General features: G+C 39.6%; 10 protein-coding genes and 3 pseudogenes across 17 annotated transcripts; 10 read left to right on the top strand and 3 right to left on the bottom strand.

Moving 5' to 3' along the window:
• Window positions 1–2476: 2476 nt before the first annotated feature.
• LOC103704443 (Tetratricopeptide repeat (TPR)-like superfamily protein) lies at window positions 2477–5219 on the top strand. Its single transcript, XM_008787717.6, has one exon. The coding sequence runs from the start codon at window positions 2661–2663 to the stop codon at window positions 4464–4466; it is 1806 nt and encodes a 601-aa protein (XP_008785939.4). The 5' UTR covers window positions 2477–2660; the 3' UTR covers window positions 4467–5219.
• Window positions 5220–20077: 14858 nt separating this feature from the next.
• Window positions 20078–26296, top strand: LOC148702389 (uncharacterized; annotated as a pseudogene). Its single transcript, XR_015968607.2, has 4 exons — window positions 20078–20301; window positions 20680–21526; window positions 23061–25262; window positions 26170–26296. The product of XR_015968607.2 is annotated as an uncharacterized LOC148702389 (transcript).
• Window positions 26297–26301: 5 nt separating this feature from the next.
• LOC103704441 (eukaryotic translation initiation factor 5A-2) lies at window positions 26302–31442 on the top strand. Of its 2 annotated transcripts, XM_008787713.5 has the most exons (7): window positions 26302–27197; window positions 27312–27439; window positions 28813–28935; window positions 29032–29088; window positions 29170–29244; window positions 29990–30083; window positions 31025–31442. In XM_008787713.5, exons 2-6 carry the CDS (start codon window positions 27317–27319, stop codon window positions 30080–30082), a joined length of 471 nt encoding a protein of 156 aa, XP_008785935.1. In that variant the 5' UTR covers window positions 26302–27197; window positions 27312–27316; the 3' UTR covers window position 30083; window positions 31025–31442. The 2 variants fall into 2 exon arrangements, with proteins under 2 accessions (XP_008785935.1, XP_008785934.1); XM_008787712.5 differs by lacking the exon at window positions 29990–30083.
• A 2847-nt stretch (window positions 31443–34289) lies between these two features.
• On the top strand, window positions 34290–36991 carry LOC103704575 (putative WRKY transcription factor 4; annotated as a pseudogene). Its single transcript, XR_016396452.1, has 5 exons — window positions 34290–34376; window positions 35208–35539; window positions 35643–35924; window positions 36175–36330; window positions 36537–36991. The product of XR_016396452.1 is annotated as a putative WRKY transcription factor 4 (transcript).
• A 2777-nt stretch (window positions 36992–39768) lies between these two features.
• LOC103704440 (protein IMPAIRED IN BABA-INDUCED STERILITY 1-like) lies at window positions 39769–48540 on the top strand. Of its 2 annotated transcripts, XM_008787711.6 has the most exons (10): window positions 39769–40148; window positions 40327–40745; window positions 41399–41683; window positions 41785–42102; window positions 43010–43237; window positions 45626–45723; window positions 46491–46602; window positions 46682–47278; window positions 47364–47493; window positions 48233–48540. In XM_008787711.6, exons 2-10 carry the CDS (start codon window positions 40398–40400, stop codon window positions 48250–48252), a joined length of 2136 nt encoding a protein of 711 aa, XP_008785933.4. In that variant the 5' UTR covers window positions 39769–40148; window positions 40327–40397; the 3' UTR covers window positions 48253–48540. The 2 variants fall into 2 exon arrangements, with proteins under 2 accessions (XP_008785933.4, XP_088560097.2); XM_088703971.2 differs by having other exon boundaries at window positions 39769–40764.
• Window positions 48541–50743: 2203 nt separating this feature from the next.
• Window positions 50744–60811, top strand: LOC103704439 (putative protein S-acyltransferase 22). Of its 2 annotated transcripts, none has more exons than XM_088703973.2 (10): window positions 50744–51172; window positions 51263–51376; window positions 53461–53868; window positions 54808–54876; window positions 54969–55040; window positions 55284–55412; window positions 55674–55754; window positions 56491–56673; window positions 59760–60569; window positions 60706–60811. In XM_088703973.2, the coding sequence occupies exons 1-9, from the start codon at window positions 51131–51133 to the stop codon at window positions 60549–60551; spliced, it is 1890 nt and encodes a 629-aa protein (XP_088560099.1). In that variant the 5' UTR covers window positions 50744–51130; the 3' UTR covers window positions 60552–60569; window positions 60706–60811. The 2 variants fall into 2 exon arrangements, with proteins under 2 accessions (XP_088560099.1, XP_088560098.1); XM_088703972.2 differs by having other exon boundaries at window positions 50819–50914; window positions 51066–51172; window positions 59760–60811.
• Window positions 60812–61458: 647 nt separating this feature from the next.
• LOC108511192 (uncharacterized) lies at window positions 61459–62516 on the bottom strand (annotated as a pseudogene).
• A 4490-nt stretch (window positions 62517–67006) lies between these two features.
• LOC103704438 (uncharacterized) lies at window positions 67007–71381 on the top strand. Of its 2 annotated transcripts, none has more exons than XM_088703974.2 (2): window positions 67007–68196; window positions 71006–71381. In XM_088703974.2, the coding sequence occupies exon 1, from the start codon at window positions 67148–67150 to the stop codon at window positions 68156–68158; it is 1011 nt and encodes a 336-aa protein (XP_088560100.1). In that variant the 5' UTR covers window positions 67007–67147; the 3' UTR covers window positions 68159–68196; window positions 71006–71381. The 2 variants fall into 2 exon arrangements, with proteins under 2 accessions (XP_088560100.1, XP_088560101.1); XM_088703975.2 differs by having other exon boundaries at window positions 67007–68176.
• Window positions 71382–72605: 1224 nt separating this feature from the next.
• LEW3 (UDP-Glycosyltransferase superfamily protein) lies at window positions 72606–82814 on the top strand. 2 transcript variants are annotated; one of them, XR_603611.6, is made up of 8 exons: window positions 72606–73651; window positions 74241–74527; window positions 77792–77978; window positions 79365–79433; window positions 79539–79732; window positions 80753–80862; window positions 80961–81427; window positions 82467–82814. XR_603611.6 is itself a non-coding variant. In XM_008787705.6 (7 exons), the coding sequence occupies exons 1-7, from the start codon at window positions 73349–73351 to the stop codon at window positions 81209–81211; spliced, it is 1401 nt and encodes a 466-aa protein (XP_008785927.4). In that variant the 5' UTR covers window positions 72606–73348; the 3' UTR covers window positions 81212–81555. The 2 variants fall into 2 exon arrangements, 1 of the variants encoding a protein (XP_008785927.4); XM_008787705.6 differs by lacking the exon at window positions 82467–82814 and having other exon boundaries at window positions 80961–81555.
• Window positions 82815–87016: 4202 nt separating this feature from the next.
• On the top strand, window positions 87017–88927 carry LOC149752780 (uncharacterized). Its single transcript, XM_089925221.1, has 7 exons — window positions 87017–87238; window positions 87341–87631; window positions 87729–87854; window positions 87983–88048; window positions 88273–88338; window positions 88419–88469; window positions 88561–88927. Exons 1-7 carry the CDS (start codon window positions 87080–87082, stop codon window positions 88732–88734), a joined length of 933 nt encoding a protein of 310 aa, XP_089781347.1. The 5' UTR covers window positions 87017–87079; the 3' UTR covers window positions 88735–88927.
• Window positions 88928–97012: 8085 nt separating this feature from the next.
• On the bottom strand, window positions 97013–99527 carry LOC103704574 (cytochrome P450 81Q32-like). Its single transcript, XM_008787928.6, has 2 exons — window positions 98550–99527; window positions 97013–97715 (listed from the first exon to the last, which is right to left on the bottom strand). The coding sequence occupies exons 1-2, from the start codon at window positions 99453–99455 to the stop codon at window positions 97101–97103; spliced, it is 1521 nt and encodes a 506-aa protein (XP_008786150.4). The 5' UTR covers window positions 99456–99527; the 3' UTR covers window positions 97013–97100.
• Window positions 99528–106469: 6942 nt separating this feature from the next.
• On the bottom strand, window positions 106470–109067 carry LOC103704573 (cytochrome P450 81Q32-like). The gene is made up of 2 exons (XM_008787927.5): window positions 108022–109067; window positions 106470–107170 (listed from the first exon to the last, which is right to left on the bottom strand). Exons 1-2 carry the CDS (start codon window positions 108922–108924, stop codon window positions 106556–106558), a joined length of 1518 nt encoding a protein of 505 aa, XP_008786149.5. The 5' UTR covers window positions 108925–109067; the 3' UTR covers window positions 106470–106555.
• Window positions 109068–124167: 15100 nt separating this feature from the next.
• LOC103704435 (uncharacterized) lies at window positions 124168–126389 on the top strand. The gene is made up of 7 exons (XM_026803573.4): window positions 124168–124383; window positions 124486–124776; window positions 124874–124999; window positions 125128–125193; window positions 125418–125483; window positions 125564–125614; window positions 125706–126389. The coding sequence occupies exons 1-7, from the start codon at window positions 124225–124227 to the stop codon at window positions 125877–125879; spliced, it is 933 nt and encodes a 310-aa protein (XP_026659374.4). The 5' UTR covers window positions 124168–124224; the 3' UTR covers window positions 125880–126389.
• The last annotated feature ends 16024 nt before the right edge of the window (window positions 126390–142413 follow it).

Consider the following 142413-nt stretch of genomic DNA (forward strand, 5'->3'; position numbering starts at 1 on the left):
ATTCGAATCTTGAATAGTTATTTGATATATAACATAAAAACTTACATAAGATTGTAAATGTATGGGCACGAAGCACGTTAATAATACCAGTGATTTATATTCTTTTCTGACATGATTGTTGGATAGATTTTCTACTCTCTATCTCAAAAAAAAAAGGGCATTGACCTCGAGTATTCAGATAGCTGCCCGATATATTACATAATGACTTGCGTAAGATCGTAAATGTGTTGGCATGGAGCGCATGAATGATATCGGTGATCTAGATTCTTGTTTGACATGATAATTAGATTTGCAGATTGTAGAGCTTAAAGTGTTGTCGTTATCGAAAGGAAGCAAAAATAGATTTTATGCACCTACATGGATTTATAAACAAATCCACATCTCTCAAATTTGTACGATAAGTCACGACAAAAAGATCTCTTTTGTACATGATTACGTCACTTAACTATCTTATCTCTACAATCATAGCATATGATAGCTATCATATCTCACATTTATGGAATATCTTGCTTTCTCAACAAAACCAAATATATTATTTTGCGCTGATATGCATGCTTGGGTTAGTACAATGTCTCCCAATACACGTGATGAGATCTAACAATCTAATGTTCGTTATAATATGAATTTATGTCAATTGACAACCTTTATCCATCCATGCATTAAGAACATGCATAAGTTCTAGTATATGGATTCATGAGTTTAATCTAGCCTCCTGAGCAGAAAATGATATTGGGATCTGCATCGTCCAAATTTGAAGCCATATCATACAATCGAAGCATGAAAGCTACGTAGAAAACTTAATTCCTCTATAGTTCACTCATTCAAGGTGTTACATGCCAATTGCCTTGTCTTAAACCCAATCCATGTGGATACATAAGTTCCAAAAAAAAAAAGTGTGGATGGATACATGCAAGTAAAATTCAACATTTTGCTTCACTAAATGATATCCCTCAAACAAATAAGTTAATCAATCTCCTATATAGCTTACCCTAGATTTATAGCATTGGTGACCGGTAAGTCCCTATCCTTATGCCTTGCTTGTGTTCAAGGAAAAGAAGCCACAATATCATTGACATGTATCACATTGAAAGACGAATAAAGTTCTAGCAAAGTACTTGCTTTCATCCATATCTAAAATTGTGTAGATGAATGAAATATTTAGGGGTTATTTGCATGCAATTGAACACCATACGGTTAGAAATGTTGAAATGCAAGCATGCAAAACAATTATATTGATGTATGCAATTACAATTGTAGATTGTATTTAAATTACAACAAAAATAATCCAAATCTTCTAATTGGAAGTGCACATAAAATCGGTCACAATTTCAATTACAATATTTGTTGTAACTCGAAGAAACCCTCTAAAAGAGTCCCCTTACCACTTTCCAACCATTTAAATTTAATATATAAATATATTAATTATTTTGATAAATATATTGTATAACATAAATCTATTATTATAATAATTATTGTGAGAGAGGACTCTTAGGTTGATTAGCTTAAGCACAACAAATAAATTTTGATCACTGGACATTGAAGATGGAATGCACTAATGTTTTAATAGTTGTTGAGGTGCTATGCTTGGAGCCGTCCTGTTTCACAAACACGACACTCTATGGAAAGAAAAGGAAGAGCGTCACACCAATGTTTAAGAATACATTCATAACTTTTTCTATTTTAGAAATAGAATAATTCTACAGGTGTAACTATCGAACAGAATACTATAGTTGTAGCTATATGGCTTGTACATCTTATATATATATATATATATATATATATATATATAGTTGTAATTGGGAATGATAATGCATCGTAGTCGAACAATTTATAAAAACTGTAAGGATTCATAAAAAAAAAAATTCTCAAAGTTATGCTATGCTCTGTCTTGCATTTCATAGAAGTTTGCTTACATTGTGCTTCTTGTATGGCCTTGTTTCTTTGCATGTTGAATTCAGATATTTTTCCATTCGGTCCTGAACTAGAAATATTTGATTCTATAAAAACATGAATTCTCTATGGTGCATATGCTGCACTACAGAATGTTGTACAATTATGAAAGATTGCCATAAAAAATAGATGACCATCAAATAAGACAGTCTATTAGCATATACCATACCATATATGATGCAATGTTGTTTTTTTGTACATCAAAAAGAGTGGGGAAAGAAAACCTCACCCGCGTAGTAGCCTTCACTGAGCCTCTCTTTCACCAAAGAATGTTCGATGCAGGTTGCAAGTTTCCGCGTATCCTCTTCCACCCGTGAGCTCTCTCTATTGGGATCAACACTTATGTGTGAGTACGTCATCCCAGCACCATTTTGGTACCTACGGCTCAGTAGCGCTCCTACCAAAATCGTCCAAATATGGGGCATTTGATCTTCAAATTTAATCGATGTCCGTGTATTCCGAACATGAACCATTTCGGTGGAAACAATATACTCATGGCAGCCATCGTAAGATGCACAGTTATAGCATCTATAAATGTTATGGATGGTGACGCTTGCATGTGCCGCGCTATCTCTCGGGTTCCGGTTCTCGTAGCGCGGCTCTCTCCAGCGCCCTCCACTTCCGCCCCCTCGACGGAAAAAGCCATCTAACGGCTACTTGTTTTTTTTTTTGCCTCCAGAACGCACCTATAACCCACGGAGCCTCCCCTGATGTCCGTCCCAATCCGACCCCCCGGATGGGTCTCCCACCGCCGTCTCTTCGAGCAGAAGCTCGCCGAACTCCACCACTGCTCCAACCTCCACCACATCAAGCAAATCCAAGCCCAAATCTTCAAGGCCAACCTCCACCGCGACCCCTCCGTCGCCCCCAAGCTCGTCTCCGCCTACTCTCTCTGTCGCCATCTCGCCCCCGCCGTCAAAGCCTTCCGCCTCGTCCCCGATCCCAACGTCCTCCTCTACAACACCCTCATCCGTGCCTTCGCCCACAACTCCCAGCCCTCCCATGCCTTCTGCGCCTTATTCGACATGCAAAAAGATGGGATTTTTCCCGACAATTTCACCTATCCTTTCCTCCTCAAGGCTTGCTGCGGGCCTTCCGGCCAGTCTGCGCTCGCCCGGATCGAAATGATCCACTCCCATGTCATAAAGCTTGGATTTTTATATGATATCTTCGTCCCAAACTCGCTCATTGACTCCTATTCGAGGGCTGGTACCGGTGGCCTTGCATCCGCGAGGAAGATTTTTGATGAAATGCCGCACAGAGATATCGTCTCCTGGAATTCTATGATTGCCGGGTTGATGAGAGCCGGAGAACTGAAGGAGGCACGCAGGCTGTTTGACGAGATGCCTGAAAGGGATACGGTGAGCTGGAATACTCTGCTGGATGGGCATGCAAAGGCCGGCGAGATGGATAAAGCTTTTGAATTGTTCGAGAGGATGCCAGAGAGGAATGTCGTTTCATGGTCCACGGTGGTCTCGGGTTATTGCAAGATGGGTGACATGGACATGGCGAGGTTGTTGTTCGATAAGATGCCGGTCAAGAACTTAGTCCCTTGGACCATAATGATATCAGGCTATGCTGAGAAAGGCCTGGCAAAGGAGGCCATGAGCTTGTTAGATCAGATGGAAGATGCTGGATTGGAGCCTGATGCTGCTGCCATTGTAAGCATCCTGGCTGCTAGCGCCGAGTCTGGTTTGCTCAGTCTTGGCAGGAGAATTCATGCCTACGTACGAAGCAGCAAGCTAAGGTCTGCCACTCAAGTGTGCAACGCACTGGTTGATATGTACTCCAAGTGTGGGTGCCTTGACATGGCATGCAGAATCTTTGATGGAATGGCCGAGAAGGATTTGGTCTCTTGGAATTCTTTGGTTCAGGGACTGGCGATGCATGGACATGGTGAAAAGGCACTGGACCTCTTTGCTCGAATGAAGAGAGAAGGGATCAGGCCTGATGGCGTGACATTCATTGGTGTTCTATGTGCATGCACCCATGTGGGACTCATTGAAGAGGGTCAATACTACTTCTCTAGTATGGAGAGAGACTATGGCATTGTTCCCCAGATAGAGCACTATGGTTGCATGATTGACCTTCTAGGACGTGGGGGACTTCTGAATGAGGCCTTTGACCTTACAAAGAGTATGCCTTTAGAGCCTAACGCGATTATATGGGGCACCCTTCTTGGTGCATGCCGAGTACACAACAATGTGTCTCTTGCTGAGAAGGTGGTTGAAAAGCTGGTCAGAATGGAGCCCTCAGATGCCGGGAATTACGCCATCTTGTCAAATATCTATGCAGCAGCTGGCCGCTGGGATGGTATGGCTAAGGCGAGGATTCAGATGAAGGGCACAGGGGCACAGAAGCCAGCAGGGTCCAGTTGGATTGAGCTCAATGATATGGTTCACGAGTTCACAGTTGGAGATAGAACACATCCACATTCCAAAAGAATTTTCCAAATGCTTGATAGGTTGGGGCAGCATCTTAAGCAAGTTGGATATGTCCCAAGGGCCTACTTGTAAATTGTTGATGCAAGCGATGGTTAAAGATGCACAATTTATGAGTTGGTGAATGAAAAATTTGCACCAAGAGGATTTAAGGATTTGGAGTTGGAATCAAATGACACTTCCTCAGCCATTTCCTTTCCTTTCTGTAAAGTGTTTCAGAGCAACTGCATTCCACATATATACTGAAGCTGCGTGTGGAGATTGCTTCATTGAACTAATCATGTTACAGATAAAATACCATGAGATTGGTTGTACAAAGATGTATTATATGTATAAGGAGATCGAAGAGTGCAGTTGCTAGTTTCACAAAACATGCTCTTGGGTTTCCCAGAATCCAACTTCTACTTCAAGAGGATTTCAGAATCTGCCTCATTTAGAGATGCAAATCATCTAAGAAGCATCTTAAATAGCTGTATTGGTCTATGTGATTTGAAGGAGACTAATAGGCTTTTCATCATAAGGAGGAGGAATAGTTTTGGGCCTTTTGGTTGTGCAAGAAGTTCTTACAAACTCATAGTTCCATTGTCAAGTGTCCCTCAACAATGAGCCCCACATATGGCTTTGTACATAACCTTTCAGCTACTCTGCTGCTTTCTCATTGCTGCTCTTGGTATTTACTGAGCTTTGCTGTTTATTTTGACCGGCTCATGTTATTGTACTGGGTCACCTTTCGGGTGTCCTTGCATTTTGTATTCTTCTTAAGTTACATCAAGATTTGACAATACAATGTCCAAAAGAACTATTGAATCTTTCTGCCCAAATGAAAAATCTTTGGCAATTGCTGTGATAAATTTTATTAGAAGGCTGTCATCACACTCTCACAGAAAAGTGTTGCAATTTGCTCTCAAGTATATAGTTGTACTCATGTAGGACTACATGGTAGCAAGCATGCTTTTCTCGTTCCAAAGGGATGAAGGCACCATTTCGCTTGCTCAAATGATGTGATCACAGAGCTCACAAGGCACTGCATTTGAGCCCATCATTAACAAGTTGAGATAAATCGAATCCAAACCCATCCCTCGCATTGCAAGAAAGAGGATGGCTTCAAGCTTGTCCCACATGTGCCAACCTTTGCAGAACCGCACAGGGTCACAAGCTTTCAGCATCAGACTTCCTTTCTCAATTATTATAAAAATATCAATAACTAAAGAAGCTAAATTTTAGCTCCTCAGTCCAGAACTCACTCAGAGTCTTAAATTACTGAAAACTTGGCCCCAGCTTCTTTAAATATTTAACCAACATTTTCCCTGAAAATTGCAACTTTAAAGGCTGTCATTTCAGATTGTCAGTGGCCAGGTCATGAACTAATCTTTTGACTGGAATGGACATGCATCTGCTATGCTCTATTTTTAATCTTTGGTCGGTGCATGAAAGAGAGGATTTTTTTTTTTTTTTTGTATTTTTTTGGGTGAGCCTATCAAGGGAGGATCATGAGGAAACTAGTGGAGTCTTTAATAGGCTGATAAGGGTTTAAAGTCAATGCAGAATGTGGTTGGATTGGAGGGCTTTTCCTGATGGCCCTGTTGTGGAACAAAGGAGCATTTGAGGGAGACTGCAGCTGGCTATTGGAGCAGTTGCTTGTGGTCCAAGTGTGATTGACTTGACTTACTTTGTTGTTTAGGCCTGTGGATTTAGTATAATGAGTGTGTATTCGCAGATTGCAAAGGTGGCAAATCTGGTTGGTAGCTACTTGTTCCTGAACTCCAGAAGGAGATTTTTCTAAGAATTTCTATCAGGGAGAGCAGAAGGTTGATGCTGGAGTGCCTTGAAAGTAAGCCTGAGCAAAATTCTGGGCAAGAAAAATTATCATACCCATTGGAAAGAGGGTCCCTTCCAAGCCTTTGTCTATTGATATACTCACCTAATCTGACAGGGGTCTCTCAGACATGTAAACACTGCCCTGAAGGTTCTTAATTTGGATTATCTCTACATATTAGTGTCAGTTATCTGCATGCACATGAAGGAAAGCATGGATGGTTAGAATTACATGAGTGGAAGAATTGACGGCTGCGATCCTATGTGATAAATGCGATCATAAAAGCAGTGATCCTGTTGGAACTGGATTTCTTCTGATGGTTGGTCATGATTGCATATGAATAAGCCAGTCATGCACAAGTTTGATCAGCTAGATACCTAAGACACAGGGCATCAAACCCTGCAAATGTAGATAACATATCACCAAATATATTTTTGACAAAGATGAAGTAAGAGAAGAAAAAAGCATATATGAGAGAGTTTTCATAAGTACATGTATATGCGCATCTTATATATATGAATTAAAAGAAACATCCTAATTGTTTAGGGGAAATTGTTGGCTTCTTCAACTTCTGTAGAAACACATAAGTAAGAAGGATGGTGACATTGGAGATGTAATGGCCTAATTTATTATAGATGCCCATCAGGGAAAGGGAATTTTATTCCACTCTGAAAAATGTCCCTCTGAAACTTGACTTATCTGTCCAAACCAGAAAGTTAAAAAGGACTGATATATCTTGATGGGGTGCACATAATGCTTGATTTTGTTGTAATTAATCTTCTAACAATAAGCTAATGTCTCCATATGCACAAAAATTGGATGTAGATAACCATATGACAAAATCTTGTTGGCCCACATAAAAACTCAGGAGTTCATTTCTTAAATTTCAGAGAATTATATGGCATTTCTGATAGAAATTTTTGGGGCACAGGTTTACTAGAATAATAATTCTGTCAGGGTGTTATATGCAAAATTCCATTGAGCATTGATTAGAATAATGCAACATATAATGGTTTAAGTAGCACCATCTGAAATATCATACATCTAAGTACATACATCTATTATGTGCTATATTTTGTTTATTCTATTGGAAACCAACAATGATGGTAGGAAGAAAACAAAGTATGGGATGCTTTTTCTAAAAGAAAATGTCCTACTAGATGTCACATTCTTAGATGAGTTTCCCACCCCTTTAGAACTCCTTTTTTTGTGCTTTCTACCTTGGCTGGGGCATAGATTCTTTGCGTGTTAATTGCTAAAACGTAGTCACCATTGTAGGAGGCAGCAAAGCCAACAAGTGCCCTCTGCTCATTTTTGCCAAGCCAAGAGTTTGAAGAACTGTGAAAGATTGGATTTCCCAAGTTGATGAGGTCTCACCATGCTGCTGTTCTTTCTAGATATTTGATATCTTGGATCAACCTATGTGCTTGCTTGGAGCTCTGAAAGGAGTCCCAACTGAGATGCAACCCGGGACAAGCTGGAATGGCACATTATTTCTATCCAAATGATTTCTTTAGTACACCACTTCTATAATCTACCTGTCAACACTAATCTAATCAAGTTCAGACAGATGTGTTAATAGATCATGGACGGGATAAGATTTGAAATGGCGATATCGTTGGAATAAATAACAAATAAGAATAATGGCGTCGATTGTTAAAAAAAACAAGCATGCAACGGGATAGCATTAACTATTGAATAACTATTTCCCTCGAATAAAATACTATTGAATAACGTATAAGGTGCGCATGAGATAATCATGAATTTATGAATTCTTGAAAAGTTTGTTGATCATTCAATTATTAGCAACAATTTCCTAAATCATTTAACAAATCGTTGATGAATCTTTATAATTCTAAGGCATGATGATGGACTTATATATATATATATATATATATGCATTTCTTCCCCTATTATTTTCTGATGCAGCCTCATAATACGTGCTGTTAGAACTCTAAAATGAAGTTGTTAGCAGACAAGGGGAAGGTTAGATGCTTTCCACCTAAAGACCTCGCAGAGCCTCTTTAGCACTGAAGAGATGAGGCAAATGCACTGCATTCCTACTGAACCGATAACTGGTTATCCAATCTTTTTTGAGAAAAAACCGGTTATTAGATTCGTTGTTACAAGACGTAGAAGGAAAAAATTGTTTTGGAAAGAAAGAAAAAGAAGCTCCTTTTTTTTTGGTAGAGATATAGAAAACAAACTTTAGAAAGTGGGGGTAAATTCTCTCACCTTATATTATAAAACCTTTTAACATCCAAATACAGGTTTGGGCAGTGCTTCGGAATCAACTTTAACATGCACTAACAAAAGTTTTGGCCTAATCTTCGTCACCTCCACTATGTCTTTCTTGTTTTTTGTGTGTGTGGGGAGGGAGGAAGCAAGGTGCTACCCCCATTCAAATACTATTAAATGAAAGAACATGAGGATTTACAAAAGGAGAGAGAGTATTCAAGAGGAAGAGGAAAAAGATTACATGGCAGAGGACATTAAAGAGGAGAGAATAAGAAGCTCCTGGTGACCATCCAATGCTCTTTTAAGTCGTTTAGCAGTTTCCCAACCAATTTTCCTTCCCAAAAAGTCCTCCAGAGATTAAAAGAAAAAGGCTTGAAGACTGATATCTTCAAAAGATGAACATACCTTTCCTCTTGTGAAGGACATAAGATGGAAAGGCCCTTCTATTAAGAAAAATTCTAGAGTTCCTCTCTTACCAAATTGGCCAATAAAATGCCATCAGCAATTGATCCCAAACTTTTCTTAGAGTTGGCTAATCAATGATACCTTGAGGTGCCTTCTCAAATACAAGAAGCTATTGCTAATCTAGCCTTTCGTGTGCAACTTGTTCCTCAAAACAAGCCATGCACATGCCTTAACCTTCAATAGCATTGTCGCTTTCTAGAAAGCCACCATTATTTAGGAACATGAAATAAGGGATCTCAACCCAAACTAGCCTAGTCTACAATAAAATGGAAAAAAAACCTAGGTTCTTAATTATATTCCAACAGCAATCTAAACCAGCATAATTTAAGCATGACCAAGTCCATCATCCCCCATATAGGCTAATAGGTGAAATTCCATTTGCCAAGAACTTGGTCCAAACGAATTTCGCTAGCAGGTAAACTTTTAGACTATCAATAAGAAGAAATTCAGCCTTAGTTGTAGGAAGGAACCATTTTTAAGGCAGAGATACCTGGTGACCGTTAGTTTACGATACGGCGGCGGTGCTTGCAACCTGATGCGGAGATTTCAAAGCATATATTTTAAACTTTACGAAAGGAATATTTTTTTGAGGGGGCGTTGGATTGTTCAATAGACGACAAGCGGAAGGGCCGTTTTCCGAGTACCAGGATTCGTAATTTTAACCAAATATCAGGGGCTATTTATCGGTCTGAGGTTCCCCGAGACCAACCTCGGGATGATGGGAGAGACAGAGACAGGTATTGCCAGGAATCGAGGGACGTACGAACACTCGAAGCAGCCCACAAAATTGGACATTATTACGATTCTGCCCTACCGGTCAGATTAAAGATCGAAGGACGGTAACAGGTACTTAACTGACCCCCAACAGATGTGACGTTGAAGCCTCCTACATTGTCTTGGGCTGCGTGCTTGGAGCGGCCATTGGTGGCTTTAATTCCTGGTTTTTTTTTTACTTATATTTCAATATAAATGCAATCATGAGCATTATTTGATCCCTTCCAAAGGCTGCTAATGGTTGTGTTAAGAAAGGATCAATCTGTTTTAGACTATTGTTTGATTGTTAGACATATTAGGTTAAATATGAGTCCAAATTGTAGACCTCGCGTGCAACCAATCGTGACCCAAAATTGACCAAATTTAGAAGCATTTGTAGAAAATAGGGTGTGTCTTGGCGTATGTCAGAAAGGCCGGGGTGCATAAATTTAACTAAATTTATCAAACTCGTTATAACGGCATAAGTGGTTCAATGTCCAGGGTTGTTAAAATTGATAACATGCATTTCTTTCGAAAAGAATGAGATATTTATTATTAGAAGAGGCAAATGTTAATTAAGAATGGTTTAAAGTATTTTTGTGCCTTTGTAATTGGTTAGTCTTTAAAAGATTTTTTTGGCATGTGTCCTCCGCTAATGTCTTTCTTTAGATTTCATGGTTCTTTCTATTATCTAAGGCAACTAGAGTATCACACACGAGCATATGAAGCAAACATAGAGCATATGAAGCAAACATACGACAACATAAATATTTGTGATTCTAGCCTTCAATCAAGTGGTTGCTATGTGTGGAGGGTAGCTTTTGTGTACAACAACCATTTGATCTAACCTATTGCCTTTTCGAACTGCTCCCAATTTAAAGAGATGTGCAATTCACTTAATTGAATTTAAATTGAAACAAGAAGACTATTTAGGAACTCTTGCAAGTTGCAACTCCTGTGATGATGGGACTACTTCAACATTGGTTAAAGAATATGCTAATTTGTTTTCTCTATGGTATGTTAGTGCCTTGGAAACTTCAAAGTAAGTTGAGAAGATGTTTTCAAACCGTGAAGGAGAAATACATCAATAGATCATCAATTAAAACTATGTGTCAACTCTTTCAATTTTATATAAGCAAGCTTACAGATTATTCGTTGGAAATTTCAACGTTGTACAAATTAACCTAACTCTAAACTTCTTACATGAACCTATCTAATCATAAAAGCACATTCATAGCCATTTATAAAGTGATCCACCCATAAGAATCTGTCCCTTTTCTAACTTTCCAAATTTGCTATATTCTTACACTATTGCTTTTGACAAGAATTTATATCTTCACTAAGTTGTTTATAATCTATTCTAGATATACATTTAATATCATAATAATAATAATAGCTAAGGCAAACCCTTAGATAAACACTTAAGCCAATATTTCGTTCCATCAATGGTCATGCATTGGGTTAACCCGTTTGAATCTTGCAGTCTAAGTTGCGCAATGTCCACCGCAAATAGTAAAATTGGTAGGCCAACCAACAAAAAAAAAAATACTCTCTTGTTTTCAATAGGATTATAATTCATCGATATTTCTTGTGCAAATTAAATTAATGCCAACAACTTCAAAGTAATATGAAACATCATAGTTCATAGCCTAGATATGGGATGTTTGGCTTGTATTGAAAACAAACCAAGGTTCCATTCAATTGATTCCAATTGGTTTAGAAATCAAGTCATGTCCAAGTGGGATCAAGGCCTATCTAGCTCACCAACAAAAAATAAAAATACCCATCTATAAAAATTTGGCCAATCACTTGCTCCAAAAACTTACAATACACATTCGAGATTGCTATAGAGGCATGGACTTATTTACCCACCACTTCCAAATTTCAACCATCTACAACCCCTGAGTGATTTGAAAGTTTCATGCCTTCTACATGACCAAAGTTAAGCAGCGGACCATTCCATGCTCTCAAGCCTAACTAATTTAGTTCAAAGATTGATTGCGAAAATTCACCCCCTTTACAAGAATGTACCATTACTTTAATTAATAGCATGCCATGTACATGCACCTAAAGTCCTTAATTGAAAAATAAATCAAATGAGCTCCATTACTTTCTCGCTACCATAGGTAAAATATCTCCTCCATTGGTCACAAAGCTTGTGGTTTGATTAGGCTGATTTAGAATGGAAGTAGTCCTATCATTCTTCATTTAATACGCTCAACTTTGCTATGATATGGAGCTGATGTCTATCAACCAAAAGGACCTTGCAATTGTTGCATCCTCTTTAAATCATATCTTGTCACCACTACCTAGCATGCAAGAAGCCCAACAATGGCTATAAGAATTTACATATGGTCTAAGAATTCCCATAGACACTTCTTTATTTCATTAAGGAAACATCTCTACTTTCCAAACAACCCTAACCTTTCATTTGAAACCAGTAATAGTGGGTATGGATGGTTGGATGGCGGTTTACTCCGCTCCACCTGACCCAATTTAATTTGAGCGGGTGGATTCTATCTGACATAAATCCGAAGTAGATATGAATCCAATCCATATATATATATATTTCTTCATATTTTTTTTAAATAATAAAAAAATAATTTTTGTTACTTTATATCCGATCATATCTGTCTAATTTAATTCTACTCTTCCCCGCACTCTTAGATAAATATAAAATGGATATGGATAATATCTATTGGATCCATATCTGATCGCTACCTTGCCTGATATTTCTTTTCAAATCTTTCTTGCAAAAGTGATCTATTTGTGGAGAAAGCACATGGGCCTTGCCGCTACTTATTATGGTAATATTGTACAACTATGATGGCATTACCACTCCCACCCAATTTTTCTCTGACCAACCCCATAAATCCCAACCCCTAGTGGCCCCCACATCATCCCACTACTTTAGTCAGTTACAAGGGCAAACAATGATAATTAGAATCAAACACCCCACTAAAAATAATTTTCTCAATAAAAAGTTGAGTGCAAAGGAATTTGATCTATTATTTTTATGAGCATACTGTATTGCATGACTTGATAATTTGATAATGAAAAAAATAAGGAAAGATGGATGGTGTTGTGGATTTGGAGGGTTTTCAGGGCAATAAAAATCCCATTTTTATCATCATTCCTCTCAAAAAAAACCAAAAATAAAGGGTACGTGCATACTGATTACTGAAAGAAAGGAGAGGAGAAATCAAAGGGGTGGGGGGAAAAAGGCAGAGAATAAAAGGACCAGATGTTGACAAATCTTCTGTCGCCGTTCTTCGAGGATCGTTTGTTCTTGTGAGAGATTTTCTTATCGCGGATCTCTCTCTCTCTCTCTCTCTCTCTCTCTGTGTGTGTGTGTGTGTGTGTGTGTGTGGCCCGGCTGATCGAAATCTACCAATCTGGTGTCGATCGACAGCTGCATGTCCTTGCAATGGCCGTGGAGATGGGCGCAATCCTCCCCCATTAGTGCCCTTTGAGCGCCTTTTGTTCTTGTTTTCTCTCGAGTTCTGTTTTTTCTCACTGCTTTCGCTTTCTCTTCGCTTGGATTCTTTTCTCTTGGCTCCAAGTTGGGAACTTTGGATGAAGGAGTGGGGCGGCCGTTCGGGTTTTGGATTTTCCAGGTTCTGATGCTGAATCCGCTGCAAAGGAGATGCAGAGATGGATGACGAGAGGCGATGACGTGGGTTGAGGTAAATTCGCGTTCTTTGATGCGTTATTCTCTCGTTTGGGATGAGGTTGGTGAGATCTTTTGATCTTTTGGTGATTAGTCTCTTGGTATGCTTTGTACTCGTGGATTTCGGATTTCATGGCTTCTGTGAGCTCTTTTTCTTCTTGTTTAAAATATTGATATAAGATATGGCTTTTCGATTGTTAAATTATCCGAATTTGCGGCTTGCTAAATTTCTATATCTGATGATTTTAGTGATTTGAGTTCAAAGTTCTCCTTTCTTTTATCCTTTTTCCCTTAGCTCTTAAGCTGATGATTCTTTCATCTGATGGTCTGGATGAAGGTTCCATTCATAGATTAGAGATTGCATTTATATGATGATCGTTCCGACTTGAAATCAAGATCCTTTCTCTACTTTTTCGAGATTTTATTTTATTTTATTTTTGAATTCCTGGTTGCGGAATCTAAGTAGCTTTTAATTGCGGTTGAAACTGTGATGCATGCAAGATTTTGTTGTAAATTTTGGTTGTTTATAATTTATGTTGTTCTATTTCGGGATTGTGCTGTTGCTGTTGTATAATAGGGATACATGGTGATGAAGTTTGTAGCACATTGCTTTACATGTAACTTCTCTCTCATATTAATGGTATTATAGAAACGTTATCTGTTTGAATGCAGGGATACTGCTTATCACCTTCTTGCTTCTAATTATTTACTTGCTAATGTATCGCATTTTTTAGGTTTCACCTTGGTGTACAATCTGGATTTTTGATTTTGATAGAGAACTTTGATATCATTTGCTTGATGTAATTGATTTGCATGACACTGCTTGGTGGAGCTTGATTGTGACATTGGATGTCATACGGCTGACTTGTGAATCTTCTGGATTGGATGTATTTCTAGAAAGTGAGCTTCCCTTGAGCTGACCTGCTTTTTTTTGATTTGCTACTAGTTTGCTGAATGATGTCGGCATGTGAGCATGAAGGATTTGATGGAAAGTTTTGCAAGTGGCTGTTTCCTTCTTGATTCGGTAATCTTTAATATTTATTTATTTTTCCTGAAGTAAATAATGTGATACAATTTCAAGTGATATTTGAAGTACATTGTTTTTTCTTTCCCCTTTTTACTTTCGAGTTTGTTCCCTTTTACTATTTAGTAGCTTGCCTGATAGGAGCTTTTCTGCTGCTCCCTTGCTAGTAGAAGATTTCTAAGTTTTGTAGCTGCAACGTTGCTTTGTATCTATCTGTGAAACGTCCAAGAGGTTTTATTTAGAGTCATGGTAAACATTTGATCTAAGCATGGTATACCGTACTGGCCCGAATCGAGCGGTATAGAGCATACCATACTGTACTAGTTTGGTACCAGTATTCGGTACGGATAGCGTACCAACACTCTGTACGCCAAACAAATTCCGTACCATACCATACCGACACAGTGCTAGTGTGGCACCGGTACGGGGTCTGGTACCAAGATGACGAATTTTGGATCCAAGTAAAACTTTTTGTATAAGAATCTGGATTAGATGCTTTAAATGGGTGCTAACAATGACAATTAACTATAAACTTTTGTGGTTGGGATTTTGCAATTTTAACTTTTCATTTTTTTTCTTTTACTATAGAAATCAAGATGAGGCTGATCATGTAAATTTGTGTATGTTTCTGGGCAGGTTTGATCTTTATGTTGGTTTAGGCTTGGGCATGGGGTGTATGAAGTGGTGAACTAGACAATATAATGCTCTGGCCTGCATATTATGCCACTGTTTTCACTTTTTACTTACTAAGATTCAAGTTAACAGAAACTCATGGTTGCTAGATTAGAAATGTATGGAACTATTAATGCATTGAGAATTCGTGAACCATGTAGAAATCCTAGTTGATAATGAAAATGAAAAGGAAAAAAACCCTACTCTTACTGAATTACCTTTTTAGGATGAGGTTTAATGCTGTATTTTAGCTTTAATAGTGGTGCAAAGATTGATTTTCCTTATTTCCTTGAGTTTTTTTTTAGTACATAGAATTATGATGTTTTAGTGAGAGAATATTGGTATGAGGGATTGACAGCAGATCCAGTAAGGCGTTTTTAGTTAAATTATGATACATGTATTGCCCTTGAGAGGCATTTTCTTGTTACTGAAAGATGAAATGCTTGAAATCCTTTAGTTTTGCATTAGGTTTATGCCATTGCAGAACTGCTAAATTGGGAAGTCATCATGGGGGAAAATTTCTGAAATAGGACATTGTATTTGATCATGTATGCTTCCTTTCTTGATAGGAGGAGAAAGCACTCAGGAACTTTCATCCTTACTTGTTTTTACTTTGCCTACTTGTTTTTGACTGTAAACATAACTCATGATTTAATTGAGAACCTTGGAAACGCGAGTTTAACAGATTGAAGCATGTTGCCATATGTGATGTGGTGAATAATTTGAAATAAAAGAAACGTAACTTCTTCTAAAATAAACATATGCCAACAAGTTGCTAGTAGATGTAAAGATTTGAATTACCAGTCGGTAGGGTACATAAAAAGATATCCTTTGACAGTACAAAGAGGCATATGTTCGGGCAAGTACTGTCAAAGCACCCCTGAGCTGCTCAAACTAAACCCGGATTGAGTAGTTGGAGAGGGATCAAGATCGGTTTGCCCCAAGTTGAACGCTACCACTCAGGATAACTAAAATAACCCCTTTTTAAGTCATTCACCACCATTTCATGGAGTGAACAAAATGAGGGAGAATGGAAGATTGCCTGGAAAGATTGGCTTGCAGGATTGAAGCTTTGTTTTCGACTTTTGGGACTGGTAAATTATTCTAGCTAGGTAAATCTTCTCTCTCCTCATTTTTTTCCCCTTGAAAGTCAAAGTGGAATTTTGTGTTTAATTGAAAAAAAAACATAGGGATATTTTGTCAGATATGGACAGAATGTTGTTTGATCATTCTGTGTTAAAGCATGAACTAAGGATCAAAATAAATGATTTTTAGGTTTTTGGATTGAAACCCTAAACCTACATCCAAAATTGTGTAGATACAAAAATAACATAAAAAAGACCATAATAAGGGTGCAGCGGTCGTATCCATATGCATCCATTGATCCCCTATGTTGGCATGATCCTCAATTGGTGCCTATTGTGCCCACCTCCAAGGATACACCCCTGTACCTCAATATTTTGAACCTTGATAGAAGTTTATATTCTTGGTGTGAAGGAGGTACCTTTTTGTCAAAAGAGTGGATGCTACAGGATCTCTTGGTCAATTCCTCATGCTGGCATGGCACATGGGGAGTGGCAGAATTCACAGGGATTTGGAAGGTGTTTCACAGTAATTCGAAAATTGTTCACAAGAGGGTGGTTGAATCATGATGTGCTATGCCATCACCATGTTCGTCATGTGGAACTGATGGGTTGACTGAGTGAAAACCAATAGTATTTTCTATGCTGCAAAAGTGATCTCTGTGGTAGGTTCTGCCTATTCTTCTAAGTTTCCTTATTTATTCTCTCGAGTTTTTTTACCCTCAGCCACCATAAAATTGTTTTGAAGGCACCCTTGTTTTTTTTGGTAAGTCGGATAAATTAAATAATATGAGTAAAAATACATCTGTGGAAATCAAAAAACAAAATATTCAAAAATTGAGGCAGAAGAAGTGTTGAAGAATCTCAAAGTGTAGTCTTAGTGTGATCAGCCACATAGCTCACCATCTAGTTTGCAGCACTATTGGCTTCCTTATAAATATGTGAAATCTCAATAGAGAGTAGGGCACGCATGATTCGCCAGCAGTTATAGAAGAGTGGATGAAGTCTGGCATTAGTAGGAGGTGGATCCGAAGGTACCCTTGTTTTCTACTTGTATGCCTTCTTTTGTCTTATTAATTTGAATGGTGATACAATTTCATAGCATATATGGTGGCTTTCGACCTGAAACTGGATTTTCTTTAAAATAATGGTGCACACTTATGACATAGGTTCCATATCTATTTGTTTGGATAGATTAGGAGGATCCACCGGTCTCATGGGCCATCCTTGTAAAAGCTTTGTTGTATGAACACTTGTTCGTTTGTTGCTACTATCTAGCTCTCTTCCTCACTTCAGGTGCAGCAGAGGCAAAGGCTTCCTCTCCCCAGCATAGCGTGCAAAACATGAGGAAAAAAAATCAATATTCACAAAATTTTCCCTTCACCTTCTCATATATATATATATATATATATATATATATATATATATATATATATATATATATATATATATATATTGCATAAGCGAGTAACCCCAATATGTCATCCCTTTTGTTGACTGTGCATCTTACCAAGATTTTGAGCAATGTCATGACGGAGTTATGCCATTAACAATGCATGGACATCAAAAAAAACCTATGGGTTTTCTCTATATAGATGTTTTAATTTAATTATCACCAACAAGTTTACAACTTACAAGTTTCTTTTTTATCCAAGTTTTATGAAGGGAATATTTAAACAAAATCTAGCTCATTGGCCAAGCAAATCTTAAATGTATAAAATAAATGAAAATAACAAATTAAAACTGTTATATTCCGATCCCAATAAAATGGCTGTCAGCTCGATAAGCTTTCCAGAATAAAGTCATTTAAATATATTGTAAATAAGGAAGTGTAAAACTTCAAAAAGATTTTCATTGTTGGGTTACAATAGACGTGCATAATAATGTGAAGATAACCTCAAAAGCATAAGAATTTGGAAAGAAAATTTTAACAAAAAACCTGTTCAGGATCCTTCCAGAACTTCTAGAAACAAGTGTTACCAAAATCAAGACATAGTTGTAGATCAAATATTCAATTTTAGACATAAGTTTGAATTAGAATAATCCACAATTACTAAAAATATCTGCTTGCATCATCGGTAGTTGATGGTGCAATGCGGGAGACTGAGGAAAGCTGGAGAAACATGATCGTTCCTTAATATTTCAGCAGGATTGAGCTGTAGTCATGGAGCAAGAACTATGATTGCTTTTGAAAATCAAATCTCTTAATATTTTACTGCTTTTTCTTTAACACTAAACTACTGCACTTTGGGGAAGAAAATTCTGATTACCAACAAGTTATGGGCTGTTTTTTTTTTTTGCTATACCAGCTAAGTATTGAACAAGTGCTAACAGTCTCCTTTCATTAATAGGAATTTTATAGTTCAACACCTTCGTACACCTTGGCGTTTCAAAATATCTTGAATGAAGAAGCCCACTTATCTGAAGTGCTAAATTGTTCTACTTAGTTTAAAAAGATCAGGTTGAATCCACCATTTCTTAACATGATGGCAGGGACCATATGCACTACCAATCAAGATATGCGTTCACAAATTTTATTTTATATGCTATGATGGTAGGTCGGAATATGTACATAGTTTGGTCATGATTTTGCCAGGTCATTTTATGAACTAGTCGGTTTACTGATCAACATAAAGATATGTCATTCATAAGTCAATGGTCCATCAGGCAGCATTGAAAGTTTTAAGTTGGCCAGCTTTTAGTCATTTTCTAAGTTTATCATTTCCCCCTTGACCATAATATCTTTATATAATTTAAGCTAGGCCCGTTGCTCAAGAATGTTGAGATAGTTGCTAATATTAATTCTGGTAACTGTAGTGACTTATTTATGGACATGGCAATATGCATCATGGTATTATAAAAGTCTCCAGTGTCTGTTGCCTTCTCATTGATTACTTATTTCATCTTTTACATAGGATAATGTTTAACTCCTACTTTTTGATAATTATCATATTGTTTATGATCAATACATATATATATATGCTTGCATGCGACATTAATTTGAGCAAATTTGTCTCTCGGATAGGTCTTAAAGGGGGAGGCCTAGGATTTCAAGTTTCTAAATAAAACTTTTCAACATTAAGTAGAAACAAGAAAAATAATAACTGTAATTATCCCATCTCTATGTACATGTCTGTCTATCCATCCATACATCCATCGGTTCATAACATTATGCTTAATTAATGGTTTTAAAGAATTCATGTCACTCAATTAGTAGCATATGAAGAGAAAATTACCTTTGGATGTGGATGGGGCATACATGGCCAAAAAAGAAAGAAGCCTATGTAACAATTTCTTGATTTTTTATCTGTTTCCTGTGATCTTTTTTCGAATATGTTTATTGTGACCAGGGTTGCAAGTATCTCCATGTTCTCATTTCACCATTATGGTGCCTCCTATAGCTTCTTGTTTTCATTTCTCCACATAGCAAAACTCTCATCTTTTTATTTTTTTTCTTTAATACAACCTCCATCAGGTCTTCTTTTACATTATTCAGGAAATAACTGGGACACTTGAAAATGTACTAGGGTACCTATCGCGCGATATGTATTTACAGATGCATGCATATGTATCCGTGGACTCTAAACTAGTTACAGTTCTGGGTGATGAATGCTGAAAAAATGAGCAAGCATCATCTCTGAGAAATACATATTTGTTTGCTGAGTTTCTTATATCATGTTTCTTGCAAAGTAAACTATGAATTAAGAAAAGAATATGTTAGTGTTGTTGTTAGTAGGAATTCCTGTGGTTTCTGTCTTGAACTGGAAATTTCCTCTTTTTAATTGCAGAATGTTTTTGTTCATTAATAGACATTTCTGTTTTTTCTAAGAGTTGCGCACATGTATTCCAAGACCTCAAGATTGTACATTTTATCCTCTCAACCTATGTCAGAATTTTATGTTGAATTTCTTTGGAATAATGTTCTTAAGAGGTTTTGCTGACTCCTTTTTCATAATTTTTGCAGGAATGGGAACAAAAGTACAGTACAAAAGCTACCTTCAGGATATCATCCCATGAGCGATCTTAATGAGAATGTAAGCAGTAGTTGGTCTTGGTGCTACGAAGATAATATGTTGAGTGGACATCTCTACAGTGGTTTCATGTTGAGGCCAGTGAATGAATATTCAGAATATGATAAACAAATGCTAAAGCAGACGATGCTCGAACATGAAGCCATATTTAGGAAGCAGGTAAGCATGTTCACACTTCCAATTTAAATTGTTTAAGACCATGATTTTGTTACTGATGTGGAAAAACATGCTCCATTATGTTAGCTTCTATCTTTCCGGTCATCCCTGTTGACTGAGCAGCATGACTTGATTGTCGCATCTTAGTTAAAGCTTAATGGTTTTGAACCCAATTGAACCATGATATGACTGGGTTTGAAAGTTCCTACTCGTTTTAAGTTCCTGTGCACTTCATGAAGCATCATAGGCTCTTTTTCTAAAAGAAAACAAAATTCAGAAAGCATAAATCTCGGTTTCTCTTCTTCTTTTCTGCATAATATATGAATTAGTTGTTCAATAAGTTTGCCGTCACTGAAATTGCAGTCTTGTTCTGTAATCTAGGTCTATGAACTGCACCGTCTTTATAGAATACAGAGGGACCTGATGGATGAGCATCAAAAGGATGGGTTGTACAGAAACTCTGTACCATCTGATACATCTCAATCAAATTCTTTTTCATCTCAAATGCCATGTGAAGGCACCAAAAAGATATGGCAGATGTCTCACCTGTCTGTAGCGAACACCAGTTATGACAGAGCACCTTTTGCAAGCACTGATGGCATAAGGTCCTCCTTAAGCTTTCTGAAGGAAAGTAATCTGCAATCTGGTCCTATTTCAATAAAAAATGGAGTCTCTATCAAAGATGGTGAATTGCTCGACTCTAAGCTTCAGAAATTTCCTAGGAGAATGTTGAACCTACAACTTCCAGCAGATGTATATATTGATGGTGAAGATTCTGAAAGATCAGGAAAGAAAAGTTTTGCTGATTCATCATCTAGAGTTACAGTTCCGCCTGGAAGAACTTGCGGCTCTGATCCTGAGAATGATCTAAAGCTTACTTTAGGCACTAGCGAGGGTCTTAATTGCAAAAAGGACAACAAGGTACCAGATTCATGGACACAAAATAGTTTGTCAGCTCACAGCTTGGCTGATTTGAATAAACCTATAAAAGATATATGGTTTGAAGGAGGAGAAGCAAATTCAACTTCCACTCATTTTCTTGGCCTGAGAACTAACAGTGAAAAGAATCAAGGTCATCAGTTGTCAACAAGATTCAACACAAATGTCCTAGGCCTACATGGTGCTTTCTCTAAAGACAGGCATGGTGATGAAGGGTCTAGTTCAAACTTCTTGCTTGCAGATAAAGAGGAAATAAGACAGGAATGGCCATTCTTCAATAGTGAAAGTGGTGAGATCTTGCTGACCTGTTTTGGGGAAGTTAGGTGTCAAAATAATGCCTTTAGTTTATTTATTTTTTCCATTGATGTTAATCTTGAAATGGTCCAGATCATGGTCTGCCGAACCGGTTCAGCGTACCTTGGTCCAGATCATTATCACTTTTGTAGTTCCCTTTCTAAACATGTCCTGGATAAATGCATTTCATCAGAAGTGACAATTCTCTTATTTTTGGCTATATATATATATATATATATATATATATATATATATATATATATATATATATATTATCATCTGAATTCTCTTAGACCCTAAAGGGTGATTCAATGATTTACAAATGTAGAGCATGGCATGATTGATCTGTTTTCTGTAATCAATGTTGCAAAGGGTACAGAGTGCATTCATTTCACTTGCATCAACCAAAATTTTTCATCTCAACTGAGATCTCCGTCGAGATAACAGTCCGCACTGATATTGCACACTCACTAACATTGTATGTACATAATTTCAGCCGTTATTATCCTGGAGATATAAACCAGTATATCCCAAGAGATAAGTGAGTACGATATCAGTATATTAGCTGAGTTTTCTTAGTCTTTTTTTTTTCTTTAGGTAGGTATAATATTGATTGGTTTATTGATGGAACATAAAAAAAAAATGAAACTACCACTTTAACGTAAACCTAAATGATAAAGTTTATTAGAACCATGTCTTGGTTCTTTGAGTCTCTGGTCGATCCCTATTTCAGAATGTCTTCTTTTTGTATTTGAATCTACTAAATTTTTTGATAGAATGATCGTAGAAGTAGTTTCTAAAGAGTGAATGAGGACCCTTTTCAGTTATGTCTTAGTATCACCATGCTAAATGGTGTTGCTATGTATCTGACCATATTGGTCCTAGTGTTGCCATGTATCCGACCATATTGGTCCTTGTGTTGCCATGTATCCGACCATGTTGGCCCTTCATGCTCCACTACAGTTTGCATCAGTCAGTACCACTGTATGTGCCAACTGCTTGTTGTAGGTTCACATGGAAGGAGGGTTGGGGTTTGTTACCAACTACTGCCTTGATACATGACGAGATCAATGCTTAATATATTGCCACTTATTGTTTTACATTTATTTTTTGGCTTTGTGAAGTTCATGAACATGCAGATTTGAAGAAGAAAAGTAAGTTGTTACATCCACTGGTTTTATATATAAATGTGACTCGTATCAAGTGGGGTATATATTTTGAACCGCAGTGGTTCAACCAGTAGGGAAATTTTAGCTGTGGGATGTTCATCTTTGTGCACATTTGTTGCGTTGTTATTTTGAAAACCACTCTGAAGATTAATGACCTGTAGCTTCACATTCAATTCTGCCAGACACTTTGTTTTTCTCAGTGAATATGGTTCCCTCTCTCTCTCTTTTATTCTTTTGTCTAAATCTTAGGGTAGTGCATAAGTAGACTCTTATCTTTATTTCTTTTCTGTTGATACTTTGTGCTCTATATGTGAGTTTCTATCTTTTTCATCTTTGTTTTTCCGACAATTAATTTCACAGGGCAAAGAAGGAGCAGCACAGTTTTTTTCAGTCCAAGTCTCTCCGATGATAAATTCCTCATGTCATCTGACACCATACACCTGAAGCTTAAGAATTCACATGGAATTGTTTTACCACAGCAAAATAAAACAGAGACATGGTTCAGACAAAGGCCAACTTATGGTATTGAAACCTCTGGAAGTACTCATCTTGCCACCTCAAAAAGTTCAGCAGAGATATTTCCTTCAATGCCTTCTTTCTCAATTCTTCCTCAGACGGACTCCACTACTGCACCTTCCCTGGTTTCATCTTGGACAAAGCCTGTGAACTGCATAAACCACATTCCGGTTGCAGTTCGAGCACCTCCATGCTTTAACGGCTCAACAACTCTGAGTATGCAGAACAGGATATCCAATGTAACTATTAAGAACATAGGCACTGATCGTGAAAAATGGCAAACCAGTAGGGATTCAAATTCACGCCCAAGAGTTGGAAGCGAGGCATCCCCTTATCTAAATAGATCACTTGATGATTTTGGGCTGGATTCTAAATGTGCACCATGTTTACAGCTACCATCAATCACTTTTGGTAAGCCAAACCAGAATGATACTGGCGATGGTTCAGCTTATGGAAACTCCATAGGTCATGGACCCCAAAAGTGTTCTAAGGATTTGCAATGCACAGATGTGAAGTCACCAAAAGATGTAAATCTGAACCAAGCACTTCCAGATGGAATTCAAACTGATCTTACCGCCCAACAGCATGTAGTGGTATGTAATCTAGAGCAGAAATTTGAGGAGTCCTCGAAAGGAATCTCTTGGCTCAGTAAGAAACCAGCCTGTGATGAATCTATTGACTTGGAAAAACATGCATCTCAGATGGAGTTGGGCTTCACACATGGTCATTCTCAGCTGATGTCCAGTTCCCATATTGTGGCTCCAAAATCTGATAGGAAACAAGATAAGGAATCTGGTCTAAGTCTCTGTAATCCTCAGGGTTCTACGTCAATTTTGCAGGACATGGAGATTAGTGTGCAGAAGAATGAGATTTCTGATGATTTTAGCAGTCGAAGAATTCTTGGCTTTCCTATTCTTGAGAAGGTTCAGCAGGGTGCTGTTTCACGCCAGGAATGCTCTTTGACTGATGAAAGCATGTGCATTGAGAAAGACATACGGTTCACTGACTTGACCTGTGACATGAAGGAGCGCAGTTCTGAGAAACCAATCTCCATAGGGAGTTCAATCACGGAAAAGTGGTCTGAAAACATTAGTATGAGTTTTAGGGACCACATCAATCTAAATGCTGAACTAACTTGTATGGATGACCCAAGGCTATCAGAGTTCTCACCTAAAAGTGAGGCAGCTGGTCCACTGCCACTCCCGGTACAAAGAGTTTCTGAAAAAGTCGCTTCTGAGAACAATTTGGAAGCACCAATTTCGCAGGAAGAGGGGAATATATTGTCCCATCACAGATCTACGCCACCGAGCAAAACAGATGGTTCGCAACAAACAGAATGCTCTCATGACAAGTTTGTAAGGGAGGCAGCAGAGAATATTGTTGCTATGTCAGTGGATATATATAGCCATTTAGAGGAAATCACATGTCATCCATTGCCTCCCGGTCAATGGAATACCTTGTTTTGGCTTGCACAGGTGGTTTCATCCAATGCAGACAAAGGAGTTCCAAGGAGTGGTGGAGATGGTAGATATGAATCTTCAGAAGATAACGGATTGGATTCCTTCGAGGCTATGACACTGAAGCTCAAAGAAATTAAGGTGGACAATTGCTGCTGTAAGCCAAAAGAGTTTGAGAATAGAAAGGAAGGAGAAACTGGTGCCGCTTCGCTGCTTCTGATGAGGCCTCGGAGAGGCCAGGCAAGAAGGCGGCGGCAGAAAAGGGACTTTCAGAAAGATATTCTACCAGGCCTTGCATCACTGTCAAGGCATGAAGTAGCAGAGGACCTTCAAACTATTGGAGGACTGATGAAAGCATCAGGCAAGTCTTGGAAGACAGGCTTAACAAGAAGGGACGCTGGTCGGAATGGCCTGCATTCCCAAGCAAAGGGAAGGAGGCAGCCTAGAAGTTTTGTTGTCACCCTATCAGACACTCAGGTCAGTTCCCCACCAGTGGATCCCATTAACACTGATCTGGAAGTTGATGGGAGAAATATGATAGGGTGGGGAAGGACAACAAGGCGGTGCCGTCGACCAAGATGTCCACCTGGTAATGTCTCTTCTCCTCTAACTGTTCCATATTCACATTAATGATTTCATAGAGAGAATTAGGAACAGGAATTTTACTTGAGAGTCAATTGAGAGGTAAATATAGTCATGGAATGCTGGTGTACATGTTCTTCAGTCCTAATTTGGGCCTCTATTACTGCCTTCAGTAAAAAACTCTGTACATTTTACGATATATGCTGCATTGTTTGGTCAAACAAAGGGCAAACTATAACGTTTGAAGCTTAGTTAGCCGTAGAAACTTTGGTGTTTACCATAAATTAATTTATGTCAAAGAGAGACCGTACCTCATACGGCATCACATCAATATCTGCAACGGATTCATTGGTGAAGAATGCATGAAGGGGTTCGCTATCTAGGCTTTTCGTCATAAATTTTTAACGAATCTAAATTGTGCCTATAACATCATGCCCATGCAATGGATTCAAGCACCTTCCAGGACGGGAAGGATATCTTTGTACTGTCATAATTTGATCGAAGCAGCAAGAGAATTCATGAAAGCAATGGACCAAAAGCCCTTACCTCTAAACTGCTCACCCCAAAACAAATCAAACTCATCATTGCACCCGAGCTCTCCATCCCCTTCGTAGCTCGAAGCAATTGCCATACGCGGACTCATTTCCCTGCTATTCTAGAGCCCCAGTCCACCCTCCTTGAAACGACCTGAACCGATCTGGAGCTCTCCTCCTACCCAGCTCTCTCTAACATTGGGAATTGGAATTAGGAATGATGGATGTGTGCGTACAAGCTAAGGCTGGTTTCACTCAATCAATTGTAGATTATTTACTCTTTACCCTCAAATCCAGAGCAACAACACTTTGGGTATGCTGATGATATACTGATTACTGATAGTGATCTTCTATCGCTTCTACTAAATCTTTCCTCCAAAGGATCATGGGACGACGTAGCATGGATGGTGTGAAGACATGGCGAAAAAGGAAATGTACAGGCAAGGAAAGGAGGAGGAGGGCGATTGGCGGGCGCGGCCTTGATGGTCGCTTCTTGATGAATGTGGGGCTGATGCTGAGGTTGGTGCAGCGGTTCGTCGGGGCGGAGGAGGTCCTGGCGGCGATGGCAAGGAGTGGGGCCGCGGCGCTGGCCAAGGTGGCGAAGCTGGCGGACGCGTACCTCATGGAGGCGGCACTCGACGCCGGGCTCCTGGTGAAGTTCGTCGTGCTGCAGGTGTTCCAGCAGTTGACCACCGAGCGCGACGTGTCCGTCGTGCTCAAGACTGTGTGCGAGGATATCGTCGCCTCCTCACACTCCACCGTTTTCAAGGCTCCCCTTCGACCTCCTCCACTTCCACCCGCCTCACCTCAGACCTCTAGGACACGGTCTTCTCCGGCGTCCACTCCAAGTCCAACTTCATCTTCCCTGACCTCAGCGTCGTCGCTGCCGCCGCTTCCGCATCCGCCACGTCCCCCTCGTCAACCGTTTAACGGCCATCTCACGGGCTCCATTATTCCCACCGTTTGCCGGCGCGACGATCCTAAAACTCGGAGCAGACAGCAGACTCCCATTTCGAACTTCATCGTTTGCCACGTGAGCTTCCATTCAGATAGTACGGTGGGTCCCATTCCAGATAACCAAAAACTCATACCTACGTGGTGTGCACCAGGTAGCCTTGCACGCCGCCAACCACGACCGTTCACTTTATAATCAAGCCGGCAGAAATGAACGGTCGTGATTGGCGCCGTGCACGGCGCTGCGCCGCGTACTTGCGACGCAGAGAATATGCCTCCCAAGATCAGCCATCCACGTGTACCTCAAATCCGACCGTCGATATGCGCCGGACGCGAGGCGATATTAAGAGCCAGCCTGCTTTATTGAAACCCTAGGTCGCGGCCAAATCCCGGGCACTCTCCGTCTCAGAGCCTATCACCTCGGTTCCCGCATCGCCCCCCTCCACGGCCACTAGGTAACCGACGCCGCTGTCGTGCCTCCTCTCTTCTCCTCTTCTCCGATCTTTGGATCTCTTCTTGATCTAATCTCTGTTTTCCTTGTCCTTCTTGTTTACTTCTCTTCGATTCAGGGATCATGTCGGACGAGGAGCACCACTTCGAGTCGAAGGCAGATGCAGGTGCGTCGAAGACGTTCCCTCAGCAGGCTGGGACGATCAGGAAGAACGGGTACATAGTGATCAAGGGGAGGCCGTGTAAGGTTTGTTCTCGATTCAATCCGATCTCTTTCGTCCTCTGCTTTCTTTGAGTCGGCTATCTTTTTTCGAGACGAAATCGCTTTCTGAGATGATTCGATGTTTTTTATCGCCCTTTCTTTGCGCTCTCTTTTTGTGGTGGACTTTGTGGTTTAGCTTGAATTTTATCCGATATTGAGAATATTTAGTGAAATTCATGCATTCGCTGGCTGCATATGTTTTGTTTGGGTTTCTAGTTAGGCAGCTTGACTGGATCGGGTGTTTTGATTCTATTCCTCCTAATTTTAGTGATGATACGTTGGAGTGACATTTCTAGTCTTTAATTCTTTTGTTGATAGGTGTATGTGTTGAAGCGGGACAAATGTTTTGAGGAAAAGGACAACTTGTATATGAGTATGATATCTGTTATAATTTCCCCCCCTAGATAAGCAACTTGCATGTGGTTAGCAGTTAATTGCATCTGTAGAATAGTGTGATGCTAGATGCATTTAATATTGTGTATAATTTTAGGATTAGTTGGTCTGTCAGATTTGATGTTTGCAAAACTTAGTTCATTGGGATTGATAACCATGGAGCTTTATAACTTGGTTTGGTTCATTTTGGAGCTTTGTTCTTGAGAATAATTCTGTCCGAATATGATTGTCCCTTGAAAATTATGCTGAACAAGGGAAAAATCGAGAACTAGAAACCCAACGAGGCATACTTGGTTATGGGCTAGAACATAATTAATTTTGGTCTGAGAATTGATTTTATAAATAGTGGACCACAATAATGTTTTAGTTCACACTCAAGTGATTGGGCTCATGTATGTCTCTATGATATTTGATATCTGTCCAAATACCGCTGTCTTCTTTGGAGCCTTATATGCTTATTGTGAGGGAAGTCCATGCAGAGATTGCCAAGTTGGATCTGGAGGGCAAGAGGCTGTGGTGCTGGATCTGGTTTATGGGGATGTCACTATACTATAACTATAACAATCTAGCCTTTTCGTAGCTCTTTGGGGTCAGCTCTTATATTTTGAAATGAACTGAAGAAAAATTTGAAAAAGAACTATCTAATTTCCTTATTAATACTACCTTCAGCTCTATCTGATATTTCTTTGAAGTATGAGAGGATATCAGTTGTATTCTCTTGAGGCATGTGACTGTCTGTTAACTTTATGTATTAAATATTATGTATCCTATATTTTGATTATGTGCGTGTGCTTTGCCTGTTTATTGTTTTGTGTGGGAGACTTGCAAAATTTATGCATTGCCTGTAGGCTATTTGAAGGTACTTATGTGCGGGGTAGTCATTATTTTTGTGATCTGCTGCCATATTTTTCTTTTTTTGGATTTTTGTGATGTCGTAAGTGATTATTCTGTTACTGTATTTCCAGGTTGTGGAGGTTTCAACCTCAAAGACTGGGAAGCATGGTCATGCAAAATGCCACTTTGTCGGCATAGACATCTTCACTGCAAAAAAGCTTGAGGATATTGTGCCCTCGTCTCATAATTGCGATGTTAGTATCTTTGCATCAATTTGCTGTTAATACCATCTTAGGTGAATGCTTGTTTTTTCAATGGGACATCATAATATGTTTGGTTTTCTTTTGCAGGTTCCACATGTCGCTCGTACTGACTATCAGCTGATTGATATATCCGAAGATGGTTTTGTAAGTCTCAATTTCTTTCTTGGTTATTTAGTGTCGGTTGCTTGGTTCATATATGTATTTGACACTTGACTGCAAATGCAGGTGAGTCTTCTGACTGAAAATGGTAACACCAAAGATGATCTTAGACTCCCAACTGATGAGAATCTTCTTACTCAGGTCAGTCATGCATATTCAATTTTAGAAATATGGGAACAGTTATTTATGAAACATGAAAATCCATGAAACAGTTCATTCAATTGTAGAAATATGGAGTGGGAATTTGGGGAAGTAAGCTTGAGGATATAATGAAAGCATAACTGTTGCAAATTTCAGCATAAAAATAAAAAGAAATCTAAATTTCACTATTCTTCAGCTTCAATCTTTTCAATATTTGAATTATGGAAATAATTCTTTGGTACTGGTATTGATGGTAAAATAATTAGTATATTTAATGTATGTTGTGGGTTCCACTTTCTATTTATTATTTGATAGGACCACATTGGTGATGTGTGATGTCTATGCTGCCTTGCCCTTGCAAGTTGTTTATGGCCAGAGTATATAGAACTTGTGAATAAGATCTTAGAATTTTCAATTATGGTCAGTTGTTCATGTGTAAACAAGTTCAAGGGTGCAAGGTCCAAGGATGCAAGAAATATGTTGAGTTACAATCCACATAAGTTTTGTGAATTTTTTTGTTCAAAAATAATATCATGTGGAACTCATAATTCTTGAATCATCCAAATTTGCCATAAATTAGATCATTGTTCAAACACCTAGTCACCCCCAGTCTACACCTCCATAATTGCGGGAAGGTTTATTGAGCTATTTATGAACTCCTTTGTTTTTTATGTGCAAAGGAAGAGGTGCATGCAAATTCATAGCTGTTTAAGCTATTTGCTGACAAGATGCTTGTTGTCTGTAGAAAGAAAATGTCCATGCACTTGGTCTGCACAATTGTCATTCAATGATGCATCATTGCGGCAGTACTAGCAGGGGTATACTTACTACTCCATAAGGTTGATACTCCCCCCTTTTGAGTTAAAAGAAAATTACACTGTTCTTCTGTTCATGCCCCTTTTCGAGGACTTGGTACAAGGCTGACCTAACTTGCTTGCATTATATGACCTGACTGTTGCCTCAGTGTCATACCCTTCCACTTTGATATGTGTGGATCTTTAGTGGTGCATCCTCAAGATCTCACCCGAAGTGATTATAATATGGTGGGGACCGCCCTGGGTATTTATACAATGGGCAGGACTCCTTGCATTCTCTGGTTGCTGGGAGTCTACCCTGCTTATTAGCTAATAAATTAATATAGTTAATAACGGATTATGGATTTTGGAATATAGAATATGTGAATTGGGCTCAAATTGGCTCTGTTATACATGAAGCATGTTGAGTTGAGCCTCATCCCTGTAACTTCTAAACAATCTGAATTTTGAGCCATGACTTCATCTTATCATCTAACCCAGATGTGACTGCTAAACAAATGACAGGATTAGTGAAGTAATTCACTATATTGAAGCGTCATTTTATTGTTCAGCTTGTAGTTTTTCATTTACAATCTGGGTGATGTTCCATGTTCTATTTCAACTGGCTGCATTCCATAACCATTAAACTCTGGTAGTCTCTATCTTCAGATTCTTTTGTTGGACAAGCTTTCTTTTTCTGCTTTAGTCAGATGCCACTTGCTGTGCTGTTTCTGGTTGCCTGAACCTATATGTTTATTAGGAAAGACAAAAAGTAGTAGTTTTGCATTTTTATAGTTTACTAGTTTTGCATTTTTGTTTGAATTTTTATAGTTTACTAGTTTTGCATTTTTGTTTGAATTTTTATAGTTTACTAGTTTTGATTATTTGAACATGTTTTAACAGTTTTGGGATGAAAATCATCAGAAATCATATTTGTTCTGAAATTAAAAGTTCTCTTCTGACATCAATTTGCCATTGAAAAATAGATCAAAGATGGGTTTGCCGAAGGAAAAGATCTGGTCGTGACTGTGATGACTGCCATGGGTGAGGAACAGATTTGTGCGCTAAAGGATATTGGCCCCAAGTAACTTGTCTCTGCACCTCAGAATGTTGTTGATCAAAAGGGGTATAATGGAGATTTCTCAGATTTGAAGATATATAAGTGGTTACTGTTTCCTTGGCTTAATCTGGCTTTTGTCACATGAACCACGGGCAATGTTTGGTGATCCTTGCACAATCCATCTCTAAAACTCCTTCCGTAAGGTCCTAGTGCCCTAATATATCCATCTTATTAGTTATTGTTTTTTTTCTTGTGCCTCTATATTAGTACATTCCTGGAAATGCTTGTAAACACAAGGAGTTCTTACTTATGATGAAGCTTGGTTTATATTTTGCAAGGTATAATACGTCTTTAGTTGCTTCCTGACATAATTTCAATAGTACTATAATTGTTTTTGCAAAGGTAGGCCCTTTGCTTCGCCACTTGTGGAGAGTAGGAGGCTTTCTTGCTTATCCTTGGTGGCTCTCTCTGAGTGTAGATTTGGGAACTTGCTTTAGTGAGAAACATGGAAGGCATGCTTGGATGACTTGAGCTTTGATTTACATCGTATTTCTTTGGCAACGGTCGTTGTCTTCGTTTTGTAAGTTCCTCATGGATCGAAGTGAAAGTTGCAGCTGTATTCAATGTAATGATGTTACAGAAAAAGTGCAACAATGGCTAGCTGATAATAATTTCAGAATAATTCTAGATCATTTAGATGGATAATGGTACCAAGCCAATCATCAGGACTGCTATATGCTTCCCCATTGAGGGTCTCAGCAAGATATTGAAAACTTCTTACCTTGGTGATGGAGACTGATCCAAAGTTTCGCTATTTTTTTTTTTGTGGTGTGCTAGAGTGGTTGGGTTCTGCAAAATCACAATCCTCACAGTTTGCCACTACAATATCCTTTGTTACACAATGGCACAGAGAAAACCGGCTACATTTTATGTAGATTGATTGTTTTCACACATTATATGTGTAACTTTCATTTTGCTAGGGTAAACAATGGCGTGTGATGAATATCGGCATACCAAGGCTGTGCCACTTTTCATGAAATTGCTGTCTCAAATCACCTTACAGCTATATAATATTAACACCTAATTGAATCACCGCGTGACGCAGAGCAGCCCAATTTGCAATGCATTCATTTCGTCTTGAACTGGAATCCTACTGACAACTCCAATTGGAGAACCCCGAACATAGCTATTGAATTTTATTTTTAGGAATCCGGGTTGTGGGGGGATATCATGGTCTTTAAATATATTTATATTGTTACCAAATAAAATAGTATTTTCCAAAAAAAATGCCATCAGAAAAACTATATATTTATTGAATAAAGAATGTTTTAAAAAAATAATGTCATTATTTTTGTAATTTTCAAATATATTTTCATTATAATGCTACTATAGTGACTTTTACAATAGTCATTAGAAAAAAATAAAATCATCCATTGTTGAATAAATAGCAATCATTTATTATACGAGTCGATGCTGGTTTTGGTAAGATCTATTATGTAGACATCATGTCTTTATTCAAATCTTGGTTTAGGTTCAGGACCCTTTTTTTTTGGGATTGGAAAATTATTGAATCTAGACTTTCCACCAATGAATTACAAATGGCCTGGGTTTATAACAGCTATTATTTTGCTGAACATATTGATATTAAAAATTTGAAAAATTACTTAATGGTCAATAATGGTTTTGATGAGCGACTATTATAGTGGAACAATGCATTATTCAATTTTTTTTTTGTTAGAACGGATGACTCATACACTTCTAGTGTGAATACATTCAAGGAAGTCAAATAACAAGTCTTGGAGCTACATCTCTACCTATCATGATCCGAATATTACGGAGCAACGGGTGGCAGCCACCCATATCGCCGGTGCCTCTTGGATCTAGCCGATCACCGTAGTTGAGTCATCCTCGAGCAGAACTGCGCTGACCCGTAGAATATGCCGGGCTTGATACAGATCAGCCTAAACTGCCCTCATCTCCGCCCGAAGAACAGAAAATGTCAAAGATCTGTTATCCACCAGCAACAATTACTTTGGAGTCTCGGTCTCTGATTGGAGCCTATACTCTAGGCCTCTAATCGAAACCCGCATCGCCCCTCCTGCTGCCATCTAACATGCATCCGTCGAAGTTGACATTGAAGAAAGTCGGAGATGGAAGCTCCCAGCTGAACAAAACTTAAAGCCTCAATGTCTCAATTTGGTAGATCAACTGCAAAACACTCTTTGACAAATGGTTACAAGTTGCCTGACCCCATCGTGTAATCATGCATTATGATCTTCAAACAAGACATAATTTGACTCTATGTTCATTGATTGGTGCCTGATTGGTAAAAAGTTTATATCTATGTTTTTAATTCTACCAATCCCATTGCCATATAAAATTAAAATCATTAAATATTATGTAGTAAAAATTTATTTTTTATATATTTTTGAGCATATTATACCAACAAAATAACAAGTTGGTATATCGATCATATATTTCCAGTAAAATTATCTAGCAACAATGAGGTTGAACCTTACATGCTAAGCATGGCAACTAATCTAGCATACATAGATGCTTCTACTTTTTTCTAATCTAAGTATTTAATTATTTTTCAAATCAGATAATCTTTAAAAGATAAAGTCAAATGAGAGATCCAAGTGAAAACACATCACAATCATCACCTTTAAGATTTTGTTGAGACGAAAAGTTATCGAATTTTATAAGTATTTTGACTTCAGAAACATATAGACTTACATAATTAGAACTTAATCTCTACGAATTATATAAAATCATAAAAATATAGCCATGCAATCAACCCAAGCTATTCTTTTATGATTTTATATAAGGAAACGTGTTAACACGAAAAATGGCAAAAAATAAAAGATATTACGTACACATAAAGTCATGTGCGAGAGAGAAGTTATTAATTGAGAAATATCAGTGTAAGGATAATTCCGCCATATAATATTCATGTCAACGTCACTAATTCCATTTGAGTTTAATTGGGAGGGAATTTAACCCCCGTCCCCTCCCACTCTCTAAAACTTGCGCGCCGTAGACTTCCCATTGGCTTCCGATTTCCACAAAGTCCAAAAAATCCAAAACCGAATCCAATTTCGATCGAAGCCTCGACATCAAACTCATAACTGAAAAAGAAATAAAAATAGAGTCTTTTTATTCCCTCCGCCATGAGCACTCGAAAAGGATAGATGGCGGAGCGTGACGGAGGAGCTCCGCCGCCGCCGGCGACGACCATGGCAGAGGAGAATTGGTTGTTAGTTCTGTGGATCCTACTAGTAACAATTAAAAAACCTTTTTTTAAAACAAAAAGTAAGTCCATTCACATATACTAAGTAGATGCTTGTTTATTGATTATCAGACTATGATTTCTAACTGTGTTAAAGAAAGGTGACACTGAAAGGAGGCCTAGTTAAGTTTCTTGGAAGTTGGTATAAAGTTCATACGTGAGAAAGTTCTGGAGTGGATGCGAAAGCTACGAACCCATCAGTATTGGTCATTTACTATTTGAATCACTTCTTAAGCCTCATTTTGAATGCTGGGTCGTGGATAGGGGAGTTCCCATGAAAAAACCTTCTTTTCATGTTGGTGTCAATGGCGTAAATTCCAAAATGACAAGAAAGTTATAAAAGATGCGAACTTGAAAAAGCTTTTGGAAAATCCAAATACTTGCTTGTGTTAACTGATTTTAAGAATTAGAGATAACTTTTGCCCTCTCCGGAGTCGAGAAGTTGATTAATTATCAAGGTGTAAGCCGCTACTGACAAGCCAAATTTTGATGTGCTCATTTTGAGAGCCTTGTCCTAAGGAAATTGGTGAGCTTATGGAAAAATTAGCTGACATGACCCCTCAGATTGGTTTCTCCAGCTAAAATTCTTTGGAGTTCTTGGCTCTCATTACATTGAAGGAACTTATCATAGTTTTTGAAGTAACTGGATATTATCCTGATTATTATATCTTCTCTGTCTCTTTATTTATTTTATTCTATTTTATTTTTGTGAGAAAGTGGGAAGACCAAATTTGAGTTCAAACACAGAACATTTCCCGGCCTAAGTTTCTACTTATGATGTTCCTGGGAAACAAGTTCATAACTTGCATTCACATGTCAGTCTGTGGGATATTTGCATGGATACTTCGGTTTACCTCATCAACAGGCCCCGGCACAGATCACAGGGCAGGCTGCAGAGTCTCATTCTTACATGCAAGATCAAGCAGAATATCCATCTGTCTCAGCAGCAATGTCAACCTCCTTCACACAGCCAGCTTGTTCTTTGATCAATACATTATCACAGCAACAGATGCCACCTTTGTCATTAGATGCAAATAGCACTACTGTCAAATCTGCAGATGTTTCCCATTCTGATCATAAATCTCAGCATACATCTCTCAACGTTGGCAATCCGGCCAATGATGGCTGCAACTGGCTCAAATACGGGCAAAAGTAGGTGAAAGATGGTGAATTTCCTAGAAGCTACTACAAATGTACATATCCAATTTAAACTGCCCAGTCAAGAGATGGCCAAGTAACACAGATAATTTATAAGGGCCAGCATAATCATCTGCTGCCCCCACAAGATAGGTGTGGCAAGGAATGTTGGTACTTCGCCAAGCAGATGCGATGAATTCAATGGGACCTTCCATTTTCCTGCTAATCCTAAAACTGGCACTGCACATTTCAGCAAATCAACTGAGATTACATCTAAGAGAGATCGAGATTCCAGCCATGGGACACCTGAGCAATTGTCAGATGCTAGTAAAGGTGAAGTTGGTAATGGTGAACCAGGGACGGACGAAGGGGGTGACAGCATGCAAGATCCAAAACGAAGGTCGTGTTCTATTTATTATTTTCCTTTTCAAGAATGGTAGCAGGGGCACCACTGCACCACCTTTAGTGTTTCTCGAGCCAAACACTTGGGAACCATGTTTGAAGGTTTGAACCCAGAACTTCCTCCCAGATGGAGGAGTGGTGCACCATCTGGGGTATAGTTAGTTTGCTGAAAGTTTGGTTGTTTGCATAACTGTATTATGCTTACTTTGCACCTGGTATTCTGAAAAGTTCTGGTTCTCATTGGGCAGGAACATGGACACCAGGGTGATGGAATCAACCTCGCACAGGACGATAACATAACCAGGGATTATTGTGCAAACAACAAGTGAAGTTGATCTTTTGGATGATGGTTTTAGGTGGCACAAATATGGACAGAAAGTGGTCAAAGGAAATCCTTGCCCAAGGTTGCACATCCAATCTGACTCGTATGCTATAACTGCCAGTACTAGGAGTAGATTTCAGTTCCACTACGTGAAGATATTCATCGGAAGCATATACACTGACATTTCCAATTTATATGTGTACTTCATGTGTCTTAATTTGACTTGGTAAAAAAACATTTGATCTTTTCAGAAACATAGATAGCTGATAGTTCTATTGCAATCTGCAGGAGTTATTACAGGTGCACTAATGTGGGATGCAATGTGTGGAAGCACATTGAAAGGTCTTCAACAGATCCTAAAACTGCTATTACAACATATGAGGGGAAACATAACCATGATGTGCCAGAAGCTAGAAACAGCATCCACGCCACTGCGAATGCTGGTGCTGCTACCAGCAGTCTACAACCAAAAGCACAAGACATTGTGCCAAAAAAAAAAGAGCACAAAATACCACTTCTAACAACCAACCTTCCCTTCAGAGAACAGAATTTAGAAATAATGTCCAACTGCCAATTGCAGTTCATCCACTCAAAAAGGAGCATGATATTGCTTAGACTTTCTGTGCCTGGATGAGTGTTATTGAGTGAATGTCGTGCAAACACTTTCTGCAATCATGACAGACTAAAGAAGGCCTTAATTTAACACCAAAATGGCAGCAGAGTGAGAAAATGGATAATTTTTTTGCAGGGATGGTTGCATCCTGTAATTAAATGATTGTCATGTATTGTTGTAGTCAATAAGCCTATCATTTTCTACAGTCCTGATTCTGTGACTCCTGATGCATTTGTTGTTCTTTTCTTTTGTCCATTCTTTTTTGCATCCTCTTGTCAGAATGCTGATGATTAAAGTGATACACCTTGCGGGTTCTCCACGTAATGATAATAACATCTGGATGAAGATTTTGTATACATTTTGTGAGCATGAGATCTATAGAATTTTCCTCCACTGCCACTAATTGAACTGCTATTTAAGACATATGCTCAGTCATAATCTGATCATGACTTCTATTAAATGCCTTTATTTTTTTTTTAATAGCACTCAGTTTCTATGCTAAAGACCAATGATCCCATTTATGTTTTTTGGACATGTCTGATTTCCTTGTCTTGCTGATTCACGCTTCAAAATTTTGCTATTGATTTTCTTTTATTCCAGCTTCTCAGTATTAAATATGCAAAGTTGTTTAGTGCTACTCCAATGAGCAGGGTTCGGAAAATAAGCCCTCCTCTGAGGACATCATGCAATTCCAGTCCTTATCTTGTTGGTAAGATGGACTTTTAACATGAGCTGTGATTCTGTCCTTGAACAAGAAGGTGCTAGCTTGTGATATCATGAAGCTTGCAGTTGGATGCTTAGATAATATGACTGCAAAATATTACCAACTTTTATTTCATCAAAAAATTAGTTTGTTTTTTCAGCCAATAACAATAGGAAATGACAACAACCTGTGGTTGTTGGTCGTAGGATCATACTCATTTCAGTTGCAATGAAGTATTTTTTGATGGTGTCATGTTTGCTCCAATGTGTCATGCAGGCTGATAAATTATAACATGCATCGTAGATTGCTAACCATCTGATCGAGTATTTTATGGGGCCACTGATTCAGTTTGCCTGGCAGGTACAGGCGAGGGCAGTGCAAGGCACATTTCACATACTATGAATTTCAAACCTGGTAAAGTGGGTGCGAGCATAATGTAGTTCAAAACTATTCTCCATTTCATAAGATATAGATGCAAGATTTGCTATACTAGTCGGTACGGTACCATACTATTACCTAGCCAGTACACAGTTTCGCATCATACCAACATTTGATACGCCTTGCCGTCTAATATAGCACCATGTACCAATATTATAATAAGATGGTACTGGTACGGGGTCCAGTATTAAGACGGCGAGCCTTGTGTCGGCGTGAATGGTGTCCATTCAGTTGGACCAGCTGGTTAGTGCAATGGCAATCAAAGGTAAGGTCATATTCCTCCATTTACTTGCTAAGAACTCTTCTTCTTATGTCTCCATATTGTGTTCGTCCTCCTGCATAACTTGTCTCTGCATCCTGTCATATGCTACCTGAAAGAGGAGGTTGAGGGCAAAAGCAAAAGCAAAAGCAAAAGCAAAAGAGGGAAGAACTATTGTGGCAGAGTGCTGTGCCTACAGAGAAAAGGTACCAAGGAGCTTTGCTGAAGGTTACAGAAGAAGAGTAGTCTACCCTTCACTTTGAATGCCAAATCTTAACTTTTTGCAGGAAATATTTAGCATCCTTCATATCCTAACCAATTGTTGAAACAAAAAGGTGTCAAAATAATTTACTGCAAGTCATGGTTGTATTTTTTGAGCAAAAACTTCTAGCCATGGTTTAAATTATCATATCCATGGTTGAGCTTTCATGGTATGGAAAGAATCCATGAATCAATTGACTAGGTATAGCAGAAGATCTATTTTAAAAGCTTGATTCTTACAGGAAAACTCAATCCTCAAATGGGAAAGATACCTTTATGAGAATTGGTCTTGGTAAATAGAGTTGGTTTCTGGAGTGACAAAGCCATGGTGCCATACATAGTTTTCTGTTTCATGACATGGTCAGTCGGGAGCAAAATGTCAAGAGATACCAACCCACCTTGTCCACTTCTTTATTTTAAAGCATCCAAGTCAGCTCATAACTTGATACTGGATGAACGACCTGATCAAAATACTAAAAGAAAAGAAAAGAAAAAACATCAGAGAAAAAAAAAAGGAAGAAGATGCATAAAGAGATGCATGTGCCAAAGTTCTCGAGCTTCTCTTCTTTGCATATTATAGTGTCGGCATTGATGGACTCATGCGGACACCCATAACATTGGGTTACTCGAGGCATCCATGATGTGTGTTCTGTGTCGAATGTATTAGTTAAACATAAAGAGCAGGTAGGTGCATAAGTACCTACTTCAACTCTTGGTGTAGAATCTCACCCTTTCCAAACTCATAGGAACAATTTTGCAAACTAACCAGGAATTTCTAACTTCGCAAACCTAGACTGGTTCAAGAAATTGGAGGTCTTAATCTGATTCCCTGCAGCACTATTAAAAGTAGATGACCCATCAATTGGTTGGTTTTGGTGCAGAAGATGAACAGAAACATGCCTAGATGTGAAAGTAGCATAAATTTCTTATCCTAGTTAAGATATTAGAAAGTAGATGGAGCACCCTATCATCCAAATCTAACTTGTATGTATGTGTGTGTATATATATATATACATATTGCACTCTCCACAAGCTTATGAGAAGTAGGTGCATGCACTTTAAGAAGAAGGTGCCCATCACCCAGTGACTAGAATAATCAACAGCAATCTGTGTTTTTGATCTCAACTCCCAACCCAACCACCCCACAAATAAGCTTTTGTGGCAGGTATTTCTGCCTCTTAGCCATAGGCAAAAGATGGGCCCACACAGAAGCTATATTTTATGGTCCCCAATTTCAGTAGAGCTCAACCTCAGTCCTTGGAAAGCAGGATGCTCCCTTGGGCCTCCTCTTGACTCCTCTCTTCCTCCCACCAGTGCCATTAACAGAACAAACAATTCAACCAAACCCAATTCCAAGTTCTTGGCGTTCCATGTTCGTCTCAAACATTACACTGCACATGAGATGGCAGAGGATTTGGTTCTCCAGACTTCCAACGGCTATATTATTGCCTCCGGCCTCCAACGGCTATGTTGGCCTTTGATCCATCTTCCACTTCCCGCGTTGATATCGGGGTGGGTTCGTTGAAGAATCCCACCTATCACACCCTTCCTTCTCCTCCCGTTTCCCGCCAATCTCGCGGCCGAGGTGGAAATCCGATACAGGGCGACGCACCCCATCATCACAAGGTGGAAGAACCCGGCCGATAAAAATCCCGCCTTTCCTATCTTTAGCCATGCCGTGACCCGCCCCCATCCTCTGCCGCCCCGATTCTGCTCTGTTCCCATCTCCATCCATTATCTCACCTGGGTCTCTCTTGGATCCCCTCTCTCTCTCTCTCATCATTCCCCCTGTTCCCTGGTATAGGTCCTCCGGCGCCGCCGCCGCCGCTAGCGCCCCCCCACCCCCCGCCGATGCCATAGGAGACGTAGATTGCGATGGGCTGCGTGGCGTCGAAGAATGCGGCCCCCGTGACACCGGTCATCGACTCGGCCGGCGTGTCGGGAAATCTAGACGCCTCAGGGGAGATTCTTGGGGTGTCGTCATCGCTGTTTAACCGCCCGAAGCTCGGGAGCTATGAGTTCGGGGACCGCAGCGAGTCCGGGGAGTCAGGGAAGATCAACAGCACCAGCAATTCGATGAGCTTTCGGCTGGGGAATCTGCATCGGTACATCGAGGGAGAGCAGGTTGCTGCCGGGTGGCCTGCTTGGCTCGCTACTGTTGCTGGAGAAGCCATTCAGGGATGGGTGCCCCGTAAAGCTGAGTCTTTTGAGAAATTGGAGAAGGTAATGAGGAGAATTTATGGTAAGCAGTTGTTTTGAGGAGAATTTACGGTAAGCAATTTTGTTACTCTAATGCATGTTGAATCACAAGATTGTTTATGCAAACATGGAAGATTTAGGAAAATTAGGGATCCGACATATCACCTAAAGATCAATCCATCGAACGAATTCTATATTAGGTGCAGCATGGATTTATGATAAAGTTCTGCGCATTTCTAGATTTATTGCTTCAGTGGTTCTTCGATGTTTCTGTTGTCTATTGTCCTATTATGGCCTCAACATCAATATTCAACAGCTATGGAAAAAGTGCTTGTGATTTATGAGAGAATATCGATTTATGTTTTTGCCATTGTAATGCATCATTATAGACTTAAATCAACAAAAAGATCCGAAAGGTTTGCAAGATTTTTCAGAAAATAGTGATGTATATATTGGTAATCTCCACAACTGGTTAGGAGACCGCGAGATGTTCTTATGTTCTGATTTCGGCTAATGTTTTCTTGAGATCGACAACTGTTTTGTTGTACGATATTGGGATGATTTTCTTGCTGATGACATCAAGTGGTTGTACATTGCATCTACACATTCTATGTTTTTTGCTTCTTTACATGTCTATTTGCTGATAAGATCTTATTTAATGTCAACTGCATCTGAAGATCGGACAAGGTACCTATAGCAGTGTGTTCAAAGCACGTGAACTTGACACAGGAAAGATTGTTGCCTTGAAGAAGGTCCGGTTTGATGTTTATGAGCCCGAGAGTGTTAGGTTTATGGCACGCGAGATCCAGATCCTCCGCAGGCTGGACCACCCCAATATTGTCAAATTGGAGGGACTGATTACTTCCCGATTGTCCTCTAGTATATATCTTGTTTTCGACTATATGGAGCATGATCTTGCTGGGTTGTCAGCTTGTCCTAACATCAATTTTAGTGAATCACAGGTTTGCCCACATTCTCAACAAGTATGTGAAATTTATAAAGTGAAGAATTGGAACAGGCGATCCTAAGCAGAAAAATACTTTACTGTGTATATGTATTGTAGATCAAATGCTATATGAAACAATTACTATCTGGACTTGAACATTGCCATGCACGTGGGATCATGCATCGTGACATCAAGTGTGCAAATCTTCTGATTAATAATGAGGGCATCCTGAAAATTGCCGACTTTGGTCTAGCAAACTTCTGTGATTCTGGGAAAGAACAACCGCTTACTAGCCGTGTTGTGACCCTATGGTATCGCCCACCCGAACTTCTTCTGGGTTCGACAGACTATGAAGCATCTGTGGATCTGTGGAGTGTTGGTTGTGTGTTTGCAGAAGTGTGTCTTGGGAAGCCTATCTTGCAAGGGAGAACTGAGGTAATCATCTTAGCTGTAATCTTCTATTATATTATTTATATCATATGCATATTTCCTTTATTCTTAAAATGCAACAGATTATCTTCCTACTTTTAGGGATAAGAACAAGTCCATTGATTAGCCATGATATGACAGAACCATGACAATTCTGTTTCTTTTCTTTTCTTTTCTTTTTTAATTAAATAATACCACAGAATTCAATTGACTAAAGCATAAAAAGGGAAAAAATGACTAGAAGTGAAAAGGAACCAGAGAACAACATATTATGGGAAAAAGATAATAAAAGATCCTTCCTTTTCTCGGTAGTAAATGGAAGGCAGCTCAACATGCAAATGTCGAATCTTCCCAGCATTTCCAGTGTAAAATTCATCCTGTAGTTTCTTTAAGGATCTGGGTTATGGACTATATTACGAACATATCAACTTAATGAGATACATTCTGAGAAACTAGTGAAGAAAACATACCATCACTCAATTGCAGAGTTAGCCAGGGTTGATCAGTACAGTACCTGAATGATGACAATTGCAATGGGTGCATGTCTGACTTCAACAAGATTTATATGAAATCAAACATAGGAGGAGAATTGTTTCCAAAATTTACAGCTCAGGAATATAGGTGCATAATATAAACCACAGGAAATAGATTCAGAATAGTACTAAAAAAACTAGATAATATATTTGCATTTATGACTCTTAAAAATGTAGCACCAGCCATCTAGCAATGCAGTGGAATACATACGATTGATAGTTGCGAAAACTATTTTTTACCATCCAACAGCTTGTTCCTTTATATACAATTGAATACATTCCGTTATATATGTGCACACATATTAATTTGTGTTAATATTTCTTTCATAACTTACCTTATGTTAAGTTATGAAGTTTAATTATCTTTCTGTTATTTTCAGGTTGAACAAATACATAAGATATTTAAGCTATGTGGTTCTCCACCAGATGAATATTGGAAGAAGTCCAAGTTGCTCCATGCAACGCTTTTTAAACCCCAACAACCTTATGAGAGTCGCCTTCGAGGGACACTTACCTTTTTACCAAAAAGTGCCTTTAGCTTGTTAGAAACTTTTCTGTCTATTGAACCATATAAGCGTGGCACAGCCTCAACAGCTCTTGCATCTGAGGTAATTTTGTATATAGGAATTCTTTTCTCCTGTTTTGGTATATATTTCATCTTTTATAGTGTGGTTTTTATAGTGTGGTTTTCTTTCTTATGATGCTTTATATGAGATAATTTAGCATATAGTTGTCTAATTGCAGTGATGCATATAGTTGCAGTGGTTTTATTTTTTATTCACTTTTTTATGAAATATCTCTGATCAGCAGTTTTTGATTGAAAAAGAATGAAACCTGATACGGAATTATACATTAACGAAGAGGATATAATGAATCACAGAGGAACCAAATAGTGATCCAAAAATAGCTCATTTTTTCCATCGCTCCCAACAAGAATCCGGATTGATGGAAAAAAGAACCTATACACAAAAATTTGATGGTTGTGCTCTGTTCTAACTTTAGATTTAGTACATTTCTCCGAACAACTCAAGCATCTAAAAAGTTACTCCGACGTCCCACCTGCTTGGTCTTTCTTTTGTTGAGGAATTCTGCCTAAAATGTCTTATATGCTGTCTTCGTTAGAGATTTGATGGTTGATATCCTCCTAGACCACACCTGCCTGGGCTTTTTCTTGGTCGAGGAATTCTTCCTAGTGCGTCTTCTACATTCTTGTTCTCCAGAGATTTGCTGGAGAAGGTCTCCCCAAATTTCCCATCAGGTAGCACCTAGATTAAGCAATATGAAATCAACTACAAGCTGAAACAACTGTGGTCTAACAATACTCTACAACTTTTGTATGGTAGAGTGATCTACCTAGCATTGTTCTCGTTTGTGTCTGCCATCCCTATTGATATGCATATTATAATGACCCATAACCTCATCCAAAAAGGCTAGCCGGAAGGTATTATTTGGGTTTCTTGATACTATATATATACCCAAGTTCCACCCAGCGGATAACTCAATATGGGACTAAACATATGCTCCCATAGGTTCTCAAACACTCTTCCCATTTAAGTCCTAGCGTTCTTGCTAGACAAAAAGTCCAAATCCAATCACAAACACCATAATTAGCTTGTGGTCAATCCTAAAGGGCCCATGCTGCAATGACCCCTAGTCCATATGGGCCGTGGACCTAGTTTGCTCTAATACTATTTGTAATGATTCAGAACCTCACTTAAAAAGACTAGACAATATTTGAATTCATTGACCTTGTATATATATCCAAAATCTACATAGTACATAACCAATGCGGTATTAAAGACAAGCCTACATAAGTCCTCACATATACTTGGAGATGGATGTTTCTGATTATCAAAACTGATGACATGTGAATAGTCAAAAGAAATACTACCAAGTGCCCTTCTTTCAGAGACAATATACCTTAAAACCATGTTGCATGTGAGTGGAAGGATGTCAGTTTGGAGCATGATCTGGTGGCTGCACATCTGGCTCGTGGTTGTGGGATGACTTGCTTGCATCATGAGAAATGCAAACAAGCAGCAGGTGGTGCAGTTTTATCTAGTACTATTGGTGGTCCATAGCTTGGATACTAGCTGCTTGCATGATTGGCCAAGTCTCAAAGCGGTTCATTTGTGACTATATAGTCCTTTGAGGCATTAACTACCAATTAAGTGCAAGTAATATGTGCAAAGTAAGCGACAATGACACATTAATACAGTGGTTAATGATCAGTTGATCATATGTCTGTATGCATTTCTTTATGTATAAGTGGATGGAATCATGCATTGTGGCACTTAAATGCTAGACTTGAAAGGATCAGGTCATAATTTTCAGTCCCCCAACAAAAAAAATATATATTTGTCTAGTGCACAATAAATTTGTGGGAAAGTTTTTTTCCAACATATATTAATGTTAGTTCTACAATGCCTACTGATCCTATCCGCTCCAAATTATTACTGGTCATGACCTCAATCCAGCTACTTGGTTAGCAAAGGGAATACAACTTTGATGGCCACTTATATCTATTTCAAGCTGACCTCTATGACAATATGAGAAGCTTTACCCTATGCTCTCTCTCTCTCTCTCTCTCTCTCCGAGTAAGAATATGGTCTTTAATCTTTGAAGCAAAGGGGTCCAGGAGTTCAAGGACTTTCATGACCTTTATCAGATCTAGGAGAACTTGTTACAACTACAAACTTAGGTGGTAGCCCAAGCTCTGGCATATAAAAAGCTCAGCATATGACTGTACACGATAGCATTTTGGCCCCAGAAGGCATGCTTAAGCTAGAATGTTCTCTCCTTTACTGCTTTTATCTATCATAAGAAATCGCCTCAATATGACAGTGATGTTTGCGGCTACTTGTCCGAGATTTTATTTTTCTGTTTTTTTACCTTATTTTCTATTATAACTACTTCCGATTTAAAATATTTGGGCATCATGTTGGTGTGTCAAGTTGCAATTACCATTTGATGTTTTTTTCCTCATTCTTGTTCAGTATTTCAAGTCAAAACCATACGCATGTGATCCATCGAGCTTGCCAAAATACCCACCTAACAAGGAGATTGATGCAAAAGCCCGTGAGGACTTGCACAGGTAAGCTTTAACAGTCTTATTACTTTGAGGTTCCAAAACAAGAAAAAAATCCTTTCCTAAAGAGAAAGAGAAAGAAGAAGAGGAAGCTGATTTCTAGAAAGATGATTATCAACTGTTCTCCTATTTGATGTGTTAGATTGTCTGGTTCATGCTTTGCAAGTATATTCAGTTCATGGATATTTAACCTTAAAAAATTGATTGTCTATCAAAATTTAACATCATATGCATCTAAGATCCTATGCAAATATTTGGTTTACAATATTTTGCTTCCATAGTTGCAAAACCAGAAACTTTCTCTTGTTCTTTTTGTATTAAACAATTAAGTGAACCCTTATGTGAACTTAGCCGCATATAAGTACTAAATCAGATGAAACATATTTGAATATTATAAATTCCATCAGTGGTTATTAATGTATCAAGTGCATGTCTGTTGTACCGGCCCGAATCGGACAGTATAGAACGTACCGTATTGTGCCGGCTCGGTACCGGTATCCGGTACGGATGGCGTACCAACACTCGATATGCTAAAAAGATCTCGTACTACCGTACCGTACCGACACTGTGCTAGTGTGACACCGGTATGAGGTCCGGTACCGAGACGGCGAACCTTGATCGAGTGACTCATAAAATGAGGATGTGATTGTCAAAGCCAAAGTTACCATTATTCCAACTTTGTCAGTAAAGGAAATCTAAATTCTTATCTTTGATACCTTCATTAGACAATTTGCCTTTTAGATTTTTAACCAGTTTTCTATGAATTCTTTTAGGAGAAGGGTCAACAGTAAGCCATGTGGTATAGAAGCCACAAGAAAACCTTCAAGAATGTATAGAACTTCACAGGAACCAGACGGGATAAATAGAGCCGCATCTTGCCGAAAGGTCTCTCTACCACCACCTTCACTCCCTTTCTCTGAGAGTTACATGATTCAGAGAACAGAATTTTTTTTTTTTCCTGCAGGACTCATGGAAAACAAATGGAGGCAATAATAGTGGTGCCAAGAGAGATCAAACAGTAAAAAGTAACACTAGACTATTTGTAGATCTGCAGCCAGTACCAGCAATTAATCCCCCAGATGAGGGTCGATATTTAAAGGAGACCTGTCGAAAAGACATTCCTTCCTCAGGTCCCTTGCAGGTTTCTGCTTCTAGTGGCTTTGCATGGGCAAAGAAACCAAAAGAAAACCGTTTATATATCAATTCTCATTCTAGATTCAGCTCAAGAAGCCACACATCTCGTGCACTAGATCATTCGAATATCTTGCCAACAAAAATTCCTTCCAACCTGAAGGGACAAGCTAACAGAGACACTGGACATGCACCATATTTGAATTCTAACAGCTGCAAGCAACATGAGATTGCAAAGCATGGGACGCTCACACAATGGTCACAACCAGAAATTCCAGAGCAATATGAGATTGCAAAGCATGTGATTATGAACCAATGGTCGCATCCAGGAAAGCCAGACTCATTTGATTCCTGTGATTCTTATCATTCTCGGGATTTATTGGATGTACTTTACAAGAGAGATGCAAAATCAACTAAGCATAGCATCTTGGTACTGGTCCAGCTAATCTACCTTTTTTTTCCCTACTACTCTGTCAATATAGCTAGAATTTAACTGTCCACTTGAAAAATCTCAGGAGTACCAGGATCGAGACAGAGTTGAGTTTTCTGGGCCTCTACTTTCTCAGACTCATAAGATTGACGAACTTCTAGAGAAACATGAACGGCAGATCCGCCAGGCTGTTCGCAGATCATGGTTCCAGAAAGGTAAAAGTGAAGTCTCATTTCAAAAGGCAGTTGCAATTAGCATTTCATGTGTGTACTCATTTTTCTGTGGTGACAAATATTCCCTTCGCCTTAGCGTCATGTGGACATAATGTAATCTGAAATGGAAATTGTCTGAAAATCCCTTTTCACCACTACAATTCATCTCTCTCTCACACACAGACACGCACACATCAGGATCGTTTTTATGCTTATGCAGGACCAGAACTTTCAAGCAGTTTTCGCTGACATTATGACCACTATCTCCTTTTTCACTACTGAGTTTGACTGAGTTTTCTTCACTTATTTTTAACTTATCCTTCCTACACCTACCAAAAAGTCAATCTGGTCATGGTTTTGAGCCACGACATCAGCCCAAATTCTTGACACCTTAAAAAAAAGGCAACACTTCTTGGCTCCTTAACATAAATGATTAGATATTGCGATCTCAGTGACTGGAGTCGTAAATATGTAATCGCTTGTTGAACTGATAATTATGCTCTGCAGCGGTACCATCTAAAACTAATATGATTATTATGCTTATGGTTCTGGAATTGTTAGTTAGAATATTCTGTCAAACTAGTAGAATTCGACATTCTTGGATTTGGCTTATCATTCATTTCCTTCTCTTTAATTGAATAACTTTTACTTGAGAACTTCAATGTTGCTTGCTAGAGAAATATTTGGTTCTTCATATGCTATCAGATGAATGACAATGGCTATTGTTGATATTCATGGGCAGGGAGAAAGCAAGGACGTTGAGATCTATGGACATGTTATGTTCTACTAACTGATATAGGTGTCCTCAGAAATTCGAGAAGAGTACCCTAAGCTACACCAAGAACAAAATCCATGGCGGTGGCCTAACAATTAAGGGTGAAGATGATTTCAAGTGTCATACATGAATCTTTTCCATTGGTAACCAAGTCTAAAAGTGAAAATATTTGATTATTCATCAGTAAATTGAGGGATCCACTTTGAGTAACCAGCTGTTACTTACAACGCTGTTGACACTATTGATGTCGAATAAGTTCACAAAGGTGCGAAAAATGTGGAATGAGTCTTAGTCTTTTATTTTGCAGCTACTTGACATTTCAGATATGAAATTATGGAGGGCTAAAAAAGCAAATTCCTCTGAAATGTCGGTCTTCTAACTGTCTCAAAAAGAGGCAAAGCTTTTGCCAAGATAGTTCCTATAGAATCAAAAGCGCACACACATTTTCTTTTAACCCAACAGAAAATTAATCAAATAGATGTTGCTAGTTCTTTGATATGCCAAGGAGATTTCAAATCCGTGACATTAAAATTCTGCAATCCAAACAATAGGGCAGGGGACAGCACAAGGTATATTGTTCTGGGGCAATTAGACTCTGTCATTACAAACAGTTAACAAGTTTCTCTCCAATCATGCCATGATCATCTCTCACTCTTTTGATCATAACACTCCTCAGAACAGTATATACTATCTAGGAAAAATTCTCCAGTTCTTTGGAAAATCGATGACAGCCATTTTCATCATGTGCCCTTGAAGAAAATGATGCCATAGCAATTAGAAAACAGGACCTCACTGCATGCATTAGCAGCTACCATCATCCCTACTTCATGAGGTCACTGTAATATTATGCAATAACAAAGTGCATTGTCCTCAGTGCATTATAGTACAAGGATGAATCTACCATTATGTATCAACTTAATCAGCTCTAGTTCTATGTAATTACCAGGGTGTGCTAATTTATAGATTAAAATCAACTACACAATGTTGGCAATTATTTTACACCTATCAGTCAAAACTCATGGAGGGTCCTTGGTCATATCAAGAATGGGGCAAGCTTAGTTCTTGGATTATGCTTACAACTTTCATTGTGATTGTTTAAAGCCCCTTCAAACAGTACATAGTAAAACTGGTGAGGGGAAAGCTTGTCTTCCTCCCTTCATTTTCTAGAGAAAAAAAAAGGAGGGTATGTGGTCCATCGTATGGGGGACACGGTGGGATCAAGGACACAGTAGGTGGAAAGAGAGACTGTCAGGCAGTAGAAGACATGGGCTGCTACAAAGCCAGGTCTCAGTTTTGCACTGTCCCTGGTCCTTTCTCGTGAGCAAGCTCCATCGCTTACCAGAAATGGCCAAAAGAAGCGCAGAGCCATGTGAAGTCCATCCAACCCAAACCTTAGTCACTATTTATCTTCAACCTTGCAAGGTGTAACAATCGAAAATCTTATCTACAAAAATTAGGTGAAAAATATTATTTGGATTTTTCGATCTTGTCTAATTACTCAAAATCTATCTATGTAGCCGATACGAGATTAAATACATGTTCATATAGATCCTCACATACTTCTTCAGCCAGGCTAAGGATCCAAATCTATTCAAATCCAATCACAAGTACCATAAATCTAACCATAATCACTATGATTAACTCTTGCTTAATTCAAAAAGACTAGGTTCACTTTAATACTATTTGTAATTTAAGAGCTTCGTTTAAAAAAATTAATCAAAAAGTATTATTCGGATTTTTTATTCTATATTTAAATTTAAGATTACCTAGTATATAGCTGATGCGGGACTAATATGCCCTGTTTAAGTCCTCGTACAAGGCCCACAAAGAGCCTATCCTCTTTCATACGTATCAACGAAATGATCCGCGCTTGTGAAGAAGATGTAACACACCCTCCCAATTGGTGTGTAAAGCTTTATATTATATACCTATGCCTCAACAATTAAAGTCCTGCTCTCAAGTCTTGACCAACTTTCCACGAGGTTACAGGAATACAGCAAGGAAACAGCATACTTCACAATGGCCAGCTTTTGTTTGCGTCCGAAGAAAAAGCAGGAGAAACCAGTGCAATGAACTGGATTCCTACCTTCCCTACTCCATGGAGAGCAGGCGTCCAAGTCTAATTAGTTCCAAGATTAGCGGTAGCAAATTATTCTTAGCAGCAGGCTCTACTTGCATCATTCAAAGTGCAGCACAGCATTGTGTTTCTGTTCCCTCTATTTTCACCCCAAGGATCAAGCCATGTACGCATAAAAATCGGGAAAAGATTGCAAGAATAGGATCCTTGAGGTGATGGCCATCCGTGCCACCTTTTTGACCAAAGTTCTGGTGGATTGAGAAGAAAAGCAAGCGTGCGACTGTGCAATGGCTAAAAGTCACTACATTTCCTCACACCCTCACCAGCCAGTCGTATCACAAAGCCTGAGAGAGAGACAGGAGTAATGACAAGAGCCTAGAGAGAGAGAAGGGGCTTTTGGCAACTTTAATCATGAACAGAGGGAAAAGAGAAAGTAATTCCAGCCATGTACTAATTAACATCAGGCACACCTGACAGGTCTTTGCTCCCATGGGAAAAGCAGGAGAGAGAGAGCAGGGAAGAGCCCCATAAATCTCTTATTGGCTTAGGAAGGTTTATAGTGTAACATCTCAGTGAAGTACTCTCCTCTGTGGTCTTTCATGTCCTTTCTTCCTCTCCTCCCCTCAGCTCTTCCCTTCCTCCTCCCAACCCCCCCATTGCTCATTTTTCCTTCCCACTGATTGGACTGGAAAGACTATAAGAATGCTGCTTGCTTGGTTGCAGCTGTGATCAATCCCATCTCTTCTTGAGAAGAGAAGAGTGAACACATTTCTCTCTGTAAGGTGGAAATGAGGAAGCATGGGTGGCAGCTTCCTTACCATCCTCTTCAGGTGTGTTCCTAAGTTTTTCCTTTTGTTGTTTCTCTTTCTTCTACTTCTTGGAAATGGTTGGTGATCTTCTTCTCTGATTTCTTTGTGTAGGTGGTGGCAATAGCTGTTTTTCTGGCTCTGGGTTTTGCTTTCTATGTGTTCTTTGCCCCCTTCGTGGGAAGGAAGCTCTTTGAGTATGTCATTATCGGGCTTTACACTCCATTGGTAATTTTCTTGCTCATCCCTGTAACCTTTTCTTCCATTGTTTTTTTATCTTCATTTGTCATGCGAAACTATAAGTTCTTTCACTTTTTTCCCCCTTTTTTTTGCTAATCTGTCAGTTGTTGTGGCTCTCTTCTTCTTTTGTTTTAATTGCTTCCATTAACTTGGGTTTTTTTTTGATTTTTTTTTTAATTTTATTGTGCTTCTTCTTCTTCTTGATTTACATTTGCATGAACCAATCCGGTCGAAGGTACTCTCTTGCTAACGTGGGTAAATGGAATGTTATGCTAACGCCCCTCTGATATGGATTTCATCTAATAATTGAAAAAATTAGAGCTTTTTGTGAAATTTGACAAAAATTTCATCAATGGCTATCAAAATTTCATCAATGGCTGGGATGCCTCAATGTGTCTGCTACTTTAGCCCAAAGGCCACAGGGGTTTGGTGCTTAGTTTATTGTTGTGGCTGATGGAAAAATTTACAGTTGGGTATCTTTCGGATCAGCTCCATGCCAATACCTGTAAACAGTTTCATCTTTAATTCCCACTCACCTTCTCATAAATATTTCCCGCTAGCACATTTTCCTCAGGGCTTTGAGTTTGTACCTCTTTTTTGTTGATTTGGACTATGATTCAGAAAGCTTAAGCATCTAAAATTGATTATTCTCGACGTAACTGGTTTAACTTCCTGTAGTAGATTCTGAAAGACAAAATCAGTTAGATGACACTTTGGCAATCTTTGCTTCCCGATCTTTGTTAGGATAACTGTCACGCCCTGAACCCATCACCCAGGTCCGGTACATGACCGGCCGCATGAGCCATAGAGCAATGCCCTAAAGATCATGCAAGGCCTAAGATAAACAAAAATCCAATAAAACCACAACTGATTAATTTATTCAAATTGACATATCCAACATGTCCAGATAATTAATTTAAGTTCAACTACAAGATCTTCAAATGTTCATCGACTTCAAAGAAAAGTAAACTAACTACAAGATCTATCCAGCGAATAACCGATGTGGGACTAAACACGCGCCCGCACGAGTCCTCACAATAACAACTTCATGTACGAACCTAATTGTTCTCGTTATATTCATTTGCTGCCTAATCACGTCACACATTGCTTGTTTTAGCTCAATCATGATATAAGATAAAGGGATTGATGCTCTTAGCATGCTGCTGAAGTCTGTGTTAGATATTCTTTACAAGGATAATTATTTAGGAATTCTGAGATTGATATGTGCACCTAGTGGTAGTTTTGTGGACATCTTACTACAGTGTATAATTTTCCTTAAGTATGCGTTGCGTACCATATCATTTTCTTCCAAGCATTGCATTAGATACTTGTATCAGGCTTAGTATTTAATTGATAACATAAAATTATGAGCTCAACACAAGCATACCTACTAGTCTGAGAGACAACAGAAGAAAAGGAAGCAAGGTACAATCACTTAACAAGATATTTGCATGAATTGGGAGCAGATTCTTATAGAGAATTTCTTTTGGGAGACAGACCTACCAACTCTGTCCACAAGTGTTCATATGTTAAATTTTTGCAGAAGTTTCAGGGGTTCGGTCGGTAACGTTGAATGTCCAGATTATAGCTAGTATCCTGGAATGATACATTTACCCTGATTTGCAGTAATCTCTATGTTTTCCAGCTTTTTAGTATAGTAGACAATGGTTAAACAAACTGCAATCATGTGATAGTTATGTTATTTGAACACATGCTATATTGCTTATTTCATGGAAGACATCATAAGCATGATATCATATATATTTCTGAAGCATCTTTGAAATCAATATATTGGACAAACTGCACCATAGCCCAAAGGTTGCAAGCCTACTCCAAATTGAGGAGGTTCTATGTTAAAATATTAGATCTCTGAGTCTTTGATGCTGGTCATTTTTGCATCACTTCTGTGGAGTAACTCGTGCACACTAATGGCCGTTCTCAAACAAAAGTCAATAAATAGGAATACTAGGAATCATGTTCTGGAAGTTTATTTATTTTTTTTGGGTGGATCGTATTGCAAGATAGATACCTGTTGCAACAAGCAAAAGTATTGATGTAGTGGGAACTTTCAGGTGACATGCGTCTTTTGTCTGTACGCTTGGTGTGCTGCCACAGATCCTGGGGACCCAGGAATTTTCAAGTCAAAGAAGTATCTTAATATAGAAGACAATGGAAAGCAGACTCATCCCAAGATATCTAGACAAGGAGCTGAATTAATTTCCTCAATCAATGAAGCACATGCTGTGACAACAACAGGAGTTAAACCACTTGATAGGGACCACGCTGATGATACTGGCGGAAAGTCATCTGACAAACCTGAAAAGGAAAAACCATCTTCTTGTGGTATGCATATATTGATGGTTTTGTTCAGCTGGCGCCCTCTTTCTTTTGTATGTAGCCAGCGCCATTCACACGAGCATTCTTCTGAGCGACAACCAAGTGAGGATGGCATGTTTTACTGCACCCTTTGTGAAGTTGAGGTATGCACCAGGCATCTTGCAGTTATACTTATTATTATTGATGATCTATGGTTAGAATATTTGGGTCCTATAAACTGCAACATTCTTAATTTTGTCCTTTCGAAAATTGTGTACTGTCTAATTTTGCAGAATAATTTTCTTATCAGGTTGTTTGGTTTGCACTTCGTACGTAACAATTTCTTGCCACCTTATTTCTTTTTCATTTGGTGATGCAGTTGTTCTAGTTTAAATTGCAGCAAAATAACATTTCCTTTTTCTTCTTTTCTGTGTTACATAAAAGGTCTGGTTAAGGTTTGTCAGTTATAATGATGATGGCATATTTCACATAAACTATATACATAATGCATCTAATATTTCTGGAACTCCCTAGATGTTCATCCCACTCACAGGCTACAAGTAATTTAAGGTCTTCTGAATTCATCTTTCCCAAACCTTGTCTACCATATATCACCTTATCTCTTAAATAATTATTTACATGACACATATCTCCCTTGGAATTCAATTTTAATTCATCAAACTCCTTCCAAAAAATTGTCTGAGTTCCTTGCTAGCAATTGTATTTTTGGCGCATTTGTGCTGAGAAAATTCATTAGCTCCTTATCTGATATCAACTGAATAGCTTGTAATGTACCTTTGACCGTTATATATCCACAGCTTTGTTCTTCATATCATTGCAAATGATTGTGTTTGCTTACTTTATATATATGTTCATGCAGTGCAGAGGCATAGACCTAGAATTATATGCTTCACCATCACGTACCTTTTCAAACTCTTCTTGCATATTGGTATTGTAACTGATATATGAGTTGCATTGATGTTTTTCATACCTTTCTCTTGTACATGGTAACAGAAGCTTCATGTTCCCTTTCAAGGGAAAAATGTGCCTCTTATACTAGATGTGGTTATGATTTGGAACAATCTCTGGTGGACATTGTGCAGGTGTTCAAGTATAGTAAGCACTGTAGAGTTTGTGACAAATGTGTTGATGGCTTTGATCATCACTGCAGGGTACAGGATTTTGGTTACCATAATATTCTCCATTCCTTCCTTTTTCCAATAATGGTGACAGCCTAACGTCTTCTACTCCATTACTCTTGTAGTGGCTCAACAACTGTATAGGCAGTAGAAATTATCGAAGGTTCTTCATTCTCATGGTTTGTGCACTTGTTCTGGTAAGCATAAGCCCTCATTTGTCAGGATCCATGGCATTTGAAAACATCCCATACCCTTGGGGTGTTCATGTCCTTGTAGTGACCTGGCACATTTATGTCCAGTTTCCCGATGAGGCGACCTAGACCTGCACCCCTAGCTGGCAGTCTAGAGTTGTATATAGCATTTTTGTTCTGGGTCCTTTTCATTCTGGTTGATTATTGACAGGTCTGCGTGATTTATGCACCTTGGGCTTGAACCTGCAGCTTATTCTACAGTGGTCGATAGGAGTCCTTGTGTTGATTCTTAGTTTTATTGAGCGGAAGCGATTTTCTGGAGAGATAGCCTCAAAGTTGGGAAGCAGTTTCTCTTTAGTACCATATATTGTTGTGGTGGTAAGTTTGTAAAATCCTTCCTTTTCCACTCTAGTGATGCCTTGCCATTTGTTTAAGAATCCATTGATCCACTTGGATAATGCTAATATGTTTGGCTAAGTTACACACCAATTCTTTTTCCAAAAAAAATATATTAATGTCACAATTCCGTATTTTCTCTTTAAAATTCCTGACTTGAGATTAAAATCAACAGTGCAATTTCTGGACGGTGTCCTGGAATACTGATTTTGTTGGTTAACATTGTGATGGTATGTTTGGCAGGGTTTTTGCACCTTCTTAGCAATGGTTGCCACTTTGCCGCTTGCTCAACTTTTCTTCTTCCATGTTCTTCTGATTAAAAAGGTAATCTTTAGTGACGAACTGTGGCATTATCTGCATTCTTATGGTGAAAACTGAACCTAATATTCTCCTACTTTATGTAATAGCTGGTTTGTTTCATCGCCACACAAGTGCTAGACATGCATTGACATGGGCGCAAGCCATTAATTGTATTTCTTGCATTAAGTGCTAATATGAACTTACAATCTAGTTTTAACTTGGTAATCTTTAACCAGTACACTTCTCTAGATTTTCTCCTCTTATGAATTGAAATTTATAATGGATCTTCAATTACCCAGACACATGATAGGGTGCATCAGAGTTGAAAACAAACTTAGTGATGTGAATCATGTTCTCTTCTAATCAGTTCAAGAATTTTTTTTGTATTCTTATCTGTTTGCTGGTCTCTTCTGGCTTCAGTTCATTTGCCTTTTTGTACTGTTTGATTAAAAATTTCCTTGTTTACTCACAATAAATACAGTCTTAAACATGAAGGAAAGTATATAAAAAGGGAAAACAATTCATTTGCATACTGCTTTCTTTATCCCATTATTCATTTTTTTGTTGAATGATAAATGTACAATTATTGATGATGATAAGTCAAAATTGTTTGAACAAATCAAAAGGTTGCATCTAACTACATGAACTGCCAATGTCCTGTCCGTCCTGATTATGATTTCTACAATTATTAAGACCAGCATAGTTTTTTTTTTCTCTCTCCTGAGGTAAATAAGGCGGCATGTATGTCTTTGGGAAGCAGGGAATCAGCACATATGATTACATCATAGCCTTGAGGGAGCAGGAGCAGCAAGGTGTTGGTGGTCAGCAGAGCCCTCAAATGTCTCCAGTCAGCTCTCTTACTGGACTTAGCAGTGTTAGTTCCTTCACTACATTTCATCGTGGTGCATGGTGCACTCCTCCACGATTATTTCTTGAGGATCAGGTATTTTCTTTGTCCTATCTTCTTTAAGATTTTATTTTTTAAGATAAAAGAACTTTATTAAGATTAACTTTTGTCAAATGTCAAAATGTATATCTGCAACATCAACATTATGATATAGCATGATTGGGTGGGTTCCCCTCGACTTCCATCAAAGGGGGGAAAAAAGAGAAAAAAGCACCCATGATTGGGTGGGTTCCCCTCGACTTCCATTTAACCAACTATGATATAATATAGTTCCTATATTCAGAGAAATTTTTGTGTCTCCAAGGTAGCGAGCAAACCAATCATCTCATAGTTGGTTATATTAAGGGCCCACTCCAGCCTGCAAACTCAGTACCCAACCAAGACGAGACCCAATCTCAATATTGAATGGGTCGAGTATGGATCCAAAGTCAGGCCCATTGAAACTTTGGGGTTGGGTATGTATTTGATATTTTTAGACCTGACCTGACCAAAACCCACAGAATTGCCTGGTTTCTTACATTAAAACACACACACACACATATGTGCATACCCACATAGATAGGCATGTATAAAATATAATTTTTATTTATCTATCCTTCATTTTGTAAACTCTTAGTATATGAAATTTTGTTCTATAATTTAGAGGGGTAGAAAGAATAAAAAGTAATGACATGTTCGACCATGTTTGGGTGTCCGTACCTAAGTCTAAGTGTATCTCTTCAAATTTTAATCATCATTGTTGTATGGTTAAACATCAACTGCTTGTTGTTCATCATTTAATTTTTGTAACGTATATTGGATGTTGCATTGAGAAACTTCTGAAAGTATGGATTCTTTAGCTTGATTAACTCGTCAACATATACTGCTTGATACCTGATGGTTACTTGGACCCGGCCTCCACCTAACCCAAACTCAATGCACATTTTTTATTACCTGAACCTGGACCTGACCCAATCCTTCAATGGAGGACCAAAAGCGAGACCTGATCTCAACGTGTATAGGTCTGGGTTTAGTGAAACCTGGATCAGACCCAATTTGATACCATCCGAAGTTATATTTTTGTCACATCAGTCCACTCTTATTTATATTAAAAGATCTATACACCTTCTCCATGAACCAGCCATGCCATTGTTCTGCATAAAGAGTGAAAGAAGTTGGTTATATTTTTTGTCACATTAATCCACTCTTTATAGACCACTCTGCCAACTTTCAATGCCGTCCTAATGGCTTCCAAAAAGAACATTTTATGTTTTATGGGCTGTTTGGTTGATAAGTTTTACTAAAATGGATTTGTTCAAAGCACAAAATGAACGAGTTTTCCGAGAATGTTTGTTTGGTTTCTTTCGATAAAACTTGTTTTGTCCAAATTGGCCGAATCATAAAACCTGAAAAATGAGTTTTGTGAAAAAGGGTCTCCCATCTGTCAAAAATAAAGAAAGGTCTTCCCCTGTTTTTATGGGAACTCTCTCTTGCAGAGAATCTTGTTTATGATCTTCTATTTTGCAAAACTCATAGCGCCACCAAATAGCCCCTTAGTGATTGAGATAGCCCATCTCTTCTTATTCCATTGTATTGTGCAATAGAAATCTAATTTCTATTCAAACTTGTTACAATCTATGACTCGAATATTAGATACACTTCCCTAAGTCTTCAAACCATCAAAATCAAGTAAAATTGAGCAAACATACTTATGAATGTAGGCCTTTTAAAGGAAGCAGATGATTCAACTCTATTTTGACTAATATTTGATAAATAGGGAGTAAATATTATTAGCTATATCAATAAGTTCTGATTATCTCATCCTTAAAGCAACCAAGTCATTTGTCCTCGAATACCTTTTGCCACGTGCTTAAATTCCATGCCTTTCAAATACGTGTTGATATATTGGATATTTTGTAATACATCATAATCTTCAATATCAAGGAGGCAAGGATCTTGTGTATGCTGATGCAACCTAAGCAACCAAAAAAACTATATGTGATGGCAAACTTCAAACTGATGAGCACAAGTAATGTAATACTTATACGAGTTGAAAAATGTTGCTTGTAAATTCAAAAAGTAATCCCCATCTAAGAAGAAAATTCAGCCTCCCAATCGTAGCTTTACTCAAAATGTTCCACCTATCATAAAATGAAAGTGTAGAGACTGAGAGTATTTATTTATTTATTTATTTTTTTGAGAAAGAAGTGTTGAGAGTAAATTGAGTCACTAATCTTTGCTTATGTATTTGTACCAAGGAATGCTGAACCGGCCCGTACCGGCTAGTTCAACCCGTACCAGTTCGGCGTTAAAAAATGGTACCGGTCCAAACCGGCCCGTAACGGCCAGTATCGGCTAGACCAAATTTTTTTTGAGCTTTTGGAGGCCGAACCAGCGGTACCGATTTGGTACCAGTTCGAACCGGTCCAAACCAGTACCGAACCGGTCCAGTGGCCGACCGGTACGGCTACCGGTACCAGTTCGGCGATCCTTGATTGGTACTGACTTTTACATCAAATTTAGGGCAATCTGAAGTCTTTGAACTTATATTTTTTAAAAAAGATCAACCATAACTTGCTCACTTCCCGGTCTTCGAAGTTCTTCTAAGTCAAATTCTCCAACTTATCAGTCCATCTTTTCCTTTTATGTACTGAAGAGTAACTTATTGGTATTTGTTGAGAGATTAGGGAACAGATTTGTATAAAGAGTCCTCCTCTACAACCAAAAGATCTATTGAGATGTTGACTTCAGGTTCATCACTCAGCTAATCACCTTAAAGGCTTAAACCTATCACATTAGAGAAGCCCAATATATTTTTCGTCATATGCAAGAATAAGTTATGCGCAGAAAAAGTGAGCTAGGTGAGTTTTTAAGCACTACAGCTTTGTTGAGTAGGTGAATTGATGCTATGAACAGCCAATGTTTTAAAAGAAGATGAGAAAGAGCAACACCATTGTTCAACTTCAGCATGTTGTAGGATATGAAATTTGTTATTTCCTTTTAAAAATTTCTAGTCCCTTCATGTGTAATATTTGCCTTGCAAAGAGAAAATTTTCTTATATGAACTTGTCTTCACCTTATTGCTGCCTCTTTCTCAAGGTTCTGTAATAGGGACTTAACATTAACATTTCCATTTGTTCTAGTTTGATGTTGTTCCTCCCGAAATTAGCATGTCCACAAGTTCTGCCAGCAAGGAAATGGTAACAGAAGAGTCGGCAAGGAAAAGGAATGCTGCAACTGTGAAAATCAGTCCTTGGACCTTGGCACGATTGGATGCAGAAAAAGTTTCAAAAGCAGCTGCACAAGCAAGGAAGAAGTCTAAAATCCTGCAGCCTATTGGAAGACAAGAGGTACCACTGGGGCAAGAAACAGATAGTAGCTTTGGCAGCAGCAGCGATCGGATGGTTATAAAGACCGACAATCGGAGAAAGGCTAACAAGAGAGGTAGGATGCCTATTGGCATCCCTCTAGAACCCCTTGCGAAAATATCTGCCGGTGCTACTGAGAGTAACTGCAGTGACCTGGCTCTGGAAACATCCAGCAGTTTGGCACCTTTGCAGCTCGAAGCGAGGAATGCTTTCCAGACAAGCCAAGCCATGTCATCTACTGGAATGGTTGCGTCTTCTCCAGATAGCAGTTTGGGCTCACCCGATCTCCATCTACTCCGTGTCTCTTCCTCTGGAGCCGAAGATGCAAAGGGCCCCAAATCCTTCTCGGCGTGTGCCATTGTCCATAAGGGAATTCCGCTCTCAAGATCAACCAGTGATGGGTATGAAGCATCCGGCGGCGAAGACAGTGATCAGGTCCCATCCAGAATTGTGCACAGATCTGTCAATTGGAGTAACCTGATCTTCAACTCAGGTCAGGGTTACATGGTAGATAAATCGGAAGTATCATCCTTGGCAGGCATGCAATCTGACAGGCAACTACTTTGATCAAACATAGTGGCTGAGGTTTGTATCTTTTCATTTCATTAGGAGTAAAGATCATGCGATTGCTAAGTCAGTGTGCTGTTGGAATCATTTTAGTTGGTGACTTGATCGCCATTCTCTGTCCTGAGGTTCTGAAAAAAAATTGTTCGGTTTACAGGTGCTCTGGTCGTATGTAGAGTTATCTGGCCTAGAAATTGTGGTCAAGACTGTACCAGATGGTTTGCTATGTTCAATCTTGAAATTTAGCAGTTATTTTTCTTGCCTTTCCTGTGCTCTGTTTATACGTTTGTTTCCTGTTGTACTCCAAAACTTATTGCCTCTCTGTTGCTTGCCATTATAAAGGAAAATTTTTGGTTGGCATTCCAAGTTGGATCCATGCCACCGGCTTTAACATCAAGTTTGTCAAGCTTCCAAGCATCTTCTGCTGGACATGAGAAATCTGCTTCCAAGTTCTATGGCATTATTTATGCTCTCAATTATCTCTGCAGCTACTACAATTGCACGGATAATTTCCACAACAGAGTTCTGTTGTAGTACGCATGCTATAAGTCTTTGCTGAGGCTTCCCTAAAAAGGTGCCCCTCTTCTTGAACCAACAACAATGGACTATTGGAAATTTGGTGTCAGATTAGCAGAGAACTGGCCTTTTTCTTTGCTACATATTGGTGGAAAGTTATTCATTACACTCCTTATAATTCAGGCAACAGGAAAAAGGTTTACTAGAAAAATTCTCTTGTTCCCATTGCTTCTATGATCTGTGACACCATATGAAGTTTGCGAAAAAAAAATCTCTGTATGCTTCTCCTGGATTGGCATGATTATTTTGCCTCATCAAAGCAGCATCTGTAGAGTAGTGTTCTATGTGATGATTATGATGCTCTGCTGTAGCTTGGATGTGGATCCTCCTGAAGTCCATGAACAATCTGAAAGCTGAGGATCATGAAGAGAGAGAGAGAGAGAGAGAGAGAAGGGATGATGTCTGACTTCAGACTTGCGGAGCATCTGTCTTTTCTGGTTCCATTTCTGTTTGGCAATCACTTCTACTCTCCCAATCCAACATGCAGCTCCTGAAGAACATGCAGCTCATGATGATATCAATAACAACAATGAGGGAATACATGTAAGTGATCGAGAAGGGCTCCTAGATAACTGATAGAGTGAATTTTTCTGACAGATGGTATGTCCTCACTACCCTGTACTGAAACAAAGCTTCGACGGCCGCCATCCCCAGATTGGCAGGCAGGGCGAGGGCTAATGCAGTTGCGAACCAGCCCCTGATGAGCATGCATGCATACCTTGAGCCCTTGACGACCGGGAGGTACCCACTGCTGTTCTCCATTGCTGATACTATGATTGCCAGGTTGCAGATTACTGTTGCAATGGCAATGATAAACGGAATAGAGAACCGCAGCAGCTGCTGAGAGGAAGAGGAGGGAGTTGCTTGAGGAGAAGCCAAGGATATCCACAGCATTGAAGACAGGGAACAAGAGGGAAAACATGGCGGCATTGGCTGAGAGGATGACAAAAGTGTTGAAGAGATGGGTCAGTAGAAGCGAGCGATGAAGGTGGAGAAATGAAGAGAATGGGGGAGGGGCGTGACTGTGGCGGGGGAATTCACGAACAGTTTGAATGATGGATGCTTTAGCTAGGAGTACGAAGGTGAGGGTGAAGGGGAGTGCGAAGGTGAAGGAGAAGATGGTTTGAGAGAGCTTGAGGTTGAGAAGGGAAAAGAATTGGGAGACAGGAAAGCCCGCGGCTTGGTAGGATGACGGTGGAAGTGGGGATAAGTGCTTGGGAGAGAAGAAGGGAAGCTGAGACCGGGAAGACGAAAAAGGTGGCAATGGAGGTGAAGGACCGGTAGCTCTGGAACAAAGCATGAATGGAGCTTCTTACGATTGTGGTGGCCATGCCCATGGTGGGGTGGGCGTTCTCCTGAATGGAGGGATATAGATTGGTCTCACATTGCAAAAGAAAATGTGAGGACCCGTGCGGTATGTGAGGACCCGTGCGGGCGTGTGTTTAGTCCCACATCGGTTATTCGCTGGGTAGATCTTGGGTACCCAAACAATACCTTCCGGCTAGCCATTTTGGGCGAGGTCCTGGGTTGTTACAAATGGTATCAGAGCGGACCCGGCCCATAACTTATGTGGACTAGGAAACATTGCAGCATGAATCCATTAGGGTTGACCACGGACAGATCGTGGTGTTTGTGATTAGATTTGAATGGATTTGAACCCTTAGCCTGACGAGGACGTCAGGGCTTGAACGGGGGAGTATGTGAGGACCCGTGCGGGCGTGTGTTTAGTCCCACATCGGTTATTCGCTGGGTAGATCTTGGGTACTTATACAGGATCAAGGAACCCACATAATACCTTCCGGCTAGCCATTTTGGGTGAGATCCTGTGTTGTTACAAATGGTATCAGAGCGGACCCGGCTCATAACCTATGTGGACTAGGGGACACTGCAGCACGGATCTATTGGGGCTGACCACGGGCCAATCGTGGTGTTTGTGATTAGATTTGAATAGATATGAACCCTTAGCCTGACGAGGACGTCAGGGCTTGAACGGGGGGAGTATGTGAGGACCCGTGCGGGCGTGTGTTTAGTCCCACATCGGTTATTCGCTGGGTAGATCTTGGGTACTTATACAGGATCAAGGAACCCAAATAATACCTTCCGGCTAGCCATTTTGGGTGAGATCCTGGGTTGTTACAGAAAAAGCGTAGCGTCTTGCTAGAGATCGTTATCCCTTTCTTAGAACTCTTTCCTTTTTTTTAGTTCCATGTTGGAAATGTAAAAGCAATTTTTTATTGCTTTTATAGAAATTTCATCCTTTGACGCCAAGTCGGGCTTGGAGGGAATTGAACTAGTAACCATATGTGTGTGCACACTCGACAAAACGTTGCTCGCCAGCCGTACCGTGCATGTCACATGGCAAGGTGGAGCACATATGTTTGTTGTCAGACATCTCGTCGTGTTGCTACGCTATTTTCGAAACATCACGTAGGGCCAGAACCATTCTATCGCTTTTGTAGAGCTCGAAAATGGTAATAACCTAGATTTTTGTAGAGTTTGTGGGTTGGTCCGGAGTGTCCAAGCCTAACCCGACTTATGACTAGCCTTGCTCATGGACCTGTGGGCTAGCTCGAAGAGGTCAGGCCCAAAAATAACATGTGAGGAAGAAGACTCTGATCCTCCGATTCTGACAAAAATCGAAGACTCTCAGAGAAAATCCGAGTTTATCTAGAACTTGGAAATCTCATCTACTTAAACCTCCTTCTTCTTCATTGAAAATTGTTCACGATTTCTCCAAGAATTGCCACCGATCTCAACGATTCTTCTCTGAAATCCTTTATTTGGATTGTCGTCGGAAAGGGTAGTCAAAAAGCCGCGCCAGACCGATCCTTCATCTCTTTCTCTTTCTTCTACCCATATATTGGCCTTTATTTTCCTCTTTTTTTTTAAAAAAACTTTTATTTTGTGCAACTGAAGGAGCGGTCGGATCTAGCAATCCAACAAGCGCATGCCCATTGGAAAAAAAATTGGGCTAAACCAAATTTATATATATTGGGAATAAGATCATCACAGTCTCGCAAGAGGGGGAAAGTCCTGTCTCAATCTTGTCTATCAAACTGATTTTTCTACAGCTTCCTAGATATAAATTAAAGTTGAATTTTTTATTTTATTGCATTGTTGCAATTTCTCTGTGTAATACGGCCAACAGATTGTCTTTTGGAAATTGCTGGAGTGGAAAAAGGGTTGGTACAACAAAGGAAGGGAAGGATTGGATTTTCCCCACTTTGCCTTTTTAACTTTGGAAAAGGGTGGGTCCCCTGGGTCAAGCGTTGGTTAGAGACTTAAGAGTGGAGGTATTGATTTGATGTTCTTGAAGAATGATAGGCCAACTACTAAACCAACGGCGTCATAGCTGGGTTCATTGGGCATGGCCTTTCTCAGCAATATTTGGACAGTTCCTGTCATTAGTTTCCCAGTTTCCCTCACTAAGAAAACATTATGGGGCTTCTCCAATATGTTTGCTTGGCTTCAAGGCATCCCCAGTGATGAGAAAGAGCTGCTTGTCCTTGATATACTGTGGAGATACTCTATTCATCATCTTCGATTGTTACATGTATGGAATGAGTCAATATATGAAAAGATGAGTTGACACTATTGTTCTTTCTTCTTTTTTTTCTTCTTTGAAGTAAGCAAAATCTCTTCTAATAGTAGATTTTTTTGTTTTTTGATTGAATTGGTTCTAATAGTTGATATTGAAACTGTGAAAAATTATGTTTCCCATAGCTGAACAAGAATACATGGCAGGAAATTAAACCAAAAAAACTTTGGTTTTGCCTCCAAACCATTCACAGTTCTGCCCTTGAGATTGTGACATAATTGCATGTGGAAGTGCCCAAAAGAACCTTGAAGAAAGTAAGCACTGCCCATATTGACGAGCAAAAAATATCACAACATACTAGACATAGCATTTCTTCCACTGATATGGATGAGCAGCAGTTTGATGGTAGCAAACGATAGTGTTCATGACATCATAATTACGTTAGATTTGGTGTTATCCCAACCTTGATTGCAAGCTCGTCTTGTGCTTTGAACCTACCTGTTAACTTTTGATATTTTCTTAGGAACATGCCTTTTTTTTTTTCTACAACAGATGACTCATACATTTCTAGTGTAAATACATCCAAAAAAGTTAAAAGATAACGACTCTCAAAGTGCTCTAGGCAACTCCTTCTCACCAACCCAGAGGGCCCCCACAGAGTAGTTAGCCACATACGAAACCATCCAATCTGTAGCTCCTTTGGCCTTTTTATGGATATGCTTGGCTTGAAAGGCGACATCTCTATCGACCATAGCTCGAATATTCTGGAGTAAAGAGTGGCATCCACCTACACTGCCGGTGCCTTTCACCTAAACCTTCCTCTGCGGAAGATATAGGGTTGGATTGGGCCTTGGGCCATATTTGAGCCTAGTTTTGGTCTAGCTCCGGGCCTGATTCCAGCTCAGTCTTCATGCTTGGTTTGCGCTTGAGCTTCGAGTCAGGCTCAGGCCGAGCCAAGCATTTGAATTGGTCCTCGCTCAGAATTCCTTGTGGCCCTAATTTTATACTTAAAACAACCCAAACTGTCTTGGGTCTAGCCCAATCTAACCTGAAGCCAGCCCACTTGAGGGGCATCGAGCCAGCCTGGGCCCTGTTCCCGTCCTGATGATTCACTTATTATATTTAAATCTAAATTCTATATTTCAAGATTTTTATGTGATACATATGAAATAAAATTTAAAGACATGTTCCTTTGTATTTTAATAATTATATGGAGACTCAAAATTCTTGTTGGTTAGAATGATCCATTCTTCGATCACTATATGAAGCACAATAAATAAAATATGATGATGGGTCTCTCTATAGTTTATTTATCACAAAATTGTTTTGCAGCCATTATATGAAGCATGAGTAATGAAATTTTGATAGATTCTCATGTAATTCATTAATTATATTTAAATTCAAGTTTTGCGCATCTATATAATTAGCAAGACTATCCACTATTAGTCCTTTGATAGGTTGCTTTGCTGTTTATTGGTTATAGGATCAAAATTTTATATTTCCATATGGTCACTATAGAACTATTATGTGGTCCCTATATATGAAGCCTTAAAAATAAAATTTTGTGATGGGTCCTCCAGTGGTTCACAAATTATATGAAAGCCACAAATTTTATCTTCTCATAAAATGAGCACAGAGTTGCGGCCATATATTCTTCTGTTTGTTAAAAACCATTTAGACTAACAAAAGGTTTTCAGAATCCTATAATCCTCTGCAAATATATAATAAATTCTATTTTTCAGAAAGAAAAAAAAAACAGAAGGACCAATCCAGGTCTTTACCATGCAAGAACAATTTAGGCCCCATAGACCCTCTCCCTCTATAGCTTAAAAAAAAAAAAATTCCTCCCAGTAAAATAAAATATGCTTATTTTCCTGTCCCAATCTATACTTGCAACCGATTCCAATTAAGGAATCAACAAAGTCACTCCTGAGTTTTCTCTGGATGAATCACGCAGATATTTTCTATTTGTTTAGTCAGTTTCTTTTTTTTAATTTTATTGGTTTTACTCGTATATACATATATGGTGCGAGAAGTCAGTGTACCAAAAAAAAATCAATGAGGACGCTCGATCACTTCCAAGTCTAGCCGGACGACATCATATCCAAATAGATCTTCAACCACACATCACGCCTCAAGAATCACATATGTAAGCCAATCAGAAGGTCAATCGCGCATCGGATCTAATCAAAAAATTCAGGTTAATTAAAAATACGAAACAGGGAACTGATAACTGCACCCAACATGTCCGTCCTTAAACTCTTCTCTTCCAAATGTAAGCAGTAATATTTATAAATTCTCTGGAAGACATATAACACAATAAAGTAAAGTACCAGGAACCGCCGATCTCTTTCGTGTGCCGTCCGCCTCTTGCCAATTTCGTCTTCTTTCCTTCCTCTTTTTCTCCCTTGCTTTCTTCTCTCCCTTTCAAGCAAAAACCTCGAGCCACGCGGCGGCTCCGCCCGTCGCCACCACCACTACCACCATGGACGCGGTGACCGTGGCCTCGTCGTGGCCGGACATGCTCACCGGCGTAATCTTGGAGACGAAGCGCGTCGTTGCTGCCCACTCCCGCCACTTCCTCGCCCTCACCGTCCTCTTCCTCCTCCCCCTCTCCTCCCTCCTCGTCGCCGCCCCCTCCCTCCCCCCCTTCTCCCACTTATCCACCCTCCACCCCCACCCCCTCCCCCCTCCCCGATCCCTCCTCCGCCTCCACCACCACCTCCCCTCCACCTCCCCCGCCGACGCCGCCCTCGCCCTCGCTTACGCCGCCGCCGCCCTCCTCGTCGCCCTCTTGGCCGCCGCCGCTGTCGCGAGCAGCGTTCACCGAGGCTTCTTCGGCCGCCCCGTAAAGCTCCTCCCCGCCCTCCGCTCCCTCCCCGGCCCCCTCGCGCGCCTCTTCCTCACTCTCCTCGCTTCCCTCCTTCCCCTTGCCGCCCTTCTCCTCCTTCTCTCCTCTCTCCTCCTCCTCTCCCTCCGCGCCGTCTCCCGCCCCCACCTCTTCCACTTCCCCCACGCCGCTCCACTCACCTGCTTCATCTTCGCCGCCATTACCATCCTTTCCGTTATCTACTTCCAGATCAATTGGTCGCTTGCCGGCGCGATCGCTGTCATGGAATCAAGCTGGGGTTTCGGGCCGCTCCGGAGGAGCGCCCACCTGGTGCAGGGGATGAGGTGGGCGGTGTTGTGTCTCTACCTCTTCTTTGTCACCGGGATTGGGGTGATGCTGTGGGGTTTTAGTCTCTGGAGGCCGGTGGAGACGACAGGGAATTGGAAGGAGGTCGTGCCAGTGGTTGCAAGGACTGTCTTTGGCTCTGGGATCACGGCGGTGCTGCTGCTGTATGGGCTTGTGACCAATGTGGTGTTGTATATGTACTGTAAGGCGCTGCATGGGGAGCTGGCAGAGGAGATTGCTGAGGAGTTTGCTTGGGAGTATGTTTGCCTCCCTTTTGATGATCGCAAGGTCCCGCATGTTGTTTCCGTGATTCGTCAGTGAGCAGGGAAGGTTTGGAAGGTTGGTTCCTCCATAAATATGTAAGCTTCGTGGTGTTTGTTAGTATGCCTCTGTAATATAGATCTATAAATGTAAAACCTTGATTAATTTATGCATCCATTGTAACATCATGTGCTTTAAATACTGTATGGAAACTACTTACCACTGATACAGAAAGATCTTGTTTGCAGTTTATTCTTGGAGAAAAGCTAAGCCAAGAGAATATTTTATTTGATCTCTGGAAGATCACTGACTTTAATGTGGATTTTATTCCATCATTACTGATTTCCAACTTGGTTTAGATCATTTTGTTGGTGAAAACACCTAGATGCTTTGTTGATTGTATGTAGTAATAGCTGTAAAATTATACCATTATGCTTCTAGATTTGGTTGAATAATAAGTGAATTCATTTTCACTAGGAATTTTATTCCATACATTCTCATGGATATTAATTTGAGATGTTTTCATGAAGGAGTGGTATATGTGTATCATGTAGAGAAAGATTACTAGCCCACTCTTAGTCATTGTGTAAAATGCGGAAATAGCAATATTCTGGTTGATATTAAGCTCTCCACAAAGGGGCTTCTTGTGAAAGCATGTCTTCTTTGCATCATTTTCCTTGAAGTTGCATATTTACTAAAGAGATCTTTTATGTGAGAGAAAGAAGTCAGATGAATGAAAGGCCAGATATCATAACAAGGCTTCCTCCACATCATATCCATTCTTCTAAATCAATAAAATATTTATTTGATCTCTGGAAAAAATAACTTTAATGCTGATTTTACGTCATTTTAGCCAGTTCTAACTTGGTTTAGATCGCTTTGTATGTGTGATCACCTAGTTGCTTTGTTGATTGTATCTCATAATAGTTGTGAAATTATACTGTCATGATGAGATTAAATATCATGATGAGATAGATTCCTCCTTCACATCATATCCATCGTTTCCTTCTCATAGAAGGGAATGTCAGATGTTGGATAAACCATGCATTCATCAAATCAGCAGTTGGAAATCAAATATAGTTTTAGTGTACTCACGAAGTTAAGGATGTTTTGACATCCTGGAATTAGGTTTTGATAATCAAATCCTTTTTCAAAAGATGAATTCAAGATCAGTTATTTACAACTTTTGAATATTTTCTAGGTAACTTGGCCAACAGATTTTACTATTATGAGAGGAGTCCTCAAGGGCGGAGTCCTCAAGGGCATTGTGTAGTGTAGTTTATATTATGAATATTTGGGCTGATAATATGTAAACTCCCAAAGTTTTCTTGGCAAACTTTAGTCAAGTTTGGTTGTTTCATCATTCTTATAAATCCGACATATTCTGCTTTTTTTTTCTTCTCTTCATCTTGTGATCATATCACCAGAAATGCAATACTTCCTTTTTTGCATAGTTAACTTCACTAAGTTCTAGTTGGAGGAAAACTAATGGAACATGAGCAGAATAATTTGCAGCACAAACATTTTCTTAGCTGCTGTCATGTAGATAAAAAATCTGGAAATATTACTGAATCAAATGTGGTATGGATTAAAAACTGGCATTGGTTAGTGTCCTACCGAAATGAAATGGTTTTTATTTTAGTTCTGGTTTATGTACCGAAATGAAATGGTTTTTATTTTAGTTCTGGTTTATGTTTGTGTGTCTAGATTACTTTCTAAAAACTGTAGCATGAACAATGAAGTTTGAAAGTTTGGGATGAACCCTAGTTGTGACTTATTGTTCTTATTGGATGAGTGAATAAATAGATGGGACATGTACTAGTTTAATGTTAAAGTGGTCAAAGATGAATTTGCAGTCAATACTTTCTACTTTTCCCCCTATACTTGACAAATTGGATTTGTTCTTCTTTTCTTTATTTTCTAGTTTCTTATTCCTTGAGGCAGAATGGATGGGGCCACGGTAGGATACAAAAATACCATCTGACATCACAATTTGTCACCAGGGAAGTGGCTTGTGGCGGGTGATTTGATGTTTAATGTTTACTCTTCTTTAAATTGTTACCGAGCAATTATTCTCTCAGGTAAGATACCAAATTAGCAGGTGATTTCATCTACCATGGAAACAAGCCCAGTCTAGTTTTTACTCAGAAATACATTTCAATTGTTTGGAGCTGCACCATTCTTTCATTTTCTCAACCTGCACATGCTAGCTTCCAGGCTAATTCTGTTGTTGGCTTATGAGAGAGCATTAGATGGATAGTTAATCTCTAAGACTTTCGTCTCTTCCTTCGTGGATGAAATATTTCTACCAGCACAAAAGTATGGTGCCATCTCATTTTAAACGGACATGCCATAAAGCATTATTGATCTCCTTGTTGGAGAACAATCCCACACAAAAACAAATAGAATTTGTTGCAATCTGTTTTCACACTGAGCCAAAAGTTCTAGAAGCCAGGAAATATGAGTCTTATGCAAGCTCAGGCAGTCGTGTAGATTAGTAATTAGGTGATTATTATGAGATGAGGTAGGGAGTGATTCTGACTGCTGCCTGCAGGATTGTCAAGTTGTACATCCTTGTATTCATATTTTCATATCACACTCATATGCCTACTTGCATGGTCGACATGGTCAGATTTCTTTGATGCTGGAGGGATGGTAATTTGTTATGAATGTCATAGATCTCTACTGGTTCATCTCAACAGCCATACTATGCTGGTATATTCTTGCTACAGATTGTTTGCTACGGATCGCTTAGCCTATTGCCTAAATTAAGATTTGCATAGTAGCTTCATTCAGGGTGTTGAATGCTTCATTTGCACTTGAACTCTCCATCCCGGTGCATATAATGCCTCCTCCTTGAGTTACTTTCAAGGCTTGTTATCTTACCCAACCTGTCCTTCCATGCAGAACTCTTGCACACAGGAACTCTTGCAGGTGTATAAGATCTGTATGTTTATCCAATGAAAACTTGTCGCGAGAAAGGTCATGGATCATGCTAAGATTGTTGATAGCATGTACGTGCTGCATTTTCCAACAGGCTGAAACTGCTACTTAAAGACACACTGTACTGTTTAATTGCCACAAGTTTGTTCTGGGCTGTGTTTGTATGTTTTTGGTGCCTGTGTTTTCAAATATATGGCGGCTGTTAATCGCCTGTGTTTTCAAATGTATGGCGGCTGTTGATGGAGCATCCATGTAATAGTAATCAAACAAGCATGACTTGCTACTCTTCTATCTGCATTATTTGATTGCTTCAGTAAACAAAAGTAGACTGGCCTTTTCATCCAAGTTGTTTGAATTTATCCTCTTCCTCTCGTATCCAAAAATGATCTGTTGCCATATCCTATTTTGAGTTGTGAGTGATGAAAGTGAAGTCTAGAATTGACTGGCAAATGTATATGATTTGATACGGAGGCGTTCAGTTGTGCCATATTAGATTGCATGGATGCCAAAATGTGAATCTTGTCATGCATAAAGGCTTGTAGTAGTTCTTGAAGAAAATCTGCTGCAGAAAGCTGGAAATCTTATACGTACAGCGACGTTGTTGTTAGATGATTATTAATATCGAAAGCAGACCGGGCGGATCTTGCAGTATGCTGAACGCTCATGTGGGAGTTGTGATGTGTCCATAACGCGTCTAATGTTTTCTTATGTGTTTCTAGGTTGTGTTTTAAGCAAACCAAGTGAACTTTGCAGGGTGCTGGATGCTAGATGGTGATTTAAGGCGGTGATGACAATTGATAACATGTGCAGTGCAGGGAAGAGTAGATGGCGGCCGCTGGGCCTCTGGTGTTGTTCAACCAATCATAGACATCCATGTTAGGCCGGTGAAGCTCGGAAAATTATCTAACTTTAGTCTCGTCTGGTTCGCGGGAAGGGCTTTAATATTTTTTTAATACTAAAAAATTTTTTTAAAAAAATAAAAATAAAGTGATTTTTGGCTCACGAAAAAGTAACTTTTTTATGTTTCTTATATGAAAGACTTTCCTATGAAATGTGAGAATCATATTTGTATAGGAATATAACTTTTCTGTTTCTTTTCTTTGAAAATTTCAACCAAACAAGAGATATCTCATTGCTTTTTCGTTTACCACACTTTCTTCCCTTCTTTTTCCGCGAATCAAACAAGCCTTTAGCTCATGCATAGAATTTTTATATTTTTTTTATATTTAGTTGAGTATCTATTTTTTTAAAGAAATTATATAAAATATTATTTATATTTTTAATAAAATTTTTTATTACATTCTATCTAAAAACTTAAAAATATTTTTTCAATTTTTTTTTTTCAATTCTTGGCCAATAAAAATGAGACTTTTTCATAACCTACCCCTCTCTCTCTCTCTCTCTCTCTCTCTCTCTATATATATATATATATATATATATATATTATAAAATATAAAATTTTTATTTTTATAAAAAACTATTTTTTATTTTTTAAGAATTAATTAAATATGAGATATTTTTTATTTTTGGCTGGCACATTATTTGTTTGTTTTTTTTTTGAAAGAAGGGGAAGGGGGAGGAAGGGACAAGCCCACCCCCGCGTAGCAGCCTCCACTGGGCTCCCACCCCGTCAGGAGAATGTTTGATGCAGACAGAAATAATCGTGTGTTGGACATTTCGGCCGGTTTGACTCATACCCTCTCCATCCGTGGGCCGGCTTGGTGACCCCTCTAGGCTCCGGTACGAATCTTCGGTGTGAGTACGTCATATCTGGCACCATCGATGTTACTAAGGGACCAGTAATCATTTCAAATCTCATATTCGATCAGAAAGCATCCGGTTTCCTCAATTTAATCAACGCCCATATATTTCAAATTCAGAACCACATGATTGGAAGTAAAGCTCCGTTAGCTACCACAACGGCGGGACATTGTTTGTTTGGTTGGAACCCCTCCCCAATCTGAATAAGACGGAGCGCTTGTAAACTCCGCTTATAAATTTCGAAAGAATAGGATTATAGCGGTTTGGCCCTCTCCACTCCGTTATCTTAGAAGTCTGGACTCGGACTTCTTCTGGTTACCCACCCAATTCCGGCGTTATGGAGCGCCGGTCACTCACATAAGATGTTCCTCGGGCCCACGCGATGTTGGCGTGGCAGCTGGCGTATTGCGTCAACTCCCACGAAACGATCAACCCCTTCTCCAATTGTGTGTCTGTAGGGTGCCGCCTAGCATTACCGGAAGGCCAAATCTTGTCGCCCTTTTCGCTGCGTCGCCGTCGAGACGAGAGAAGGGAAGGGGTGAGGAGATGGCGATCTGGGCCTTGTTGCTGACCTTGGTATCGACGCTTCTGGCCCTAACGCTCGCCTCACTCTTCGCGGCCGTGATCTCGGGGCGGAGGCGGCGGCGGCGGAGAGCCGTGGGGTTCTTCCATCCCTACACCAACGACGGCGGCGGCGGGGAGAGGGTGCTCTGGTGCGCCGTGCGGGCCGTCCAGGAGGAGAATCCCGATCTCGACTGCGCCGTCTACACCGGCGACGACGCCTCGCCGCAGAGCCTCGCAGCCCGGGCCTTCGATCGCTTCGGTGTCAAGCTCCTTCGCCCACCTCAGGTATCCCTCCCAAGATTGCTTCTTTGGCTTAAAAATCGTATCTTTTTCACTTTCATTGGATTTCCAGTGACTTAATTAATGGATTCTATGATTTCTTATTATTTGTTAGTCGAGTTCTAAGTTTATGCAATTTGCTTTAGATTGAAGTTGTAGATTCGGGTGTGGAATTTTGAAGGTTGTGGCTAATATTTCATTCCTTATAGATTAAAGGTTTTAGGGCGGCTTTGATATGGCCAACTTGGGAAGAACAAATTACTTTCTTTTGTTTGTTTATACTACTTTGGATCCAGCCTTACCACCAGATAGTTATAGAGTTGTCTTCTGATAAAACTGATTGGCTGCATCTATTTCAGTTAGTTTGATTACTAACGTTCTTCTTGATGAACATGGTGATCAGTCTTGCAATTTTTCTATGCAAGCAAGGTAAAAGAATATCTATTCATATTACCATTACATGGCTATTTAAAACTCTCAAGGGAAAATTCAAGATTGGAACTTGATAAATGGACACCTCGCTTGCTTGTTTAGTTTATAGCTTTTGATTTGTTTGAATCAACTGAACGCTTGTTATGCCTACTATCGTTTGTAGGTTGTTCGCTTGTCTAGAAGGAAGTGGATTGATGAACGGACCTATCCCCATTTCACTATGATTGGACAGAGTCTTGGTTCCGTTTATCTTTCGTGGGAGGCTCTACGCAAATTTACACCACAATATTATTTTGACACGAGTGGTTATGCCTTTACATACCCACTTGCTCGGGTGTTTGGGTGCAAAGTTATTTGCTATACCCACTATCCAACTATAAGCTCAGACATGGTCTCTCGTGTTCGCCAACGTAGTTCAATGTACAATAACGATGTTCTGGTTGCCAAAAGGTATGTCATTCAAATGCAAAATATATTGACAGAGATTGAAACTAGTTCTTATGATTTTGGAAGTTATTGATTGTTGGAATTTTCTTCTAAGAACTGGAACATCTTAACAATCCATCTGCAAGTTTATTAGTAATGTATATGCCAAAGATGCCCTTTAAATTTGAAAACACTACATGCCATTCCCATTAAGTCATAAGGATCCTAGTTGTGGGAATAAGAGTATGAGTATAATAATTATTTTAGCTGCATCAAGCAAATATCGAAATTAGAGTGGATTTGAGTGCAAGAGGGGGGCACCAGTTATCCCAGAAATTGATAAGAAAGAGGGGAATGCATGGAACGTGCTTGCATAAAATATTGCTGTCTGATAAATCATAATTGGAGCTTTCTGAGTTTGTAATGATTTAATATCAATATCTAGTGGAATGACTTGAAAGCAGAGGAAGGCTTGGACAAGTTTGACAACTGAATATTCTAAACTAAATGCGTGATGTTCTAGGAGACCAATATTTTGTCTACTAAGGACCCAGTTTATTTATTTAGGATGGTAGGAGGAAAATTCTCAAGCAATGTTCTAAAAGATGTTACATTGACTGCCTAGGCAACCTGCCTAGGTCGGGTTGCCTAGGTAGCTATCTTGACATTTTACATCATGTCTGATTATGGGGGGTGAAATTTTAGTAGCTTTTGCTAATTGATGTTTCGATTAACTTACTGCATCTTATTTTGATGTCATATGTTACCTTTTCTTTTAGGTTTTTCCTAATACTTACTGGTTATCTTCGATTTATTATTTTTGGGCCATCTTGACCTCTAGATGCTTGCCTAGAACCTAGGGCCTAGGTGGTCCCCTAGCTGCTTGGTTGACATTTATAGTCCTTCAAAATATTGTTCTCTTGTTACAACAATATATTCTTATGTCATTCTTCCGAGAAAGCATGATATGATGACATAGCACTTAAAATAATTAAGTGTGGTTACATAGGTCGGTGGTTTTCTTCTATTGCTTTGTAGAGCACTTCTTGCAAACTCTAGTTCATTACTTTGGCAAGAGAGGCTTCTTTTCATGTTTTTGTGAATAGAGAGTTGATGTGATGGTATGGTGGCCAGTCCTTGGAATGAACACTGTAAATTTTTGAAGTTAAGAAGTTAGGTGCTTTGCAAAACCTCATCCGGTCTAGATCACTGTCATTTTTGGTGAAAACAAGAGATGTTGGAGATGGTTGTCTGACTAGGCTCTCTCAGTATGTCCTTTGTGGTTTCGTGATTGTCAGAGACTCGGTGGGAAACAACATAGGATTTTGAACTGGAAACCTGGAAGTAACTTGGAAAGTTCAAACTCTAAAGCTTCTCTTGATTGGAATCCTTGGAGAATGTCCTTACTTGCTAGGAAATGGATTAAGAGATGATAGGAAATATATTTTCTGTGCTGTAAATGATGAAAGCACATCCAAGATTCTAGGGTATTGTGACATGACTTGATGAGAGAGAATGATTTGATATATCTTGGAGGGGGCAGAGAACCTTGTTAACTTTCTGTAAAGCTAGAATGGTATTTCCACTTAACCGAAGAAACAAAAAATAGTCAATATTTTTTGAGATCTTTAGAAATTTAGTTGTTGGTTCAAGGACAGGCTTGTTAATTTTTGGGAGAAAATTAAGTGCATTTAGGTTTAGTGATTTTTGTTGGATGGTTCTGTTTTCTGTTTCTTGTGCAGGTATGGTGTTATCTTTCACCATGTTGAGGTTGAAGGGGAATAGGGATTTCATTCTGAGTCCTCTTGAATCTACTTGGGTTTTGTAATTGAACGCTATCTTGGTAGTTAGTTGATCATAATTTTTTTCGAGTTCTTTTATTTGTAAGTTTCTTCATTATCAATCGAAGATTTGTACCTGCTCGAATTAATGACCATAACCATAAGTTGGTTTTACTAATCCTCATTTGCCATGCATTTGTATTTAGGACTACCTTTCCTCTTATTTCAACCTGCTCCGTCTCCTTTTTCATAACTCCAGCCCCTGTTGCCTTCATTAATATTGTGTAGAAATTCCTGCGCTAAAGTAAGAAAATTTTAGTGAATGTTTTGTAAATCGAAGTGGGAATTGTTTTATCTGGTTATATTATTGAATTTCACATTATCTTTTACCCAACTTTTTCAAATGATTTATGGAAAGAAGTTGTTTGGTTGATAACGATGTTTCTATGGGATTATTCTTGTCTTTATTAGGTTGTGAAAAACCTCCTCCTTCTATTTCCCTACAAATTCTTTTAGGGAGGCTGTAGGCTAAGAATACATCTATGATGAGCCAAAGTTTTGAAGGATTCATTTTCCAGCTTTTGTTAGTTCTACTTGAGATGTTTTCTATTGTTGTTTCCAACTCTTTCCCATCCTTTCTCTTCTTTCTGTGTTGAAGCGTGGTGTGTATCTTATACTAGGATCCGCTCTGTTGTCTTGTTGTTTGGACTTGACATGCAAAACATGCTACCCCTCATATTCCACCCATTTAATTAGATTACACTGTACAAATGTTTGATCACGCCAATTCTTAAAGAAATGATTCATCAGAGAAGTTGATACTGTCTTTTAGAAAGGTCAAAGATGGCACATGGCCTTCAATTTCATTTTGTTACCCTTCAGTCAGATAACCACAATGATCAATGTGTGTGTGTCTGTGCATGTATTCTTGTCTGTTGAGATTCAGTGAGAGATAAGTTGTTTTACTCAGATTTGGTCCTACTGCTTATATTCCGAACCTCATTGTGTTTAGCAACAGTAACATACTAAAAATTTATATGGGGACAGCTTTACCTGTTCTTCCTGGTATATAAGATGAGTTGCAGTAAAATTGCAACTTTAGCCAGACCATAAAGAGGTGAAAGAATTTTTTTTTAACATTATTATGGATACTAAATGGCTTCTCAGAGGGAGGCAATAAGGCATTTGGAGCATCTTGCCATTTTATGCATTATTTTTTGTAATGATAATTTACCAAATTTTCATTTATGTTCCGTTCATTTGTCACCATTGATAGATATAACGAGGGCTGGCGCATACAACTTTCACTTTTTCAATACCCCAAAAAAGATAAATATTAAGGATAATCCTTATCATCTGTAAAAAATCCAAAATTTGCCTGTTGAGGGTCATAATCTTAAGAATAAATTTGTCTTAGTAGCTTTGGTGCTTTATATAGTTGATTTTATCTTGAATGAATTTACATGCATATCTTAGCTTACTTATAGGTCTTTTTATTTTGAGGCAGCTTTTGGCTATCCCGATGCAAAGTCCTCTACTATACATTCTTTAGTTGGTTGTATGGGTTGGTTGGATCCTGTGCACATCTTGCAATGGTGAATTCATCGTGGACAAGATCTCATATTGAAAGGTTGTGGAGGATTCCTGAACGTATTAGGAGAGTATATCCTCCATGTGATACTTCAGCTCTTCTGGTATGTTTGTTCATATATTTTTGGTATGCTTCTTGGTCTGTTATTTAGTGACTTTTCCCTTGACAGATAAAGCACCGGTTATTAGATTTCTTCCCCCACTTGTCTTCTGTGTCTATTAGAGCTTTCAAGCATGGTGATGGTAAATGTGACTCGTAAAAAGGTTTTTAATTTGAATTACCATTGTATACTAGATCTTTATTATTCTACACACTATATTCATAATATAAAAGAGATAGTTGTGAGGCTTGAGTTCATCATTGGCTTTCCTAGCAAGCAATGTTCGCCATCTCGGTACCAGTGCCACACTAGCACTATCGGCACGGTACAGTACGGGGTCTTTTCGGTGTACCGAGTATCGATATGCCACCCATACTAGGTACCGGTACCGAACCGGTACGGTATACCCCATACCGCCCGGTTCAGGCCGGTACGGCGAACCATGCTAACAAATGTTAACTTCAAATGCTAACAACACTTATAAACTTTGTTAGGGCTCCATTAGACGATTGCAAAATGATATTATATGTTTCTGGTAGTGAAACAGTCAACAAAGTTGTGATAGTTTGCCTTGTAGACTGGAGTACTACCAGTGACTTCCTTCGAAGTCTCTTCCTTTGAAGTAACTAGGGCCCCTGGTTATTTTTAAAATCAAGTGCCAGCACTAGTACCCATGCCGGTCACCTTCCAGCACAACAGATGGCGTGCTATGCCAACTGTGCCAAAACAACAAGAAAAGAAAAAGTACTTAAAATATTTTTGCAAAAAATGAAAAATAGAGTTTAACAGGTATGGTGCTGAGCCATGCTGGATACCAGTACTGGCCTGACAAGCCAACACTTGAAACGTTGGCTTGCAAAAAGCAAGTTCTTTAAAACTGCTTAAAGTTTCCTTGAAGTTCTTCTAGTTTTGCTTAAAACTCCCCCATTTGTTAGAAGTAACAAGTTCCCGTACATGATAAAACCAGTCTCTGAAAATTGTACATGTCTCTTGCAAGTTTAAAGCTTTTTATTTGGAAACTCTATGATCAATTAGCAGCTTTGGCATGTGGTGACTAACGATTACGAGGTCAACCTCTACAGAAAAAGAAATGGTTTATTGTTTTTAAAGTTCTCTGAGTAATTATAGTTTGTCTTGAGTAACTATAACATGCTACCATATATCTAAATCTCAGGTAACTATAGCTTTAATATTTGGTTTTATAATAATTATTAAATAGGTACATTTTTATGCTCTCTGTAGATGTTTGAAATGTGGACTCGTCTCTTAAATAACATGCAGTCGTGTGAAGATTGTTTCACCCTAAGTTATAGTTCCATTTGAGTGACCCACTAGTCTGGTTGCATTTAACCATCGCTCATGAGAAGTAACTGTTGGATGTTCTAACAGATGCTTCCTTTGGAAAGGCCAGCCAAATCTCCTGTCATTATATCTGTTGCCCAATTTCGCCCAGAAAAGGTACATTTGTAAATATTGTATTACTATATTTATGTTCATGGGTTGAGCACTCATGATTGGAGAATATCCTGATATTTACCATCATACCACTTATTCCTCTGTCAGGCTCATGCTCTTCAGCTAGAGGCATTCTCACTTGCTGTTCAAAGACTAGACCTCGAGTTACCTAGACCAAAGCTCCAATTTGTCGGTAGTTGTCGAAATAAGGAGGACCAAGCAAGATTACAAAAGCTTAAAGATAGATCTAGTGAATTAGACATGGATGAATTTGTGGAGTTCCACAAGGATGTGACATACAGGTTGGCATGGCATCCTGACCTCTTTTGTCTTCATTAATTCAAAAACTGTCAGCTCATCATCATCATCATCATCTGCAATCATAATATTATTATTATTATGATTAAAAAAATAATCATCACATCTACTGTCAAGTTTTCATAGATGACATGTATCTATTAGATTTTAAGCAAATGTGCACCATATTAGATTTTGACATTTACTCCATTGTATTAGTTTCTACATTATTTTTTTTAAGGAAGTTTGAAATTTTACAAATATGAGGCTGGTTTGTAGTCATTTAGCAACTGAACTTTAAGGCTTGAAGAGACTTTTGTCCAGACCCAGTGATAACTCTTTCACTTGGCCTGGCCATATCCTGAGAGCTGCAGTGACAGATGCTATTAGTGCAGAAGCAGTGGGAAATTCTTGTCCCTTGTCACACAAACCACAACCTTTTAAACAAGCTTAACCACTACAAAGCAACCCTGCATATGCAGAGGAAGGACCATCAAGCCACATGAGTATTTTTTTTCTTCCTCTGAGTTGAACACCAATTTAATGGAACCATTTGATATAAAAATTCAGATGAGAGAATCAGAATGATGGATGGCAATAGGAAGGACTAAGATAAACTTAAAGGTGATTGATTTTAGATTAGTTGGATTCAACAGGCATCAGCTCCTGCTGTTGGCACTCCTCTCCTTGGTGCTTGCACTAGGGAGAGGTCTTAAGTTCAAACCAGGGCACTAACATTCCCACCACATTTCTGAATAGGAATTAAAAAAAAAAAAAAAGGTTACTGGAACATATGGGATATGGAAGAAGCAAGTCACTTGCACTTCCCAAGTCCACCTCTGGCCATGGGTGTGTGATGCACATGTTATTTTGTCTTTCGTTACAGTTTCATATTCATTCAGTTATTTGCTTCCAGTGGTCTTGGTGCATATAGAGATCTACTTCCATTTCCCTTCTGTTCAGAGAATTCCATTTCCCTATCAATTGCTATATTTCTGGTTTCTTTGCCTCCTATGTTCAAACAGGGAGTTGGTGCAGCTTCTGGGAGGTGCTGTAGCCGGGCTTCATTCTATGATAGATGAACATTTTGGCATCAGTGTCGTGGAGTACATGGCTGCTGGTGCTATTCCTATTGGTGAGTGTGTGATGATATCCTCATTTGAAACATCCCTTTCACCTTTCATAAAAAATTAGGTTTCTTCATGACACCCGGTAACACCGTTTCCATGTCAGCCCATAATTCAGCTGGGCCAAAAATGGATATTGTTCTAGAAGAAGATGGACATCAAACAGGATTTCTAGCTTCAGACAAAGAAGAATATGCTGATGCTATCCTTGAGATCTTAAAGATGCCAGAGACTAAGAGGCTTGCTATCGTGGCAGCTGCAAGAAAGCATGCTCAGAGGTTTTCAGAGCAAAAATTCTACGAAGATTTTAAGGCTGCAATCCGCCCAATCATTCGTGGCTCCAGTGCTCCTTCATGAAACGTAGTGGATCACTTCTCATATGTTCCTTCTTCTTGAAAAGAAAGGGGTTGGAGTAGATGACTGAGTATAGGCACAGATTGTAACTGCTTGGCACTGCTTATGCCTGGGCCATAATCTTCTAGGCTTCCAACTGAGAAATGGAAAAACTACAGAGTGGGCAGCTCCTTTTGAATTTCTTATTGAAGAACCAGTAAGGGAGTTCATTTATCATGTGTGAGTTGCTGAATCTTGTGACAACAAATTTTTTGATACATCTATTCATGTACAGGATTAGAAAGCATTAGTGCATACCTAGATTCTTATTATCAGTCTAAGAATGGAATGATGTCATGTTTTCTGAATCGATTGATTGTGAGATGACTGGATTTTTATGGATTTAGCTAATCTGACAGGACCCAACTCTTCAGTGAATTGAAGAAAAGTGCAAAGAAAGAAAATAACTTTGTAAATTTCATTTGATATTAAGCTCTAAATCTTTTGTGGAAGAAAAAAAACAAAAGGTATGCATCAAGACATTTAAAGGCCCGGGTTTCAAGAGATATGTAAAGTGAGCCTCAAATGAGAAAAGTAGTTTTCAGGCTCCCCTCACCAAGGTCTCATGAACTCTAGCAAGCAAAGTCCGACTATAGGATCAAAAGGTTGCGTCCGAAGCAGTTGTTCCAAATCTTTAGTAGGGAGACGGGCTGTCTTCGTTCCCACCTTTCATTCCTTTGTTTTCTTCTTCTTTCTTCTGTTATCTTTCTTTTTTCTGGAGCAAAGAAAATCTTCTCTTCTATTATATCTTTCCCTTGGTTCATCAGTGAAGTCTAGGAGATGCAATTAAATAACCTGTTCATGTGTGGTGGTTTCTCAGTTACAAAAAAACCTTTTCAGGTTTCCTCGTCTTTGTCTCTTGATCTCTTCTTTTCAGTCACCTTTCATTCCTTTTTCCACCAGTAAATCCTGACATCTCTAAACGAGAATTGTTTCACATGACAGCTTGCGAACGAAGAGTTGTCATCATCATTCTCTTCTTTCTTCTCTTCTTTTCTCTTAGATCCAGCATTGAATTAAAACCATGTAGATGGTGAATATAGTGGTACGGAATATTATTTTTCCTTAATATTTGATACAGATGAAAAGAAAACTATTTCATGTCGCATGCATTTAACAAAAATGTAAATCTTCAAACCCGCACATATTAGCAGGATTCCAAAATTTTTGAAGAATTCAAGATAAGTTCAGTACTCACATTTGCTTTTTTTTTGTGCAGGCTCTGGCTATGGCAATATCCATGAAAACAAGGTTCGAACTTGGATCAACGGTTGACATGCCATAAGATTCTATCTAATCACCATTCTCGAGTTGCAGTTTACATTAACTTCTGATAGCAGATGCTTTGAATACTTAAAACTAAGTGGATGCTTTGAATACTTAAACCATGTATTATGTCCAGGACAAGGTAGCTCATGATGCTAGATAAGGGCAACATCTATGAGACTAATCGCATCTCATTTCTATAATTAGGAATTAGTATTTTTGTAAATGCTTTCGAAGCAACTTATCTCATATACTATAGTTCACTCAAATTGAATTGCTGAGATGGCTACGATTACGCATAGTTTGAGCAGAGTGCATGTTCGATCATCCATCTACTTTAAATGCTTGCTTCAATGTTTTTATGCAAGCTTTAAATCTACAAATATTCTTTTCATCAAAACTTCTTAAATAGATAGGAAAGTTTGAGATTAAACTCTTGAATATCTATCATGCATGGATGGATTGGATGTGCTTGAAATCTCTATTAACTATTGGGGCAATGGGAAATGCTACAATTTAGCATATGAAATGGACTTTGAAGCCTTCCTTATTATTTGTGCTTGGAATCTAGTAGGCTGAAGCTTTCTGCTGTTCTTCTTGGCATGCGGTATGGTATGCCTGTTTTCCTCCTCCAAGAACTCATTTGATTAATTAATACTAAAGACTAGTTAATCCTGTATATGATGAGAAAACCTCTAACGCGCATGCTAAAGACTAGTTAATGCTGTATATGATGAGAAAACCTCGAAGTCCAATTCATTGTCGGCACTTATCTCATGAGAAGGGGAGTCCGGATCATGTGCTTAGAAAATTAAATAAAAAAAGATTAAGACTGTTGCATGGGTGTGAGGACCGTGCGGGCGTATGTTTAGTCCTACATCAGTTATTCGCTAGATAGATCTTGGATACTTATACAGGATCAAGGAACCAAATAATACAATTCTGTGCGAGTGTATATTTAGTCCTACATCGGTTATTCGCTGAGTAGATGTTGGATATTTATACAGAATCAAGGAACTCAAATAATACTGGCTAGCCATTTTGGGTGAGATGCTAGGTTGTTACAATGGGTTGCATATCTTCTCTCAAAAGTGCATTCCTATATATCGGTTTCATTCGTTTGTTTGTTTTTATTCTCGTGGGAGCTAATACCTGGACGAGTGCTGTGACACTGCCCAATTGTATCCTGTCCCTACTATTTGTATGTTAGCCATCTACCTACCACATGAAGCCTCACCATGCTAAACAATAGGTGCAACTTGTGTTGGGTTCAACCCGAATATACCCACGGAAACCACTCACTGGATGAAGTTAAGGTTTAAATTTGAGTTGGACTTGGATTCAAAATTTCCAACCCAACCAAACCTATAATCCAAGTCCATATATAATAAACATGAGTTATATGTTGTCTTAGCCTTTAAGTTTGTCATACAAATTGATGAATGATTGAAACCTCAAATCAACAGAAGCATCTCTAACATTTCACTTATTTTAAATTTCTTATTAAAGCAAATCTAACCTGATTGAAATAGTAACCTGACTAACCTAATCCAACCAGAAATTATTTTGAGATGAGGCTGGCTTGAGTTGAATTAGAGAATTCCCAACGTGAAAGCAAGTTGGATTGGGAGACATATAGGGTGGGTTGGGTTTAGATTTGCCCTCAACTCGACCCAACCTGTCCAGTTGCGACCTTAGGCTAGACTCCTCTACTGTTTAAAACATATATGTGTGCTCCTACATTGCTATCCATAATTTTTTAAACATTGTTGTTTTATGAAATAAGCTTCTATATAGTAACATCTTTACTAAGAAATAAAAGATAATGTATTGGCAATTAAGAAAGAGATTCCAATTCTCATATTCATCAATATATCTAGATATGTGCATCACACAACTAATGTTAATAACTAGCATGATTCTTTTGTAAACATTTCCATCAAAGTATCCAGAATGCTAATAATATGCAGTCCTAGAGTATACCTAGAATGGTAGTCTTATGCAGGTGTGAGGCTGTATGGACCTCTTTGGCTTCTCTTCTTCTCTTTCCATTGCGGTGAATTGGGGTTAACTATATGGTACCGGCCCGTGATCTTAGCATGCTTGCAGAGAACTTCAGCACGGAGGAGACAGAGAGCAGTTTTCTCATTAGACGGCTCCAAGGCACCTAAGTTGGATAGATTTGCTTTCTCTTTTTGTCAAAAATATTGGAATCTCCTTCATGATAATATGCCTTCATCACCCTTATTCCAAATGAAGAGGGCACACTCATAGCTAGAGATTTGAGACCGATAAACCTTATAAATAGCCTCTACGAAATCATCTCGAAGGTCCTGGCAAACAGACCGGTTGGTTTCCTTCCCCACTTGATGAATGAGGCCCAATTAGCCTTCATCAAAGGTTGTTATATCATTGAGAATTTCTTATATGTTCATGAAATGTTAATATACTGCAAGAGTTTGGGGCACAATGTTATCTGGAAGCTCACACAACATGGATTTTTCACAGTTGACTCTTACTATAGATTTGTCGATAGTGGTGGACTTGTTTGCCCTTATTGCAAAGTCATCTAGAAGGCACCAGTGCCAAAGGAGGCCAAGCTATTTCTTTGGCATGCGTTGAAGTACAAACTTCTTCTGGGTCGCCTCCTATATAGCCCATCATTATAGGTATGTATTTTGGGGTACTTGCGATCGTGTGCCGCAGGCATTAGATCATATTTTGTCTTGTGATTGTTCTGGGCTCTCTCACCGATGTATGTAGTGAGAAGCCGGTTCACAAAAAAAAAGGGAACAAACTTCACACAAACGAGATCCTTACCAAAAAGGGATGAACTATCAGTACAAACTTCCCTCTTTGTAGTTGTAATATGGAATGTATTTCTCATCTTTGCATTAGATGTTCATTCATCAAAACTATCTAGACTAAGAGGATGGCCACCTAAACTTCATTCTTTGTGGATGCCTTTGAGGAAAAGGTATATTTAACCAATCTTAAGAAAAACAAGGGATGATGCATGTCTATGTTTTGGCATATTTGGCTCGACCGGAGCAAGAGAACCTTCAAGGATACCGTCCACTCTTTTCATCTTTGGAAACACTTGGGGTCAGAGAAAATAATTGAAGGATACCGTCAAATTGGGACTTATGTATCCTCTTTAGTTTTATTTTAATTTTTTTTTTCTCTTTCCTTATATCTGTTCGAATCTTCTTTTCTTTTGTACATATACTTACTTTAAATTAATTAAATTGACTAGGGAAAATACCTTACTTCCTCCACATTCCATCAAAAAAAATAATTCAGATGAGAGGCGTGTCCAAATATATTCTCTCATATTATTTTTGGATTAAAATAATTGTAATGCTTATAATAGCCATCACATTGTTGTTATATATAGCATCTGGTTTATAATCTCGAGCTAGCTAGAAGCCTCCAACTCCATGATTTGTGGTGTAGGTAGTCCACTCAAATAATTAATTTATAATTAATTTTAAATAAACGTAGGAAATCAAATCACTTAGAGTCTTAGAGTATAATATTTGCTATTTATAGGCTAAACCAATTCTATCACCTCCACATCAAATAATATACAACGACCAAATCAAATATGGAAACCTACCGTTATTGATGACTCATCAATAGAGTTGCTGATAATCTGGCGATAATGGGTCATTAGCTCCCAATTTTTTTTGGTGTTATTAGCTCTCAATTGTCAAACCCCGGGCCAAGAAGCAACGATTTAATTAGGGAGGTGATCGATCACCCTCAACTAGTCTCCTTCTCCCCCAGACCCCCACCCATAACGAGAGTTACGAGACAAAGGAGAAATAAATAAGAAATAAATTCATGAGCCTGCAGTCAAATGAGACACTGGGGCACGGTTTCTAGTTCCATCGGACTAGGGTGGCGCTTTTGACCGAGAGGAGAGACACCAACCCCAAAGCCATCCTCGAAGCATCCGAATCTAACTCATGTAAAGCCAAGTGGTGCGTTATCCTCGAGGCGCATATCGTGGGCTAGAGAAGTACTGTTTGCAAACGGTACAGCTATTATTATCAACTGGATTCAGGAGACGCTGACGGTATAAGACAGGTGGGTGCCATCCCTGAGACATCTGAACTATGGTCGATGGCGATGTGGCTTTTTAGGCTAAGCATATCTACAGAAAGTCCAATAAAATTGAGAATTGGATCGTTTCATAAGTGCTTTGAAATTTATTATTTTTTTGATTTTTTTTTAAATCTGTCCGTATTATAATGGTAAGAGTCATTCGTTTTTGTAAAAAAAGAAAAAACAAAATCAAGTGCTGCTACGGGGCCCAAACAATGTACCCAAGAGAAAGCTCCATGCCGTATGATGTGAGTTTATCGGTAGAATTCACGGCGTTATGGCGTAAATAACCAATCTTTACGTGATACGCGGCGAGGGAGCTCGCATGGTACCGGCGTTGGGCCCGGAGGCTTTCTTGTAGTTATAAATTCACCAACAACCCAAAAAAAACTTCGAACGCATACACACCCATCGCCATGCAACGTACCACGACCGTCCATACGTCCACCCGCGGCAATGAGAGGCGGAAGGAAGTTGCAAGGAGCGAAGCGAAATTTAGGCAAGGAATTGATAAAGAAAAAGCCCACATCCCTTTACTCCTTCCAACTCCCACTCCTTTTTTTCTCGAGCCAAACCGGGTTGTTCCAAGGCGTCCACAGTGCTACAAGCGTGTGTGTGCGTAAGAGAGAGAGAGAGAGAGAGCTAAAAGCCCTTGAAATATCGTGAGAACACTGTTCTTTTTGTCTTGGTTTTTGACAGGTCTTCTTTCTTCTACAGCTTCTTTTTATGGAGGAGAGAGGGGAGGAAATGGAGGAGGGTAGTTTGATTGCGATGTTGGGCTGCTCGGGAGAGGAAGAGGGGTACCTTTTTGGGCCACTCTCTTCTATATCTCCTCCTCCTCCTCCTCCTACGACGGCTTATATGCTCTATTTCGGTGGGCAAGAGGAGGACGCTGTTCCCTTTCATGGGGTTGCCCAGAAATCAAGTGATTCTTTTCTGTCCTCCCTCTCCTCTTCTCCTTCTTCTACCACTACCCCTGCTACCGTCATCAGCTCTAAGTCATCAAAGGTATGCTTTGTGTCTTTTTCGTTTCCGGCCGTTAGTTAATCTTGGCTTTTGAGTGTGAAAAATAGCTGATGGTGGGCAAAGTAACTTGGTTTCTTAGAAAAAAGTTGGGACTAGTGGAGGTGGAGGAAGGAGGACAACCACAGCTAGTAACTCTACTGCCGACACTTCTGTCACGAGTAAGAAGCTTAAGACTGAGGGTTCCCCTAGCCACGGCTCAATCAAGGTTTGCTCTTTAATTTTTTATCTATGATTTTTTTTGTGGTTCATGGTTGTTGAACTATTAACGGTTTCGTTTATAGTAAAATTTCTGTTTTAATTAATAAAATGTTCATGGTGGGGAGAGGGGATCAGGTGAGGAAGGAGAAGCTAGGAGAGAGAATTATAGCATTGCAGCAATTGGTTTCACCATTTGGCAAGGTGAATGATCTCATCAATCCCTTCTAAAATTAGTTTAATGCATGCATCTCTCTGCTTCTTCTTCTTCTTCTTCTCCTTCTTCTCTTCTTTACAGTCCGAATTAAATGCAAGAAATTCTTGTTTTTTATTACTAGAAATCTAGAATACTAGTAGTAGCTAGCTAGTGAGAAACTAGTTGGTGCAAAATTTTCTGGTCTGATTGACTTTGACTGTGGGGAACGCAGTCGGATACGGCCTCGGTTCTACACGAATCCCTTGGTTACATCCGGTTCCTCCACGAGCAAGTCCAGGTGCGTGTGTTGCATCTCTCTCTCATTTACTATTCCTCTCACGGTCTCACCTCCTCTTCCTCTCTGTTCTTTTATTTCAGGTTCTGAGCTCTCCTTACCTGCGACGGCTGCCATCCTCTGCCCACCTGCATGTAAAGGCCACACTCCTCTCTCTCTAAATCTCTTTTCTTCTTCTGTTACTAATCTCGGCACTTTGTTTCTTTGGACTCACCTATAATGAAGGAGGGGAGAGGGGTGGAGGCGAGGACAAATGATCTAAGGAGCCGAGGGCTGTGCCTAGTCCCAGTGTCATGCACGGAACACGTGGCAAACAGCAACCGCGTTGATTTGTGGTTCCCAGCCATGGGTTGCTCCAACTCTTCCTCTTCCTCTTCCTCTTCCTCTACCAAGCATTAGGCCACTCTTAATTTCTTCTCTTCCAAGCGTTCCTTCTTGGGTTCAGTGACTGTTTCTTGTGTTCTTTTCTTTTCTTGTGTCCTCACTCTTGGGGCTCAACTCCCGGCCTTGGGCTGCTGCTTCCTTGTTTTTTTGTGTCAGGGAACAGTTACAGAAGAAAAGAAAGTTCATCTATCAAGAAAACAAAAAGAAAGGAAAGAAAGTTTATAGGAGAATAGAAGGGAATACGGAGGGGTATACAAAGGACCATCCCTGAACATTATATATATATATATATATATATATATATATATATGCTATGGTTCTGTAGCAAAGGGCATGTTAACACTCGGAAGAAGCGAAGCATTGTTGTTTTTGTGGGGTTTACTCTATCATAAGTGTGTGTGTGTGTGTGTGTATCTTTTAATGCATGCTTTGGAATTAAATGGATTTTGATTACAATAAGTACATGCATTTGTTCCTCGCTCTTTTTCAAAGTTAGAAAATAAAGGGGCTCAAGTTTATCAGCCTTTGGTGCTTGACTTGGTTAATGGATAAAGACACCGTACCATGTTTAATTGTATGACTTGTTGACACTTGGGCTCCACCCTGCCCCTTTATATAATCCTTGGACAGAGACTTGTGGGGTTGATTGTAATCCTAATCTTATTTGCATGCTGTACTACCGTGTCTATAATCATATGCTCTTCACCATTAATGTTAAATGTTAGCTTAATTATAACCACAAAAACATGCCTTCATTTGCCTTAGATAAACACAAAAATCTAGTGGGTTATATATGAACCAGGAAGCATGGGCTCTAAGCTGCAGCACTAGCTACTAAGCCAATTAGGAATGTTAGAAATGAGTTTGAATCTCGGACTTCCAAGGCTTAAAAAGCTTACAGGAAAAATTGGACCCTCGATGATCTCGGACTAGGAGACAGTTAGGTAGGTTTTGCCGTCGAATTGACGTGCATCCGCAGGGAAGGAGACGAATCTTGGTCACGAGGCCGGTTTAGCCATGGTTATCCCTGTCACGGTCGAAGGACCACCGACACCCTTGTGAAAATTTCCACCAAAAAGAAAACGACCTTCCTTGATTGGTGAAGACAGCCTTCTAGCTCTTCAGGAAAATAACAATATTCCACTCTTACATCAATCAAGCTGGACTCTTTAACTTTTTTGGTCATAAAATTATATTAAAATGAAAATTCGTAAAAGTTTGTATTTAGTCTCATACTAGCTATGTACTAAATAGATTTTAGATATTTAAATAAAACTATAGAATCCAAATAATACATTCCAACTAGCTTTTTTGGATGAGATCATGGATTGTTACAAATAGTATCAGAACAAACCAATTAGTTTTTTTGGATGAGGTCTTATAGTTACATAAACAGTTCTTCTATATGTATACTCACTGAGGTCAACAAGAGATCTCAAAGCTACTTGGAATCAGAGCATGCATTAGAGTAGACCCAACCGCATATCTAGCTATTATTGATTTATCGGACCCACCAAAATGGAGGGTAGATGATTTGACCGGGTGCACCTTTGGTGTAATGGAAATGAGCTCAATACTTCTCTTTCATGAGAGATGGCCTTCATGCCTCGCCACACTTTGTTTTTTTTCGCTAAAGCAAGTATTTCAAGCAATACAAATATGGATACATCTAACAAAATAAAAAAAATAACATATCATGGAGTGCCCAAAGCAGCTCCCCTCCCAAGCACACAGGGTGCCTCTAGAGTAGTTGGCCACATAAGCAGCCATTCAGTTCACAACCCCGTTGGCCTTTTTGAATACATATTTAGCCTGAAAAGCTTGCCACACTTTCATTAGCGGAGAAAATGGGGAAGACCTCAAACAAATTGAGGAGATCCCACTCTTTAGAGGAGACATCCCACCAAACAAAAGAAATCGACTTCCCCAACGACTAAGAAAGAAGAGAGAGTGACTCGTTGTGGATCCCACACACACACGTCAAGATGTGTCAATAATTGACAAGATGCCTTGGGTCGGCTTGCCCTGGATAAAAAACATCAACAACCTTCAAGCTTTGTCATACAATAAGAAAGCATATAATGTGATCAGTCTCCTATATAAACCCCAAAGAAGTCATCATGGCTGTTTAGAAGAACTAGTTGCTTGATTGAATTGAGAAGAAAAAAAAAACATTAGATTTATCTTGTTAAAAGATGGTAGGTGGCATGCAGTCAACAGCAAGTAAACATTTAGTCATGCTAAAAGAGATAATTTATACAACTAATTAGCATGCCATCAAATAATTTCCATGGTTCTACCTAACAAAGAACGCGACCGAGCTGGTGGCCCAGACGTAAAAGAGACGGATGACTGAATGAATGATATATTATCCTCCTGGTGGATAGCAAATTTGACTTCTGCTTGCATAAGCAGAAATTAAGTATTAATGCAGACAATCCAATAATTATAGGCCTGAGTTAAATTTCTTTCAGCTGATTTTGACAAGAAATCAACAAGAAGAACAGATGGACTAATGATATAAGAGAAACTACTGGAACAATATAGCATGCAAGATGAGAGTTTTCATAAAAAGCAACTGAAAGTTCTTGTCACCTAATGAACATGGTTCTGCGAGCACAAGAAGACTGTTGTTTTAGCAGACCAGAAAGTACTCAAACACATTGGTAGCTTGCAGTAACGTTTTGAAATTAACCCTGTTTAGACGCATTCTTATTTCAATGTTTGATACTACGAAGCAATAATAGAACCATCACTAATTAAGAAGAAAGATCTACACCAATGCATCATTTTCATGCTTGTTAAAATACTGATCCAATCAACTATTTTCTACCCTTGAAGACGATAATGATAGAACAAGCTTTTATATTATACTGGAGGACAAACAAATCACCAGTATCGTACATATTCTGTATAGTCTCGAACTCAAAAAATTATAAAATAATTAGCTCAGTTACAAATTGTTTTAACAAAAAAAATGAATATAAATTTCGGGCATCTCTTTTTTGTGAATAGAATAAATAAAGAGGTTAAAAAATGAGCCACATTTTTAACAACTATGGCGCAAGGCCTTTGAAGCAACTCCTTGATAGCACTGTGATAACCATAACATTAAACATCCGGCCTTGATAACACTGCAATGCTAGTATAAATGAAATTGCAATTATGACTAATGAGTTGATGAAGGCTCCACAATGAGCAACAGAACTTGTGAGGCAAATAAAGAACAATTTACTTGTGCTTTGAACCCAAGTTGAGACAAAAAACATAGGCAAATAAAAGACAAGAAACTCACTAATTGGTCTAGGCTAGACTAGTAGCAAGCAGATTCTACAAAAAAAAAGCACCATAATACGAACCAGTATTGGATGGTGTACTGGTCGGCGATTGGTTTAGCATAGTACAAATCCATATGTGCCATTCCAAGACATACCGACACAGGGAGAGCCGAAGAGGGAGAGTGAAAGGGAGGGAGAGGGAGAGGGGGAGAGAGAGAGAGGAAGGAGGATGGAAGCCATGGCAAACTAGATGTTGTCAGACTATCACGAGCGGCTGTCGAGAGGAGGGCATGTAAGAAAATATAAAATATATAAATAAATTTACCTCATCTAATCAGTTTAAATTTTTAGGACAAGTGGTGATTTCAACATAGCACTCATCGCGAGCAAAAAAACAAGCAGGGGGCGGGTTAATAAGAGCGAACCGAGGATGAAATGGGGATTTAATAAATCTTAGCCAGCCATCTTGAATTTAAAGGCTCAATTGTGCTAGTTCGATACATCCTAAACCAGCCAATTCGGCACAGTCCAACTATCCTTGCTAGAATTGAAGAAAACACTAACGAAGAAAGTTGGAAGTTTACTATATCAAGTTCGTGACTAATTTAAGCCCTAACTTCAAGAATACCATTAATAAATAAATTAACTATCTTCACCAATGTATGCTGGATATCATATTTGAAGGGCTTATAGGTGGCATATACACCAAAGCATTATATATTTCTCAGGTATCCTCTGTTCTTCAGCTTCACGTGGATCTAAGCTTCATTCTTTATTATGCTCCAGCTTCTACATGGCATAATGACTAATGAACATTTTGCGAGATCATAAAGCATCACAATGAGCAAGAGAACTAGAGCCTAACTATAACCAACAAGCCTTATCACTTCCATTTGGTGCTACATTTACAAATGCAGCTCATTCTTGATTCCTACCCATGCTTATATTTATGATCTACATCATCTCTCCCTCCATTTCAGCTTCAATATGCCTTCAGTTCTTCTTAATTTTCACATCTAATGCATTATAACAAAGAAGGAATTTATAGTTGAGACTGATCACATGGCAGAAGGAACGTTTGCTGGAACAATGTGTGCAATGAAAAAGAAGCAAGGCAGAACTGGTATCTGGAAAAGAGTTGAACTAGTAGGAATTATGACAACAATTAGTTTGTGATTCTCTATGCTTATAGTAACTAAGGCTTATACTGTAACATGGCTACCAAATTATACAACCAGCTATATTAACACTTTATAATTTTATATGTCAGTCAAAACTTTCTCAAAGTAAACAACATTTTCTGCAACTCAACCGTGTTGTGTCATGGCATCTTAAAGCCCCTAGAAATTCAAAGTCCATCAGGTTCTTGTATCCACATTTTGTCTTTTGCCTGTGAGTTCATCTCTCACGTTGCAAGCTCAGATAACAGACCATTTCCCAGTTTTTTGGATCATGGCCACCTGAAATTTTATAGAATATTTCATTTATTGATACCACAAAAATGGGGTATCATCCCCTTCCACAGAAGGTTACACAAGTAGGTCTTTGAAATTAAAACAACAAATGGGAACTTGAAACAGACCAATATATATGAGCATTAATACTCAAAAAAAATGATTCTTTCAGTAGTGATTGATAATCAAGCTTATAGTAGTACTTCTGTTAAACCTTAAATCAATTCTCAATATGTATGCTAGGTTTTCCTACAAAACAGGCATTTACCTATATAACTTGAATGGTCCTTCTTAAGTTTCATTTCAGCAAGACCATATTTAACTCTCAGATCAGATAAAAATGTTGCGCCTAGCTTTAGGGTTGGTAGTAAATACAAATTCGGGATCCTTAATCAAATTAAATCTGCACCACACATTATAGGGTTGGTAGTAAATACACTGTCATGTCTAGATTTTAATTAATTTAGCCGACCACCTGGCCTTGAATCTTGAAATGAGTTTGTGTTTATGTTCTTGCGGCAAATACTACTTGAGAGATTAATGCCAAAAGGCATCCTCGTGCACGGGGCTCTTACCATTGCAGGATCTAGAGAGGGTCAAATATATGCAGCCTTACCTTTGCATGGAAAGAAACATATCCCGAAATTCAAAGCCATTATACCCACGTCACAATAGAAAAACCTTACCACTGCATTAAGGCCCACCCTCTGAGAGGTTAATGCTAACTGCAAAAGAGATCCTTTTCTAAGTGGTAAGTTCATACTTACATCAACCGGTACTTCATATACCAAACAAAGTTCGTTTGTTAGGCCACATAGAATTTTCTGCTAAAAATAAACAAAATAGACACCCAATCTATATTTCATCAAATTTTATGACTTTATCCAAGGGACAACTCAAAAATGAGAATTCAAGCTTATATTCTCTTTGTGGTTCGACATCTGAGTCCATAATACTTCTACCTCCACAAACTAGGTTAAAATTTTTCCCCCTTTAACAATATGACCAATAGTAGATGGTGATTTTGTATGTCCCATCGACAAACCTATCTAACTGAAGTATGTAATTTTATGACTCTATCCATCTTCGGGATCAACATGTAATTTTATGATTCTAACTGAAATATTGACATCATCAGCATGCTCCCAAAAAAAACATTCAGATGATTGCACACGCTTGTACGTAGCAGAGAATGGAGACGAAAAGACAAGTTTCCTAACTCAATTTTTTCCTCCTTCCACCAAGTTTTATTGCAACTGCTAAACTTCTCAAAACATTCCACTAGTTTGTTCCATTATTTTTTAATTAAAAAATTTACAGTGCCAATTAAAAATAAATCACAGGAACAGTATACCGGAATTCCTCCATGCAAATCCAACTCAATGCATGATTTCTCCTCTTCAAATTATTCCAAAATCAAGAAAATAAGTTATCAAAAATCCTAATAAACAATTCAACCGCCTAACTTATCACAATAATTTACATATGTATAAGATGACAATTCGCTCCTTCAAACGCCATTGCGCTCCTCCCTGGTCTTCTCCTCGCCATTGCATGCGCTGGGTCTCTTCAAACTCCTTGTGCCGTGGAGCAAGCTAGCCGGCCGCTAACCTCACTAGATTTGATTTAGATTGCATTTTTTTTTTAAGTGGGTTCTCTTGATTTGGATTCACTCTTGGAAAGCCAGGACCTTGGCTCCAAAGAAATGTAAGCACTGATCAGGTTATCCGGCCCCAGTCTACATAAATAATAGGAGTTGACAACTCGTCCCTTTGCTCATCAGTCGTCAAATAATGTTTGTCACGATGATTTGGACGAAATATTTGTGAAATATTTTATGAAATATTTTGAGCATAACAATGGATAAAATAGTTGTAAAATAGGGTTTATCACAATGATCACACTCCTCTCCATGGCAAGGAGCAACTGTAGGCTCGAGTGGCATCTCCAAATATTTGGATCTAAATAATTATATTCCAAGTGCATGGGACTTCTTCCCTTTCTTCCCAAAAAAAATAAAGTTATGTTTAAAACATATATTTAGTTGAGTATAGGACCAAATATAAAATGATACAATGCAGGTGAGACATCTTTTCTTTCTTCGAAAACGTATATACGTGAGTATGTCTACAAACAAGTATATGATGTGGTGTTTAATTAGGCTGTTCAGATTTATATGCCATTTGAGCAAAGGAAATGATATTTATACATTGATGAATCTTTTTGGACTGTCAGCTTGTTAAAGATGAATTTGAGTTGATGAAGAGGCTTCCTGGGTCCAAATCTGGATCTAGTTTAAGAATCCAAAATGAATTAACATTCCAATCAACTTTTCAAATTGTTCGGTAATGATTAGAGGAAGCCCTGTATCTTGGTTGAGTTGTCACTAGGAAAAGCATGATTTAGACCTAACCGCATGTTATTTCAAGTTCTAGATCCAAATTAAACCATTTGACTGACGGGATCAAGTTGGGTCAAGTATAAGAAAATTTATTTTAAATCAATTTGATAATTCAGGCTAAGGTGGGTGCGCAGACCCAACATAATGTACTAGGTTCTATGTCAAATCAAATATAGGATCAAGGTTAATGAAATTAACTTTTTTTAAAAAATTATACTATTCATTATACATTTAAAAGGTGAATAAATAAGGACATGGATAACAAGTAGAAAGAATTAGAAAACCAAAATTAATATAAATTTCTGCTACCATATCTATGCCGTTATTTAACTATTATTGGACCTTCGACATAGACGAAAAAGCTTAATCCCATCGTACAAACATTTGCGTGGAATTCGATAATTATATGGTTAAGGGTTCTTAAAGCAAAGGGTTTTTGGATTCAATCAGATTAGACCAAGCTTAGTAGGATAAATGGGACCATTTTAGCCCAACTATTATATGGATCAAATAAAGTATGAAAATATATGACCTAGATTGACCCGCTTTTTCGAGCAAGTCATATTTTTGAACCACAAGTCTAAGTAATAGGTTGGACCAGGTCAAATCCAGATGGCACCAGGTCAAGTTAGGGGTTAACCGAACTCATTTGTGGCCCTAAATGAAGGGTCTTTGTGGAATGGATTAAGTTTACAATTTATAGGTGAACATGAGTTGAATGAGGTTAGTTTGGCCTCCAAGCAACAACAAATTATGGGCTAAATTGAATGGATTAATAATCTACATCAGCGTTTTGTTTCCAAAGGAAAATAATGTCGGTTCAATATATAGGCCAGATTCAATCAGTGAATTGAGTATGAGAAAAAAAAGGAATTGAATATATCCTTTCATCAAAGGTAAAATAAAAACAAAATCCTAAATCACTATTGAGATCAACAAAAGCAATGGAAATAAGGAGTAACTTATGCGCCAAAACAGACTATGCTACTTCAGTGAAGCAGATGTAGCAGCAATATGAAAGAAGTTTGGCTCGAAAGGCCAGTAAGTAGCACAACTTCTTTCAAATTAATGCATTAATTCTCACCTCACTAAACAGACAATAAATTAGCCAAAGAAAACCATTGCACTCAATTAGATTTCATCCTTCTATGCTCCACTGGTTTGCAACTTATGCATATATTTCACATAAATTTAAAGTACGGATACATCATAAAAATAGTTATTATAGGGAGATAAATTTGAGCATGGTCATAGTTGAGAAAGAACGTCGGTCATGTTTCCACATGGCTTGTACAAGGCCTCCAAGGGTTCAGCCTTGGGCATGGTGAGCCCCAAGCCTTCAGTCATGTCCATCTCCTCCTCCCCCGTTCTCTTCCTCTCAAAACACTGAATCAGAGACCCCAAGGCTAACCCCATAGTTCTCATGGCCAAGCCCTCCCCCGGGCACCTCCTCCTTCCAGACCCGAAGGGGATGTTCTTGTATCCCTCTGCGTCCACTTCATCAAACCTCTCTGGCCTAAATTCCAAGGGATTCGTCCATAGCTGTGGGTCCCTTTGTATAGCATAAGCATTAACCAATAAGATCGTGCCGCGTGGAACACTATATCCCTGTACGACACACTGCTCGGATGACTCGTGCGGCACGAGAAGAGGGCCTGCTGGGAATAGACGAAGAGTTTCTTTGATGACATTCTGGAGGTAGTGGAGATTGCGAAGGTCATGGTCAGTGACGAAGCGGGCATGACCGACTTGCATGTCTATCTCGGCTTTAGCCTTCTTTAATGCCTCTGGATGATTGAGAAGCAAGGCCAACGCCCACTCCATGGTTCCAGCAGGAGTTTCCGTTCCCGCTGATATTAGGTTCTGAAATAAAATGATAGTCATTGTTAGATGTGCGAAAACGAGATAAATAAAATCATTAGATGAAGGCCACCAAGGTCCTTTTTTTTTGTTTTTTTTCCTGCAATGTAATTTGAAGAAGATGTTGTTTTTTATCCCAGATATAGCCCACACTGACCTGACATCAATTTTTATTATTATAGGATATTAATCTTGGTTCTGGATTCAAAATAAGGGCCTCCAATATGGTCAAGGGATATGGGTGAGCTTCCTATCTTATTTTATTGTATTTCAAATAGGAGATAACAATCATCCTAATCACCGTAATTGTCTCCGATGGATGAGAAATGTTATAAAGTAATACCTCATGAACTTTGTCCCAAACTCATCCAGGAGCGTTTGTGAGGTACTTCTCCTCACCAAGTTTAATTACTCGAAGATGGAGTCTAGTTGTGCTACTCGTGGGTACATCGACCAAGGAGCACGTGAAGTTTTTATTTCCCAGCATGGTTAGGTATCAATTGCTTGGACTTTGGTTCTGTTACTGTATTTTAATGTTGACGTCGTACATTCATGGATGATACATTAATTTATTTAGTGGTTGGTATTTTATGGAGGATGGAGGAGTACCACGCCAACTTATTTTGAGTTTTAATGAATGTCACCTTCCCACCTTAATTTCTTGCCAGAATCGGTGGAGGCAGAAAAATAAACAAAGAAGGAATTCTATTCATTTAAACATTTTTTCCCCCATCTCTCTCACGGGGAAAAACTTCCACTGTAGAGAACAGTTTGAATAGAGTTTATGATTCTTGGTGAGAGAAGTAGATCGAATCAAAGAAGTTACTATGAACGTACCAGAATTATTCCTTTGATGATCTCGTCCGTGTAGTAACCAGGCTCGGCCTCCTGCATCTCCAACATAACATCGATAATAGTTTTCTTTCCCTCCTCTCTTCCCCTCTTCTTTCTTCGCTCCTCCACCATCTCTTGGAACAACTCGTCCATCTCCCTCGCTAACCTCGCCATCCTTTTCTCGGCACTGTTCCACCCTGCCCACCTCACCCATGGCAAGAAGTCCTCCAAAGTCGATGCCCCGCCCACCAAAAACACCTCCTCGATAACTCGCCGGAACTGCCGCCCCTCCTCTGCCACCTCCGTGGCTTCCGCCCCGTAGTACCTCCTCCCGGCTATCATCTGCATGGCCACATTAAACGTCAGCTCCGAGAACCTCGACTTCATCTCCACCTTCCTGAACTCGGCTTTATCTCCGTCGCCGAAGAGATGGCGGAGGAGCGACCGGACCTCAGCAGCACGGGAGGCAGAGAAGGCGGCAACGCGGGCGGGGGAGAAGATCTCGAGGGTGGCGATCCGGCGGAGGTTGCGCCAGTGGGGGCCGTAGGAGGAGGCGCCGAGGGTGGTGCAGTCGTAGCCGAAGTACTTGTTGGAGAGGAGCTGGGGGCGGTTGGCGAAGGTGATGTCATTGACGGTGAAGCAGTCCTCGGCGGCGCAGGGGGAGGAGACGAGGAGGACGGGGCGGGAGCCGAAGCGGAGGAGGAGGAGAGGGCCGTGGCGGGCGGAGATGGCGGAGAGGGTGCGGTGGATGGGCTGGCGGAGGAGGTGGAGGTGGCCGACGACGGGGAGGGCGAGGGGACCGGTGGGTGGACATCGGAGACGGGCGTTCTTGGATTGGAAGAAGCTTTTGGAAGTAAAGAGGAGGGCCAAGAAGAGCACCGCACAGTAGTAGAAGGTGGCCGTTTCCATTTTCTTTGATCTCCGCCACTGGATTGCCTCCGCGTCCTCCTTATCCCTTCGTTTGCGTGTAAGGCGGACTTCAAGCCGATGTGATGTAAGCGATGGCGATATATATTTTTTTGTGTTGACCTAACACTCGGTCCTTTTTTAAAAAAAAAAACTGGACTTTTTTTTATTTTTTTTTGACAAACGAAAGGGAAGAGGGGAAAAAGAAAGGCCTCTCCCTACTCCCTACTAGCAACTCCACACTGCCCCCCATATTCGATGCGGGTAGACAAATTTTATTCATACCCTCTTCTACCCATGAGTTACCCCACGTGTGAGTTCACCCCTGCACCACCTAAATATCAGCAGACCAGATTGCGATTTCACAAAATAAATCAGGCGAGGGGCATCCGGTCTCCATAATTAATCGATGCCCAGCATTTCGAACTTGGGTCATTCTGATAAAATCAAAGTTTTGTTTCGGTGGTTAAAAAAAATAAAAAAACCTCAGACTTTGAGGCGCCGCCCTTGGCCCATTAAAACTGGCCATTAGGATCCCGTTTATTTTTTTATCCACAGCCATCAGAGCTGTGGATCCAGACAAAAGAAAAAATAAAAACAAAAACTAGATAGAAAATCTCCAATTATTGCACGGCCTCCCAACCAATTTATCGTCTGACTATTTTTTTTTATAAGATAGGCAGATCATATATATATATATATATATATATATATATATATATATAAAATATTACATAGAGCAATCGAAATATTTGATAATTTGCTCCACCAAATAAAAGACAACTTAGTCCACAATGCTCCACCAGTCACACTACGATCGAAGTTGATCTTAAAAAAATTCGAAAATAGAGGTTCCCGATGATAATAAAATACCAATGGTAGATATGGGTTGCCATAAAAGTCCGCCTTGTCATCATCCAAGCCATAATACCCTTTAGTAGATGGATTATATATGTCCTTCAACAGATGGTTGAGGAATCACCTTTTATCCAGCATCACCATAAGTAACAACAAAATACATTCCCATCGAAACTCCTACCAATTCAATATTGGGGGCAGAAACTGCACCATCGAAGTTAGTGTTTAAGACTCCAAGAGAAGGACCGACAAGATTCGCAGAAAAATATCAGTTCATCTTCAACTACAGTGAGTCGGTAGCTTTAGTTACAGCATGGAAAATTTAGGTCTCCAACTTAGTGCTTGCTGTCTCACATGCAACCCTTTTTTATTATTATTATCTCGTGGTCTTGTGGTAGTAGTATAGAAAATTTTTACGATCGGCCCGGAGAAACATGTAGTGGTATGTGACATAACAAAATATGCTCTCTATCTAAATAGCCCTGCAATGAAGGATCCACAAACCACCTCAATGATGAGGTGTGTTGGTGATTACCAGGGGAAGCAATTCTTAATCTCTCTTCAAACATGCCCCCAACAGTCACAATCTTTTAATTCATGAGAATCACTGGGACCAATTTGTTGATGGCCAACTCTGACTCCCTTGAGCTTGCAATTTTATTGATAGCTTCAGAACAAGAAGATTAATAATGTTTTTACAAGAAAGAAAAAGATTAAGAACAAACAAAATAACTGGAGAGAATTGGAGCAAACGATTTGATCATTATTTATAACATTTTCTTCTTTACTTTAATCTCTTTTCCTCTCCTTCTTTCTTACTTCATTTTGATGCCCAACCTTATGTAGCTCCTCTCTTTGTAGCCCAGACTTGAACTAGTCCTTTAAAATATATAATTGATATATTCGATATGAATTTGCAGTTTCAACCAAATTAAAGAAAGAAAGTATAACATTCTCCTAATATTCATATATATGTATATACACACACACATACACATACACATACACATACTGTACGATCTTTATTTAATTAATTTTACTGATTTTATTTTTCTATTTTGATGAGCTACTGTGGGTCTTGCTTTATTCACTTGCTAAACGCTTAAAAATATATTCCCTCTAGATCCTTTATTTTCTTTTTGAGAAACAAACTTCCTCTTAATTTGAAATCCAATATTCAAGTTATCAGAAAACTGATAAATTCAAACAGGATATTTATATTTAGAAAACGGCAGAAAGGGGGAAAAAAAGTGCAGCTCACGAGATATCTTATTATCAGTTTTGATGGTTTCCAAGAAAGAGATGAACCGAGAGCATAAAGCCGGCCCTGAAGCTAATTTGACTTAATTTTTTTAAAACAAATAATATCATCTGCACCAACAACGTTCTATATATGTTTAGTTTTCCAAAGCAAATGCATGTGGGCGGTGCAGAAAAAATGAACAAGATAAAGTTTTCCTCTAAAGGCTGTTGTCAAATTAATATTTTTTGGAAAGAAAAAATAATTTAATAAAAATACTGCCAAATAAACAGTTTTTGAAGACTTGCTCAAATGTTAACCATATAAAAATTCTGTGAGAAAATAGAAGACTGACCGGTTTTCTTACTGGCACCCCTTTTATTTCTGGACAAAAAGGAAAGAAGTCATGCCATATATTTTATTATGATAATATATATATATATATATATATATATATTATCATAATAACTAGAAATTCCAGCCCACTAAAGAAGGAATTGTATCTCATATGGGGTGCACTAAGTGGTCATTCATGCCCCCAATCACAACCACTCGTTTCTATGAGCTCCATTCATCAACCGCTCATCTCAATGCATTACTATAGAAATGAGCACGTCGTATAGGATATAGTTCCTCCTAAGAAGCAGACTAACCAATGACTCTTATCTTCTTGCAGAAATTATTTAGACAATAAAAATCTTGACGGTCCAAAAACCAAACCAACATGGATATTATCCACTACGCAGCCATCTTCTTAGCAATTCTCCTCATCCTCTTCACCCTACTCCACCAAGCAAGAACTCACCACCTTGTCCTCCCTCTCTCCCCATATTTGCCCATCTCCATCTCCCAAAGAAACCCCTCCGCTTCTCCCTTCCTGCTCTCTTCGTCAGTTATAGCCCAATTATCTCTCTACGCTTCGAATCCTAGACCACGATGCCACTGAGGAATGCCACTCCAAGAACAATGTCATCTTCACCGACCATGCTGCCTCCTCGCCGTGAAACACCTTGGCTACAAATACACTACCATCGTATGGGCTTTCTATGGCAACAACTGGCGGAACCGATAAAATCCTCCCAACAGCTCGACTCCACTTGTTCTCTGGTTTATGGAGAGAGGAGGTCATGGTCTTGCTTAGATGGCTTGTTATCGACTCTAATGACAAGGACTAGTTTTGGAAGGTGTTGAGGATGATCACCGAAAAAAGGTATTTTGGGGAGGATGTTGAAGTCTCTGAGGCGGCTAGGAGGTTTCAAGAGATTTACAACCGATTCCCTCCATGCAAATCTAATTCAATGCATGTTTTCTCCTCTTCATATTTGATGATGGAGTGCCTAGGACATACATATATGATGCAACACAGATCACAAGTCCCAGCCCCATGGGTCGCAAGTCCCAGCTATATAGGTTGTGGTCCCGTACATATAAGTCTCAAGACATGTCTAAGTTTTGATAATTAATTATTTTTTTGTATCAGTTAAAAAAGTTTGATGTTGGGGGCTAAAGGACTCCCTATCCGACTCCATAAAACAACCCCTTACAATCAGATTTTTTTACGCTATTACAAGGTATTACAAATCTGATTTTCAGATCTCAAAATTTTAGAAAATTTTGATTTTTGTAAGATTTCTTTTCGAGAACTTTTGATATTATTAGAAAAATTAGTACTTAGGATTCTTCAAGTTAGAATAGAACTAAAATTCCATATTAGAAGGTTAAAGAAAAGAGTCCCCTTGTATAACTTATATATACTCTTACTAGAGCTCCTCTTGTAATCATCTTAAGATTCTTGAGTTACTGGTTAATGAGAATTCTCTTATGAAAATTATTCTTGCCTTCTCTCAATTCTCTCTCTCTCTCCTCTTTTTGACGGATTCCTAGAGTTTGTGGATGAGAGTGAGAGAGCTATATGCTTGGAGTGGTCGCCCAATGAAAGAGAGTGATTCATCCCTGCTTCTCATCCAACTACTATCACATATTTCTATAGTGGGGTTTCTACCTCACCATAATCGATTGCACCGACATACCCTTTCTTTTTCAATATTTTAGTCCAAGTTTCAATACCTCTCTGGCCTTAGTTGGCATCAGTGTATGGTTTCAAAAAGCTGCTCATCAATGCAACATTGAAAGGTATGTTGAACGTGAGCAAGATTTACATGATATTGAGCTAGATGAATTTCGTCGCCGGCTTCAACAACTTCAGTAAGAAAATCAGCGATTTCGATGACATCAAGCATAACACAAACACTAACATCGTCAGGGTTCCAATTACTACTCTGGTAGAGAACTCTTTGATAATGAAAGCAAGTGTTCTAATAAGAAAGTAAAAAATTTCAATCCGTTCTACAACTGGCAAGCATCTTCATCGAGCTAAGAAGATACCCAACTTTGATATCAAAATAAACATCCCCGACTTTGAAGGATGCCTGCAACCTAATATCTTCCTTGGTTGGTTCCACACCATCAAATGAGTTTTCGAGCTCAACAAAATTTCCAATGATCGGTGTGTCAAGTTGGTCCCATCATGCTTTAGAAGTACGCATCAATTTGGTTGAAGAATTTGAAGTGATGATGTGAGCAAGAAGGATGTGGCAAGATACGAACGTGGGACAAGATGCATCGCGAACTCAAACGTAAGTTTCTCCATGAAGATTACAACCAAGAAAAATTCTAAAGCTCTACAATCTTCAACAGTGTGACATGACTATAGAAGGCTACACAATAGAATTTGAGTAACTTTTTAGAATTTGTGACATCAAAAAACTCAAAGAGCAAACTATAGTGCGATATCTTAAAAGATTGAATCCTCAAATTGAGCAAGTCATGCAACTCCAACCCTATTGAATACTAAACGACGTGATACGATTAGCAACAAAAGTTGAAAAGCAGCAACTAAGAACAAATAATTCATGCTTGTCGAGATATGTAGATGGAGCGTGCAACCGGAGAAGTTCCATATCAAAGACGTCGCCATCCCCAAAAGCCAGCATCTCCTAATTGTCTCAGATAAAGGATAAGGACATCCTTAGCAACCCCAGCCATTCCAACACTGGTGGCTCTAGCCCTCACAAGTGTTTCAAGTGCTTAGGCTTTCAGCATATTGAAGCCGACTGCCCAAATAGAGAGCTCGTCTCTTTCATTAAAGAAGAATCTTGTGCAGAATAACAAGCGAGCAGACAATTAAGTGGGACAATAAAAGTTAAGATGAAGTGTTGGGAGTGCATCTTATTGCAGCTGGTGGTGATATTCGTATAGTTATGCATCAAACAAGTTGAGTGGGGCGAAGCAATTATATAAGTGACGCCATTGTTATTGGGCTATCAATTACAACGTGGTCCTGGTAGAGAAATCGGCATTCCTGATTGATATCTACTTGATGAAAATGAAGATGAATGGGAGTGCCCCTTTAGAGCAATTATATATGCATCGATCGAGAACCTTGAGCTTCCTAATCATGGGGAACTACATAATTTATCTGATGCGGGGGCCTTTTCAGAGAGGTTGTCAACTCTTGCAAGTAGTGCTGATCCAAGAAAGGGTCCTAAGAAGCGCCAATTAAGGGAGCGATTGCTGCTACAGCAATCTTTAATTGGGAGGAAGAAATTTACATAGCAAGAGCACCTGGAAGGTTGGTCCTCATGGGATTTTGAATTGCTGATTATCGATCAGGAATTCAAGATGTTAGCTCTCAAAAGGTTGTAAAGCCAACAGTTCATGGAAGTAATGAGCTGAGTAGGCTTATTGCCACACCAGGAGATGCTTCCTTGGATGATTTATTTCAAGATCCAAACTAAACCATTTGACTGACAGGATCAAGTTGGGTCAAGTATATGAAAAATTATTTTAAATCAATTTGATAATTCAGGCTAAGGTGGGTGCGTACGTAGAACCAACATAATGTATTAGTTTCTATATTAAATTAAATATAGGAACAAGGTTAATGAATTAACTTTTTAAAATTGTACTATCCATTATACATTTAAAAGGTGAAGAAATAATGACATGGAAAACAAGTAGAAAGAATTAGAAAACCAAAATTAATATAAATTTCTGCTATTAATATTGTTACCATTATTTAACTATTATTGGATCTTCGACATAGATGAAAAAGCTTAATCCCCATCATACAAACATATGCATGGAATTCGATAATTATACATGGTTTAGGGTTTTTAAAGTAATGGGTTTCTGGATTCAATCAGATTAGCTAGACCATGCTTAGTCCCGATAAATTGGACAATTTTGGCCCAACTATTATATGGATCGAATTAAGTGTGAAAATATATGACATAGATTGACCCGCTTTTTCGAGCAAGTCATATTTTTGAACCACAAGTCTAAGTAATAGGTTGGACCAGGTCAAATCCAGATGGCACCAGGTCAAGTTAGGGGTTAACCCAACTCATTTGTGGCCCTAAATGAAGGGTCTTTGTGGGATGGATTAAGTTTACAATTTATAGGTGAACATGAGTTGAATGAGGTTAGTTTGGCCTCCAAGCAACAACAAATTATGGGCTAAATTGAATGGATTAAGGATCTACATTAGCTTTTTGTTTCCAAAAGAAAACAATGACGGTTCAATTGGCCAGATTCAATCAATGAATTGAGTATGGGAAAAAAAAGGAATTGAATATATCCTTTCATCAAAGGTAAAATAAAAACAAAATCCTAAATCACTAGAGAGATCAACAAAAGCAATGGAAATAAGGAGGAGTAACTTATATGCTAAAACAGACTATGCTACTTCAATGAAGCAGATATTGCAGCAATATGAAAGAAGTTTGGCTCGAAAGGCCAGTAAGTAGCACAACTTCTTTCAAATTAATGCATTAATTCTCACCTCACTAAACAGACAATAAATTAGCCAAAGAAAACCATTGCACTCAATTAGATTTCATCCATCTATGCTCCACTGGTTTGCAACTTATGCATATATTTCACATAAATTTAAAGTACGGATACATCATAAAAATAGTTATTATAGGGATAAATTTGAGCATGGTCATATTTGAGAAAGAACGTCGGTCATGTTTCCACATGGCTTGTACAAGGCCTCCAAGGGTTCAGCCTTGGGCATAGTGAGCCCCAAGCCTTCAGTCATGTCCACCTCCTCCTCCCCGGTTCTCTTCCACTCAAAACACTGAATCAGAGACCCCAAGGCTAACCCCATAGTTCTCATGGCCAAGCCCTCCCCCGGGCACCTCCTCCTTCCAGACCCGAAGGGGATGTTCTTGTATCCCTCTGCGTCCACTTCATCAAACCTCTCTGGCCTAAATTCCGAGGGATTCGTCCATAGCTGTGGGTCCCTTTGTATGGCATAAGCATTAACCAATAAGATCGTGCCGCGTGGAACACTATATCCCTGTACGACACACTGCTCGGATGACTCGTGCGCCACGAGGAGAGGGCCTGCTGGGTATAGGCGAAGGGTTTCTTTGATGATATTCTGGAGGTAGTGGAGATTGCGAAGGTCATGGTCAGTGACGAAGCGGGCATGACCCACTTGCATGTCTATCTCAGCTTTGGCCTTCTTTAATGCCTCTGGATGATTGAGAAGCAAGGCCAATGCCCACTCCATGGTTCCAGCGGAAGAGTCCGTTCCAGCTGTTATTAGGTTCTGAAACAAAATGATAGTCATTGTTAGATGTGCGAGAACAAGATAAATAAAATCATTAGATGAAGGCCACCAAGGTCCTGTTTTTTTGTTTTTTTTCCTGCAAAGTAATTTGAAGAAGATGTTGTGTTTGATCCCAGAGAGAGCCCACACTAACCTGCAGACAACAATTTTTATTATTATAGGATATTAATCTTGGTTCTGGATTCAAAATAAGGGCCTCCAATATGGTCAAGGGATATGGGTGAGCTTCCTATCTTATTTTATTGTATTTCAAATAGGAGATAACAATCATCCTAATCACCGTAATTGTCTCCGATGCATGAGATATATATGTTCTAAAGTAATACCTCATGAACTTTGTTCCAAACTCATCCAGGAGCGTTTGTGAGGTACATCTCCTCACCAAGTTTAATTACTCGAAGATGGAGTCTAGTTGTGCTACTCGTGGGTATATCGACCAAGGAGCACATGCAGTTTTTCTTTCCTAGCATGGTTAGGTATCAATTGCTTGGACTTTGTTTCTGTCACTGTATTTTGATGTTAGTCGTCGCACCTTCATGGATTATACATTAATTTATTTAGTGGTTGGTATTTTATGGAGGATGGAGAAGTACCACGCCAACTTATTTTGAGTTTTAATGAATGTCACTTTCCCACATTAATTTCTTGCCAGAATCGGTCGAGAGGAAGAAAAATAAACAAAGAAAGAATTCTATTCTACTCATTTAAACCTTTTTCCCCTGTGTCTTTCACTCGGAAAAACTTCCACTGTAGGGAATAGTTTGAATAGAGTTTATGATAATGCTTGGTGATAGAAGTAGATCGAATCAAAGAAGCTACCATGACCGTACCAGAATTATTCCTTTGATGATCTCGTCGGTGTAGTAACCAGGCTCGGCCTCCTGCATCTCCAACATAACATCGATAATAGTTTTTCCCTCTTCTCTTCCGCTCTTCTTTCTTCGATCCTCCACCATCTCTTGGAACAACTCGTCCATCTCCCTCGCTAATCTCACCATCCTTTTCTCGGCACTGTTCCACCCTGCCCATCTCGCCCATGGCAAGAAGTCCTCCAAAGTCGATGACCCGCTCAACAAAAATATCTCCCCTATAACTCGACGGAACCGCCGCCCCTCCTCTGCCACCTCCGTCGCCTCCGTCCCGTAGTACCTCCTCCCGGCTATCATCTGCATGGCCGCATTAAACGTCAGCTCAGAGAACCTCGACTTCATCTCCACCTTCCGGAACTCAGCTTTATCTCCGTTGCCGGAGAGGTGGCGGAGGAGCAAGCGGACCTCAGCAGCACGGGAGGCAGAGAAGGCGGCAACTCGGGCGGGGGAGAAGATCTCGAGGGTGGCGATCCGGCGGAGGTTGCGCCAGTGGGGGCCGTAGGAGGAGGCGCCGAGGGTGGTGCCGTCGTAGCCAAAGTACTTGTTGGAGAGGAGCTGGGGGCGGTTGGCGAAGGTGATGTCATTGACGGTGAAGCAGTCCTTGGCTGCGGAGGGTGAGGAGACGAGGAGGACGGGGCGGGAGCCGAAGCGGAGGAGGAGGAGAGGGCCGTGGCGGGCTGAGATGGCGGAGAGGGTGCGGTGGATGGGCTGGCGGAGGAGGTGGAGGTGGCCGACGACGGGGAGGGCGAGGGGGCCAGTGGGTGGACATCGGAGACGGGAGTTCTTAGATTGGAAGAAGCTTTTGGAAGTAAAGAGGAGGGCCAAGAAGAGGACCGCACAGACGTAGAAGGTGGCCGCTTCCATTTCCTTTGATCTCCACCACCGGACTGGCTCCGTCTCTTCCCTTATCCTTTCGTTTGCGTGTAAGGCGGACTTCAAGCCGATGTGACACTCGGTCCTTTTGTTCGACTTTTAAGCGCCCCCTTTGGCCCACTAAAACCGGCCATTAGGATGACCCAGTTTTTTTCTTCCTTTTAACCATAGCCATCAGAGCTGTGGATCCAAACAAAAGAACAAAGAGAAACGAAAACCAGATGGGCCCTCTTGAAAAGGAAATCTCCGATCATTGCATTGCCTCCCTACCAAATTATCGTCTGATTATTTTTTTTAATAAGATGGACTGATCATATATATATATATATATATATATATCACTACAGGAAAACGGGTTTTTCCCGGCGTTTTTTTTTGTCTTTACCGACGCTTATAAGCGTCGGCGAATTCCCAGCCCACGCTTCACAAAGCGTGGCTCAGACGTCGGACAGGTGGGCGTGGGTCGGGTTTAGCCCGACGCGTTAAAAAAGCGTCGTTGGTCTATCCCGACGCTTTTAAGCGTCGTTCCCCTTACCATACGCCTAAGCGTCGGCGAGAAGGGTTGCTTTTCCCGACGCTTTTAAGCGTCGTTTATTCTATCAGACTCCGGGGGAGAATGGTTGGTTAGTACGGGCTTAGGCCGACGCTTGAAAGCGTCGTTAAAGGCTTGCTTTTCCCGACGCTTTTAAGCGTCGTTTCTTCTTCAGACTCCGACGCTTATAAGCGTCGGGGAGAAGGGTTGGTTACTTCGTGTTTAAGCCGACGCTTAAAAGCGTCGTTAAAGGCGCGCCATTAGGGAAATTCCTGTTGCTTTTACCGACGCTTAAAAGCGTCGGCATTAAATTTTTTTTTAAAAAAAATTTTTAAAAAGTAATTTTTAAATACTCTGTGTACATTAAATTCTTACAAAACAATAGAAACAAATACACTATATAACAAAATATGAGTCACAAACAAGAACTTTGATTACATTCATATTATCATATTTGATTACATTGTACTTCAAAAACATTCTAAAAACATACAAGTCAAATTCCTAAGTACACAATCTACAATATGTATCAAGGGTCGGCATCATCATCTCTACAATATTGTCATTAAGCTTGGGGCGAGCCCAGTCAACCAAGCTCTGCTGCTTGCTCGGGCGAGTCTTGTCCACAGACCGGCGTCCTATTAAGAGCTCAAGAAGGACAACCCCGAAGCTGTAGACATCACTCCTAGCTGTCAAGTGACCGGCTTCACATTCAACAACAGGATTTGCCTGAGAAAGGGGCCTTGCTGTTGTCAATACTCCAGTAGATGTTCCTGATGCAGAAACCTGAAATAAAGATGAAGTTTATTGTGTTAAACATCTTGTATGACAATAGTTTTCCAAGGGAAAATGCTATGACTGATCTATCTACCATCAGGAGAGGCCTTCTTCCACTCTTATCCATCAACAAAGCACCCATTATTGTAATAGGAACCTGTTAAAACAGACCAGTCTTATAATACATTGTTTGATAGAGTGATCAATAAAGACATGAATTCAGAAGGGTAGGAACCTGAATGCATCCCAGCAAAATGGTTCCAAGATTTCCTGAAGCAAATCCTGTGGTGGAAAAATTACACTTGGCATATTACTTACATAAGCTAAGCTTGAAACTGAACACTTAGAAAGTTGCTTTCATAGGTAAATCATGAAAAGTGCATCCAGAACTGTTATTTTACCTGCAGATACAAATATTTCACTGGCATAGAATGTAATTCCATTGACCCCTCCAAATTGTTGAAACACCATTAGGCCAGCACCAACCTGCAAGACCCCATCAAGATCTCCAACATAAGAAGAGAGTGATAGGATCATGAAGTCTTTAAGTTCGCGGAGTTTTGGAAGGTTGCTTACGATGACCGAACGGAGATATGTCTTCTGGAATAGCTCTGAAATCCTAGTCTCAGGGAGGCTCCGGAGAGTTTCTACATATTCCTGTGAAGAAATTTTTGCTTTCCAACATCAAAAGAAACCATTCATCATTTTGAGGTGTTATTGACCTTGTTCTCATGTTTCATGTTACCATTTTCTGTTTCCAAGTTTAAATTGATTGGTCCAATGAAATTAAAATGAGTTTAGTGGAAGAAATGCTTTGTAAAGCAAATGTATAAAGAAATGCTTTGTAAAATGTATAAAGAAATGCTTTGTAAAATGCTTTGTAAAATGAAACAATTAATAAATAGGGCATTTTTTTCTTACTTCTGAATCAACAACAGTAATTGTAAAATGTGATTGCGGACAACTTCACGGCTCTTTCTTACTGCAGATTCTTTGCACAAAAGAACAAGCTAATCTACCAATCTGAGCAGAAGAATAACAAGTCAGCAGTAGCTTCTATTCAACAGAATCCACAACTAAATAATTAATTAGCAGACTATCTAAATTATAAACGAGATTAAAATACAAAATATTTTCACCCAAGATTCAATCAAGAGTTCAAGATTTCCATCTTGTTTCCTAATGGGAGGGATTGGCTGTCAAAAAGGAACTAATACAGATAGAGACAATTAACACCAAGTAAATTCATCCAAACATAATTATATACCATTGGCTTCTTCCATGATAGATGATATTAGATACATTTATATGTGCTTCTAAACTTGGGATAAACCTAATAAGCAGAATAAACTTTGGGAGAACAAAAGGAATGATTATATACAATTAGATGGACACCGGCTGAATTTTAGTTTCTAATTCCAGTATTTGGAATCTTGTTTTTTTGGAATGTATATTAAACTTGCAGTTGATGGCCGCTGTGAGGATACATTTACTTGCAGTTGATGGCCGGCCAGCAGTTTAAACCTGCTGCGGATGACAAGTGTGTGTAACTAGCGAGGTTCAGGCTGCATGCAAACGTTGTCTATTTTGGCATTCCTGACATTCAATCAGAAAAGAAATCTATTTCGGTGCTGTGAACCTTGAAATGAAATCCGGAGTGGAAAAGAAATCTATTTTGGAATAATATTTTAGAAGACTATATAGCCAATAAAGGACAAGAAATTCTCTTAATTAGATATTTATATGATAAATTTGGAATCCTCTCAAAACTCACTAATCATCCAAATATTCCTATTCTTCTCATGATGAACTCCTTCATGGCCCCATCACGCCTTGTGCTCGACAATTAGTGCATTCCTTCAGTCATTATTTTTCTCTAAACACATAATTAATCAAGTAATGAAAAAACTACTTGCAATCTTACAATGTTAGAAAAAACCCCATCATCAGCAACCAAGAACACATATATTAGATGGGAAAAAAGATCAAAAATAAAAGGCCGAAAAAGGATGGAAGGATTAGCAACGGTAGATCTCACTTCACGTTAGGGCATTCCCTAGCGAAGTGGCCCAGCACCGGCCGGAATGGCGGCCGCCGCGGGCGGTGATCGGGATGGAAGCCCCTCCTCATACGCCGGGCCGGATCGGGCGCAACGAAACCCTAAAAATTCTCTTAGGGATTTCGCGAAGAAAGATGGAAGCCGAAAGAGAGAGAGGTCACGACGAGTGGGACTGAAGAGGGAGAGACGGTGGAAGGAACGGAACACGAGGGCTAGCGTTTTACTTGCCGAAAGCGGGAGGGAAACGGCTGAACAGCAACGGTGGGGAGCAGAACAAGCGAGAAGGAGGGAGAGGAGGGAGGAGAAGAACACTACCTCGGGCGGGCGGAGCGGGTTGGGGTCGGTCGGTCGACGCCGGAGAGGAGGAAGATGGGGCTCGGGAGTAGCTAGGGCAACGCCGAGAGGAGGAAGACGAAGGCCGCTGGGTTCGGTGGCTTTAGCGCCGGAGAGGAGGAGAAAGAGGGGGCTCGGGAGTAGCTAGGGCAAGTCTGCGGGACGGTGGGCCTTAAGGTGCCTTCGGCGACGCTTATAAGCGTCGTTTTACCGTTTGGCTTAACCACGCATATAAGCGTCGTCTTAGGCCATCAACAACGACGCTTTAAAGCGTCGTTTGGCTTGAGTCTACGACGACGCTTAAAAGCGTCGTCTAATCCCTCAATTTACCCACGCTCATTAAAAGCGTCGGTAAAATCTAGTGCGGGAGAAGAATTTACCGACGCTTTTAAATAGCGTCGGCAATTAAGCGTCGGCGTTTCTCCCTTTTACTGTAGTGTATATCTAAGACGAATACATCCAATAAAATTGTAAAATAAAATTTTACAGTGAGCAACCAAAATAACTGACAATTTGGTCTATAGTATTCTTCCAGAATGCTCCACCAAATAAGAAGAAATTCCATCCGCAGTTCTATTCGTCTTCTAGTTGATGTGCCTGGTACCTAGGAATACACACTCTTTCGAAACCTCCAAATATCGTGTAGGACCAGATGTGCGTTAGTCGTCCCCGTTTGATCTTGAATCCACCTGACAATAATAGCTGAATCACCTTCGATGGCTATGAGGATAGCCCTCCATACCTACCTCGCATGGATTATGGCTGCCCAAGCCACCTTCAGCTTCGTTCTAGAAACTAAGATATTGAAGGTTGCACTCCCACCAACAGCTACCAGCCAAGAGTCCAAAAATCTTGCTCCACCTCTACTGTCGCCCCCAGTCACACTACCATCAAAACTGACCGTAAGAAAGTTTGAGGGTGGAGGTTCCTAGGTGATAAAACCAACCAAAGCCTGATCCATTTTGTGGTAGATATGTATCACCATAAAAGTTCATCTTGTCGTCGTCCAAGCCATTGTCACGCCCCGAACCCGGGGGCCCGGGGCGCGAGCAGACGCCGCGCACCTGCAGGGCGGATCCCGCAGGCACGCAAGGCAGATTGATCAGATTCCACATCAATAGCTAAACAAAGATAAATTCCAACTTTCAATTCAAATGTCCATATATACATAAGTCAAAAGAAAGTTCATATCTACTAGCTAATTACATCATGATCACTCTATCCCGTAATCCCCATAATCATATATCATCACCTGCAAAAATGTAAATGGTAGGAGTGAGCTAACAGCTCAGTAGGCGACATCATGCAATAAAATCATCATATAACATGTCATAATGCATATAAAAGCAGTTAAACACATAAATCCAAAAATCCACACAATAATCTGTAAACCCAATCCGAGACTCAAAATAACTCAACCGCATGACTACGGCCACATCACCCAGTGGCATGGTTACACCGAAGTGCCAATACAACTCTCCGAAGAGCCGCTCCACTGAGCCAACGCACCACTGTGCCGCACCCCCCGGTGCCAAACTCACGCTCCACTGAGCCGCTCCGAAGAGCAAAATGCACCCCTGTGCCGCCACTATTCTATCACCGGTGGTCGCGGTGTCGGAACTAGTTCCTCAGTACAAGTCGACAGGGCCAACGTATCATCCCATTGGCGGGGCCTAGACTATAGTCACGCGGATTTTAAAAATCAATAAATCAACTTTGTATATCAAAGTCATAATCATACTCCCAACAGTAAAGCACATAACAATTTATGAAATTAAATATTTAATTCTAAATCTAACAATAATGCCAATAATAAATCAATAAATCAACATATGCAAGATACATGTTAAAATTCTACTTTAAAACAATAAGTCACCTACCTGGGTTCGCTTAAAAATCTCTGTCACAGATATCACGAACCCCTGATTAAACATAAATATTAATTATTTAATTAATTTAGAAACATAATTTAAACTAATTCCAATCCCTTAAATTCCTAAGTTCAAAGATCCAAGAATAAATAGACTAAATCCCAAAAATCAGAATCCTTTAACCCAAAACCAATTGTGGCCCAACACAGATTAGGCCCAACTGAACCAAACCAGATTACAGGTCCAGATCAGATCTCGGGCCCAAACCAACCCAGCCCACAGATCCAATCAGGCCCAACTCAGCCCAAAAACAGTTCCCTAGCCCAACCCAAACCAGGTCTGATCAGACCATAACAAAACCCATTCATGAAATAGGTGGAACCGGTTCACAATATAAATCCGGTTCAAGATCTGGTTCCCAAATAAAGCACGGATTTCAAAGTGAGGAAAAACACCCAGGCCGAATAAAGAAGAAGAAGAAGAAGAAGAAGAAGAAGAAGAGAAGAAGAAGAAAGAAGGAAGAGAAGAAGAAGAAGAAGAAGAAGAAGAGGGAAAGGAAGAAGGGGGGGTGGCTAGTGGCTCCGGTCGGCCCTCGGCGGCCGACCGTGGCCCTCGGCGGCGGCGCTCGGCCCGCCGCCGTCGGCCATCCCACTGTCACAGGCCGAGCGGAGGAAAAAGAAGAGAAGAAGGAGAGGAAGAAAGGGAGGAAAGAGAGGGAGACCGGGGCTGGAAGCCCGGCCCCCGTTCACCCACCTCCGGCCGAACTCGTTTCGGCCGGATTGACCCCGGCCGGTCGAAATTCATCAAAAACTTCCCCCGAAACAGGGGAAGTGAAACCGACTGATCCCCCATCATTTCTCTCCCTTAAATCCACAAAAAAAATAGATTCATGCTGTCTTGCTCACCTCCGTTCGTCGACGAGTGGTTTCCCCGGCAGCGATGGTGGCTCCGGCGACGACGGGCTCCGGCGATCTTCTCAAAAGAGGGGAAAAGAAGGGGAAGGGATGGGCTCTCAGAGAAAAGAGAAAGGGAGAGAGAGAGAGATAGAGAGGGAGAGGGAAGAGGGGAAGAGGGAAGAGGGAAGAGGGGGGTGGTGTGCGGAGATCCCGCTGGCCGTTCGGCCGGCGTGGTCATCGTGGGGAGACCACGATGATTCAACTGAAGTCGGCACTCCTTGCCGACTTCAGTTCGTTGGGCCCTTGGATGGGCCCAATTCGGGTCTTCACACTCTAACCAACTAAAAAGAAATTTCGTCCTCGAAATTAAAGAGATCTAGGCCTTTCAGATGCTCAGCCCATTGAGTAATATAAATCCAAGATCTTATTCTTCTCGATCAAAATCAGTGTGATAGATAACTTTAAATCAATTAGCAAAAATTTCATATAAACTCGTAAGATTAGCACTAGATAAATGACTGACTGAAATCTCAGATTGAAATTATCATCTTGATGCATGTTTACTCGAGATCGGATCAGGATCGATTCACAACAGGATTGATTAAAAGTAGTTGTGTTTGGGATAGAACTTGAAATGAAATAGATCTCATACACTTCTCATGGTAGTGTGTTGATCCCTCAAAGAATAATGGCCAACCTTAGAGTCAAATCATTAAATGGCTAGAAATGTAATTCACAAAATGAACATGTACTTATGATCATTAGATAGCAACGGCCTATCTCAAAGATGATTTGCATCAAATCACAATAGCAGGTCTGAGAAGGCAAAGTATTGATACCATGATTCAATATGCCACGAAGCTTTTAACTTAAACCTATAAGATGGGAGCAAATAATGCATGGTTTATGTAGATACTTAACAAATTAGACCATATTTGGCCAACAATCAACTAACCCGAGTCATGATACGCTCAAATTATTATTATTATTATTCTCTTAGCATATCCAAAAATAGCAAATTCTATCCAAGAGATAACATAATCATATCATGATTGATCTGAGAATCAACAAAATCTTTCATTATTGAACAACATAGTCTTTCATAATAACATGTTACCAAAATTCAGTCAATATTTTTGACCAGTTTAGATTGACTCAATCCATCATACTTTCGCTGCGTAACTCTGATCAATATTCTCCAAAATTTCTTAATGATCCCAGATCATCAACATTTTTTTTTTATAATATCCAAGCAAAATTTTATCCTTGCTTTCCGAGTTCCCTAGGTCATTATTAACCCTTGAGATAGTTGTCGTATTTGTACCATCATATAATCAAGTAATCATATTCTAGATCCAAATTTGAACTAAGCCAATTCTAGTTTCCCTTGACAATTCCATTATACAAGTTGATATTTATTTTAAGCTTCGATAATTAAAAGATTTTAGATTAACTTACTCAGGAGCTTACTTAATCATTCTGAATCTTTTCTTTTAGGCTAAACTTATTTGGGCCTCTCATGAAATCCCACTTGCATTTCTCATATGGTGATACAAAATCCACAATCAACTCATAGCCTTGATTTATAAATATTTAACTTACAAGAATCTAATAATCTGGTTCAAAGATTTACAAGAAATTCCACCAAGATATAAGCTCCATGATTTTACATTGAGATCAACTCCTCAAATAAGTAAAATATTTTTTATTTGCAGTACTGCAAACATTTCGGGATCTTGTAAATCTACTAGACTTAGAGAATCTATTAATAAAACAATGATATCCATATCGATCAAAATCCAAAGAACTATACTTTCCAACGATCTTTTTTTTTTTTTTTAACAAGGAAAAACATCAAGAACTTTTTCCAAATCAAACAAGTCCTATTTTCGACTAACCCAAAAACATTTTAATCCACCAATATTCTCAAGATTTACTAATTGACTTCCCATCAAAATATCAATCTTAATTGTTTCAAGTCTCAAGTAGAGCCAAATAAAAATTCTTAAGTCTCATCCCCAAGTATATTTTCCTTCTATATACGAGTTCCATGCATGATCCACATACAGATTTCAATAAATATTTTCTAGTCCAAGCTTTAAACATCTTTTTATAGATGAATCTTAATTTGCCACCAAAATAATTAACTTCAACTAGAAGCAATATCCACAGTGCCTGATATCAAGTTAAACTTCCAAAATAATTATATTGCACGATAATATCTCATGATTAATATTCCTTCGCTTAATTTAGTCAAAATCTAATTAATCATAACTTGAAATACAAATTGCTCTACCAAAGAAAACTCTCAGAATAGCTCATTCACACTTCGGTTACGACCATAATTAGGTTGCATTCTAATTTTAGCATTTCAAAATCATGATAAATTAACTCAAATTTATCAACAACAAAAGCAAATAAATGCCTTTTAGATCAAATATTAATGATCTTAACCAGTTTCAAAATAAGTCAAACCACCACACTTCCGCTGCACTCCCTGATTTAATTCATTTAATTCTCTAAAGTCACAAAATGATTTCTGACTAAAGTATCATTTTGCATTGAATCTAAGAAACTCCAAATTTCAAATTTCCAAGTAGAACTAGAGCAAAACCTCTAGATCTTTTTGTCCTCAATTTATATAGAGTGTACATACCATAACTAACCCCCGATCCTTTAGTCAAGTTTAAGGTCACTATGTGATCTCCACAACCTTTTTAGAATCCAAAATATCTAGGTTTAATTTAAAGGGGGTAATTCTTGTATTCTCTTTGCAATTTAATTAGAAAATCTACATTGATTTTCCTTCCAACAGAATTTACCTCAAACTCAATGGGTTAGAACTGTTGAGCCAATATCACTATGAGTAGGAATTAACTCTATCAACTTCCAAATCCTTCTTTACCAAAATCCTTAATGTCTATGATTAATGCTACCCATGATAACTCACATAAGCATCTCAAAATCGAAATTTCTACTCAATTTTGTATTTTACAATGACAAAGATTTCTAGTTAGGTCATAAACCTTGACTTGAGTTCAAGTTAACACATCCAATGGTCTCCAACAATTATAAGAAAAATTTAGTAGCCCAATCCAAATATACAAATTCAAATAATTAGAATACTCCACCAATTTGCATACTATATGGCCTTAAGAATTTAATCCACTAATAGAAATATGCCGATTTACAATATTCAAACATGTCAAATCCAAATATAATCCCCATACAGATTTAACCTCGAAAACATTCTGCACTAATACTACGAAAAATCTTTCTTAGCCCACTCCAATGATACGGAAGATGTATGTATAAATCACACTCTGATAAGTTCAGTACTCACATTTGCTTTTTTTTTGAGCAGGCTCTGGCTATGGCAATATCCATGAAAACAAGGTTCGAACTTGGATCAACGGTTGACATGCCATAAGATTCTATCTAATCACCATTCTCGAGTTGCAGTTTACATTAACTTCTGATAGCAGATGCTTTGAATACTTAAAACTAAGTGGATGCTTTGAATACTTAAACCATGTATTATATCCAGGACAAGGTAGCTCATGATGCTAGATAAGGGCAACATCTATGAGACTAATCGCATCTCATTTCTATAATTCGGAATTAGCATTTTTGTAAATGCTTTCGAAGCAACTTATCTCATATACTATAGTTCACTCAAATTGAATTGCTGAGATGGTTACGATTACGCATAGTTTGAGCAGAGTGCATGTTCGATCATCCATATACTTTAAATGCTTGCTTCAATGTTTTTATGCAAGCTTTAAATCTACTAATATTCTTTTCATCAAAACTTTTTATATAGATAGGAAAGTATGAGATTAAACTTTTGAATATCTATCATGCATGGATGGATTGGATGTGCTTGAAATCTCTATTAACTATTGGGGCAATGGGAAATGCTATAATTTAGCATATGAAATGGACTTTGAAGCCTCTCCTTATTATTTAAGCTTGGAGTCTAGTAGGCTGAAGCTTTCTGCTGTTCTTCTTGGCATGCGGTATGGTATGCCTGTTTTCCTCCTCCAAGAACTCATTTGATTAATTAATACTAAAGACTAGTTAATACTGTATATGATGAGAAAACCTCTAACGCGCATGCTAAAGACTAGTTAATGCTGTATGTTGCTGGAAATTGGACCCGGGGGCAATCTTCGGTCGAGGAGAGGGAGCGACTGTTAGTCCTCACGGCGGGGCGGCGGTCTGTCGGCGGGCGGCGTCCTCCGTCCGGGGCGGTCGGAGAGAAGGAACAGCAGGTCCTCGCAGCGGGGCGGCGATCCGTTGGCTGGCGGCGTCCTCCGTCCGGGTGCCTGCACACGAACCGGTGGCCGGGTTCTCCGGCGCCGGCCCTCCGACGCTCAAGTCAGGGAGGGGGCAAATAGTGGGGAGAAGGAGATAAACAGTGATTTTTGGGTGTATGAATGTTCCAATCCCCTCTTGAGAGGCCAAGGCTCCCTTTTATATGCGGGGGTCGGTTTACCTGTGATGTAACAGGGCGAGGCCGTGGTACGGCTTGGCATGTTGTTCAGGTCGGCGCTCGGTCAGGCGAATCATTGCACTGATGTCGGCGGTATGGCCGAGATCAGAGACTTATCATAATCGACTAGACCCTGCTGGGTCGATTTGCCGTGGAGAGCTGGGGATCCGTAGATGTCAGGAGCCATGCGCATTTATTGTGGAGTAAGTCGGAGATCCGCATTTATTATGAAGTAAGCCGGAGATTCGCATTTATTGTTGAGTGTGCCGGAAGATTACAGCGGCCATGCGCAATAAATGCCGGAAGGGTGTTAGAGTACGGTCCTCGGACATCGGGGTTTCTCTTAGGTCGGAGGTTTCGGGGTCGGTCGTCTTGTGGCCAAGCGTTCCGAGGTCGGACGCTGACTTCGGCTGTCCGGGGTCGGAGGTTGTACGGCTTCTTAGGGGCATTTATATCATTTGGGGGGAAACTTTATTCCCCCCAACACTGTATATGATGAGAAAACCTCGAAGTCCAATTCATTGTCGGCACTTATCTCATGAGAAGGGGAGTCCGGATCATGTGCTTAGAAAATTAAATAAAAAAAGATTAAGACTGTTGCATGGGTGTGAGGACCGTGCGGGCGTATGTTTAGTCCTACATCAGTTATTCGCTAGATAGATCTTGGATACTTATACAGGATCAAGGAACCAAATAATACAATTCTGTGCGAGTGTATATTTAGTCCTACATCGGTTATTCGCTGAGTAGATGTTGGATATTTATACAGAATCAAGGAACTCAAATAATACTGGCTAGCCATTTTGGGTGAGATGCTAGGTTGTTACAATGGGTTGCATATCTTCTCTCAAAAGTGCATTCCTATATATCGGTTTCATTCGTTTGTTTGTTTTTATTCTCGTGGGAGCTAATACCTGGACGAGTGCTGTGACACTGCCCAATTGTATCCTGTCCCTACTATTTGTATGTTAGCCATCTACCTACCACATGAAGCCTCACCATGCTAAACAATAGGTGCAACTTGTGTTGGGTTCAACCCGAATATACCCACGGAAACCACTCACTGGATGAAGTTAAGGTTTAAATTTGAGTTGGACTTGGATTCAAAATTTCCAACCCAACCAAACCTATAATCCAAGTCCATATATAATAAACATGAGTTATATGTTGTCTTAGCCTTTAAGTTTGTCATACAAATTGATGAATGATTGAAACCTCAAATCAACAGAAGCATCTCTAACATTTCACTTATTTTAAATTTCTTATTAAAGCAAATCTAACCTGATTGAAATAGTAACCTGACTAACCTAATCCAACCAGAAATTATTTTGAGATGAGGCTGGCTTGAGTTGAATTAGAGAATTCCCAACGTGAAAGCAAGTTGGATTGGGAGACATATAGGGTGGGTTGGGTTTAGATTTGCCCTCAACTCGACCCAACCTGTCCAGTTGCGACCTTAGGCTAGACTCCTCTACTGTTTAAAACATATATGTGTGCTCCTACATTGCTATCCATAATTTTTTAAACATTGTTGTTTTATGAAATAAGCTTCTATATAGTAACATCTTTACTAAGAAATAAAAGATAATGTATTGGCAATTAAGAAAGAGATTCCAATTCTCATATTCATCAATATATCTAGATATGTGCATCACACAACTAATGTTAATAACTAGCATGATTCTTTTGTAAACATTTCCATCAAAGTATCCAGAATGCTAATAATATGCAGTCCTAGAGTATACCTAGAATGGTAGTCTTATGCAGGTGTGAGGCTGTATGGACCTCTTTGGCTTCTCTTCTTCTCTTTCCATTGCGGTGAATTGGGGTTAACTATATGGTACCGGCCCGTGATCTTAGCATGCTTGCAGAGAACTTCAGCACGGAGGAGACAGAGAGCAGTTTTCTCATTAGACGGCTCCAAGGCACCTAAGTTGGATAGATTTGCTTTCTCTTTTTGTCAAAAATATTGGAATCTCCTTCATGATAATATGCCTTCATCACCCTTATTCCAAATGAAGAGGGCACACTCATAGCTAGAGATTTGAGACCGATAAACCTTATAAATAGCCTCTACGAAATCATCTCGAAGGTCCTGGCAAACAGACCGGTTGGTTTCCTTCCCCACTTGATGAATGAGGCCCAATTAGCCTTCATCAAAGGTTGTTATATCATTGAGAATTTCTTATATGTTCATGAAATGTTAATATACTGCAAGAGTTTGGGGCACAATGTTATCTGGAAGCTCACACAACATGGATTTTTCACAGTTGACTCTTACTATAGATTTGTCGATAGTGGTGGACTTGTTTGCCCTTATTGCAAAGTCATCTAGAAGGCACCAGTGCCAAAGGAGGCCAAGCTATTTCTTTGGCATGCGTTGAAGTACAAACTTCTTCTGGGTCGCCTCCTATATAGCCCATCATTATAGGTATGTATTTTGGGGTACTTGCGATCGTGTGCCGCAGGCATTAGATCATATTTTGTCTTGTGATTGTTCTGGGCTCTCTCACCGATGTATGTAGTGAGAAGCCGGTTCACAAAAAAAAAGGGAACAAACTTCACACAAACGAGATCCTTACCAAAAAGGGATGAACTATCAGTACAAACTTCCCTCTTTGTAGTTGTAATATGGAATGTATTTCTCATCTTTGCATTAGATGTTCATTCATCAAAACTATCTAGACTAAGAGGATGGCCACCTAAACTTCATTCTTTGTGGATGCCTTTGAGGAAAAGGTATATTTAACCAATCTTAAGAAAAACAAGGGATGATGCATGTCTATGTTTTGGCATATTTGGCTCGACCGGAGCAAGAGAACCTTCAAGGATACCGTCCACTCTTTTCATCTTTGGAAACACTTGGGGTCAGAGAAAATAATTGAAGGATACCGTCAAATTGGGACTTATGTATCCTCTTTAGTTTTATTTTAATTTTTTTTTTCTCTTTCCTTATATCTGTTCGAATCTTCTTTTCTTTTGTACATATACTTACTTTAAATTAATTAAATTGACTAGGGAAAATACCTTACTTCCTCCACATTCCATCAAAAAAAATAATTCAGATGAGAGGCGTGTCCAAATATATTCTCTCATATTATTTTTGGATTAAAATAATTGTAATGCTTATAATAGCCATCACATTGTTGTTATATATAGCATCTGGTTTATAATCTCGAGCTAGCTAGAAGCCTCCAACTCCATGATTTGTGGTGTAGGTAGTCCACTCAAATAATTAATTTATAATTAATTTTAAATAAACGTAGGAAATCAAATCACTTAGAGTCTTAGAGTATAATATTTGCTATTTATAGGCTAAACCAATTCTATCACCTCCACATCAAATAATATACAACGACCAAATCAAATATGGAAACCTACCGTTATTGATGACTCATCAATAGAGTTGCTGATAATCTGGCGATAATGGGTCATTAGCTCCCAATTTTTTTTGGTGTTATTAGCTCTCAATTGTCAAACCCCGGGCCAAGAAGCAACGATTTAATTAGGGAGGTGATCGATCACCCTCAACTAGTCTCCTTCTCCCCCAGACCCCCACCCATAACGAGAGTTACGAGACAAAGGAGAAATAAATAAGAAATAAATTCATGAGCCTGCAGTCAAATGAGACACTGGGGCACGGTTTCTAGTTCCATCGGACTAGGGTGGCGCTTTTGACCGAGAGGAGAGACACCAACCCCAAAGCCATCCTCGAAGCATCCGAATCTAACTCATGTAAAGCCAAGTGGTGCGTTATCCTCGAGGCGCATATCGTGGGCTAGAGAAGTACTGTTTGCAAACGGTACAGCTATTATTATCAACTGGATTCAGGAGACGCTGACGGTATAAGACAGGTGGGTGCCATCCCTGAGACATCTGAACTATGGTCGATGGCGATGTGGCTTTTTAGGCTAAGCATATCTACAGAAAGTCCAATAAAATTGAGAATTGGATCGTTTCATAAGTGCTTTGAAATTTATTATTTTTTTGATTTTTTTTTAAATCTGTCCGTATTATAATGGTAAGAGTCATTCGTTTTTGTAAAAAAAGAAAAAACAAAATCAAGTGCTGCTACGGGGCCCAAACAATGTACCCAAGAGAAAGCTCCATGCCGTATGATGTGAGTTTATCGGTAGAATTCACGGCGTTATGGCGTAAATAACCAATCTTTACGTGATACGCGGCGAGGGAGCTCGCATGGTACCGGCGTTGGGCCCGGAGGTTTTCTTGTAGTTATAAATTCACCAACAACCCAAAAAAAACTTCGAACGCATACACACCCATCGCCATGCAACGTACCACGACCGTCCATACGTCCACCCGCGGCAATGAGAGGCGGAAGGAAGTTGCAAGGAGCGAAGCGAAATTTAGGCAAGGAATTGATAAAGAAAAAGCCCACATCCCTTTACTCCTTCCAACTCCCACTCCTTTTTTTCTCGAGCCAAACCGGGTTGTTCCAAGGCGTCCACAGTGCTACAAGCGTGTGTGTGCGTAAGAGAGAGAGAGAGAGAGAGCTAAAAGCCCTTGAAATATCGTGAGAACACTGTTCTTTTTGTCTTGGTTTTTGACAGGTCTTCTTTCTTCTACAGCTTCTTTTTATGGAGGAGAGAGGGGAGGAAATGGAGGAGGGTAGTTTGATTGCGATGTTGGGCTGCTCGGGAGAGGAAGAGGGGTACCTTTTTGGGCCACTCTCTTCTATATCTCCTCCTCCTCCTCCTCCTACGACGGCTTATATGCTCTATTTCGGTGGGCAAGAGGAGGACGCTGTTCCCTTTCATGGGGTTGCCCAGAAATCAAGTGATTCTTTTCTGTCCTCCCTCTCCTCTTCTCCTTCTTCTACCACTACCCCTGCTACCGTCATCAGCTCTAAGTCATCAAAGGTATGCTTTGTGTCTTTTTCGTTTCCGGCCGTTAGTTAATCTTGGCTTTTGAGTGTGAAAAATAGCTGATGGTGGGCAAAGTAACTTGGTTTCTTAGAAAAAAGTTGGGACTAGTGGAGGTGGAGGAAGGAGGACAACCACAGCTAGTAACTCTACTGCCGACACTTCTGTCACGAGTAAGAAGCTTAAGACTGAGGGTTCCCCTAGCCACGGCTCAATCAAGGTTTGCTCTTTAATTTTTTATCTATGATTTTTTTTGTGGTTCATGGTTGTTGAACTATTAACGGTTTCGTTTATAGTAAAATTTCTGTTTTAATTAATAAAATGTTCATGGTGGGGAGAGGGGATCAGGTGAGGAAGGAGAAGCTAGGAGAGAGAATTATAGCATTGCAGCAATTGGTTTCACCATTTGGCAAGGTGAATGATCTCATCAATCCCTTCTAAAATTAGTTTAATGCATGCATCTCTCTGCTTCTTCTTCTTCTTCTTCTCCTTCTTCTCTTCTTTACAGTCCGAATTAAATGCAAGAAATTCTTGTTTTTTATTACTAGAAATCTAGAATACTAGTAGTAGCTAGCTAGTGAGAAACTAGTTGGTGCAAAATTTTCTGGTCTGATTGACTTTGACTGTGGGGAACGCAGTCGGATACGGCCTCGGTTCTACACGAATCCCTTGGTTACATCCGGTTCCTCCACGAGCAAGTCCAGGTGCGTGTGTTGCATCTCTCTCTCATTTACTATTCCTCTCACGGTCTCACCTCCTCTTCCTCTCTGTTCTTTTATTTCAGGTTCTGAGCTCTCCTTACCTGCGACGGCTGCCATCCTCTGCCCACCTGCATGTAAAGGCCACACTCCTCTCTCTCTAAATCTCTTTTCTTCTTCTGTTACTAATCTCGGCACTTTGTTTCTTTGGACTCACCTATAATGAAGGAGGGGAGAGGGGTGGAGGCGAGGACAAATGATCTAAGGAGCCGAGGGCTGTGCCTAGTCCCAGTGTCATGCACGGAACACGTGGCAAACAGCAACCGCGTTGATTTGTGGTTCCCAGCCATGGGTTGCTCCAACTCTTCCTCTTCCTCTTCCTCTTCCTCTACCAAGCATTAGGCCACTCTTAATTTCTTCTCTTCCAAGCGTTCCTTCTTGGGTTCAGTGACTGTTTCTTGTGTTCTTTTCTTTTCTTGTGTCCTCACTCTTGGGGCTCAACTCCCGGCCTTGGGCTGCTGCTTCCTTGTTTTTTTGTGTCAGGGAACAGTTACAGAAGAAAAGAAAGTTCATCTATCAAGAAAACAAAAAGAAAGGAAAGAAAGTTTATAGGAGAATAGAAGGGAATACGGAGGGGTATACAAAGGACCATCCCTGAACATTATATATATATATATATATATATATATATATATATATATGCTATGGTTCTGTAGCAAAGGGCATGTTAACACTCGGAAGAAGCGAAGCATTGTTGTTTTTGTGGGGTTTACTCTATCATAAGTGTGTGTGTGTGTGTGTGTATCTTTTAATGCATGCTTTGGAATTAAATGGATTTTGATTACAATAAGTACATGCATTTGTTCCTCGCTCTTTTTCAAAGTTAGAAAATAAAGGGGCTCAAGTTTATCAGCCTTTGGTGCTTGACTTGGTTAATGGATAAAGACACCGTACCATGTTTAATTGTATGACTTGTTGACACTTGGGCTCCACCCTGCCCCTTTATATAATCCTTGGACAGAGACTTGTGGGGTTGATTGTAATCCTAATCTTATTTGCATGCTGTACTACCGTGTCTATAATCATATGCTCTTCACCATTAATGTTAAATGTTAGCTTAATTATAACCACAAAAACATGCCTTCATTTGCCTTAGATAAACACAAAAATCTAGTGGGTTATATATGAACCAGGAAGCATGGGCTCTAAGCTGCAGCACTAGCTACTAAGCCAATTAGGAATGTTAGAAATGAGTTTGAATCTCGGACTTCCAAGGCTTAAAAAGCTTACAGGAAAAATTGGACCCTCGATGATCTCGGACTAGGAGACAGTTAGGTAGGTTTTGCCGTCGAATTGACGTGCATCCGCAGGGAAGGAGACGAATCTTGGTCACGAGGCCGGTTTAGCCATGGTTATCCCTGTCACGGTCGAAGGACCACCGACACCCTTGTGAAAATTTCCACCAAAAAGAAAACGACCTTCCTTGATTGGTGAAGACAGCCTTCTAGCTCTTCAGGAAAATAACAATATTCCACTCTTACATCAATCAAGCTGGACTCTTTAACTTTTTTGGTCATAAAATTATATTAAAATGAAAATTCGTAAAAGTTTGTATTTAGTCTCATACTAGCTATGTACTAAATAGATTTTAGATATTTAAATAAAACTATAGAATCCAAATAATACATTCCAACTAGCTTTTTTGGATGAGATCATGGATTGTTACAAATAGTATCAGAACAAACCAATTAGTTTTTTTGGATGAGGTCTTATAGTTACATAAACAGTTCTTCTATATGTATACTCACTGAGGTCAACAAGAGATCTCAAAGCTACTTGGAATCAGAGCATGCATTAGAGTAGACCCAACCGCATATCTAGCTATTATTGATTTATCGGACCCACCAAAATGGAGGGTAGATGATTTGACCGGGTGCACCTTTGGTGTAATGGAAATGAGCTCAATACTTCTCTTTCATGAGAGATGGCCTTCATGCCTCGCCACACTTTGTTTTTTTTCGCTAAAGCAAGTATTTCAAGCAATACAAATATGGATACATCTAACAAAATAAAAAAAATAACATATCATGGAGTGCCCAAAGCAGCTCCCCTCCCAAGCACACAGGGTGCCTCTAGAGTAGTTGGCCACATAAGCAGCCATTCAGTTCACAACCCCGTTGGCCTTTTTGAATACATATTTAGCCTGAAAAGCTTGCCACACTTTCATTAGCGGAGAAAATGGGGAAGACCTCAAACAAATTGAGGAGATCCCACTCTTTAGAGGAGACATCCCACCAAACAAAAGAAATCGACTTCCCCAACGACTAAGAAAGAAGAGAGAGTGACTCGTTGTGGATCCCACACACACACGTCAAGATGTGTCAATAATTGACAAGATGCCTTGGGTCGGCTTGCCCTGGATAAAAAACATCAACAACCTTCAAGCTTTGTCATACAATAAGAAAGCATATAATGTGATCAGTCTCCTATATAAACCCCAAAGAAGTCATCATGGCTGTTTAGAAGAACTAGTTGCTTGATTGAATTGAGAAGAAAAAAAAAACATTAGATTTATCTTGTTAAAAGATGGTAGGTGGCATGCAGTCAACAGCAAGTAAACATTTAGTCATGCTAAAAGAGATAATTTATACAACTAATTAGCATGCCATCAAATAATTTCCATGGTTCTACCTAACAAAGAACGCGACCGAGCTGGTGGCCCAGACGTAAAAGAGACGGATGACTGAATGAATGATATATTATCCTCCTGGTGGATAGCAAATTTGACTTCTGCTTGCATAAGCAGAAATTAAGTATTAATGCAGACAATCCAATAATTATAGGCCTGAGTTAAATTTCTTTCAGCTGATTTTGACAAGAAATCAACAAGAAGAACAGATGGACTAATGATATAAGAGAAACTACTGGAACAATATAGCATGCAAGATGAGAGTTTTCATAAAAAGCAACTGAAAGTTCTTGTCACCTAATGAACATGGTTCTGCGAGCACAAGAAGACTGTTGTTTTAGCAGACCAGAAAGTACTCAAACACATTGGTAGCTTGCAGTAACGTTTTGAAATTAACCCTGTTTAGACGCATTCTTATTTCAATGTTTGATACTACGAAGCAATAATAGAACCATCACTAATTAAGAAGAAAGATCTACACCAATGCATCATTTTCATGCTTGTTAAAATACTGATCCAATCAACTATTTTCTACCCTTGAAGACGATAATGATAGAACAAGCTTTTATATTATACTGGAGGACAAATAAATCACCAGTATCGTACATATTATGTATAGTCTCGAACTCAAAAAATTATAAAATAATTAGCTCAGTTACAAATTGTTTTAACAAAAAAAATGAATATAAATTTCGGGCATCTCTTTTTTGTGAATGGAATAAATAAAGAGGTTAAAAAATGAGCCACATTTTTAACAACTATGACGCAAGGCCTTTGAAGCAACTCCTTGATAGCACTGTGATAACCATAACATTAAACATCCGGCCTTGATAACACTGCAATGCTAGTATAAATGAAATTGCAATTATGACTAATGAGTTGATGAAGGCTCCACAATGAGCAACAGAACTTGTGAGGCAAATAAAGAACAATTTACTTGTGCTTTGAACCCAAGTTGAGACAAAAAACATAGGCAAATAAAAGACATGAAACTCACTAATTGGTCTAGGCTAGACTAGTAGCAAGCAAATTCTACAAAACAAAAAAAGCACTATAATACGAACCAGTATTGGATGGTGTACTGGTCGACAATTGGTTTAGCATAGTACAAATCCATATGTGCCATTCCAAGACATACCGACACAGGAAGAGCCGAAGAGGGAGAGTGAAAGGGAGGGAGAGGGAGAGGGGGAGAGAGAGAGAGAAAGGGGGATGGAAGCCATGGCAAACTAGATGTTGTCAGACCATCACGAGCGGCTGTCGAGAGGGGGGCATGTAAGAAAATATAAAATATATAAATAAATTTACCTCATCTAATCAGTTTAAATTTTTAGGACAAGTGGTGATTTCAACAGAGCACTCATCGCAAGCAAAACAACAAGCAGGGGGCGGGTTAATAAGAGCGAACCGAGGCTGAAATAGGGATTTAATAAATCTTAGCCAGCCATCTTGAATTTAAAGGCTCAATTGTGATAGTTCGATACATTCTAAACCAGCCAATTCGGCACAGTCCAACTATCCTTGCTAGAATTGAAGAGAACACTAACGAAGAAAGTTGGAAGTTTACTATATCAAGTTCGTGACTAATGTAAGCCCTAACTTCAAGAATACCATTAATAAATAAATTAACTATCTTCACCAATGTATGCTGGATATCATATTTGAAGAGCTTATAGGTGGCATATACACCAAAGCATTATATATTTCTCAGGTATCCTCTGTTCTTCAGCTTCACGTGGATCTAAGCTTCATTCTTTATTATGCTCCAGCTTCTACATGGCATAATGACTAATGAACATTTTGCGAGATCATAAAGCATCACAATGAGCAAGAGAACTAGAGCCTAACTATAACCAACAAGCCTTATCACTTCCATTTGGTGCTACATTTACAAATGCAGCTCATTCTTGATTCCTACCCATGCTTATATTTATGATCTACATCATCTCTCCCTCCATTTCAGCTTCAATTTGCCTTCAGTTCTTAATTTCCACATCTAATGCATTATAACAAAGAAGGAATTTATAGTTGAGACTGATCACATGGCAGAAGGAACGTTTGCTGGAACAATGTGTGCAATGAAAAAGAAGCAAGGCAGAACTGGTACCTGGAAAAGAGTTGAACTAGTAGGAATTATGACAACAATTAGTTTGTGATTCTCTATGCTTAATTTAACTCAGAACTTTGGAATGATGGTTAGAGGCATTAGAAAGAATGATGAAAAATCTAAATCAAAAAACCTTGTCAACAAGAATATCTGGTTACACCATGTTAGGAAAAAGAAATGAATAGAGCAGTTTGAAAGAATCAAGGATCTGAGGATCTCTCAAGTTATAATCACAAACCCCCATTTTAACTATATGCTGCATATGATTTTGAACAAGCTTATACCAAATCTCTTCGGAAACCTGTACCCGCATCCACTTCCTAAATATTTTCTCATTAATTTTTTTGGAGACCCGCTTCTCGGTACCACTCCCAACCGGCTTCTAGTAACTAAGGCTTACACTGTAACATGGCTACCAAATTATACAACCAGCTATATTAACACTTCATAATTTTATATGTCAGTCAAAACTTTCTCAAAGTAAACAACATTTTCTGCAACTCAACCGTGTTGTGTCATGGCATCTTAAAGCCCCTAGAAATTCAAAGTCCATCAGGTTCTTGTATCCACATTTTGTCTTTTGCCTGTGAGTTCATCTCTCACGTTGCAAGCTCAGATAACAGACCATTTCCCAGTTTTTTGGATCATGGCCACCTGAAATTTTATAGAATATTTGATGCCGGACCAAATCTGGAGGAAGAACTTCAGCGGGATTTTAAACCAGAACAGAAGAAGAGGGAGAAGAGAAAGAGGAGGAGGGGGAGAAGAGGGAGAAGAGAAGAAGAGAGAAGGAGATTAGGTGGGGAGGAAATTTCTAATTCTTCATTAAAGCCCTAATCAACATAAAAGTTCCCTTTAAATAGGGCCCCATAAGAACAATTAAAATAAACCCCTTACATAAAATAATTCCCCACAAATAACCCCTAAAATGCAAATAAGCCCAGAATAAAATAAACCACAAATAAATCCCTAAACACAAATAAACCCAGAAATAACAATAAGCAAATATGCAAATAAAATGGGGACCTAGCTGATGTCCCCATCAACTCCTTCCGGGTGAGAAAAACTCGACCCCGTCGAGTGTAAATCGGGTCGGCTGTCGTACTGCTCCAGAAGATCCGGGTCAAGGCGCTGCAACTCAGCTCGCGAAATCCACGACACATCTGATTCGGGTCGACCTTTCCACCGAACAAGGTAACGTTGGTAGCTTCCTCTCCTGGTAGATATAACCTGCTCATCTAATATAAGTTCTATATGTTCTCTGCGTGCATGAAACTGTGGAGGTGGAGGCTCACTAGCAGGTGCTAGAGCAGGGTGACCAACAACAGTGGATGTATCAACAAAAGGGTCAGAAGGAATGAATGTTGATTTCTTGTATGGGACTAAATCTTCAATATTAAATGTCGCACTAATCCCATAGTCTTCAGGAAGATCTACAACATACGCATTCGAACTAATTTTTTTTAGGACTTTGAACGGTCCCGCACTACGAGATTGCAACTTTTTGAACGTCTCCGAAGGAAGTCGTTCAGGTCTAATTCTTACCATGACTGAATCACCTACATTTAATTCTTTATAATGTCGGTGCAAATCAGCAAAGGATTTATATTTTAAGTTATTAGAGTGAATAAGTTTGCTGATCTTCTGATGCAATGAATGCAGGTGTGAAGCAAATGATTGTGCAGACTCAGAGACTCTATGTTGATGAGACATGGGAATTAAGTCTATGGGTTGCCTAGGTTTATAGCCATTCACCACTTCAAAAGGACTCATGCCTATGGTCCTATTGACCGAACTATTATATGCAAACTCGGCAGTTGGTAACACGAGATCCCAAGTCCTAGTATGCTCACCTACCAGACATCTGAGAAGACTCCCTAGACTTCGGTTGACAACTTCGGTCTGGCCATCAGTTTGGGGATGATAGGCAGAGGAAAATTTTAATTTGGTACCCATCATGTGCCAAAGAGTTTTCCAAAAATAGCTCATAAATTTAACATCCCTATCGGACACAATAGATTTAGGGAGACCATGGAGTCTAACGACTTCATCAAAATAGAGTTTTGCAATCCTAGAAGCATCAGAAGTCTTAGAACATGGGAGAAAATGAGCCATTTTAGAGAACCGGTCCACTACTACAAAAATGGAATCGTGTTTGGTCGAGGTACGTGGAAGTCCTAACACAAAATCCATGCTAACATCTTGCCACGGACAATCAGGAACAGGTAATGGAGTGTAAAGCCCAGTGTTCTGTTTACGTTGTTTGGCTAATTGACATGTGCGGCACTGAGCGACGATTTTGGCCACATCTCTCTTGAGACTCGGCCAGAAGAAACGTCTTTCTACCATCTCAATGGTTTTGTCTCTCCCGAAATGCCCAGACAGTCCTCCAGCGTGTACTTCCCATACTAGAAAATCTCTCAAAGAAGTTCGAGGAATACACAAACGGTCGGAGCGAAAGAGATAATCATCGTGTAAAAAGAAATCATCGTGCTCTCTCTACTCCATCTCGTAAGGTCAGGTATACATTACTAAAATCGGGACAAGTGGTATATTGTTCCCTGATCCTTTCAAAACCAATTACTTCAGTGCTCATCATGGATAGGAGGAAGATCCGTCGACTGAGCGCATCAGCAGCCTTATTCTCAACTCCAGCTTTATGTTTCAGCACAAAAGTATAGGCTTGTAGAAACTCAATCCATCGGCCATGTCGAAGGTTTAATTTCTTTTGAGAATTGAGATACTTTAAAGCCTCATGGTCTGAATACAGGACAAATTCTTGCGGTAGCAAATAGTGTCGCCAATGTCGCAAAGTTTGCACTACCGCATAGAATTTCTTATCATAGGTGGAGTAACGCAACCTGCCGTCACTTAACTTTTCGCTAAAGAACGCAACAGGGTGACCTTCTTGGCTTAACACACTACCTATGCCAACGCCAGAGGCATCACATGCGACCTCGAATACCTTAGTGAAATCAGGGAGGCGCAAGACAGGTGCTTCGGTCATCCTATGCTTAATATCTTTAAATACTTGGGATGCCGACTTAGTCCAAATAAAGTCTCCTTTCTTCATGCAATCTGTGATGGGAGACATTATTGAACTAAAATTCCTAATGAAGCGACGATAGAAAGTAGCCAGACCATGAAAACTACGTACTTCGGCTAAGGTCTTGGGCTCAGGCCAATCGACTATCGCGCTTACTTTTTCTGGATCAGCGGAGACACCCTTGGAAGATACTATGAATCCTAAGAAAGTGACGTGATCAGTCAGGAAGGCACACTTCTTAGGGTTTGCAAAGAAGCTTTCTTTCCGCAGGACTTCACAAACCTGCCTTAGGTGTGAGAGATGGAGCTCTTGAGTTTGACTATAAATGAGGATGTCATCAAAGTATACAACGACAAATTTGTTCAAGAAAGGTCGAAAGATCTGTGTCATCACCCTCATAAAAGTACTTGGAGCATTTGTTAATCCGAAAGGCATTACTAACCATTCGTAGAGTCCATCTTTGGTTTTGAATGCAGTTTTCCATTCATCCCCAGGACGAATCCGAATCTGGTGGTACCCACTCTTTAGGTCGATCTTGGAAAAAACTGTAGCACCAGACATATAGTCTAAAAGGTCGTCCAGCCTAGGAATGGGAAAACGATACTTTACCGTGATTTTATTGATAGCACGGCTATCGACGCACATCCTCCAAGAGCCATCTTTCTTGGGAGTGAGGAGTGCAGGTACAGCACAGGGACTCAAACTCTCACGAATATACCCTCGAGTGACGAGTTCATCAACTTGGCGTTTCAGTTCAGTGTGCTCGTTTGGATTGAGTCTATGGTGGGGAAGATTTGGCAATGACGCTCCAGGAATGAGATCAATTACGTGCTGGATATCACGCATTGGAGGGAGTGCCTCTGGAAGATCAGTTGGGAAGACAGAGCGAAACTCCTCCAACAGAGGAACTACGGCGGCCGGATGTTCGACATTTGACTCCACATTAATAACTCTAGCCACAAGGGCGAACACAGGTGAATGGCTTTCGATATCTTTCATTACTTCTTTCGAAGTAATGATGTGAAGTGGCTCTTCTTTTTGTGGTGTAGCATCCTTCTTCTCAGGGCCGGGCTCTCTAGGAGGCAATGAATTCAGTATAATTTTCCGACCCTGGAACATAAAACTACACGAATTTGACCGACCATGAAGTGTGACGTCCCTATCGTATAACCAAGGTCTTCCTAGAATGACTTGACCTACGTCCATCGGAAGGCAGTCGCACCAAATCTCGTCTTTATAAGATAGGAATTGAATCGGGACAAGGCATCTTTCTGAAACCGAAATGGACGTCTTATCTACCCAGGCTACTTTATATGGATTAGGATGAGGGGTAGATTTCAGGCCAAGGCGAGAAACAACTCCAGACGCAATGGCATTGATACAACTCCCGCTATCAAATAAGATTTTGCATGTTTTACCATTGATCTTAATAAGTGTATAAAATAGGGAGGTTCTTCGCCAGTCTTGTTCGGTCTTTGTTTGGGCTAGTGTGCACCTAACCACATGGAGCCTATGGTTTTGGTCATTCCTATCAGTGGGCTCATTTTGGTATTCAGTCTGAACAAACTCTAACCCGGTCTTTTCGTCTCCAAAGTCATCTACAAAATCCTCGATGTTTGGTTCATAGACTTCTTCGACACATTCAGTATCCTGGGTTCCTGCTTCCAGTTCAGTCATTAAATAGGTCTTGGCATTACATTGGGACGCAATATGGCCAAACTTTTGGCACCTGAAACACTGGGTTTGGTTTCTTAAGGGCGGGTTGGACCCTAATATGCCTTTTCCTTTATCAGTTGATGTACTTTGAGCAGGCACCGGGAACGTCCTAGTCGGTGTTTGGCTAGAACCGGGTTGGGAGGGCTGGTTGGAGAGTGGTCTGGGTTGTGGGAGATGGCTTTGATTAGGTCGAGCTCCTGGAGGTAAAAACCGTGAGTCGGTACGTCTCACCACAGGGACTCGTAAAAAACTATCCACGTCTTGAGCCAATTGGTATGCCTGGCCAAGGGTAGTAATCTCTCGGAGGATCAATTCTTTCTGGATCTCCTCGCGGAGTCCTGCTCGAAACCTAGAAAGAGTAACAGTCTCCTCTTCGATTACACCGCACCTCATGTGAAACTCCTCAAATCGTGCAATGTAATCGGCAACAGTTGAGGTTCCTTGAGTTAGTTTCTGCCACCTATCCATAAGGCGTTGTCGGTAAGAGAATGACAGATACTTCTCATTCAGTTTTTCTTTCATATCCTCCCAAGTGGTGATGCGTGGAAGCCTTTGGGTCTCACGCCGATGTTCAACGTTATGCCAGTACCAGTGAGCTTGCCCAATAAGCTTCATTTTGGCAAACCGTACTCTTCTATCATCAGTCATATCGTACCACTCAAAATAATTATCCATGGCTGCTCTCCAATCAAGGTACACGCTCGGCTCTAATTGACCAGCAAATGTGGGGGCTTCTACTCGCACGGTACGAAGTAGTCTCTCGTCAAGATCGCGCTGGTGATCAGGATGATGTTGGTTCCTAGGGGGATGGGGAAAAGCTGCAGGCGGTGTGGTCAAACCAAACTCGGGATAAGCTGCGATTGGGGATGATGGTTCCGGAGTCCTAGGGTGTTGTACTAGAGCACGGATCTCACGTTTGAATTCGTCGTTATCAGCTCGTATTGCAGCTAATTGTTCCAGAATATCTTGTATGACTCTGGGGTCCATGGTGGATGAAGGGGTCTGAGAGTCAGTGAGGAGGTACTCTCTACCACTACGGGTGGGCATACAGGAACTACTCTAGTTGGTAATATGATATGCAATACTACTAATGAACCCTAATTGTCCAAAGGTAATGCAGGACAACCTACTGATGCAACCCACTAATGCAACCTACTATGAATTCGGAAATCAGCAACTTTTCACAAAAATAATCTTAAAATTAAATGTTACTAATTTGTACTTTGGTTATTTCAAAATTAAAGTAGAAAATTAGTCACTATAAGAAGTTAGGTTGCAAACACGTTTTACAGTCATTCAAAGTCTGAAAGTAATCTGATCTATGGATGTTGATGATGTCCTAACACTAAGGTGTGCTAATTTAATATTTAGATTTAATTGGTAGGTAGAACGGGTGTGGTGGAAAATGTTCTAGGTTTTGCAGTTTGACAAGAAAATAAGTTTCAAAATAGGGCTGTCATGCAAGAGAACTAGAACATATTTAGATAAGCAAGCCCAAAGGATGAAGAACCTATTACCTGTGGTGAATGCAGTTGACCAGAATCGTCTGCGCGTGGAGTCTCGAACACGAAGTTGGCGCCGGACAGAGCTAGCTGGAGTTATGGAATTGGATCTACAGCACAAAGCTTCCTGGGCTGTTGAAATGGGCTGAAGAACACCCTGGCTTGGACCTGAAACAGGGCCTGCGGCCAAAGGCCTTGGGCCGCGCTCAAGGAAACGCGCACGGCTTGGACTAAAATGGGCTTTGGCCTGCAATGGAGAGAAACGTTGGCGGTCTGTGGAGTGTGATCGGGCCAGTTGAGCTCGGGTGACTCTGTTGGACTTGAACGGGATGAAGGAGGAGTGCTGTGGAGTCAAATGAAAGGGGCCCGTTGAAAGAGGCTCTGCAGGGGCGGCCGGGCTGATGATCTGAGCTCGTGAGAGGAGTCGTCGGTGGTGAATGATGGAGGGGCGCGGACGGTGGAGCTCTGGCGGCGGTGGCGAGATGAAACAGGAGGCGGTGAAAGGCGGCGGAGGTCTCGGGCGATGGCGCTGTGGTCGACCGCGAGAAGGAGGCGGCCGAGGATGTGGTGGTGGCGATCGGGCGGTCGCGGGAGCGGCGGGGACGGCGACGGCAAGGCGGTGCGGCTCGGTTGACGGAGGAGAAGGCGTCGGCGGCAGAGATGGCACGGCAGGGGCGGCGGCAACGGCGTCAGCGGCGGAAACCCTAGGGTTTCCGTTTGACAGAAACAGAGGTAAGTTTTTTTTTTTTTTTGGAAACACGTGCAGGTCACGTGATCCTACGGAATTTTTTTTTTTTTTTTTGAACCCTAACGGGTTCGGGTTATCGGTTTCGAGTTTCGAATGAAACCCGCTCCGATAACTGTGAAACTCAGCACGTGCGGGTCACGTGCCAAATTTTTTTTTTTTTTTTTTTTTTTAACTTACTGGATGTGAACCGGGCTATCGGGTTTGGGGTAACGGGTTTAGAACTTACCCGTTACCACCCGTCTCCGTCTTCAACCTCCCGAACGATTCGGGAGGACGTTCCGGCCGCTTCGGCGGTGGTTGCGGAACGGCCGAACGGCACGGTGACGGTGGCTCCGTTGTCGGCGACGACAGGCGGCGGCTGGTCGTGGTGGCGGCCGGAATCTTGTGCGCGGTGGTGGGCGGGTGCGTCGACAGTGCCGAGGGACAAGGTGGCAAATAGATCGGCGACGCTCTTCCTCTTTCCGGCAGCGGGAGTCACACGCGGTCCTTCAACGCGCTCCGGTGTCCGTGGTCGACGTACGGCATAATACTCGTGCGGCCACAGAAATCCAGGGATCCGGCGACGATCGGCCATACACCGGCTGGCGGTGGTTGCAGGTGGTGGGGCAACGGCAACGACCGAGGGATCAAGTCAGATGGATGCGAGGGAGAATCCGGCGCAGGGACTGTGGCTCTTTCTTCTCTTTCGGCTGCAGAACCCTTTTCTTTTTTTTTTTTTTTTTTTTTGCTCTGATGAAAACACAGACCGAGAGAGAGGAAGGGTCGGATGCGGGTGGCTGTCGATCTGGGCCTTCACAGACTCGACAGTGATCCTTTTTTTTTTTTTTTGAACAGGCTGACAGAGGGAAGGCCCTGTTCTCCTTGAAGCACCGGAAGGCTGTTGTTGGATCGGGGCTTTGGCAGCAGGGGCAAAACCAGCCTTGCTCTGATACCAAGTTGATGCCGGACCAAATCTGGAGGAAGAACTTCAGCGGGATTTTAAACCAGAACAGAAGAAGAGGGAGAAGAGAAAGAGGAGGAGGGGGAGAAGAGGGAGAAGAGAAGAAGAGAGAAGGAGATTAGGTGGGGAGGAAATTTCTAATTCTTCATTAAAGCCCTAATCAACATAAAAGTTCCCTTTAAATAGAGCCCCATAAGAACAATTAAAATAAACCCCTTACATAAAATAATTCCCCACAAATAAGCCCTAAAATGCAAATAAGCCCAGAATAAAATAAACCACAAATAAATCCCTAAACACAAATAAACTCAGAAATAACAATAAGCAAATATGCAAATAAAATGGGGACCTAGCTGATGTCCCCATCAATATTTCATTTATTGATACCACAAAAATGTGGTATCATCCCCTTCCACAGAAGGTTACACAAGTAGGTCTTTGAAATTAAAACAACAAATGGGAACTTGAAACAGACCAATATATATGAGCATTAATACTCAAAAAAAATGATTCTTTCAGTAGTGATTGATAATCAAGCTTATAGTAGTACTTCTGTTAAACCTTAAATCAATTCTCAATATGTATGCTAGGTTTTCCTACAAAACAGGCATTTACCTATATAACTTGAATGGTCCTTCTTAAGTTTCATTTCAGCAAGACCATATTTAACTCTCAGATCAGATAAAAATGTTGCGCCTAGCTTTAGGGTTGGTAGTAAATACAAATTCGGGATCCTTAATCAAATTAAATCTGCACCACACATTATAGGGTTGGTAGTAAATACACTGTCATGTCTAGATTTTAATTAATTTAGCCGACCACCTGGCCTTGAATCTTGAAATGAGTTTGTGTTTATGTTCTTGCGGCAAATACTACTTGAGAGATTAATGCCAAAAGGCATCCTCGTGCACGGGGCTCTTACCATTGCAGGATCTAGAGAGGGTCAAATATATGCAGCCTTACCTTAATTTGCATGGAAAGAAACATATCCCGAAATTCAAAGCCATTATACCCACGTCACAATAGAGAAACCTTACCACTGCATTAAGGCCCACCCTCTGAGAGGTTAATGCTAACTGCAAAAGAGATCCTTTTCTAAGTGGTAAGTTCATACTTACATCAACCGGTACTTCATATACCAAACAAAGTTCGTTTGTTAGGCCACATAGAATTTTCTGCTAAAAATAAACAAAATAGACACCCAATCTATATTTCATCAAATTTTATGACTTTATCCAAGGGACAACTCAAAAATGAGAATTCAAGCTTATATTCTCTTTGTGGTTCGACATCTGAGTCCATAATACTTCTACCTCCACAAACTAGGTTAAAATTTTTCCCCCTTTAACAATATGACCAATAGTAGATGGTGATTTTGTATGTCCCATCGACAAACCTATCTAACTGAAGTATGTAATTTTATGACTCTATCCATCTTCGGGATCAACATGTAATTTTATGATTCTAACTGAAATATTGACATCATCAGCATGCTCCCCAAAAAAACATTCAGATGATTGCACACGCTTGTACGTAGCAGAGAATGGAGACGAAAAGACAAGTTTCCTAACTCAATTTTTTCCTCCTTCCACCAAGTTTTATTGCAACTGCTAAACTTCTCAAAACATTCCACTAGTTTGTTCCATTATTTTTAAATTAAAAAATTTACAGTGCCAATTAAAAATAAATCACAGGAACAGTATACCGAAATTCCTCCATGCAAATCCAACTCAATGCATGATTTCTCCTCTTCAAATTATTCCAAAATCAAGAAAATAAGTTATCAAAAATCCTAATAAACAATTCAACCGCCTAAGTTATCACAATAATTTACATATGTATAAGATGACAATTCGCTCCTTCAAACGCCATTGCGCTCCTCCCTGGTCTTCTCCTCGCCATTGCATGCGCTGGGTCTCTTCAAACTCCTTGTGCCGTGGAGCAAGCTAGCCGGCCGCTAACCTCACTAGATTTGATTTAGATTGCATTTTTTTTTTTAAGTGGGTTCTCTTGATTTGGATTCACTCTTGGAAAGCCAGGACCTTGGCTCCAAAGAAATGTAAGCACTCAGGTTATCCGGCCCCAGTCTACATAAATAATAGGAGTTGACAACTCGTCCCTTTGCTCATCAGTCGTCAAATAATGTTTGTCACGATGATTTGGACGAAATATTTGTGAAATATTTTATGAAATATTTTGAGCATAACAATGGATAAAATAGTTGTAAAATAGGGTTTATCAGAATGATCACACTCCTCTCCCTGGCAAGGAGCAACTGTAGGCTCGAGTGGCATCTCCAAATATTTGGATCTAAATAATTATATTCCACGTGCATGGGACTTCTTCCCTTTCTTCCCAAAAAAAATAAAGTTATGTTTAAAACATATATTTAGTTGAGTATAGGACCAAATATAAAATGATACAATGCAGGTGAGACATCTTTTCTTTCTTCGAAAACGTATATACGTGAGTATGTCTACAAACAAGTATATGATGTGGTGTTTAATTAGGCTGTTCAGATTTATATGCCATTTGAGCAAAGGAAATGATATTTATACATTGATGAATCTTTTTGGACTGTCAGCTTGTTAAAGATGAATTTGAGTTGATGAAGAGGCTTCCTGGGTCCAAATCTGGATCTAGTTTAAGAATCCAAAATGAATTAACATTCCAATCAACTTTTCAAATTGTTCGGTAATGATTAGAGGAAGCCCTGTATCTTGGTTGAGTTGTCACTAGGAAAAGCATGATTCAGACCTAACCGCATGTTATTTCAAGTTCTAGATCCAAATTAAACCATTTGACTGACGGGATCAAGTTGGGTCAAGTATAAGAAAATTTATTTTAAATCAATTTGATAATTCAGGCTAAGGTGGGTGCGCAGACCCAACATAATGTACTAGGTTCTATGTCAAATCAAATATAGGATCAAGGTTAATGAAATTAACTTTTTTTAAAAAATTATACTATTCATTATACATTTAAAAGGTGAATAAATAAGGACATGGATAACAAGTAGAAAGAATTAGAAAACCAAAATTAATATAAATTTCTGCTACCATATCTATGCCGTTATTTAACTATTATTGGACCTTCGACATAGACGAAAAAGCTTAATCCCATTGTACAAACACTTGTGTGGAATTCGATAATTATATGGTTAAGGGTTCTTAAAGCAAAGGGTTTTTGGATTCAATCAGATTAGACCAAGCTTAGTAGGATAAATTGGACCATTTTAGCCCAACTATTATATGGATCAAATAAAGTATGAAAATATATGACCTAGATTGACCCGCTTTTTCGAGCAAGTCATATTTTTGAACCACAAGTCTAAGTAATAGGTTGGACCAGGTCAAATCCAGATGGCACCAGGTCAAGTTAGGGGTTAACCGAACTCATTTGTGGCCCTAAATGAAGGGTCTTTGTGGAATGGATTAAGTTTACAATTTATAGGTGAACATGAGTTGAATGAGGTTAGTTTGGCCTCCAAGCAACAACAAATTATGGGCTAAATTGAATGGATTAATAATCTACATCAGCATTTTGTTTCCAAAGGAAAATAATGTCGGTTCAATATATAGGCCAGATTCAATCAGTGAATTGAGTATGAGAAAAAAAAGGAATTGAATATATCCTTTCATCAAAGGTAAAATAAAAACAAAATCCTAAATCACTATTGAGATCAACAAAAGCAATGGAAATAAGGAGTAACTTATGCGCCAAAACAGACTATGCTACTTCAGTGAAGCAGATGTAGCAGCAATATGAAAGAAGTTTGGCTCGAAAGGCCAGTAAGTAGCACAACTTCTTTCAAATTAATGCATTAATTCTCACCTCACTAAACAGACAATAAATTAGCCAAAGAAAACCATTGCACTCAATTAGATTTCATCCTTCTATGCTCCACTGGTTTGCAACTTATGCATATATTTCACATAAATTTAAAGTACGGATACATCATAAAAATAGTTATTATAGGGAGATAAATTTGAGCATGGTCATAGTTGAGAAAGAACGTCGGTCATGTTTCCACATGGCTTGTACAAGGCCTCCAAGGGTTCAGCCTTGGGCATAGTGAGCCCCAAGCCTTCAGTCATGTCCATCTCCTCCTCCCCGGTTCTCTGCCACTCAAAACACTGAATCAGAGACCCCAAGGCTAACCCCATAGTTCTCATGGCCAAGCCCTCC

This window comes from Phoenix dactylifera, chromosome 9 (assembly GCF_051530095.1).
Source record: "Phoenix dactylifera cultivar Ajwa chromosome 9, Ajwa_hap1_PhDact_Kaust_v1.1, whole genome shotgun sequence".
Taxonomy (NCBI): Eukaryota; Viridiplantae; Streptophyta; class Magnoliopsida; order Arecales; family Arecaceae; genus Phoenix; species Phoenix dactylifera.

Excerpts from the sequence above, each read along its gene's own strand:
- LOC103704443 (XM_008787717.6), top strand. The coding sequence starts at position 2,661 with ATGTCCGTCCCAATCCGACCCCCCGGATGGGTCTCCCACCGCCGTCTC.
- LOC103704438 (XM_088703974.2), top strand. The coding sequence starts at position 67,148 with ATGGACGCGGTGACCGTGGCCTCGTCGTGGCCGGACATGCTCACCGGC.
- LOC103704441 (XM_008787712.5), top strand. The coding sequence starts at position 27,317 with ATGTCGGACGAGGAGCACCACTTCGAGTCGAAGGCAGATGCAGGTGCG. Across the intron at positions 27,440-28,812 it reads TCAAGGGGAGGCCGTGTAAG|GTTGTGGAGGTTTCAACCTC; the intron begins GTTTGTTCTCGA and ends CTGTATTTCCAG. Across the intron at positions 28,936-29,031 it reads CCTCGTCTCATAATTGCGAT|GTTCCACATGTCGCTCGTAC; the intron begins GTTAGTATCTTT and ends TTTCTTTTGCAG.
- LOC103704573 (XM_008787927.5), bottom strand. The coding sequence starts at position 108,924 with ATGGAAGCGGCCACCTTCTACGTCTGTGCGGTCCTCTTCTTGGCCCTC. Across the intron at positions 107,171-108,021 it reads TCATCAAAGGAATAATTCTG|AACCTAATAACAGCTGGAAC; the intron begins GTACGGTCATGG and ends ATTTTGTTTCAG.
- LEW3 (XM_008787705.6), top strand. The coding sequence starts at position 73,349 with ATGGCGATCTGGGCCTTGTTGCTGACCTTGGTATCGACGCTTCTGGCC. Across the intron at positions 74,528-77,791 it reads GATGTTCTGGTTGCCAAAAG|CTTTTGGCTATCCCGATGCA; the intron begins GTATGTCATTCA and ends ATTTTGAGGCAG. Across the intron at positions 79,434-79,538 it reads CCCAATTTCGCCCAGAAAAG|GCTCATGCTCTTCAGCTAGA; the intron begins GTACATTTGTAA and ends TTCCTCTGTCAG.
- LOC103704440 (XM_008787711.6), top strand. The coding sequence starts at position 40,398 with ATGGGCTGCGTGGCGTCGAAGAATGCGGCCCCCGTGACACCGGTCATC. Across the intron at positions 46,603-46,681 it reads GAGCCGCATCTTGCCGAAAG|GACTCATGGAAAACAAATGG; the intron begins GTCTCTCTACCA and ends TTTTTCCTGCAG. Across the intron at positions 47,279-47,363 it reads CAACTAAGCATAGCATCTTG|GAGTACCAGGATCGAGACAG; the intron begins GTACTGGTCCAG and ends GAAAAATCTCAG.
- LOC103704439 (XM_088703973.2), top strand. The coding sequence starts at position 51,131 with ATGAGGAAGCATGGGTGGCAGCTTCCTTACCATCCTCTTCAG. Across the intron at positions 55,413-55,673 it reads TACCATATATTGTTGTGGTG|GGTTTTTGCACCTTCTTAGC; the intron begins GTAAGTTTGTAA and ends TATGTTTGGCAG. Across the intron at positions 56,674-59,759 it reads GATTATTTCTTGAGGATCAG|TTTGATGTTGTTCCTCCCGA; the intron begins GTATTTTCTTTG and ends CATTTGTTCTAG.
- LOC103704435 (XM_026803573.4), top strand. The coding sequence starts at position 124,225 with ATGAGAGGCGGAAGGAAGTTGCAAGGAGCGAAGCGAAATTTAGGCAAG. Across the intron at positions 125,000-125,127 it reads CTAGCCACGGCTCAATCAAG|GTGAGGAAGGAGAAGCTAGG; the intron begins GTTTGCTCTTTA and ends AGAGGGGATCAG. Across the intron at positions 125,615-125,705 it reads CATCCTCTGCCCACCTGCAT|GAGGGGAGAGGGGTGGAGGC; the intron begins GTAAAGGCCACA and ends CCTATAATGAAG.
- LOC149752780 (XM_089925221.1), top strand. The coding sequence starts at position 87,080 with ATGAGAGGCGGAAGGAAGTTGCAAGGAGCGAAGCGAAATTTAGGCAAG. Across the intron at positions 87,239-87,340 it reads ACAGTGCTACAAGCGTGTGT|CTTCTTTTTATGGAGGAGAG; the intron begins GTGCGTAAGAGA and ends TTTCTTCTACAG. Across the intron at positions 88,339-88,418 it reads TCCTCCACGAGCAAGTCCAG|GTTCTGAGCTCTCCTTACCT; the intron begins GTGCGTGTGTTG and ends CTTTTATTTCAG.
- LOC103704574 (XM_008787928.6), bottom strand. The coding sequence starts at position 99,455 with ATGGAAACGGCCACCTTCTACTACTGTGCGGTGCTCTTCTTGGCCCTC. Across the intron at positions 97,716-98,549 it reads TCATCAAAGGAATAATTCTG|AACCTAATATCAGCGGGAAC; the intron begins GTACGTTCATAG and ends ATTTTATTTCAG.